Source organism: Saccostrea echinata, unplaced genomic scaffold (assembly GCF_033153115.1).
Source record: "Saccostrea echinata isolate AGI-Se365-2 ecotype Australia unplaced genomic scaffold, CSIRO_AGI_Sech_v1 ptg000017l, whole genome shotgun sequence".
NCBI classification, from domain to species: Eukaryota; Metazoa; Mollusca; class Bivalvia; order Ostreida; family Ostreidae; genus Saccostrea; species Saccostrea echinata.
In genome coordinates, this window is record NW_026889766.1 from 3,355,334 (window position 1) to 3,499,512 (window position 144,179).

The 144,179-nt window shown below is 33.4% G+C and overlaps 4 protein-coding genes and 3 long non-coding RNA genes across 7 annotated transcripts in view; 4 read left to right on the forward strand and 3 right to left on the reverse strand.

The window, feature by feature from the left end:
- Positions 1–22,576: 22,576 nt before the first annotated feature.
- LOC133189237 (IgGFc-binding protein-like) lies at positions 22,577–23,626 on the reverse strand. Its single transcript, XM_061324640.1, has one exon. It carries the CDS (start codon positions 23,624–23,626, stop codon positions 22,577–22,579), a length of 1,050 nt encoding a protein of 349 aa, XP_061180624.1.
- A 23,975-nt stretch (positions 23,627–47,601) lies between these two features.
- LOC133189331 (uncharacterized) lies at positions 47,602–53,791 on the forward strand. Its single transcript, XR_009721436.1, has 6 exons — positions 47,602–47,874; positions 48,004–48,114; positions 49,474–49,568; positions 51,788–51,906; positions 52,338–52,466; positions 52,627–53,791. It is a non-coding gene; the product is annotated as an uncharacterized LOC133189331 (long non-coding RNA).
- Positions 53,792–57,189: 3,398 nt separating this feature from the next.
- LOC133189146 (uncharacterized) lies at positions 57,190–104,243 on the forward strand. The gene is made up of 5 exons (XM_061324552.1): positions 57,190–57,595; positions 81,135–81,272; positions 88,782–88,914; positions 94,254–94,460; positions 102,296–104,243. Exons 1-5 carry the CDS (start codon positions 57,240–57,242, stop codon positions 102,515–102,517), a joined length of 1,056 nt encoding a protein of 351 aa, XP_061180536.1. The 5' UTR covers positions 57,190–57,239; the 3' UTR covers positions 102,518–104,243.
- LOC133189148 (uncharacterized) lies at positions 59,634–63,456 on the forward strand. The gene is made up of 3 exons (XR_009721420.1): positions 59,634–59,715; positions 61,183–61,269; positions 62,005–63,456. It is a non-coding gene; the product is annotated as an uncharacterized LOC133189148 (long non-coding RNA).
- Positions 104,244–131,102: 26,859 nt separating the features above from the next.
- LOC133189333 (multiple epidermal growth factor-like domains protein 10) lies at positions 131,103–132,074 on the forward strand. The gene is made up of 3 exons (XM_061324722.1): positions 131,103–131,184; positions 131,406–131,586; positions 131,801–132,074. The coding sequence occupies exons 1-3, from the start codon at positions 131,136–131,138 to the stop codon at positions 131,970–131,972; spliced, it is 402 nt and encodes a 133-aa protein (XP_061180706.1). The 5' UTR covers positions 131,103–131,135; the 3' UTR covers positions 131,973–132,074.
- A 7,429-nt stretch (positions 132,075–139,503) lies between these two features.
- LOC133189334 (uncharacterized) lies at positions 139,504–140,342 on the reverse strand. Its single transcript, XR_009721437.1, has 2 exons — positions 139,957–140,342; positions 139,504–139,669 (listed from the first exon to the last, which is right to left on the reverse strand). It is a non-coding gene; the product is annotated as an uncharacterized LOC133189334 (long non-coding RNA).
- Positions 140,343–140,402: 60 nt separating this feature from the next.
- Positions 140,403–144,179, reverse strand: part of LOC133189238 (uncharacterized) — a 6,007-nt gene continuing 2,230 nt past the window's right edge. The window contains exons 1-2 of the mRNA XM_061324641.1: positions 140,597–144,179; positions 140,403–140,511 (exon numbers count right to left, since the gene is read on the reverse strand). The exon at positions 140,597–144,179 is cut by the window's right edge and continues 2,230 nt beyond it. Coding sequence (XP_061180625.1) covers positions 140,403–140,511; positions 140,597–144,179 — 3,692 coding nt within the window. The remainder of the gene's footprint in view (positions 140,512–140,596) is intronic.

A 144,179-nucleotide genomic window follows, 5' to 3' on the forward strand; every position in this document is an offset into this window, starting at 1 on the left:
ATAATGAAACACCACTTCATTCTTTATTATATAGAGATAATACACAGCGAAGTTTTTTTTTTCTGATTGGTTTTATATAAAAAGCGTTAAAATAAAAACATGTCACTTTAATATAATTAGAAAGTAAAGCATCTTATTTTTAATTAAAAAAACACGTGAAATACCTGTATATTTGCTTTATTCAAACATATGGCTCACGACGGGTGTGACCGGTTTATAGGGGATGTTTACTTCTCCTAGGCACCTGATCCCATCTCTTGAATTTCCAGGGGTCCGTGTTTTATGCCCTCTCTACATATTTGTATAGTTTATAATTTTTTGAGAGCGATCACTGTTTGTTATCATCACCATCTTCATTCAGAACTAAAACTCTGACGTCAATATTTTTATTCAAAGAGAAAGGAAAGCATACGTAAATATCAACATGCCTGTTAAACAATTTTATGGTGATTTCTGTAAGCGTCATTTTCCTTAACCTTTTAGATGTACTAATTAATGATGGAAAAATGCATGAATTGATGTTATTTTCATAAAACCATATGTTACTTTATGTAAAGGTAATGTTTCTAGAAACAGACATTTCATTTGTAAGAAATATTGAATATTTATTAAAACAACTTGCATTGAAATTTTATTGTCAATAGTTTGAATAAAATTAAAATTACTCAGGGATCTATTAATTCCTAACAATTTTGGAAAATATACTAACTGCACATGCGTTTTAATTTTAAAGAAAGATAATTCTATAAAAAAAAACCTCAAAACCTATATAATGTGAAAGATAACCATGAAAATGAGTCATTTCACAGGATTTATCAATCTCATGTCATATCACAACTTTTTTAATATACATATGCGTAAGATATCTTCAAAAATAACTTGATAAGTTGAGCTCATTATTGAATGTCAAATTTAAAAGCACTCCAGTGCTTCTGGTAGAATTTACCTACAAGCATAAGGTTGTCTGGAGCATTTGGACTTCCTGTAGAAGGTCGTAGATCGAAACACTGTTGACTGCATCTCGGTTTTTGAAACAAAAGTTGTAACGTTGCTTTGTTACTGAATTTGAAGTGACATGTTACTGTCAGTAATTATTTTTTTTCAAATAAAACCTTAAAAGCTAAAATATCGCATCATTTTGTGCATTTCCTTGATTAAAAAAAATTGTAATTGTAAATTGTTCAGAATACTAATAATATGTGTTTTGTGCACGTACGTTTTTGTGCAACATATTTTTACTCCAACTACTACGCCTTTGTTTTTATGCTAAATTGGACTACACATCATTCCGTCTACCTGATCAATACATAGGGATCACGTCGGGTGATACCGGTGAACGAAGTGTTATTACTATTATTATATAAACCCACATTTTCCTGGGGGTCAGTGTTTGAGTCCCTGTTCATAGATTTGTAAGTTTGAAAATTTTGATTTTAGATCGATCACTGTTCGATATTTTCATTCATTTCATCGAAATTTGGTAATATCTAGAGATTATTTTTCTTTTATTTTAAAGAGACCAAAAAAGTGAATATACATCTACAAAATACAAAAAAAGTTTGTAAAAGCAACAAATGCCGTAACCTATATATCAGATAATTGATGGTAGATATTATGAACAAATGGATTCATTGTATCCTTACGTTTAAGATGAAACAAAGTTGCCAGCAATTGCATACCCAACATTATCAATATAACCATAGATGATTACTCCAAATTTTGAGTTGTCAGATGTCGATAGAACAAACGTTCCACTTTGAACTTCAAGCGTACGAACGTGAAAAGTTTTCTCTACCTCCACAGAGATTCGATAAACTGTTTTTTTTTTTTTTTTTTTAGCAGTATTGCCGTTTATCCGAAGATATTTGTTACATCCTTAGACATAATAACACATAAAAAAAATCCTTGCATATCCGTTAGGTACTATGATATTATTAGTAATCTACAGAGTGATCAACACCAGGGATAACTGCCATGAAACGATGATTTTCATTGGAACCCATTCCTACCCCAGTACAGTCCCTGAAACGTTCTACTTTCCCACTTGAACGGTGAGCGAACGCTGAACGAACGGTGAACCAACGCTGAACGAACGCAGAGCGAACGGTGAGTGAACGATGTGTGAACGCTGAACGCAACTTGGTGAACGATGTGTGAACGGTGAACGGTGAGTGAACGCTGAACGCGAACGGAGCGCAAACGCGAACGCAAAGTGAACGGTGAACGAACGGTGAACGCAAGATGAACGATATATTCGGAATGCCTCTGATCTTTTCCTTGCATTGAAACTATTTTATTGTATTATATTGTCAGGTGCCAAATAAATAAATAAATAAATACTAAATAAGTTAACCAATAAATGAATGAATAAATAAGTCAATAAAATAAATTCTCCAAAATTGTCCTAAAAAATACGATGCGTGCACATTAAGTTTTTAATCACACGATTTTTAACGCATTAAAACATTGCAATTGTTGTCGAACGCTGAAGTATAAAAGATATTTTTTAGTTGGAAAATAAAAATGTTTATTCTTATTTGATAACAAATCAGAGAAAACTTCTGACTTATAGAATGCATTCATATACATGTATCTCCGTGTCAAGGCGATTTCGTGTAAATTAATGAAAAAAAAAATAATTACAAAGGTCGGTGGACGTTTTGCATTTATACGCTCGTATTTCAAATTTTTAGTAGAATAATATATTATGTGTCATTTCTATTTTTCATGATGATTTATTGAGCAGACTTCTACATGTGTATGTAGATGGCCGTGGTTATACTCGGACAAGATAATACAAAGATACATATTCATATTATTTGTTATAAATTCAATTTTCAGAACTTGATATTTAAATATGCTGTTATAATTTTTATTAAACAGACGAATGATAGAGAGAGAGAGAGAAATATTCCGTTTTAGCCCCCCCCCCTCCTTTCAGGCTTCACTAAATGTTTGTAACTATATCAAACAAAAACCCTGAATTTTTTTTTCTAAATATATCAGATAGTGAAAGTAACTTTTTTTTCAACAAATCATATCCATTTGTATGACAGTCATACTCGTTTTTATGTTCCTGTTTCAAGTTCACACGAAGTCCACGTGCTTGTCCTGTCAATCAAAATCATTCGACACTGTGCAGGTGTGAAAGTTTCGTCACATTGAAGACGAAGTGCGAGTATTTCCAACAAGTTATAACATTTATTTTTATCATTTCTAGATTTGATTCCAACATTTTAATAAATGAATAAAATACATTGGGCATTAACACTTGAATTTGAAATGTATTCTCTGCCAATTTCAAATACCACTGTCGACACGTGTACATTTTGAACTACTATTGTTTTGAGACTTTTTTAGATGCATGTTTGTGTTGAGACTGAAATTTTTATTCTAAAAAAGACCTTAACTTTCTTTAAAAATTGTTAATTAAAATATTCTGGAAATGCAGTACTGACTAAGTAACCGATTTAGGGGGAAAAGGGGGGTATTAATCATATCGAATGGCAAACATATAAAGTTACGGTGAAGAGAGATTTTTTTTTTCTATAACTATAAACTTTACATATTATAGTAGAGAAAATTCTGTAGTGCAGTACATTTTAAATAAATATTTCCTTTAACCACACTATCAATTTAATTCGCTCCAAAGATAATAAATTAACAGGATATCCGCAGTACTTTGTATAACTCTCAGAACTAGTTCTATCATATTTTCTGTAGTAATTAAAAAAATTAGAAATAAATATTTTCGTAATTTTGCTGCGTAATTATTTGACTTGGATAATTATATCACCATTAACGATTTGTCGTCTTTAACAAAACAACAAAATGTTGCAGTGCTTGAAGTATTTGCACATTGCCCTTAGTTAAATTTAATATTTCAGCATCGTTCTACATAGGTACAGAATGTGCTTATAACAACATTTATTTTCCAGTAATTTAATAAATAACCTAAAAGCTAAGTTAGAATAATAAAAATATATATCGTAGATATTTTTCCCCATGAAATAATGATTCTTCAAACACGATATGTTAGTTATTAAATTAAAAAACCTGTAACTCCTTCCCTACAAAAAGATAAGTCCTTTCACTTCGGAGTTCCGAATGACAATGAAAACTGAACGCAAGGTGAACGCTGAACGCAAGGTGAACGCAAAGTAAACGGAACGAAGAGCGAACGCTGAACGCTTTGTGAACGGTGAACGCGAGCGCACGGTGAACGGTGAACGCAAAACTGTGAACGGAGAGCGAACGGTGAACGCACGCTGAACGAACGGTGAACGCACGCTGAACGAACGGTGAGCGAACGGAAAAATGGGAAAGTAGAACGTTTCAGGGACTGTAACTAGGAAGGATTTGTCTGAAACTAAAAGAGTTCTTTCAATAGAATCTTCTATCTGGTTCCTGTGCCCTCTTTTGTTCAAACTCCAAATTGTTACATTGTTGCCAATACTGATGTTAATGTCATTCCAATTTTTGCTAACTCTTGAATTAATGTTCCAACATTTCCAGTGAATGGCGGTACAATGTATTTCTTGTCGAAAGCAGTAGTTGGTGGTAACTGGGCTACCATGTGACTACAGTCTGATTTTTTAAGAGATCTGATACATCTGGTTCCAGGAAACACTGCTATTTGTTTAGTTGACATGATTAAAGTTCCAGTAAGATTTCTGTAATGACTAATTTTGAAGGTCTGGAATTTATCTAAAGTAATTGAGTAAACGTCTCCGTCTTTACGTTGTCCATCCAAAAATATTATGGGATAATCACCCCTTATTTTGAAGATGATTGTTATCTTAGATCTGTTATAGAGGGTTCCAATTGAAAACTGACTGTTAAACTTCAGTGATGATAATGAGAACTCCGTTATGGAAGTTATATATTTAGTAGAAAGTTTATGGGTTGGAAAATTTAGTGTTCCGTCGTGAAAGAAGCGATAAAAGCTATCAAAAATAGTTATTGTTACATCCTCAGATGTTCGTAATATCACAGCTTTTTTTGTTGGAAGCTGAAATCTAAACCCTTAATTTGGAAATAGGACATAAATACTATATTGTCTTTCTTTTACAAACAATGCACGAGCATATATCTTAAGAACAAGGTAAAGATTATTGTATGGAAACGAACGAAACCTTGAATGTATCTTTAATACACCATGATATGCTATATGATATTTATCCAGATGCTTTATTGCTTTATTGCTCACGAGGTATACAGAAGTCTCTAAATATTCAAGCTGCTTATTAAAGCAGCAGTCAGGTCATAAATTAAAAAAATACTCTTTTTCCAAAACCAGATATCATCGTTTAATAACAAAGGCAAATACGAAGACATAAAGTTGAATCATGAAATATATGGAGATAACAAACAGTATTCAAGCTCAAAAGTCCATTAAACAATACAAAATAGGAGCAGAGCAAACACGGACCTCCAAACATCAGAGGTGGGATCAGGTGCCATGGAGGAGTGAGCATCCCCTGCCGACTGGTCACACCCGCCGTGTGCTCCTTGTCATGATCGGGAAATAACGGAAAAATCCGTCGACAATTCAGTGTGTATATTATGGCCTAACAATTAGTATGAAAAACGTCAGTCAGCATTTGACTCAATGATAAATTGTATTTGCTGACAAGGTCATCCATTTCATAGACGTATTTGCAATTTAAACATATATCAAAATATATCGACACATAACTATCATCCAATTGTAGCAGATGTTTTTTTTTTTTTTTTTTTTTTTTTTTTTTTTCGTCGAGCCCTTTTCTTTAAATTTGGATAGACATTTTATTTCAAAGTAGGCGGTGTTGTGTAGAACTTTTTTTTTTCTAATTATTGAAATTTAACACAAACAATATTTACAATTAATAGGACTTGTTTAAGTATTGTTGATAGATATACGTATATTAATTAATAAATAACTATCTTCAGTCAACTAAGTTGATTATGTAAAAGAACCACCAAAAGAATAACAACTGTTAGATGTGACATCAATGATAATGATAATGAGGTGAAATGATGTGAAAGCACCATCTTTGAATTGAAAAAGAACTTAAATACCTTATTTATATGGTCAACACTGCAAATCCTCTTGCATTAATTACTATTGTATATTTTGTTGCAAGATTGTGAAAAGATCCGAATAGCAATATTTTTTTATTTATTTCTAAAGATCAAAATTAGAAAACAGAATATTAAAAAAAAATTAAAAAGACAGAAGAAATGTTCACCTCTTTCAAGCAAAGTTTGTGCATATTTCTTAAAAACAAGGTTGCAATAATTGTATCACAATAAACAAAACCTTGAATGCACCTTAGATACACGATGATATGTTATATGCAATCCCCATTGTTGCTCCTGGGGTACACAAAGGTCTGATTAATACGTTAATAAAAACAACAGTCAGTCCATTATTCTTAAAATTTTTCAAAAGATAAAAATTCATCCTTCTATAACAAAGACCGTGATGAAAAGAAAGTTGGGTCATCCATTTCATAGATGATTTGCAATTTATATATATTATCCAAACACATCGATACATGTTCACCGTCCAACTCCATCGGAACTATTCAAGCTTTTCAAATTGGATTAAATATTATAATTCATGAATTATTTGCGTCGAGTGGAACTTTGCATTTTGGATTTAAACAAAATGGCAGAGGAAATGCAGACATGAAAGCTTGACAGTCTTAAGAAATGATGAAAATTAATCTGACGGATATAATTTCACTTAATGTGATTCAAAAACAGTATTCAGAATAAAACAGTATTACTAATATAACTGATCACTTTTTAACAAATATAGTCCATAGTTTACCATCTTCTGCAAACGAAGTTGATTCTGTGAAAGGACTACCTAAAAAAAAAAACAACTGTAAGAAGTTAAATCAATGATAATTTAGAAAGCACTGTCTTTAAATGAAATAGGATATAAATATCATATGAATATGGACAACACTGCAAATCCGTTTGCATAAATAATAATGAATTATTGTGTTACAAAATTGTGAAAAATCTGAATAGCATAATTGTTAAAGTCAAAAGAAGGGGGGAAAAGTTTAGAGAAGGTAAGTTTTGTAAATTGTTTTTTAAATTTTCATCTTTTCAAAACAATTAAGGTACATACATCTTCAGAAAAGGTTGCCATTATTTTAACGATACCCACAAATACTCTCAATCAAATATATCTTTGACACGCAATTGGATGATATATGCTTTATTGCCCCTATGGTATAAAGGGGGCTCTAATTATCATGTTTAATAAAGCAGTCATTTCATAATTCTGGAAATTTCCTATTTTCCACCGTTCAATAACAGACATTTACGAAATAAAAGTTGAATTATCAATATTACCCATGTTTACATGTAGAATCCAAATCTAGCAGAACTTTGTAAGCCTTTTGTTTAATTTAAAAAAAAAAAAAAAATTTGATTCAAAGTACCCGGTGTAAAATTATAATCTTCAAAGAACGGTGAAAATTAAACTGATTGATTAATTATCATCCACAAACATTATTCACATTAAACGGAATTGTTTAAGTATTGTTGATAGATGCTTAAGCATATTTAGTCAATTACAAGGAAGTTGATTCTGTTCAAAGAAACATAAAGAATAAATTAGGATTTTTTTAAGTATTCCATAAAGATATCACATTTCATCAATTACTTACCGTCTTTAGCGAACAAAGTTGATTCTGTGGAAGAGTCACCTACAGGAAAGCAATAGTTAGAAGTAACAATGAAGTTATAATGGCAAACTCAGTGTTTACATGTAATAAATAAAACAATAGAATATGAAATGAGACAAAACTGCAAAACCCACAATCAACAATGACTGAATGATTCGCAAAAGAAAAGTGAATAAAAGAATGTCATTGCTATTTTCCATCTTTATAAAATTAAAGACAGCAGTTAAAAAAAAAAAAAAGAATAATTTCTTGTTTGTTCAGCCGCCTGCGTGGCGCAGTGGTTTGAGCGTCTGCTCTAGAGTCGCGAAGTATGGAGTTGATCCTCACGTCGCGGGTTCGAATCCCACTGTTGGATGTGGAGACCGGTCCTTCGGATGAGACCATATAAACCGAGGTCCCCTGTCGCAGTAGGTGGTGGCACGAAAAAGATCCCTCACTGGTCAATGGCCGTAAGTGCCGAGTATAGGTCAGAATTTGTAGCCCTCCACCGGCAAGTGGTGGCGTCTCCATATGAGTGAAACATTCTCGAGAGGGACGTTAAACAACATACAAACAAACAAACAGAAACATTAATCAGAATAAAATAAAATTTTTGAAGTGTTACTGGTGAATATTTTACGATATGTAATCAACCACTTACTATTTTCAACCAGAGAAGTTGATTCTGTTGTAGGACCTCCTGTAGGAAAGCAATTGTAAGAAATAACATCAAAGTTAGAAATGATTTATATGGTGTCACTTATGAATATCTAACAATGTTTATTCAACTACTTAATTTTCAGTCAAAGAAGTTGATTCTGTAGAAGGGCCACCTATAGAAAAGCAATTGTGAGAAATAACATCAGAGTTATTAAGGTTTTGACAGTGTAACTCATGCATATTTCACAATATTTAATCAACCATTTACCAATTTCATCCATGGAAGTTGATTTTGTGATTGGATCACCTATAGGAAAGTAATTGTAAGATAAAAAAAAATTTAGTCATATAAGATTTATATGATGTGACGGAAAAATATGTAACAATATCTAATTAACTACTTGTCATTTTTAGTCAAGGAAGCTGATTCTGTAGAAAAACCACCTATAGGTAAACAATTGTAAGATCAAAATAACATAAGGTTGGTACAGCGTTAATCATGAATATTTCACAATATTTAATCAGGTACTTGCCATTTTCAGCAGCGATGTTGATTCTGTTGTAGGGTCACCCATAGGATAGCAATTGTAAGAAATAACATTAAAGTTACATAAGATTTTTACAGTGTTACCCATTTTTATTCAACTACTTACCATTTTCATCCATAAAAGTTGATTTTGTGGTTGGACTACCTATAGAAAAGCAATTATAAGAACTAAAACATTTAAATTACATAGAATTTATATGATTTATATGGTAGGGTAAATATGTAACAATATTTAATTAACTACTTACCATTTTTAGTCAGGGAAGTTGATCCTGTAGAGAAACCACCTATGGGTAAAACAAATGTAAGAAATAACATCAAAGTTACATAAGATTGGTACAGCGTTACTCATGAATATTTAACAATATTTAATCAGGTACCTGCCATTTTCAGCCAACGAGGTTGATTCTGTTGTAGGACCAGCCATAGGATAGCAATTGTAGGAAATAACATCAAAGTTACATAAGACTTATCCATTATTACTGATGAATATATAACAATATTAATCTTTCACTTACCATTTTCATCCATGGAAGTTAATTCTGTGGTTTGACCACCTATAGGATAGAAATTATATCAAAGTTAAAAAAACTTCTATCTTTTTCAAAACATGTACTCCCTTAATCTTAAAAGCAAGGTTACGATTATTGTAACGAAATGCAGAAAAATCTCGAATGTTTCTTTGAAAAATGCTTTTTGAGATTTGAAATGCTTTATTGATCGTGGGGTTTGTTGAGGTCTCTTGTAATGTCAAATAAAGCAGAAGTCAGATCATTATTCTGGAAAAATATAATTTTTTGAAAGAAAGAAATCACCTTTAAATAATAAAGGCATCGACAAAAACACAAAGTTTATTCATAGAGGTATTTACAATTTTGATATATAACCCGAAAGAAACGTTTCAAGCTTAATATTCTACCCTAGTAGAACTTTCCAAGTTTTCTTTATTAAAATTCGGATAAACATTATAAATCAAAGTATCCAGTGTAGTGTCAAACTTTCCACTTTGGTTTAAAAAAAAATGGTTGAAAAATGTTGACCACAAAGTTCGTCAGTTTAGGTAAAAAAAAATATGAAATTAATCAAATCAATAAAGTTTCATTCTAAATGATTCACATATATTTTCTCAATAAATAGGATTTGTTTAAGTGTTGCCGATAAATATTTAACCATAGTTAATCAATTACTTACCATCACTGGACAACGAAGTTGACTCTGTGGTTGCACCACCTATAGGATAGCAATTGTAAGGAATAACATCAAAGTTACATCAGATTTTTACGATGTTACTCATGAATATGTAACTATATGTTATTAACTTCTTACCATTTTCATCCATGGAAGTTGATTCTGTGGTAGGACCACCTATAGGATAGAAATTGTACGAAATAACATCAAAGTTAAATAACTTTCATCTTTAACTTAATTTTCAAACCATGTACTCTCATATATCTTAAAAGCAAGGTTATGATTATTGTAACGAAATGCACAGAAACTCCAATATTTCTTTGGAAAAAGCTATTTGAGATTTGAAATGCTTTATTGATCATGGGGTATGTTGAGGTCTCCTATTATGTCAATTAAAGTAGCAGTCAGATCATTATTCTGGGGAAATATTATTTGAAAACAAAAAAATCACCTTTAAATAATTAAAGCATTGACGCAAACACAAATATTCATCATAAAGGTATTTACAACTTTGATATATAATCCGACAACAGCAATTTGTTTTCACCATAGTACACTAGCAGAACTTTCCAAGCGTTTCTTTATTTTTAAATTCGGATAAACATTATAATTCAAAGTATCAAGTGTATCAAAGTATATCAAAGTGTATCAAGTATCAGACTTCGTAGTTTGGTTTAAAAAAGATGAAAGAAGAAACACTGACCACAATGTTTGTCAATTTTAGAAGAAAAAAAAAACAAATAAAATTAAGTAGATCAATGAAATTTCATTAAGAAATGAATTTAATAACTACTCAGGTTATACTGTGTAATCTAGAGTGGGGCAGTTTACGATTTATAAGGTTCAAAGCGGTAGAAAGTAAGACAATTTCTCCTTCAAAAATGCCTTCAAATTGAGCATATTTTAAAGTAACGTCAAACGGATTGATACGTTTCTGGCGTAACTCATTGTGACGTAAGCAACATTGGTTATACGATATAAACTATTTTTTTTATCCGATCAAATGACGCGTTATAATCAAAATTAAGTTATTGCAAAATAATCCATATTCAGGTTCACAATAAATAGGATTTGTTTAAGTGTTGCCGATAAATATTGAATCGTATTTAATAAATTACTTACCATCCTTAGACAATGAAGTTGATTCTGTAGAAGGACCATCTATAGGGTACCAATTATAAGAAGTAACATGAAAGTTAGATAAATTTTATCTTTTTCAAACCATGTATTCTCACATATCTTAAAAGTAAGGTTATGATTATTGTAACGAAATGCACGAAAACTCGAATGTTTCTTTGAAAAAAGTTATTGGACATTTGAAATGCTTTATTAATCGTGGGGTATGTTTAGATCTCTTGTTATGTTAATTAAAGCTGCAGTCAGGTCATTTTTCTGGAGAAATATATTTTTTTTTAAACAAAGAAATCATCTATGAATAATAAAGGCATTGACGAAAACACAAAGTTTGATCATAGAGGTATTTACAACTTTGATATATAATCCGAAAACAACGACTCAAGTTTACTATTCTACTCTAGCAGAACTTTCCACGTATTTTTTTTTAATTCGGATAAACATTATAAATCAAAGTGACCAGTGAATTGTGAAACTTTGCAGTTTGTTAAAAAAAAAAAGATGGCCGAAGAAATGCTGACTACAAAGTTTGTCAATTTGAGAAAAAAATAATGAGATTAATCAGATCAAAGAACTGTCATTCAAAATGATTCACATGAATGTTCACAATATACAGGATTTGTTTAAGCAATGCTGATAAATATTAAACCATATTTAATCCAATTTACCATCCTTAGACGAGGAAGTTGATTCTGTAGAAGGTCCACCTATAGGATACCAATTGCAAGAAGTAACACCACCTTTACTTGAAACAAAGAACTAAAATCATGCAAAACCACCCCGTATTAATAATTTTATTATTTGTGATAAAATTATGAAACGATAATCAAGGAAGTCAATAGCAAGAAGAAATAAAGTAATCCATCCTTTGTTCATCTTGTTCTTTTAATCATTCTTTTTTCCAAATCATGCATGTGCTGTTAATGAGGTTGCATTCGTTGTTAAGAGATGGACAAAAGCTTAATGCAATCAAGTGATTTACTCTTTCTGATGTATTCATGTATCTCTAATGATTCTGTTAATCAAGGATTGCAACATTCACAGATTTTTCTTAAATATTTAAACACACAGCTTATTTAACCCCCCCCCCCCTAAAAAAAGGTTGCTTTGTCGCTACAGTGAATTCATTATGACCTTTTGGATTGCATTTGCAACTTGCATTTTAGTCACTTTTGATTTTTTTTTTCTCTAATATTGTTTTATATGAATCTGAGAAAATCAAGACATCAATTAAAACTTATCCAATGCACAATTAATAAATCGAAATTTTTGCAAAGGTCCGAAATGGGTGTGCAAAATTAAGAATATGAACTTTTCACATCCACAAAATGTCATTTTTTTTTTTTGCATTTCAATATCTACAAGCAATAAAATCATTAGAACGTAAAAACCTGAGGGTTGCACCTCTTTAAAGCAGAACTCAGATCGCAGATTATATACGCTTAAAATATATCAAATTTAAATAACAAAGGTATTGATGAAGACCTAACCTTGAATTTTCCATTCCAAAGATTTTTTTAATAACCCAAGAATTTCCATCGGACTATGTTTATAATGCAGCACCTTTCATTAATATGTATTGCTCAATCAGCACGTTTATTATGCATTTTTTATTTGAGTTAACAATATGAATCAAAGTATCCTTTTTGTGTCGAACATTTTATTTTAGATCTGAAAAATGCTGCATAGGAAACCTAATCTCCTTTCAAGCGTGATACCGCGAATGTAACATGGGTCAAGAAAAATCCTGTATGCACTATTATGTTTTAATATAATTCTAAGAATTCGATCTTTATATACATTTAAAAATTTTATAAACAAGCATTTCTAAAATTGACATTAAATCATTAATTTCTGTGACCGTGTGATGCATATTGCATTGAAAAATTCTGAAACTCTGAACTTCAGGTGGTACCCTCGTATACGTATTAACGTTTAATATTGTATTTATAGAAATATTTTTTATACGTGTAAACGTACAGGTAGAACGTGTGTGCTTGACCGAATCAAGTTCTCTTTCGAGGTTTCCTATTCTGCTTTCCTGGTCTCCTAAGTGTTTCTTCATTACACTTAATTCTTCTTTAAAAAACTCCAGTTCCTCTGGTCCAAAACAGAGGTCTTTATTGTCATTTAACACTTGACCATTGTAAAAATCTGTGCTGGATATTATAAGAATTACTGTCCAAACGACCAAATCATTGCCGATTTCCATTTCCGGGGGCAAAACACTTTTATGCTATAAAAGAACAAATATGGAAAAAAAAAAGTTATAAAAATTATTCTTAGAAATCATAATGTAAATGTCTTCTTCTTGTGCGCTTAGACTTGTATCTTGACTCATTATCATAGAAATTTTGCCGTTTTCTTTTGAAATGCTTGGGGAAGTAAGGAAAAGATAAATTACGAAAATTAATTGCAAGAAATAAATAAAACCATTTTTTTCAATGTGATGTTTAAGACCGCAGCAGCTGTTTCAGAAAATATCACATGAAACAGATTTGATTAACCATACCTATACTGGATTCCTAAACTTCATAAAAATCCTTTCAAACAAAGATACATAGTGGTTTCCAGTAAATGTTCTACCAAGCCTCTTTCTAGTGGACTTGAGATTAAAGACACCACAGAGACTACCACATCTGTTTCAAGTACGATCAATTTTAAGCCGAGGCAGGCTACTGTCATAAGTTGATATTAAGGGGATATCAAGACTCTCATTTAAAGACAGAATTTCGTAAATTCTATTGTCGTTATAATGACCTAGCTAGGAAAAATAACCTGTCACTGGTCAGTATGTTGAAATAAATATGAAAAAAAAAATTTAAAAAAACTAAATGATCAAGTTGATGGGTCCTAGTCTTTTGTCCACAAAGATATGCAATAAACTGGATTGGATTGAAGAAATGAAAAAAAAATGGTATAAAATCCTATTAAATACTGCAAATATCTACATTACAACTTTGATTAATTCCAATTGAAAATAAAAATACATGGGAATTAAATGTGAATACATAAAGGGACAGGAACGCAATAAAATTAGTAGAGTTTGTCATATAAGAGAAATTAAATTTGTCAACTTTTTAGGAATATTTAAATAAATCTTTTTCTACATTAATCTCTATTTCTTTGATAATCATCACAAAAGTTGCATTTTTGACTTTTTTTTTTAATTAATAAGTTTAATAGCGATTGTGAAAGCCATCTCCGACAACACTCGCGGACAAAATTATAGGTGAAAAGTCGCTAAATTGGTCACATAACAAAATTTCTGGATTTATTCATTTTTCCCCACCCTGTTCCAATTTTTTTTTTTGTATTGTTGAAAGCACTGTTACAAAGCAAAATGAAATAAACCGGGATTATTGTATTTTGCGTTATTACATTTTGCGTCGATATCAACGCAGAATGTAATAAAGCAATATGCACAAAAAACAGACTTTTTAGGATTGTTAGATTTTGCGTTATTACATTTTGCGTCGAAATCAATGCAAAATGTAATAACGCAAAAAGTAATGCAGGATTTTTTTTAATTAAATTTTGCATTTTTACATTTTGCGTTGAGATTAAGCAAAATTGAAGAACGCAAAATGTAATGACACACTTTTTGGTTAGTCAGGTTGAGAATAATTTTCAATAGAGTAGTGGATGAAGAAAATGACGGAAAGAAAATAAAACAAAAGAAAAAACAAATATATATGCTGAGTTTTACATTATATCTGATTTCATTAAATATTAATTCCATTAGCAATTTAAAATCAGTTGATATTCAAATCAAAGGTGTTGCAAATTAGAAACGTGCGTGGGCATGTGTGTGTGTGTGTGGGGGGGGGGGGGGTTGTTTCGTTGATCAGAGTATTACTCCGTTTGTTTTTGATAAGCACATACATGAAATTTAGAAAGAAATCTATATATTTTTACAGGCAGGTTTAAATATAGCATAAAGGGGTTTTCTTGAAAATTAAGATTTCATGCTTGTTTACAAAATTGCAGACCAGCAAAAAATAGAATTCTCTCTCTCTCTCTCTCTCTCTCTCTCTCTCTCTCTCTCTCTCTCTACAATAATAAAATGGATAGTTTCTGCATGCGCATTAAATTACAATGATCAACATACAAAAGTAACCCCTACCCCGCTTTTCCTCGACAGACACACACACATACATGCACTTCTTATTTGCTATCCAATCTATACATTCACGTCGTACATGCATATCAAGAGCTTTCAATGGATCCGTGGTCAATCTTTGGTAATCGAGAATGTCAGTGATGGATATATAATACAGACTGATTTACAAATAGATGTGTCAAAAGTTAAGTTAATGTTTTTTTAAGTATTCAATAAAAATGTTACAAACAGAGTTAAAAAAATATACAATTAGATTTTATAATGTCCGTAAAAGCTGTTACGTTCGTGTCATACTCATAGGTGTGTCTGTCTATTTAGTAAAGCGAGTTTCCCCATTGTTATGTGTTTAAATCGATTTTGTGATGTTTCACGTTCAACAAGATACAAAAATGTTTAAATTTTGTTTTATTACATTTTGTTTTATCACATTTCGCGATGTCCTCAACACAAATATTAAGTAACGCCAAATGTAACAACTAAAAAGTGCATTATTACATTTTGCTTTAATTTAGAATTTTGCTTTAAGCAAAATGTAATAACGTAAAATGTAATAATCCAAGGAGAGTGTTATTACATTTTGCTTTATTACATTTTGCGTTGATTTCCACACAAATTGTAATAATTAAAAATGTAACAAACCCAGTTTATTACATCTTGCACTGTTATTACATTTCGCGATATAACAAAGCACTTAGACAGGACGTAAAAAACCAAGTCTAAAAAGATTCAAATTCAAAAAGATTGACTTAAACATTACTAAGAAAAAAATAGAGTAAAGATTTTTCAACTTTCTCCTGCTTCCATGACAACGGTAACATTTTGAAACTCATTTTGAAGCAGCTGCCAATCTTCTTTTGTGGAAAATTTCAGGAAGGTTGCCCTAGCCATCTGTGAGAATATCCCCGGACAAAGTTATTGGGCGTAAAATAACAATATGTCGTCCTGACTTCGTTTAAGGTGACATAAATAAATAAGAAAAGAAACAGAGAAAAACAATATGTCCCCAAGCATTCGTTTGGGGAAAATAACAATAGCAAAAAATTCACTGAGGTTTGATATACAGATTTCTTTAGAAAAAATCTTATTATTTTGCCTGTCGTAAGAAAAATATGTCAATTGTATTATAGAAGATTTCTAAAAAGCTATGTATTTGAGGAGGAAAATGTTAAAGTAGTGCAAGGTACTACGTGCACAAAGACAATTTTTAAACTACGTGGGAAAACTCTACCAAAACTGTTTTTAGGAATATTATGTCAAATTTTAGGACATCTTCACTAATAAAATTTCTTGTGTAGTAAATTTGGCATCGTACTTACCGTGTAAGTAAGGGTAGAGTTGTTATTTTAATTTATTTCACAAAATTCTAAATGATACTGTTACCCTTATTTAGAGATCATCAATAAATTCTGAAGAAAATGAACGTTACATAATGTGAATGTTCTTACCTCTATTGCGATTCTCCTTTTTCTAGGGTACTCACTTCTTCTTTACTTGCAATCAGTAAATATCGATTAAGATTTTTTTTATTATCTGTATTAGTAAAAATCTCGAAATCGAAAGGAAGTTACACGGTAAATTCTTTATATTAATTTGAAAAAGCTTAAATCACATCTAATTAACATTTGAGGAAATATGTATTTATTTTCATTTGCTTTAACACAATTTATATTTGATTACCTTTGCAGGAGAAAAAACTTCCTTGGGTTTTAAAATGAAACTCGCTTGTATTATTGATGCACTTTATTTGTGCACAAAATTGCCGAATTAAATGTAAATGTCCATAACATTAAAAAAGGGAAGTAAAAGGATAATGACACATATACACTTAATTTGAATTATTTTTTGCAGAATAGTGAAAGGTGAAAAGGTGACACAAAATTTCGTAGTTAAGCTATAAACAGAAAGTAATTTTATAAATCTATAATTAAAACATAATTGAAAGACCATTGGTATATATACCATATTGCCAAAATGTTTAAAGTTATATCACTGTATATATGAATTATAATAGGGAATTGTTTATAACTTACGCAGCTAAATAAGGCTTCCCGAAGATATAAATGTGTTCAAAATAATATTGCATTGCGAGGTCAGATTTGATTTTAATTTGTAAATTATGAACTTAAGTACAACCAATTAAGATAGAGAGTTCTCTCGGTTATATATGAACATGCTTCTTATGGTATCACACGGCTTTGGTGATCACGTGACTGTCATTTATATTTTTGGAAGAGTTTCTCACAAATTGCTTCGGTGCAGCCGATTTACACAATAAGTATAAACACATTTTATATAAATAAACTTGTCGTATCCTTGTGTTCCCGAAATGTGCTTGGGAAAAGTGATAGCATTACATGAATATTGACCGTCACGGTAGCTTAGTCGGTAGAGCGTTCGCTCCGTGATCGGAAGGTGTGTGTTTGATTCACGGCTTCGACTGACCTAAGTCGATAAAAAAAAACGGGTAGCAACTGTTCCTTCGCCAAGTGCTCGGCACTTTGGAGTGAACGTTGCGGGTCCTTCGGATAAGACCTTAAAAACCGAAGCCCTGTGTCACGATAGGCGTTTGCACGATAAAGAACACTCACTGCTCAATGACCCTGAGTGCCGACTAAAGGTCTAAATTTGAAGCCCTTCACAGGTATAAGGTGACGTCTCTATATGAGTAAAAAAAATTCTCGAATGGGACCTAAAACAACACACAATCAATCAATCTTTACATGAATACAAAATATTTCATGAGAAGTTCATCTTACCTACACATTTGAGAGTATTTTCCACTTCGCATCGTAATCTCTATTAAAACAAAGCCGTTGCACATTTTAACCAAGCAAGATTCAGTTAGAGAACAAACTCCTCTTACAGATTTCTACAAAATATTTCAATTAAATCCTCATCAATCGCCTGTGCCAGTCTACTTTATACACACATAATGAATTTGACCTATAACCACGGGTATTAAACAGAGTACATTTCAAAAGTGTATTATTTCTTAAGCATTTTCAACTAGCTGGATTCCAATCAAGGTTATCTGAACGAAGATTTTTAAATATTCACACATACAATATTGAAAAATGCAATACCGTTCTAATATTTTACATGCAGTTAAAAACAAGGTGTAAAGTTTACGGCACATCGAGTTTGCAGTGAGTTGACGTCATTTTCCATTATGACATCATGTATTGGAAGTTCAGAGAAGTGAAAGCATAGAGTGCACTATGGGAAGCCTTAAACTACCTGCGTATTGTTAGAGATAGCAACATTTGCAGTAGGGATTTCAATCAAAATTTAATTAAAGATTGCAAGTACTCTCTATCTGTGAGATGAATGTGCATAACATATAACTGTTTATAGATGTTTATGAATCTGTTTGAATTACTAAGGTTACTAAGAATTACAGACTACAAGGAGTTAAAAAACACGTTGCGAATATTTGCGGCAAATTATCACCTATACAATAAGATGAGTCGTTAAACTTGCTATCTCGAAATACCCTATGACTTGTATCTTTTTTTATTAAATGCAAGATTATTGTAAAACAAAACACCACTGAGTCTACCACATCTGCTTCATATTTGAAAGTTTTACTGACTATAAACAAAAGGGGCAAACTAACAACTAAATTGTATGACAAACGAGACTTCAGCTTTTCCATCGTCAACTTCCCTGATTAATGTAGCAATATCCCACTATCACCTGCATATGGTGTTTACATCTCCCAACTTATTCAATACTTTCGAGCATGCTCCTAGTACGATCAATTTTTAAACCAAGGCATGTTTCATGCCAATTGTTAGGCCTTTGTTTTTATTCCTGAATTTGACTACGGAATGTTCCGTCCACCTGATCTAAACATAGGGCTCACGGGGTGTGACTGTTAAACAGGGGATGCTTACTCCTCCTAGGCACCAGATCTCACCTCTGTAATTTCAAAGTTCCGTGTTTTATCCCTTGCTCACAAATTTGTATTGTTAGTAGATTTTTATTAGATAGACGACTGTTCGTTATCTTCGCCTAGTCACATTCTATTCGAAGTTCATTGATTGCTATAGGCAAATGCTTTTAAACATTGAATTTTGGCAGTATATGAATGATTTCAAGTATGATGATACAGTACGTAACGTTTACTTGTCACTTAGATGCATTTCATCGTCAATAACTAAATCATATATACTTATGTATACATACATAATCACTTTCGAAACGACTCATTGAGAACACTGATCTAGTATTTATTAGAGTGATGACAAATTGGCGTTTCTGATTGGTTAAAAAAATGTTTTATATACGTACAACAATGCACTTTTCTCAAATAAGTCAGAACTACGTTTTCCTTTGCGTTGTGCATAATGACTGAAATCACTTATTTCCCATTATGAAGTATTTTCTAAAAAAGGAATAGAATATTAAATACGCTGTTTTCCTGAATTTTTAAAACCTGTATGATACCTCTCTGAGTAATTTTCTACCCCCCCCCCCCAATTATTCTCTTCATTATATTGCATGCATGACAAAAATGCATCATACGGGAATGGCGGTGTAAAAACGAAAACTAAAATTTTCATACAGATGTAACAAAAGGGTTTTTGAAATATCCAAGATGACCAGTAGAAAGGTGAAAAAGGTTATTAAATCGTACGAAAAGGTATATATTCCATAAGAAGTGTCTCTTGAGGTGCAGCCATGAGAAAAACGAAAATGTGGGGATACAAGATGCCTTTTGAGATTGTTAAAAGCACGACTCACATCAACATCAAATTCATTTTAAAATTTTATGAATTAACTTAAATGAATAATTTTTAGCGTTTTTTTTTTTTCTTTTCTTTTCTTTTTCTTTTTCTTTTTTTTTTTTTTTTTTTTTTTTTTTGCCAAATTTTAACATGATATTTTCAATGGATAATTCATTTATCGATTGACCCATGGACACTGACTTCAAACAACTTATTTGGTTATCCTCTCAGCATGACAATTTCGCTTTCTTATCTTAAAAAAAAATCATAAATATACAAAGAAAATATTGTTACCCTTGTCGAGCCTCCACTTTGACAAACAGATCAGGTCCGTAGGAAGGAATTTTAATTGGAGGGGGATAGCCTAATAATTAAAGTTTGGATGGACACGAAAGATGTATTAATTGAGGGGGCACATCCATGAAATAGCTTTTTTATCTATAGTATACGATACATATCGGAAAAATTATTGGGGCAAGCCCCCCTTTCTTTGTGCCCCCCCTTTCCCATTTATGCGGACATCGTCTTCATCGTGAGTGAGTGAACATCTATTTACTTCTATTCTTATAAGCTTCGTGTTAGAGTTTTTATAATATCTATTATTTTTTCCCTACTATAGGGTAGGTAAACTGAAATCTGTTTTTAGATGTTAAACCCCGCAACGGAAATAGAGTCTTTGAAGAATAACACTTGAAATGAAAAGATCAAAAGCACCTAAAGCTATGATAAAGCTTTGAGTACAAATTATCAAATTCTTATTTATTATTAATTACTCATTAAGTAATTATTGTTTTGCTTTAAGCATACATTAAGAAGGAATCTATTTGTTTGTTGCTTAAAAAAAGCACAGAAAATAGTTCTGTAAGCAACTCAATGACTGCATAATATCACAGGAGATATTCACTACATTCAAAAGTTTCAAGACAGGTTCTTAAAACCAGAACTGGGACTAATCTCTTTCATACTTAGCTCTCTTTAACTTCCAGGCTATCTTAGAACAACCAAGAAATTGTTATCAAAACATGGACAAGTCATAGGGTATTTCGAGATAGCAAGTTTTCTTTTAGGGAATGTTTCTTTGAAAAAAAAATCAAAATGTTATGTTAAAGTCTGAGAAACTTTATATCCAGGGAAGCTCTGACTTGATACTATCTTTACTTTATACTCACATTATTCTTAAAATGACAGTGTGTTCTTGAAGTATTTGACAAATGTTTCTATTCAACACAGTATTATCTTCGCTACTCAGATTTCAACATGGAATAGACATTTCATGAGAATTGAAATAAAACATATTTTATCAATATTGAGAAAAAGGAAACTTTTCACTTTTTTAACCTCAGATTTACAAAGAAATGCATTGATAGGATCAGACTTATTAACGGATATCTAAAAGAAGCATTGCATTCATTTCTTGGGAAAAATAGACTTTAAACATAAACTATCATCAACCATTGCATAAACGTATGAGATTAATAGAACAAAAAGAAGATACTCTTACAAAAAATATAGTAAACAATAAATAACTATTGTTATAACTTTGACACTATGAAAACTATACGAGTTAACAATAGTGATAACTTTGACACTTTCATTTACTATAGTGATAACTTTGAAAACTTTGATTTGCTATTGTGAGAACTTTGAAAACTTTGATTTACTATATTAATGATATAGCATAATAGTTTGTTAGTGAATCACAACCACGTCATTATGTGATTTTTTTTATTGCAAAATATTTCTTATTCAACAATAAATCAAATAAACAAAAGTATTTTCAGTTTCTTAACAATTAAAATTTATTAATGTATTACATTAAATACCTATAATGTACTACTAGAATTCTACTACTTCACAAATTCGCACAAAATCTTAATAGACTTTTTTTATTTTATATTTTAAACACCAAAACGATTTTTTTTATTATAGTAAAAAAAAGGTTTCCTTCTCATTCGTCCTTTTTTATCAACAGTTATGACGTCATGGGTTATACATTTAAAACCCGTGACTAATATTTTGCCATAAATACCATCCAAAAATGACAAGATTTAGTTCATGTTATGCTTTTGCATGTTTTCATTCATTTCTAGCATCTGAAATAAATCTTTAAATATAGATATTAAGGAGTCGTTATATGTAGAATTCACGTCATTTAGGTTACAACCCTGAAAAAAAACTTCCAAATCACCTCTTCGGAAATTTTTCGATTTTAAGGAAAAAAGCTTTTGACAATTTTTTTGTAACGAGAATCCATTGTTGAAATCCAAACTTCAGATATGAATCTTTAATACAAACTTTTTAACTTAAGTTTATACAATTGATTGCACTTTTGAATCATTTTGAATCATTTCCGTTCCAGTATGATTTGACGTTATATGTTTACTACATTACAAACATAACATTTTGATATCAAACATAAGAGTATGATTATCCTTTAACAAGTGCTGATGTTAGAAAAGCGATGAACAGTCAAAGTATGTACAATTCACGTGGCTTTAGCAGGATATAATGTTCTCTTTAAAGAGGTCTACGGAAACACGAAGTTTCCAGAGAATGCATATCCATCAATACGATCATGGCCATATACAATCATTCCAAAATTTGACTCATTTGTTGTTGTTAGAACATATGTTCCATTCGAGACGTCAAAAGTACGGATAACGTATAATTTTTTTGAATATACTAGGCTCTCGTAAACAGATTGGTAATGGTCAACGGTTTGTCCATTTATTTGAAGATTATTTATTGCGTCTCGTTCAAATACCACGCATATAAAGTTTGCTGTGAATCCGTCTGGGATCATTATCTTGTAGTAATTGACATATTGATGAACACCAGGAATGACTGTCATATAAGGGTCGTTACTTTTAGAACCCATTCCGAAACCAGTAACCAGTACCGGGGTCATGGACTCAACAACTGTTGTTTCATTTGATGCAATTTCAATGTTCCTGCCTTCTTTTCCATTCAAAGGAAGGTTTGTTGTTTTGGTTCCAACACTAATGTTGACATAACCCTGACTTTCACTTATTATCTGAATTAAAGTTTCTAGATTACCAAAGAATGGGGGAACAATGTACTCATTGTCTAATTCGTTAGTGGGAGGTAACTGAGTGAAGAGATGACTGCAATAATTAATTTTGAACTGCTTACACCGATTTCCAGAGAACACTGCTATAGACTTTGTTGATGTTATGAATGTTCCAGTAAGGTCTGTGTTATGGTTTACTTGGAGGGTTTCAAATCTACCCAATGTTATTTGGAAAGTATCCCCATCGTCATATGTTTTCCCCAAAATTTCAAGAGGATTTTTGTTTTTCATTTTCAATGTAATATTGATTTTCGTTAGCTCATTGAGGGCCCCAATAGCAAATTGACTAACATAATAATAATCAAGCGATGAAGTATACGGTTCTGTGGAAGAAATTAAATATTTAGTTGAGAGTTTCTTTGTTGGAATAATCAGTGTCCCGTCACCAGACTGCTTCATGGAATTTCTTTGAAATAAAGTAACTGACGATGGTTCTGAGCTTTGTAATATTACAGCTTTGGGTTCTACTGTCAAATATTTGCACATCATCTCATGAGGAAGACTTATCCTAGTATGGGATGCAAAGTGTATTGTATTGTCAATTGCTGTTTTAATATTTGCATTCAAAGAAGGTGAAGTTAACACGTTGACATTTGCATCTTTGTCCGTTGTAACGTGAATAGATAAGGATCCTTCATAATGCAGATTATGCATAAAAAGGATAAGGAATTCTCTGCCTTTACTACCTGTAAATAAATGGACGGGAAATATAAAGAAAATAAGAATATGTATTTAAATACGCAGTAATTATTTGGGTATTTTATTTCAGTCAATATGTTACTATAATAATGAAATAAAAAGTTTAGAGTTACCTGTGGATTTTACTGTCTGTGTACTTGGTAAAAGAGCTTGGATAGTTTGCCTTTCGTCTTTTGTAGTTATATCTGATTCATCAAAAGCTGATGTTGACTGTATAGTTGGTTTTGTTTCGAGGATTTTTGGTTTTCGGTCTTGTGTGATTGGAGGTGAAGTGGTACCCGGTATCTTTGAATGAAGCAGTGAGGACGTTGATTCCCCCTCTAAATAGGATTAATCGGATAATGATCATAGTTTCCCTGTTCACTAATAGGAAAAAGTTCCTCAATGACAATACCCCCCCCCCCCCCACACACACACACACACAACCCCCTTCCCCCAGAAAAAAAGGTATATAGATTATCTGTTACCCTATGACTTTGTGTTAAAATACTTCACACAAAATAGCATTTTAGTGTGACAGCGTCAATCAACCTCTGGCGCATACAGTGTAATTTTGTAATGGAACCTGAATATTTTTTTAGATTTCTCTTGATGAAATTTACGTATTTCATAGAGCACAAAAATGTAATTCTGGATTTGTATTATGCACAAGAATTTTTGCTAAATATCTTTGAGAATGAAATTCTAATTTTTAATAAAATTTCTAATAAAAAAACTTAAGAAATTAAAGAATATTTGTATATTTTTTTTTTCAATTTTAAAGAAATTAATTAAGTTTAAAACCTTGCTGAAAGAATGAACGATTGTGAGAAGATATCTACACATATCTACACATATTTTTATTTTATTTACAAAAACATTTCTTTTTAAAAAGTGTTCGAAGAAAGTTGAGTATTTGCTGTTCCATTGAACAAAAAGTTGCGAATGTGATGAAATAAGGCCTAACAAAAATTATGTTTTCAAAATGTGTGAGTAAAGTTAATCTTTTTACCATCAGTTCCAGAAGGAAATGTTCCTATTGGACAAGGACCTGGAAAAAAAATATAAACCTGATCATGAATGTAGACCTTTTAAAAACATGCAATTTAAAAATGCTTTTTAATTTATTTTTATCTCTCACAATAATGTACTTATAAAGAAGAATTAGAGAGTCAGTTACCAGTAAATTAACAAGAGGCCCATGGGCCACATCATTGGCTAGGAAAAAAAAGCAAAAATTAGTACAGTATTGAAAAGTTTACAGGGAGGGGGGTGTTGAATTTTAAACTATCTGAAAATGCTTTCATATCAATATAACAAATAGCTTAGTTGTTCTTGAGCAGCAGATTTTTTTTCCCATATATTCATTTGTAAAAATTTGATCCCCCATTGTGGCCCCACCCTACCCCCGGGGGCCCTCATTTGAACAAATTTCATTGTACACTACCCAAAGATGTCTCCATATCAATTTGACTAATCATGGCTTTTCTGTTCTTGAGAAAAAGACTTTTTCCTATATATTCCTCTGTAAACTTTGATCACCCATTGTGGCCCCAACCTATCCCCGGGGTAATGATTTGAACAAACTTGAATCTTCACTATCTGAGGATGCTTCCATATAAATATGACCAATCATGGCTTTACTGTTCTTAAGAAGAAAATTTTTAACGATATTTTCCTATATATTTCTATGTAAAACTTGGATCCCCCATTGTGGCCCCACCCTACCCCCGGGGGTTATTATTTTAACAAATTTGAATCTTCACTACCTGAGGATGTTTCCATATAAATATGACCAATCATGGCTTTACTGTTTTTAAGAAGAAGATTTTTAGAGATATTTTCCTAATATATATATCTATGTAAAACTTGGATCCCCCATTGTGGCCCCACCCTAACCCCGGGGGTCATGATTTGAACAAACTTGAATCTACACTACCTGAGGATGCTTCCATATAAATATGACCAATCATGGCTTTGCTGTTCTTAAGAAGAATATTTTTAAAGATATTTTCCTATATATATCTATGTAAAACTTGGATCCCCCATTGTGGCCCCACCCTACCCCCGGGGGTCATGATTTGAACAAACTTGAATCTACACTACCTGAGGATGCTTCCATATAAATATGACCAATCTTGGCTTTACTGTTCTTAAGAAGAAGATTTTAAAAGATATTTTCCTATATATTTCTATGTAAAACTTGGATCTCCAATTGTGGCCCCACCCTACCCCCGGGGGTCATAATTTGAACAAACTCGAATCTACACTACCTGAGGATGTTTCCACATAAGTTTCATCTTTCCTGGCCCAGTGGTTCTTGAGAAGAAGATTTTTAAATGATGCCATAATTTTTTCACTAATTCCTAGTTATCTCCAGTTGAAAGAGGGCGTGGCCCTTCATTTGAACAAACTTGAATCCCCTTTACCCTTTGTGGCAAGTTTGGTTGAATTTGGCCCAGTGGTTCTTGAGAAGAAGATGAAAATGTGAAAAGTTTACAACAACAACGACAACAGCGACGACAGACAACGGACAAATTTTGATCAGAAAAGCTCACTTGAGCCTTTGGCTCAGGTGAGCTAAAAAGGTTTTAATAGTGCAGTCGTAATCTGCACTTTACGTTTTCAAGTTTCAAATACTTGGAGTAAACATATACAAGGACGCCAATGTGTCCTTGCCTTGAGTGGTAGAACTTTGAATTAATTTGCAAATTTTATCGTTTACCAACAAGTATGACACAGTGCTTAACGTTATTTTTTAAAGTATTTCATCTTACCTACATGTACAAATATGCCTAATTTCTAAACAATGGTTTGGTTTTAGATTCACATTCAAATTATAAATAGAGTTACAATTTCATTTCAAAAGAAATTCAAATTATTTAAACGCTTACACTTGGAGATTTTATCATTAATGGATGCAAGATCTCTTTCTAACGTCATCATTTTAATTCCTTGGTTTTTGACAAGTTGAAGAATTTCTTGAAGTAGTGCGGTTTCCTTTCGACTTGAATAAGTGTCAGTCACCGAGCGACTTTGACCATAACAAATAGTTGTCATATATACTGCCATAAGGTAAATCAAACTCCAGATCCCAAACATTTTACTCGTCACCAGTATTTAAATCATAGAAGTACATTAAACAGGTCTATCTACAATAAAAAAAAATATATCAGATACATGCCTAAATTCCCCACATCAATAGTGATCTTGGATAAATTGCACTGCAGTGAAACTTCTCTAATCCAACACTTTTCGTTTCATCAAAAATGGTCGGGTAAGACAAAAATTACTGATTAAACAATTTTAATCATTTGAATAAATTGAAACACAGTTAAAGTTTACATCCTAATAGACAGGATTTCGGAATAAATATTTCCAGATTCGACAATTTTTGTTATAATTAGGTCTTCCGTTTTCAACGGAAGACCTATAGTGATTCTACTGTTTCTTATTATTATTATTCTTATTTTTTTGACTTTCTAATTTTGTGCACGCGATTTCTCGAAGACTATAGGATGGATTTACATGGAATTTTCAGGAAAAGTGTGCTGTAACATGAACTTGATCTATCTGAGAGATTTTTTTGAAATTCTCTTCCGGTGCCAAGTTACAGTGGCTGCAACGTTATTGTTGACAAACCAATCGTGTAGAATCGTTCGTGTAACGTGCGTGATCGTTCGTGTAATGTGCGAGATCGTGCGTGTATCAGACTCAATCGTTTGCAGTTTTAAACGTGTGTGATCGTGCGTTAAGAAACGTGTAAATTTCGTTTTGTAAGTTTTTATCGGAATGTTATTTATAATACAAGCATTTCGCTTGTCTAAATTTTTTTCAATCCAAATAAAATGAATGAAACCCGATTTACATAATTGCAAGCAGAACGAACTAATTTTCGCTCGGAAATAAGCAATATAGTAAGTCGTACAATATTGTGATTTTTTGTGATAAACCGTACTTAGATGTTTAAGGATTTTTTCTCTGATGTTAATTATGTTTACTGCTAATTATGGTCAAGATATTTTTAAAATCAATAGATCAAAAATAGATATTTTTACAAATAAATAAATAAACAATTCTCTACGTTTAACTAAATATTTAGTCCGCGAATGTACATGTACACGACATGATTGTCGGGGTTTCGTTTATCAGTGTTTATCTCTGGAGCTTACTTTAACTATTTTTATAATTTCTGCAAATAAATGATTTGTAAAATAATTGTTGATTTTAGAGAGATTCACAAATGGAAACATGGATTAAACTTATAATTTAATTCATATTTATGCCAATTTTTTTTTTCAGACTTATCCCTTTCTGCATATTATGAAATCTAATTCAATCAAAGCTAACGGTCCACCTGCATGTACATCTTCTGATAGAAGAAAAAAAAACAGTTTTCTTAAGTGGGAGAATTATGTAAATAATTATTTTTTATCTAATGTATTAAGTTTCAGAAATATCCATTTCTATTTTTTCTATTATTTTTCAAAGTTGATGAAATAATATCAATAATTATTTGAAATCTAAAATAAATATTAAGGCTTATTTCGTTTTGAAAATATCCATTCCTAAAGAATTTGAACTATTTTGCGTGAAGAATCGTGCGTTTGCGTTAGCAATCGTGTAAGATCGTGTAACGTGTAGAATCGTGTGCGTGAGGGATCGTTCGTTTAACAGGTTTTATCGTGCGTTAATCGTGCGGAATCGTTCGTGTAAGTTGTCAACAATAACGTTGCAGCCACTGTACAGACCATTTTCTGATTTCAAAATGACATTTTGTCCGCGGATAATCTCAAGAACGACAAGAGATATCAATGTCAAACTTTCAGGGATTATAGTTCGTGATAGGTATTAGCCGGGTTGCTACCTTTCGTTCGTCGTCGGCACTTCCGGTTGCTTACGGAAGTGATCAAAGAAATCGTAAAATTTCAACTTTCCTTTTTTAAATCAATACTTACATCACATCATTGGATCTCTTTTGTAGTTTCGAAATATGTTTGTCCTACCGGAAACAAAAACGTCAACTTCCGGTTATAAGAGAAAAACTACATAATTTGAATATTTTTTTCTTTCCAATTAATATCTTTTGTAGATAAAGTATTTGAACTGAATTTTAAATATGTTATTCAGACTAATAATGTCAAGAGCAACGTCAAATATCTTTGTAAAATTCACTTCCGGTCGCGTGTTTTCCTGTCCTGAAAATGAGAAGTTGTGTGAGCAAGATCTCGGAAACGGTAAGAGATTAAGACACCAAACTTTTATGAGCAACAGACCTTCAGATGAAGGCAAAACCATTTGGGTTAAGAGCGTCAATCGTCACTTCCGGTCGTCACAGGAAGTGATCAAAGAAAACGAAAATTTCAACTTTTCTTCTTTTAATTAAAAATTGCATCACTTTATTGCATCTTTTTCGGAGATTCGAACGATGTTCGTCCCACCGGAAACAAATACGACAACTTCCGGTTTGAAGAGAAAAACTAAATAATTTGAGTTTTTTAATTTCCCGTAAATATTCTTTATAGATAAAGTATTTGAAATGAATTTTAAATGTGCTATTCAGAGTGCAAATGTCTAGAGTAACCTTAAATATTTTTTTAAAAAATTCATTTCCGGTCGCGTGTTTTCCTGTCCTCAAAATGAGAAGTTGTCTGAGCGAGATCTCAAACAGGTAAAAGATTAAAACACCAAAAGTTTAAGAGTAATGGGCGTTGAGGGGTAGGTGAAACCACTTGGGTTAAACGCTTGTCACAGGAAGTGATCAAAGAAATCAAAAATTTTAACTTTTCTTTTTTAAATTAAAACTTACATGACTTTATTGCATCTCTTTTGCTGTTTTGAAATATGTTAGATTCCACCGGAAACAAAAACGTTAACTTCCGGTTTTAGGAGATAAACTACGTTATTCTTATATTTAACTTTCTCATAAATATCCCTTATCAATGAAGTACCTGAAATGATTTTATGCATGTTGTAGATACTGCAAATGTCTAGAGAATAGTCAGAGATTTTTATAAAATTCACTTCCGGCTGTGTGTTTACCTGTTCTCATAATTAGAATTTAGCCCCACAATATTGTTCGGCAACAGTAAACGACTGAGGACTAAAACTTTCAGGACTGATATTCAGTCATCAGTTTATTTGAATCGTGAGAAAATCTTGCATCGCCGTTACTTCCGGTCGTGAAAGGAAGTGATGTAAAAAAGTGAATGGTTAATGGTTAGCACGTTGGATTTTCATGCTGACGATTAGGGTTAAATCTCCAGAGAGTCTGCATTTCTTTTATCACTTTTTCAGCTTGAATTTTCGTTTTTATTTTCAGAATCGGACGGAAGACCTCTCATTGCTCGCAATGAGTTTCTAGTATTATTTCTATTTGCTCATTTTTCAAAATCGCTTAATTGCAATAGTGCTCAATCTTCTTTAAATAAGTAATGCTAATATTAAAGTAACATATTTATTTACGTCATAGATGTCCAGAATTTCTTTGAACTATTTCTTGACATCTATGACCTGTAAATATCGGAACTTTCAAAGAATAGGAATTTTAGTTTGTTTCTTTGTTTGTTTGTTTTTGTTTTAATATTTTGAACCTGATGAGAAAATGTTTTCTGAAAAGATTCATATCGTCAATAATGTAAAAATAACCGTACAACAACCATTGATGTAGGATTGACAATCATAACCAACATGCTGGAGATATGATAGGCTTTTTGGACAGCAATCCATGAAATATGGATATAACGAACAGTAGTCAAACTCAAAAGTCCATTGAAAAAATACAGATCGGGAGCAGAGCAAGTACGTGCCCCTGAAAAAAAAATCCACTGGTCACATCCGTTTTGTGCTCATTTCATTTTAATTAATTTTGTTATATTGGTGAACGGTAATAACATGACAATGCATGTTATTTACTTTCTGCTAACCATAAAACCTAGGAACAACACGTGCTATATGTACATGGGTTCTATGTTATCTACGACTTTTTATGAAGAATATGAAAGAAACTCAACAATTTTCTAGTGCGGAATTCTTTAAGATTGGTTGAATATATACAGGTATACATATGCCCTTTAACTTTATGGAAAGTTATTAAGGTTATTTTTGTACATCTATGCGTTATTCGTTTCCGTGTTCTTAGTACAATGTTAAGCCTCCAATTTCGTGTCAACTTTTTTCCTTACTCTTTGTTGCCTAAGATATCGTGTGATTTCATAATCCTTACTATGGATTTTTTTTTTCTTTTGTATGTATATTTCCATATGTGAAGAATACTTGACTAATTACTACTCTTTTTATTTTGCACTCTACTTTATGTGACAAAGGAGACATAATTGAATAAGAAAAGCCTACATTTGACTGAACACGTATCATAAAAACTAACAAGTTTTTTTTTTTTTTTAATTAAATTTAAAAATCAGGATATGACAAGGACAGAGGTTCTTTATATGAAGGGATTTTTCTTAAGTTCTGCCGTATTCTGATTTTCTTGATATAATGTTATTTATTATAAATTTATTATAATATATATTTGAGAAAGTGTATCAAACATAAAAATTTAAAAAAAAAAAAAAAAAAAAAGGTGTAGAAAAAGGGGTAATCAAGCCTATTAATTTCAGAATTTTACTTTCGGGGTATGTGATGTTTCATATTGTCTACCTGCTACAAACAGTTAACTTTGGCGTTAAAATGCACCTACCATTACTGTATATATTGCCGTCCTTCGGTACATATTGTCGCCAGTAAAAACAATACGTGTGCATATTATCGTCCGAGACAATATTTGTCTACTTTGTCGCCCCTGAGTTAAGGTAACATTGTTTTTAATGTAACTGATATGTAAATCACACAGACTTATATCTACCTATGTATAGTTAATGAAAAGTGCTTGATCAAAAGATTCTGGGATTCCCTTTGAATATATATACACAAGTATTCTCAAAAATGCTGTAAATATTTTCAGCTTCATAAGACAACATGCTCACATAGAGAAAAATCAATGTTTAATTTAATTTAAAAAATTTTATTTTTAACACATAATACTAAAGATGCAGCTTCAATAAAGTGCTATTTTTAAAACACAGCTTGCTTTGAATGATGTAGTTAACATAATTAGTAGACGTTCCTTAAAAATCTCCAAGAATCTTTTTTTTTTCTCTCCGATGACATTATGTTCCAATATTTAAGGTACATTTTGCCCCTCATTCCGCAGGAGAAAAAGTTGTATCGGCACATATTGTTGCCGGTGTCAAAATGTACCGATGGACGATAATATGTTGAATGGGGGTAAGTACATACTGTACCGCCGAAATGTACCGTCAAATAGTATCCTTTTAAATTGATCAGTACGTAAGCCCCTGCATATGTAGACATATGTGTTGTGGTGAAATTTGACGTATTGTTAATGTTGAGGCATTTTCAATTCATTGTTAACTGAATCTGTTTAAATAAAATCTGTCTGGGTAATATAATTTTAGGGAAACAATTCATATTCATTGTTGCCAAATTTTCTTTAATTCGCGATAAAAAAAAAATGGAGTGAAATAAATTAATAGTAAATCAGTAGAGCAGATAAAGAAATTTAAAATACCTGCAAGAGATTCTGTTCATCTTCAGCCAAGTAATGATAAAGTGTTTGTCATGACATGGCCTGGTAAATATTTTATACTTTGTCCTCGCTGTCAACTCGTTTTAAAAAAAGTACAAACTTCCCATCCAGACATCCTTGACTGACACGTTAAAATGATAACTCTTTTCATACTTATTGAGAGGCAATTGAGGGATTTACATCAGACTAAAGTTTTCAAAGTACTACATATACAACGCAATATATAATTAAATAAAAGCTCTTAAAATGAAAGTGTCTCTATTGACATTTATGCAATATGTCACAACAATGAATACTTGGGTCATAGAAGGGGACACTATTGACATACTATTTGTATTATCTAGTATACCATTCTGCTATATGCCTGAACATTTTCTATGATCATTACTTACTGTGCATATCCGTACGCGTACGTAAGCTATATAGTCTGTTAAAACCTAATCCTCTTTGATTTTTAAGCATTTTTTTTTATTGTTGACAGTTTTCATTGAGAGCTAACTGGATAATTATACGATTTGTTAAATAATAAGGTTTGCATTTACTTTAATAATTAATGATATTTCTTACAAATTCATATTCAAGTAAGTGAGGAAAATTTGAATCCCCTCCTTCCCAACTTTTTATTTTAAATTTTGCCAGAAGAACAAGTAATCAATTTGAAGTTAATACACTTTAAAAATGCTCTGGAAGAAGGTTCCACAGGTTGTTGCGTAATAGAAAAAATAAATTCCCTTTCCTGAAACCTATTTCCTTAGCTTCAAATCTGGTGTCTTTTCAAACTATGCACTATATCGTATCATTAAATTGAAGTCTACTTCGTAAATACGTGTCAAAGGGGTTAAAACTATTGGTTTCCCACTGTGTTGTAGTGTGTTACGGATACATGTACAGATCATATAACGATTCAACCTGTTTTACGCCTTCAAAAGCGAAGCGTTATGTTTCCGATTTTGAACAAAAAGGGGAAGTATCTATGTTGAGGCATTTTCTTCTTTAATCTAAATCAACAAAAATCAAAATAAATGAAGAACTTCTTAAATCAATGCATAACAGAGAAATATAATGTCAAAATTTTCAGTGTATGTTTACTTAAATTAGACTTAAATTAGGAGGGCTGTTCGAAAATTATTGAGACAATTACTTTCACTCCACAAAGGACAGAGATAAATTCATAAAAATTCGTCAACATTTTATAAAGAACAAATAAAACAATTGTGCAAAATTTCTAATTTATAGGTTAATTAAATAAGTCCCGGTGAAATTATAAACAAGCATATGTCTATTGACCTGGAGCAGCATCGCAACGTCATTTTAACATCACGTCAGCCGATATTTTCTCATTGTAAAATGATTGGGAAGCGTTTAATCTACTTTCTCTGTCATTACCTATAACATTCCTAAATTCAAATTGTCTCTTATAATTCTTAAGCGATTCTATAAAAAAATTAAAATAAAATGTGTGCCATTGCTACCCCAGAGTAAAATATATACAGGTTGACTTAGTATCATGCATTACCGAGTTCTGCAACGCGGATCAACGTTATTTAGTCCGTAATAATTGATAGTCGTCCGGAACTTTTGTTTTTACTCTGGTTGAATTATTTGTAAGAAAAAATATACCAATAAAAAAATAAACCCTTAGACATGTTTTATTGCATTGTTATTGTTTTAGCAGGTCGGTTAGTCTGGACAAGAGTTCTCAATAGCGCTACACAAAATTTTAGGTATGCTCGCTGCTCCGTCTTGACGTCAAAATCCGTTTTGTCGTCGTTACCAGATTGCTATACCGCGCTTAATTTTTTTTTTTTTTAATGATCTCCGTATTTCTGATCGAAATTCTAACAAACTACCACAAAATGAAGTCAAAATTAAATTGAAATGTTATATACATATTTTTTTTTTTTTTTTTTTTTTTTTTTTTTTTTTTTTTTTGCTCTTACTATGGGTCCACTGGGAGTTTTAACGTTAGTGTTACAAATTTTCAATATCTGATTTCGTGACTGCGCCGGGTACCCCAACCACTGACACATAAATATACCATTGAAAAGAAGAAATACAATTTTTAAAAAATATTTCTTGCTTTTATTAATTCTTAGTATTTGTCAAATGTATATGCAAATTTTCACCGAAAAACGTTCATTAGAAAGAAGAATATACACAATGTCTCAATAATTTCCGAACAGCCCTCGTATATGCGTTCAAAACATAACATTTCATTGCAAGGTCGGTTTTGATTTTGATTTGTAAGATATAAACTTGAATATCTTGAAAGTGGCATTTTTAGTTTGTTTTTATAGTTGTGCCATTCAAAGAAAAGAAAAAAAATAACATGGATACGGACTTCAGTATTGGGATAAGGAACCTCTTAAAAGTATACGAAGTGTCGTTCAAAAATGACGCAGACTAGTCTTAAAGAAGTAAAAATGAAAATCTACAGAAGATATTGCTCTTTTGAAAAAAAGACGATAGTAATAAACTAACAGAGGTCAAAGCCTTATTTTTCTATAATTCACGAATGTTTTCTCTATAGTTTACCTTTATCTTTCAAATTTTAAGCATTTAGATTTCTGGCGTCAAAATCAATGAAGCGGATTGAAATGAAAACTTATTCTGTAACTCATCAAGATACACTCACATACCAAAAATCAACTCAATATCTGCAAGCGTTTAGGAAAAAAGTGTGGAAAACCAAGTGGGACAGACTGCCAGACAGACAGACAGACGGACGGACGGACGGACGGACTCAGAGGAAACCTATAGTCCCCTTCTGGTTTCACCGGTAGGGGACTAATAACAGAATTATTCAAGAAATTTTATAATATTTAATACAAAAGTACTTTCATAGTGTTTAATAGTCAGGTAAACTTTTAAATAATAGATAAATGAAAATAGGACAAAAATACCGCATTATTGTACAATAAATAATCTTTAAAGACAAAGAGAGGCCAATGCAAGGAGGAATGAAATGTGTTAATTAATAGTGCTCTAGAACTATTGTTTTATTTAGTCTGCATGAGGAATAGTGACAAATGGGGGAAAGTAAGGCAAATAAATAGTAAGATTAACTTTTAGATTTGTTATTGAGTACAAAATTAATATTTTGCTGATCCCTGATTATCCTATTTCTCTTGCTTTTGGGCAACATAGCTTTATTTATCAGATTATTTTGTTTTAATCTATGGATCGTTACATTATACTCAGGTGACCGTTAAGGCCCTTTTTTCTGACAATTGGAAAAAGCTGGAGGGAGGAGGGGGGGGGGCTTATTAAGGATATATAGTAATGTTTTAAGATCTTTTATATCTTTTCTCTTTTCACTTGTACTTCACCTGTTAGCGCCCCCCCCCTTTAAGTTAGGGACAAAAATTCACTTAATTAGTTTAATTTTTTTTTTCATTTAGGTACGAGTTACATACCTTGAAGTGACTCAGTCTTCCAGGAGGCAGATTAAACAAAACAGTCCTATATGAGGAGGGGGAGCAACCTAGATTTTCTTACAGTAAACGTTACAATTTTTTAAACAGAAAAAATCGCAAAGTCTTGTTCAAAGCACTTTTATCCATAAGGACTATGCAGGCGAAGCAAGACAAAGATGTAAATATGGAGAACTGAACTTCAGAAAAATTTGGATGGTTGACCTAGGAGCTACAGTTCTTCGTGTGTAAAAACGCAAAAAGTAGTGTGGTTTGTTTATTAACATCTTGCACTTTTGGAGGTCAGTTAGCGTGTTTAAGAGATTATTGAAAGATTTAGTGGTCTTAATTATTTTCACAGAATGTGTGCGAAAATAAGGTGAATCATTCCAAAACTAGCGCAAATTTTTGTGCGAAGTAAATTGCAAGTTTTTAACACATAAGGAACTGTAGCTCCCAGGTTGTCCATCCTATTTTTTTCAGACCGGGAACTACAGACCTACAACTAGCAAGTTGGACACATTATGAAGGAAATAAATGTATCTGGTAATATATGTTTAGACTTGAAAAGTTTTATTAAGATACTGGTTGTTGAACTTATTATAAAGATACTGGTTGTTGAACTTCATGAAAAAGAAACAAATCCTCATTGTTTACTGTATAAGTCTTTTTTGCGAAATTATTACTGTAGATGGCTACCATAGCGTACTCCTACTGGATACCACAATGTCATAGAACTCTCTCGTTTGATGAAAGTAAACATTGACACAACTTTTCATGGGGATTAAATAGATAAATGAGGGGACAAAAATTCAGCAACTGAAATAGAAATGTGGACTGATATTAGAAGGAACCCAAAAACAATTGTTGTAAGCTATTCACATTTTTTTCTGATCGATATTTGTCCGTTGTCTGTCGTTGTTAACTTTTAACATTTTCATCTTCTTCTCAAGAATCGCTGGGCCAATTTCAATCAAACTTGCTACAAAGTATCCTTGTGTAAAGGGGATTAAAGTTTATTCAAATGAAGGGCCACGCCTTCAAGGGTAGATAATTATGATTTCGTGAAAAATTATTGGCATCATTTAAAAACCGTCTTCTCAAGAACCACTGTGCTTGAAAATATTAATCTTATGTGGAATCATTTTGAGGTAGTGTAGATTCAAATTTGTTCAAATCTTGACCCCTGGGGGTAGGATGGGGCCACAATGGGGGAGTAAGGTTTTTTCATATAAATACTTAAGAAAAATCCTTAGAAATCTTCTTCTCAAGAACAGCAAAACCATGATTGATCATATTTTAGGGGTGTCAAATCGGTCAATATTTGATAATCGGTTACTCGGACAATTTTCCGATTGAGTACTCGGTAATATTGTAAAATACAAACGTGTTAATTTTATTGAGACCAGTTAAGCCCTGTTTAACCCCATCGATGATTTTTTTAAACGTTTTCTATGCGTGTACACAAACACAAACATCGAGCAAAACGAAAAAAATATTATTTTTAAGATTATTCAAACTTTTCTAAATGAATGTGGTCGCTTTTCAAAAAAAGCTTAATTTTTTCCCATTGTAAATCTATATTTGTACATATAAAGATCTTATTTTCATTCTATTACTACTATGTATATGTAGTAGACCATATATATACATGTATTTTATTTTGGCAGTTTTACAAAATGTTGTATAAGGAGAAGACTATCTATGTTTTTGAACTAGTGTCTAATCCTTTTGACTCTTGTCAATAAAATATGTTCAATTCAATTCATTTTTTTACACTAAATTTGTTTATCAAATACATGTAAATACAAACAACAACAATTAATACATCAATAATTAGAAATGGTTTGTACATGTAGTTCTTGTTTAGGAAGACGATTTGATCAATGCAAGAGGAAGACAATTTGCAACGGTGCTTTGCAATGATTAGACAAGCACAAGAAATTGTTTTTAAAGAAAGAGACGGTATCGAGATCGCTAGACGTATATTATTTAATTAATACTTGTATGTTGATTGTTTCCCCCATATGCGCTATGTTTACTTTGCACAGCTAATTTTAAACATTTTTTAAATCTTTAATTCTCTCCCCATTTTTTTTCACTTTTGAAGTGTTTCAATCCGCTACCGTATGCGAACTAAATTATTTTAGGATAATAAACCCTAGTCAGCGATATTCATTAAATACTAATCATTAACGAGGTTCGCTCCTGAGCTTTTGGGCAGATTTTTATCTTAACCTATATTTCAAAAATTCTGCTAAATGTTTTAATTCTTACTATAAATTTGGATTTTACAATGTCAATAAAACTATATTCAGTTAAAACTCCATGATTATATTCCATACCAAAAGCATAAAGTGAGGAACTATATTTTGTGGCGGAAGGTTTGTTAGAAGAAAATGATCATTTTTTCTCTTTCGAAGTATTTAAAGTATATTAAGTTTGGATTCCTATTTTTTACATGCAGTCTGCACACAGAGTTATTTTGTTAAGTGAACTGTTTTATACTGGTCCTAAATTATATATCAAATAAACTGTCATGTATTCTATCATCATATTTGATAAATATAGCAAATATATTGTGAAAAATCAAGAAAAAATCAGCCCTAATTTAAGCTTAAATTAGCACTATCACAGACCCCCACTTTTTATTTTATTTTCTGAATATATAGATACTTTTAACCATTCTTCTTAAATTAAATATATGTCATTACTTTCAAATGATTTTTTTTGGCTTGTTAAATTTTTAATGCCAGAAAAATGAGAGTTTTTGAGTGCAAAAAGGTCAAATAATTGAACATGCGGAGTAATTTGAAAATTGTTTTGTTGTCACAGATTTTAATGTGTCTATTCAAGATGAAATAAGACTGTGCTTGTTCCCTTAACTTATTTGAAAAAAAATATTGGAGGAAAAACTTTAAAAATTGGTTTATGTGCAAGATGTATTTACAGTGCGAAAAGGTCAAACTAAATGCTCTGTAGCGCCAAAAGAAGCGCATTGACCCCCATTTTTTGTTTTGATTTTTAATTAAGCTATGTGAATAAATTCTAAAAATATACTTGATGAAAAAATCTTCATTACTTTTGATGGCAGGATCCAACCTTCTTAAAGCCATCTAAAAAAATAACGGATCACAAGAGGAGATAAAAAATTGGTCACGGTAAGTACATAGCCACAGAACAATAACGGGTATTAACAGGTGTGGGTGACGCTAATTACAAGGTAAACATGGACAATTCATTTTGAAGTTGCATTTTTGATACGTTTTTGATAAAAAAAAAATATATATATATACTTTGCTCTTTGAAATATGATAAACAAAATAAACTTCGATACTCGTACGTTCGGTCGAGTACCCGGTTAACGCAGTACTCGTTGACATCCCTATCATATTTATATGGAAGCATCTTCAGGTAGTGAAGATTCAACTTTGTTCAAATCCTGAATGGGCAATCAAAGTCTTACATATGAATACATAGGGAAAACCTTTAAAAATCTTCTCAAGAACAGCCCAGCCACGATTTGTCATATTTATTTGGAAGCATCCTCAGGTATTGTAGATTCACGTTTGTTCAAATCCTGACCCCGGGGGGTAGGGTGGGGCCCACGTGCGATCTCAAAGTTTTACGTATGAATACATAAGGAAAAACTTTTAAAATCTTCTTCTCGAGAACAGCAAAGTTATGATTAACCATACTTATAGTGAAGCATCCTCAGGTAGTGTAGATCCAAGTTTGTTCAAATCATGATCTCCGGGGGCAGGGTGGGGCCACAATGGGCGATCAAAGTTTTACATTGATTACGGTTTCATCAGGGATCCAATTGTTATTTCTATTGTGGCAAAATAGCTTTTGTAAGCTTTATGTTTAGCATTTGCAATCATTGGTTTTGTTTGAAAGATTCGCAGTTTTCATCTTATGCATTAGATTCAAATGGAAAATAGGTTGAAGTATGAAGCGTTGTAGCAACCGCTTATGATATAACGCCGCTTATTGATACAAATACTGAATATGCTTGCAAAATGTTCTCGTCAGTTGCAAAGGACAAGGTATGGTAACAGCCGAATTTGACACCTTAATTAGTGTAAAAATAAGAACAGAGTTAAAATTGTGATAGTCTGTAGTTAAAAACTTAAAATGATGCTCGTTTTAAAACAAGCGCTAATTTTGATCCAAAACTTACAAGGAGGCCACACGAGAGTTCAAAAGTATGACATTTTCCCGAATTTCCTCATTTTTGGTGGAATTTCGTCAAATTCGAGATACATTTCACTTCGGGAAACAAAGAGCACAAGCTTGCCTATCTGAGATTTTTATACACAAGATGCATCTGATACTAGTGTATGAAATATATAAATCTGGTAGATATGCAAGCTTGTGCTCTATGTTTTCTGAAACAAAATGTGCTGCAAAATAGATGAAAGTTTGCATGAAAATGAAAAAATTCGGAAATTGACATATTTTCTGACCTTCCTGTGTCCTCTGTGTTTCCCATAACTTAGAACCAATACTCATTTTATGACAGGAGTGACAACAGGTTTTTATTGATAAACTGTTGCATCATTCTAAAAGACGACCCAAAACAGGGGCCAAAAAAGGGGTCTTAGCCTATCTTGCCCTTTGGTTTAACTGTTGCACATACATTGTTTACAATATTTGTATATATTGAAAATGAAAATCCTTAGAAACTTTAATATTTTTATATTTTACTGATAAGCATTAATTTTGTAATAAACAGTTGCAAGGTTTGAGAAATTCATTTGTTGAAAATGCCAATGTTTAGAACCTGCATACAATTTACAATTGTACCATAATTAAAATGGCAAATTAAAATAAATATCATGTTTCGGAAATTAATCTGTATATTTTGAAATGGTAATATTGTGAATCTTTAATCTGTATATTTTGAAATGATAATATTTTGAATCTTTATTATGTTTTTGCTCAGTTTCTTCTTATTATGTCGCCCTGAACGAAGTACTTGTGCACTGCAGACTTTCAGTTTAAAAATGGCTACCGTTGCTATGGAAACGTGCGAAAAGTAGGAATTTTGTCCGGGAGTGTTCTCTCTGGTTCCTTGAACATTCATCATGAAACTTTATAGAAATGATGATCAGTAATTGAAGTTGTGTGATTTGCATTTAAAATTTTCAAATTGTCAGTTGTTGCCATGGAAACAGAGGAAAAGTGAAAATTCTTTAACTTTGATTTTTCTCTGCTCAAGCAATCATTTTGAAACTTTAATGGATGATTCCTTGCATTGTGTTATAATGATTTATATTTTTTAAAAAAAAACCTGGAATTGGCCGCACACAATTACCACAGAAACAAGCCAGAAAAAGGGTGTTATGCTCACATATGTTCTCAGAGGTGGCTTGGAAATCTGGATGGAACTTTACAGAAATTATAATTAGAAACTCTAAGTGTGCAGTCAACTTTCAATTTTTTCTAAATATCTACCGTTGCCATGGAAACAGGCGAAAAGTGAAAATTCTTTAATTTCTATTTTTCTCACGAACTACGCAAGCAATCTTTTGGAAACTTTAAAGGTTTATTTCTTCTACAGGATCAAATTGTTTTCCGCCAAAAAGTTGGAGCAGGTCCATCGCTTCAGCCACCGGAACGAAGTCATATTTTGGTTCACCTGAGTTTCGTACTCGAGTGTTCTATAGATAGCTTTCAAAATCTTCAGGAAACTTTACAGAAACAAAAATCACCAACTCTAGTTGTGCGTGAGATATTTTATTTTTTCAAAGTTTGTCGCTGAAGCCAGATAAAGAACACATGATTTAAGAAAAGTCGCTGTCACGTGACCATTGTATGCTATCAGAAGTTTCTTTTAAAAAATCATTTTCCAACTTCTTTCTCCTTCATTTTTGTTATTGAATATATTTTTGTGAGATTTATAGAGCTATAAGTCTATCTACAGATTTAAAACACATATTTGCAGGTTCTTAGTACGAATGTCCAAAAACTTTGTACATATGTTTATTTCTGATTTTTTTTTTTTTTTAAAAAACTTATAAATTATTCACGTTATGTTTATTACTAAATAGAAGTTGTCAAGTTACAGTAAATGTGCTATTGTAATACATAATTGAAATGAGTGCAGAATGAATCTCTTTGCTGAGGAAAAATGACTTTTTGTTTATTTCTACCCTGTTAAACACTACAAAACATTCACTTTTATTTTAATTTATATTCGCGTCAGAACTATTCATTTAGTATGAAAGCACTCAGCTAACACTGCATGTGATTCGTATGTAAAATAAGCCTCCGAAGGAGGTAAAGACGACAGAATACTTTCTTGATGCCATTGTAGGAAGTTTATTTAAAAAAAAAACAAACTTTAGTAGTATATTTAGTTCATCGGCGTTCCTTTCGCTCTTTCTAAACGACTAATAAGAATTATATTTTTGATAAGTATCGTTTTCTTCCGATTTTTTTTTTTTTTTTTTTTTTTTTTTTTTTTGAGTAATGCTTTATTTTCACATTCAGTTTTCAAATAAAATTCTGTTAACTAATAAAGTCAAGAAGGATATTGTACATTTTTACTAGCCCTCCCCCCTACACACACAGGCGCGCACGCGCGCCTCACCCAGAATAACCACAACTTAAACCGAAATCGTCCTCTGATCGACTTTAAATCTCCTAAAGACCCAAAATAAATTTTCTTGAAAGTTTGTTTGCCTTTGACTCAATATATATTTTAATCGGCGAATTTCTGACCAGATGAACAGATATATAATTTACTTTATGTCTTATGGTGAGGGTATTCAGATATATTTATTAATAAAATCAAGCTTCCCTAATATATGAGTTTATATTCCGCTGCCGTGATGCTTTTTCTGTTGTGTGTGTAAATCATCTTATTTACGATTACTTCATCTTACATGTATAAACATCTGTGTTCTGATGTATTTCATGTTCACTCAATCAGAAATAAAACAAAATAGAGGTTTTTGAGGAAATCAAAATTTTTATTAATCATCAATCCTGCCAATCAAAACTATTATCTCCGCACAACAAATCCTCCACAATCCAAGAGTCGGTAGATTGGACCATGTGCTTAAATATAAGCTTCTTTTTTTAAAAAAAAACAAAAAAAAACAAAACAAAACAAAGAGAATCCTAGAACAATACACTTTTAGACTATTTCTAATAAAGCCAGTTCGGGGCGATATACACAATTGCTTGCAATAGCAGACTTTCTAGTTATTATTATTCCTGGAACTTTTTTGCCCGCAAGTGTTCTCAGAAACTGTTCATCCAATTGGGTTGAACCCTAGGCATGTTGTGTAGATGTGCGGAACGAAGGTCATTTTTCAGGCACGTGCATGCATGTGCGTGTGCGTACAATAGGTAAAATGACTGATAAAATTGAAATGACTATAGCTTTTCGTTCTTCTTGATGGAATGCTTTGAAACTCAGTATATATATAAGCATGAGTAGTGTAAACAAGATGACATGGTCAAAATAGCATGCAAGCTTGCATGGTATATATTATAAAGCACTATAAGAATATACATGTATTATACACCTATTTACTGGCTATGAGGACAATAGCAAGTTTATCGTTCCCCAAGACAGCATCTATTTCCCGAGGCGCAGCCGAGGGAAATAGTTGCTGTCGAGGGGGACAATAAACTTGCTATTGTCCTCATAGCCAGTAAATAGGTGTTTTATTATACCGAAGCAGTCTTTACTTGTGTTACGTCACAATCTGAATAAAACCAGAAGAGTTCCGAGACAAAAAGTGAGGGAAACAGAATGCTGCCGGTGAAAAGTTTAATGACTATTCCACCATAGGCAAATGGCACAAAAACTATTCCAAGGTCGGGGCTGTTTGGAAAAATAGCATGTTTATTCGTCATATTTTTATATAGAAAAAAATCACAGAGGTATAATAAATGTGAATAATCTAGAAAATACGTTATGGAATCATCAGAAATGAATTTAAAGACATGTATGCATGCGTGCTGAGTATTTAAGTTGCTGTATTTTTCTACGTTTTTCAGTGCAATTCTTTGAAATCTAAAAGATATAGCTCTTTATTATAGCATACTATTAGATGATGCATGTGGAAATTTTCGAAATCATGTGCATGCACGTGTACTTAAATTTGAACGGCTTATGCTCATTCTGCTATATGTGCTTTGTTATTTCTCCAAACAATTTGCAAAATATATTGTAAAAGTCTATAATACATGTACAAAGATTTTGCTTGATTTCTTGAAGCCTATAGGGAATGGGGCACCAAATGGAAGTGGGGGAGCGTTTGGGGAACATCTATGTCATAGATAATACACAAATTCACATGAATTGGTTTCATTTTCATTTCCATCATGATATCGTTCAAACACCTGAATAAAGGTCATGCTGTTTGGCAATGCCAGTATAAGTTTGAGTTCTTTTATATATAACGGCATTCTTCAAACTGCAATGAACACCTTGATGAGATATTGAACACTCCATTTCGTTTCTAGTACTTTCGCTTTCGATTTCAAACCCTTGACCGTTTAAGATGCATGTAAAAGTAAAACTGACCGGCGAGTGACCTCTGGATATTTTTACGACGAAAAAAAAATTGGGTCGGCCATCAAATGTAGGGTCGCCCGGGTAACCATAAACAAACATTTTTTTTATTATTATTACGCCTAGGTAGAAGATATGTTGCATATTAAAACAAGCTAATTCAGGGAATTTGTGTCCCCTGCTTAAGTAAAAATGAAAAGGTTGGAGGACCTGAAAAAAATGCAGATGGAGAAAGAAAAAGGTTGACCATGACCTTTCAGATTTTGGCCTTAAAGTCAATAGGGGTTTTTTTAAGTAAAAGAAATTCCTTACCTTAAGTTCCATTGGAAAACTTAACAAATAACTAAAGATATCATCGGAAAACTATGTATTCAATAACTAAAGCTGTCATCTGAAAACTATATATTCAATATATTTGAAAAACTGTCCTTGGTCTTTGACCTTTTGACCTCAAAATCAACAGTTGTTATTAAAGTTATTTTGACTAACAGTATAAAATTTCAGTGCAAAACCAAAAGGAGAACCAAGTCATCAGCAGGAAACCATTTTATGGATATGACTTTTTTACCTTGACCTTTTGACCTCAAAATCAATAGAGGTCTTCTTTGAGTCATTGTGAGTTATAAAGTTTCATTGCAAAATTTCAAAGAAAACTAAAGTTATCATCGGGAATTCTTTTTATGCATGAATTTCTTACCTTGACCTTTGATCTCTCAACCTCTAAGCTATAGGGAGTTGTGATATCAAATTTCATAGCAAAAGCTCAAAGGCTTTTTGAGATATCATCTGGAAATGAAAGTGTTCTACACATACAGGATATATGAATTTCTGATTTTGACCTTTGATCTTTTTGACCTCAAAATCAAAACGGTTTTTTTTTTTTTCAGGCAATAGAGAGTTGTGATGGTAAATTTCATAGGAAAAGCTCAAAGAGTTTTTTTTTAAATATCATCTTGAAACGAAAGCGTTACGCAGACAGAACATGTGAATTTCTGACCTCGGCCTTCGGACCTCAAAATCAATAGGGGTCTTCTTTAGGCCATAAGGAGTTGTGATATCAAATTTCATTGCAATAGATCAAAGTGTTTTTGAGATGTTGTCTGGAAACGAAAGTGTTACACGCAGACAGACGTTGTAAACTTTTCATATTTTCAACTTTTTCTCGTGAACCATTGGGCCATTTTCAACCAACTTGCCACGAAGTATCCTTGGGTAAAGGGGATTTGTTCAAATGAAGGGTCACGCGCTCTTCCAAGGGGAAAAAATTACGAATTCGTGAAAAATTAATGTCATCATTTAAAAATCTTTTTTCTCAAGGAACACTGCTAGAAAATAAGAAACTTATGTGGAAGCATCCTCAGGCAGTGTAGATTCAAGTTTGTTTAATTCATGATCCCCGGGGATAAAACTGGGCCACAGTGGGCAATCAAAATTTTACATAGGAATACATAGTAAAAATCTTTAAATATCTTCTTCTCAAAAACAGCAAAGCCCATGATTTGTCATATTTATTTGGAAGAATGTACTTCATGGAAGTAAACATATTGTGTATCTCGTAATTTATAAAGGAAAAGAACGCTCTGATGTATAATCATTTTAATGTATAGTTAACCTTTAATTCTGCATAACTTCTCCAACCTCGATCCCCATACACCAAAACTTAAACTTATATGTAGAGAGCAGCCCGGTCCTCCGGGCGGCAAAAACAAGAGATAGATGTAAGTTAAAGATTAATCTGATTTAGTTTAAGAGAAATGAACCAATCACGCGCATTTATCATAGACCCCCCCCCCCCCCTTTATTATTATTATTATTTTTTTTTAAATTAAAAAATCGTTTAAGAAAGAATAATAACATCAATAATAATATCAATTCAGACAATGGTTTAATTCTTTTTCGATCATAAAATTTTTGCTTGGGCTGAGGAGTCCCTTTTATGGGCCGACGTGTTGACCAATAATCTTGGTTCGACATGTCAGGGCCGTGGTGTCAGACTTGCCGGGCCGAGGTGCCGTTCGGTCGAGACGTCTGTCTACCGTCATCTAAGAATTGTATTGTCTTGCGTACTGAGCGTTTAATGTTTACAAATAACATTATTGTTCATAGAAAAATGCAATCATCTCCGTCACATTTTGATAGGCTTTTAGCCATTACTTTTAATTACAGTAAGTCTTAATGATTATATTTTTTTTGTTTTGAAATGATATTCAATGGGTTTTTTTTTTTTTTTTTTAAATTATATGTTTTTTTTTGTTTTGTTTTGTTTTTTTTTTTTGTTTTTTTTTTTTTTGCATTGCATGGTGAACTTGATTATTAATAAAATATTGTTTAAATTTGAATTTTGCTTTAATGTTTATTTTAATTACCATGTTTATTTTATTCATTTCTATTCTAACATCTATGAACTACTTACAAGTACGGGTCAATCAAGGAATGTTTTTAAGTTTGGTGTGAGTTATATTAGTGTGTAAAAATGACACAGACTTGTCACGTAGACTTGTTTTTCTTCACTGGAGACAAGCATGCTACCGTGCCCTTATGCAGGCTAGGATTTCCTCTGATATCCTTGACATCACAGAATGCAAATATAAGGCCAAATAAAAAAATATGTGTGGTTCCGGTTACCCGACCTTCCCTATTTCATACCCCCGACCCTAAACTTTTTTTTGGCAATTTTCATATTTTTTTCGGAATTTCCCCCGATTTCCATCAATGGCTCCAGTTTAAGTTTTAGTTTCAGCAATGACGGCCTCCTTGCAAAACATAGTGCAAGTGTATGAGGCGCCGTTTTGGTATTTACTGCCAAAAAGTGATATCACCTATTCGAATAAGTGATATCACCTATTCGAATAGGTGATATCACCTATTCGAATAGGTGATATCACTCATTCAAATTGAATAGGTGATATCACCTATTCGAATAGGTGATATCACCTATTCAAATAGGTGATATCACTTATTCGAATAGGTGATATCACTTATTCGAATAGGTGATATCACCTATTCGAAATGAATAGGTGATATCACCTATTCGAATAGGTGATATCACCTATTCGTGCTGAATAGGTGATATCACCTATTCGAATAAGTGATATCACCTATTCGAATAAGTGATATCACCTATTCAATTTGAATGAGTGATATCACCTTTTCGAATAGGTGATATCACCTATTCGCATTTCTTACGACAACAAATAATGAATGCTCCCTTCCTCAAGATTATCTAGATTTTCATTGGAACCAAGCAAATTCGGGCTGCGTTAGGGTCTGTAAGTCTCGTCACGTGACTCGCGAGATTTTTCGATAATATTAACTTCCAGGTACCTCACACATGGAGATGTGTATTGGGTTATGCATGTTTATGGTTTACACAAAGCGTATAAGGAAAGTTTAAGCAGTTGTACAAAGCCGAAGGGTTCTCCGACTTACGATGGATAAATTGAGGGTCGTAAAAGCTTGGGTGCGAGCAAGTAGGAGGAGAATTTCGATCGAAGTACAGGTAAACAAGTCGGAGAATGTCACCTGCATGCTTCTTGGGTATTCTTGGGTGAAATAGAAGTCTTATATTATACATTTGTATCTGATTAGAATAGTTTTGTTATCATCATTCCAACTAATTTATTAACAGATTTTTCTTGAATTCGAGGATAATAATGTTATTACCAGCTGATTAAGGAGGAGTAGTGTAAGTGTCAGATGGGTACGAACGTCATCTTGTGACAGCATCACCTTTGTTTGGGTAAATAATTTGTTCAGAATACGCTTCATTTATCAACAAAAATTTAGCTGTTGCATGTCAGTAGGTCTAGTTTTTTAAGTATTCAATGTTTGAAAGCACTTATCAGGTCCAGTACAATCTTTTGATTTAGCTATATATATAGCTTTATTAAGGTGTTCAGAATAGCTTAATTTAGCTATTTTATCACACTTTTTCTTAAATGTATACTTTTCTCAGCATGCACAAAAAGTCGCACCTTGGTGCAGTGATGATACTCAACCTTGAACTCATCTGAAATTGATGCATTTAAAACTCACTCATTAAAATCTCCTTGCATACATGTGATAATTTTTAGGTCCAAATACTGTACAGCAGTCCTCAAAATACAGGAATTTGGGTGAAAATACTGTACATTGTTCATCAAAAAACTATACAAAAAACTGTAAAAAATATTGACCAAAAATCAATGTAAGAGGTTCATTTTTAAGCTCTTCTGAGCCAAAGGCCCAAAGAGCTAATGCTGTGGCCATTTGTGCGGTGTACGTAAACTTTTTAGAATATGGGCCATAACTCAAGAACCCTTTGGCCATTATTGTCAAATTTGTCACAGGGTTATAATCCTTGGGCCAAGGGCTTCTGTTTATACTAAAACTAGGGTTGTGACCCTTAAACAAGGGGAGATAATTAGGGAAATAGAAACAAAAGAGACTTTGTACTCAAAGTTCTAAAAGTTTTTGGGCTACATATGCAATTGATACAGTTACTTCTTCAATGAATTTATAAAGGAGGCCAATTGTGGTCAACAAGATAATTGATTAATTCAGTACATTCAGTGAGAAGCAATCATACTTATCCATGCCTCAATGCACACAAGGTAGTGGACAGTTACTCAAATAATAGAATTAATCTTTTGCTTAAAAGTAATCAAAGTTGCAAAGTTGGAGCTTATAATCTTTGATTTTGCTTGTTGTTTCGATAGCCCATAGCACATATATGAATAGTCAAATACATGCAACTTTTTGTCTATTTCTTACCAAAATAATTTTTGTGAAAAAACTGCATATAAATAGCTAAATCAAGCTATTTTGAATAGCTTAATAAAGCTAAATAGCTATTTCAAGCTATATAGCTAAATTAAGAGATTGTACTAGACCTGCTTATTTCCTAATCCCAACGATAAAACTTTCTTTATATATTCTGCAAATTCTCTCTGCATTTATCATTGAACAAATTCATATGACTGCAATTATATGACCATATTCTTCAGTTTAGAGAGCATGTTATAGAGGATATTTTGGTTAAAGTTTTGGTCTGTTTCATGCAGTGTTTGAAATATTCTTTCATCTTACACAATTGTATACATTAAGATTTATTTTATAGCTAAAATACAAGAGAACTGCAGCATCTAAGACTACATGTACATCGACTTTGAATAATTTACCCGGTATATCCTCAAAAAGGCAACTTAAATACAGGTATGAAATTGATGTCACAAAATAAGTTTTTGGACTTACATTTACTCTTATAATTCATATACATATAAAGCATATAAAAAATAAAAATAGAAAAGAATTAAAGGTTCATCAGGTGACAGCTCAATCATGTATGGAATATTATTAGGCCAAATAAAAAAATATGTGTGGTTCCCATTACCTGACCGTCCCTATTTTAGATCCCCGACCCTAAACTTTTTTTCGGCAATATTCATATTTATTTTCCGGAATTTTCCGTGATTTCCGTCATCCACTTTGGTATTAGTTTTAGTTCCAGCAATGGCGGCCTCCATGCAAAAATCGTTTCAACACGTAGTGCAAGTGTTTGATGGTGTTAAATCTAAAGCAAGCTAGCATGGCGTGGCAGTATACCTTTTTCCAGCACCATGTTTTTTTGTTTGTTTGTTTTTTGGTTGCCAAAATTAAATAAATATGCCCAAGAGTGGCGAGATTCAGTTAGTTGCTCTGTTTACAGCTGGTTTATAACAAGTGCATGCTGATTAGCCCCTTTATTATTTAATGCACGCAAAGGTGTGAAGTCAGGATAGGAAATCACTTCTCGCTTGAAAGCACACAGACAGCTGGCCAGGTAACGTTTTTTGGAGTTAGGGGGAAGATAACATGAGAAAACATTTATTTGATTGCATTGATTACGCAAGAATTAGCCCAATGTGTAAGATAGATTAACTTGTAAACTATTAAATAATTTATATCAGGATCATTTCTTTTAAACCGAAAGTAGAAAAAAAAACAGTTCATGAGGAAAAGTGAAAAAGAAGACTGCTGATTTTACATGAATAAAGTCAACTTGCAAAACACCAATATATATGAGAAATGAGCTTGGAAGTATGAAGTCTTCAATGAGGCAAAAAGGTTTCATGAAAGGATTTAAAATTTTAATAATATTAAATATTTGTAATTCTGACAAATTTGAATGATTCTATGTCATCTTGCTTAGGTGATTTATTTTGTTTTAAACATTACTGTACAAAGTGTAGGTGTCACATTCTTTTCCTCTGACAGCTCTTAGCAGAACTCTCATGTCCGTTTTCTAGTTTATAGTTCAGAATTTATTATTAAGTAAAATAAGAACTGTTCTGGATAAAAGTAATTAATTAATTTCATTTATAAACACTGATTTTAAAAAAAGGATGTTCACCTTGGACTTTATTTTTTACAAAAAGAAAAGATTGTGTTTTCATTATTTTTGATTTAAAAATATTTGTTTCATATTCATAACTAGGGTGCCCCCTGCCAATGTTGACTAGTATATTTAACGCCACATCGAAATGCCACTTATTTTCTCCTTCACTCTGTTCATCCACATATAAAACATTTCTTTTCTGAACCATAGTTGGAAAAGACTGAATTCAAAATAAACAAAACATTTATTAGTTATGAGTTGTATACTCAGCTCTTCACAAAATATTTGTTTTTTCGCATTCTATAATGTACAATTTTAGATTTTATATACCTGTATAAAGACTTCTGCAGCAGATTCCGATAGAGAAATCATGATCTATATTTAAGATTTAATGTATAATGCTTAAGATATCCATTAATTTTACTTATAATATACAATTCTGAAATTAATATCATCCTTTAAAAACAAGGATAGCACATATCATTTTCAGAAACACTTAACATTCTTAAAAAAGAAAATATAATATCCAAATAACAGTTAAATAATTCAATTTGCTCATGCTGATTTTCTTCAAACATTGTATTTTCTAGATGACAGTATGAACTCGGAATGAATAGAATCAGCAAACAACTGTTTAAATACCCAAGACATTTTATTCACACATTAAAGCACATATCTAATCCATATGCTTAAGAGAAAACATATCTAACACTCTACACATAAAATAGTTCACTTATGCTAACGAAAAGAAATAGGTATTATTTAGAAAAATTTAGAAAATCATTTTGTACTAAAAAAAAAAAAAATAATAAAAAATCCCAACTACCCTATTTTTTTTGGAGGTGTAACCGGAACCACACATTTTTTTGTTTGGGCTTAATGCTGAGTTTCCAAATGCAAAATTAAGGGTATTCGATATATTACATACAAGTTGTCAATCATTTATTAGTGATTTATACAGAGGTTCATTTGCATATAAATGTTGATAACATTGTTTTACTGTCTTTATTAACTTGTAATACTAAATTTCATAAATTGACAAATTCATTCTTTTAAGAAAGTGCATATAATTTGGAAAAGAGACCATCAATCCACTGGGGGGTATCGCATGAAAGCAATGATTATAGAATATTGTAAGGCTGGAGGAGTTATAGTACAACAGGCAGGCGAGTAATGGTACTTTGTTCTGGAAATTTTTCGCCCCAGTTTTATTTTTCTCATTCTGCCCTCCTTACAAGTAGGTGAATTTAAAATGGGACAAATTCGAAGAAGGCAGCATATATCTTTTAAACACAAATGTGTCTGATCAAATTTGAAAAGGGCAAAATTGTTTTCAAGGGTGAAAGAGTGAATATTTTAAAAATTAGAATGGGGTAAAAATATCCAATAATACAGGTTATATATATTAACACAGTACATATGCATTTTCTCTTTTCTTTATAATGAAAATAATTTGTTCTGTAAAAGGACAAATTTTGTTCTGATTTGTATCAAATAAATAAATATGTGCCAGATTTATTATTTTGCAGGCACCTAAGTTACCATCAGTTGTGTGTCAAGCTGTGCAAAAATTCTATGTCATGTTACAGAATCTTTCTTATATACAGGTATATGTCTGCGCATCTGGCAATCTTAGGACATCACTGGATGGTTTTGTTTAAAAAGATTACAGAGTTAACACGCACTTCCAGCATGAAGACCAGCCAGTTGCCTCACCTGTCCTGACATTGTTAAAGGTAAATGGTCCTTTCAGAAAAGGAACTGACAATGCAAAGGCTTGCTAATCAATTAAAGATTTCTATTTACTAATAGGTAATTAATTTGAATTTCTGTAGCTTAAAAATTTAATGATATGAATTAAAAAAAATATTTTAATCAAATTTATTTTTATTTCAGTACTTTGTGACAGTGAAAAGACGTGGCTTTAAATTACTGTATCAGAGATCAATCCAGGTTATAAATCTGAGGAAAACAATAAAGCATCCACTTCGAGCTACTTATATCACTGCCTTAATAAGATGTCTGCATGTGTAACTAACAAAGGACAGTGACCAGTTGTATAGCTATGATATCAGAGGGCATCCTGAAAAACACTCATCACTAAGAATAGAAAACTTCAAATGACTTTTGTATCAATCCTTTGGCTTGGAATTTCAGTAGCCTTTAGCATCCTTCAAGCATTTCATGAAGTACATTTACCAATTTGCAGGCATAAAATGTTTGAAATAAAAAAAAATAATTTCTCTGCCGGTTAACAGTGTCATAAGCAGTTGATTGATATCACAGTTCCACTGGCATAGTATTTGTGGTTGAATGGTGCCATTTTTAAGAAAACTTTTCACAAAAACCTGGAAAACATCAGATGGAAAGGAGCATCTACAAGAAAAACAGTTAACACTTTCTTGAATATTAACAATGATATATCATGCCCATTTACATCCTTTATATAAACTAATTAACCTAATCATAGAGAATTATGTACAAATTTGTCCTTTTGTGTATTTATAGTGTATTAAATTGATTTTACTAATTTATAAATATTTATGTTTTTCACAGTCATTAACATTTACAAATAGAAGTACACATAACATAAAAATATTACATGTTTAGTAGGATAACGTGAAATTGTTATACCACAAAAACCATCGCTGACCTCGCCTCGGTCAGCAATGGTTTTTAAGGGGTAAGAATTTTACATCACCCAAAATAAACAGGTAATATTTTTCTTGTCATAAAATGCATTTTAGAAAGGAAACATCAAGGTGAAACGAATGTGCAAACATTCTGCACAGTTAACATTTTTTATTACTGTATATACTGTTACCCGTAGTCATGCATTTTCAACCATTGGGATGTAATGTTTGGCATACAGTATGGTAATAGTACTTGTTAACAAATGTTTTTTAAACCAATCAAATTTGACTATTTAACATGAAAGTGTATCATAACAAATTTATCTAGCATAATGGTGCTGTAAGTAACCATGGAATGTGAGCTTGTGTGAACTTGATCCTGAATTATTAAGTTTTGAATATTGTAATAAAGAATTGTGCAGCCTAAACTTTTACTTGTACCTGATTTAAATGGAGTTCCGTCATTAACAACTTGGAAGTTGGAAGTTGTCACACTCATCATGAGTATAATAACTGGGGGATCTGCTTCATTTGCAGATACATGGATAACACATTCACTCAAAACACTGTCCCTTTTTCAGTACCTTGTGCAGCCCTGTAATATATAATGACAAATGGAGAAAATTGCCTATTTCAAGAAAAAAAGTCTGTCTCATAATTGTAGGAGTATTGGCAAGGGGGGGGGGGGGGGGGGTCATGAAACTTGGCGGTTAATCCAGTTTGTATGTGTAAATGAAAAATGCCTTCTTCTTTGTAGAATAAAAAATGATTATTTTTTGAGTGTTTGTGACCATTTTTATTTCCGAATAGACAGGGTAGCTTATAGCCTACAGAATGAGCTGACCATTTTTATTTATTGTTGTAATTAAACATTGTTTGAAAAAAAAAAAAGAATGTGTTTTCTACAAAGATCATATGTTATAGACGTGGTATTCAACTTTGTATTCCCATGGTCGATGCATTTGGGTACATCTATTTTTTTTATTTGCTTTCAATGACATCGCATTCAATATCCCAAACTCATGTACATACCTGTCCAATACTCCAAATTATACCACTGTAAGCTAAGTCAATGCTTTAAATTTATAAAACCAATCTGTAGATAAGCGTACCTTTTGAATACAGACGATTTTAGCATAAAAACGATTTAATTTTCCCTTTTTGCTTAAGTATGTTGGCTAATCTTGGCCCCCTCGGAATAGCTTGTGTTTACGTTATCAGGTCTGGTACAATCACTAGATTTAGCTACGTAGCTTGAATTACCTACATAGCTTTATTTACCTACTTGAAGTAGCTTTATTTAGCTACTAAATCAAACTTATTTCTTAAATATGAATTCTTCCCAGAAAGTGCAGAAAATTGCACTTTGATGCAGTGATAATTTTCAACTTTGAACTCATCTGAAAACAATTCATGAAAAAATCACTCTTGGAGATGTGTCTTTTTTTGCGCAATTGCAATCAAAGTTCTAAAAGTTATGGGGCTATATACAACAGTTAATTTGTGACCTAACAGTTACTTCTTGAGTGTAATAACAAAGAAAACCAGTTTTGGTTAACATGAGCACAATGTGAAGTAATCATACTTATCCATGCCTCATCTCGCACAAGGTGTGTACAGTTACTCAAACAATGGGAATACATATTTTCCTTAAACGTGATCAAACGCAGCAATGTTAAAACTATCTCTGCTTTAGATTGCTTTGTTAATGATACCTAGAATAAATATTAGTAGACATTTTCTTGCGACTTTTTGTCTTTTTAAGATAAAAAGCAAAATTGTGAAAAGTTGCCTCGAAATAGCTAAATAAAGCTACCTGAGGTAGGTAAACAAAGCTACGGTAGGTGATTTTAGCTACGTAGCTAAATGTACTGATTGTACTGGACCTGGTTATGTAATGAAAAAATAAAGCAATTAAACGCTATTTACCTGCATCTATCAATCCACTTTCTCCTCTTCTTTGCAACAATCGGGGATCAAAACAAACTACAAGTTTAATAATTCCACTGCGATGCTTACAACTTAAGCAATCCATTGTCTCCAAGAACGCTCAGGTACCCGGGAGTTATAAAACGAAAGTGAAAGTCAACGAGACTTACAGACCCTTTGAATTTTCCTATAGTATACATGATAGATAAGTGTAATAAATATAATTTGTGAGCAAAAACAAACAACAAATTCTACTGGGGTGCTTAAAACTAAATGCGAAGCTGTAATCCATTGTCTGCAAGAATGGTAAGTTATAAAACGAAAGTGAAAGTAAATGAGAATTAAAGCTATAGTCTTGGGAGCAGTTGTTATTTCATAAATAATTTGAATAGGTGATATCACCTATTCGAATAAGTGATATCACCTATTCAAAATGATTAAGTGATATCACCTATTCGAATAGGTGATATCACCTATTCGAATAGGTGATATCACCTATTTGATTTGAATAGGTGATATCACCTATTCGAATAAGTGATATCACCTATTCAAAAGGAATAAGTGATATCACCTATTCGAATAAGTGATATCACCTATTCGAATAAGTGATATCACCTATTCGAATAAGTGATATCACCTATTCGAATAGGTGATATCACCAATTCAAATCGAATAGGTGATATCACCTATTCGAATAGGTGATATCACTTATTCGAATAGGTGATATCACCTATTCGAATAGGTGATATCACCTATTCAGAAGCTGAATAGGTGATATCACTTATTCGAATAGGTGATATCACCAATTGAATAGGTGATATCACCTATTCGAATAGGTGATATCACTTTTTGGCAGTAAATACCAAAACGGCGCCTCATACAAGTGTTTAATAGTGTTAAATCCAAAGCAAGCTAGCATGTAGGTGTCCCCTACCAATATTGACTGGTATATTATCACACCACATCTAAATGCCATTTGCAAAGCAGTGATAGGTATTATTTAGAAAAAATGAAGAAAATCATTTTGTTAAAGAAAAAAAAAAAAAATCCCTACCTACCTACCCTAATTTTTTTGGAAGTGTAACCGGAACCACACATATTTTTTTTGTTTGGCCTAAGTAAAAACAACGATTATTCAGTGAACATATAGTGTTGATTCTCTTTAGAGAAGTGGATAGGCTTTCGCCTACGTGGCTGTAGGCGAAAGCCTACCCACTTCTCTAAAGAGAATACATGGCGTTATGAATAGCGATAGCTCTGCTGGCATATTTTCTATGATGCGCTAGCGCGCATCATGGAATATGCCAGCAGAGCAATTGCTATTCATAACGCCATGAGCGGATCTAGAGAGGGGGTATGGGGGGTTCGGAACCCCCCCCCCCTGGAATTTGCAGAGTTATTAAATTTATATATTAAACCAAGTAAAAAGTGACCTTGGATCCCCCCCCCCCCCGAAAACGCAGACCCCCCCCCCCCCCCCCCCGGAGAACGCGTATCTGTGGAAAGTTGGTATGAAAAGTCATAGGTATTAAGCATTAGAAGTCAACGGCTACCCCCCCCCCCCCCCCCTACGAAATAGGTTTTTCACGTTTGGACGAGTTTACTTTTTTTTTTTTGCCTGTCAATAAATTTCTAGGTTGGAATTTTTTTTGACTGTGGTGACCCCCCCCCCCCCCTGAAAAAATTCCTGGATCCGCGCCTGCATAACGCCATGTTCACTGTATAACGTTGTTTCTTAATAAACCGAGGCCCCGTGTCGCAGTAGGTGCTGACACGAAAAAGATCCCTCACTGCTCAATGGCTTAGAGTGCCGAGTAACGTTATAGGTCAATTTGCATAATAGATCGGGTTCGGTATACTAAAAATATATAAAACTTTAACCAAATCGGAATTTATTTTAGGTTTGGGTTAGTTATAGACTCTAAGTCTACCCAATTTCATGCAGTCATGAGTTCATCAGAAGAAGTTAAATCTGAGACATCCAACGAGACAGCCTCTGATGCGGATAGTTCAAGTCCACCAAATTCAACACTTCCTAGGTGCACATCTCAGTGGGATAGTTGTTTTGTTGACAAACTAGGAGTGCGGCAGATAGAGGAAGACATACTCGATATTATCCTACAAAGATGGCGTTTGGTTTGTTTGACCGAGGAAGACGAGAAGGTAGTAGATGAGTGCCTTCTCGCCTGCGATTTTGAATTAAATTACTTATCCTTGGAGGATGCGAAACATATCTATGAAAATGCCTGGGTACTGACCCCCAAGCAGGTGGCAAGGATGACACGTTTTCCATTGCTTAGCAAGTAAGTGCATGCCTTACATATCTTATGCAGCAATATACCTTCATCACCTGCATACTGGGTATATATCTCTCAGTTGATTCGATACACAAGAGCATGCTCTACATATGTACAATTTCTAAAACGAGGTAAATTATTGACAAACAAGTTGATGAAACAAGAATATCAGCTGTCTCGTTTAAAGTCATCATTTCGTAAGTTCTATGGTCGATACAATGACCTTTTCAGCAAATACAATTTATCATTGAGTCAAATGCTGACTGACGTTTTTCATACTAATTGTTAGGCCATTATTTACACACTGAATTGTCGACGGATTTTTCAGTTATTTCCCGATCATGACAAGGAGCACACGGCGGGTGTGACCGGTCGGCAGGGGATGCTCACTCCTCCATGGCACCTGATCCCACCTCTGATGTTTGGAGGTCCGTGTTTGCTCTTCTCCTATTTTGTATTGTTTAATGGACTTTTGAGCTTGAATACTGTTCGTTATCTCCATATATTTCATATATTGATGACCGTCAAGCAAAAAAAAAAGAAAAAAGGTCCAGGTCCAGTACATTTAGCTACGTAGCTAGAATTACCTACCGTAGCTTTATTTAGCTACTTCGGGTAGCTTTATTTAGCTATTTCAATGCAATTTCACAATTTTGCTTTATATTTAAAAAAGAGAAAAAAAATCCCAAGTAGATGTCTACTAATATTTCTACAAGGGGTTATTTAAAAAGCAGTCCAAAGCAGAGATAGTTTAATCATTGCTGCGTTTGAACACTTTTAAGCAAAAGATATAGTTCCATTGTTTGAGTGTCAGTCCACCACCTTGTGTGCGGTGAGGCGTGGATGAGTATGATCACTTCACATTGTGTTGAATAATTACCAATCAATTATCATGTTAACCAAAACTGGTTTTCTTTGTTATTTCATTCAAGAAGTAACTGTTTGGTCACAAATTAACTGTTGTTTTTCGCCCAAAATTTTTAAGAACTTTGACTGCAATTGCACAGAAAAAGACACATCTTCAAGAGTGATTTTTTTGAAGGTGTCTCAGGGAAAGGTGAGATTCACTCCGGAACTAAAAGTGCGCATGCGCAAAATTCTAAACCTCAAACCCGATTATGATTACCCAAGTCAACATGGCGGCCTCCATGAAATGATGAATAGAAGAAAGCTCAATCAATCAATGTGCACTCCTCTTAAACTGATCGTAAGTGAACAATTCCTACCTCTTATCCAGTAAAGCGTTTCTTATTTACGTTAAATGTATTTGTTATTGAAAACAATACAGGTATTAAATCCTATTGTGTGTGTGGTGGGGGGGGGGGGGGGGAGGATACATATATATAGTGTGGGGGGGTTTATCTTAAATGAAAATTTACATAGTAAAAATATATCTAACTTTTCTCGAAAAGAGTGAAGGATGACCCCCCGCCCTCCCCAGGTCTTACACACACACAACCCCAACTTATGGGCTTGTTAAAAGCTAGGATGATGTGAAGGGGAGAAGAAAATAATTCTTGGTCAAAAATCTGGCAAAAGAGTATTTTACATTTATAATGCAATGTATAATTTTTTTATGTCTTATTTATTTTTATTTTATTTATAAATAATTCAATGTTGAGACTAGCTGTTGAACTAATAGTAATATCACAGGTTATATTAGTTATCAATCTGAGGAATAAATTTTATTTAATTTTTTTTTTAATTTTATTTCTTTTCTTTTGAAGACGTAACGTACATGTCTATTACCATAAATGTGGACCTCTTTTACTAGGTTCAATGTTGGCAAGTTCATGTAAAGATAAGTAGGCAAGTACAAAGTACAATATAAATTTTTCACCTTTTAAATTTCTGCTAATAAAAAAATGAACTTATTTCATCCCTTTTTGGTAAAATAATCATAGCAATTGACAAACATTTTAATCAAAACATGGGAATCTCTTCAATTCAGTTTTCTGTGAATGATGATTGACCTATTGCTCCAAGACTAGTTCACTCAAAATTGTCGTATTAATGAATTATGCTTTTTTTCTCCAGGTCCTCATACTGAGCTGGAGTTTTGCATACTCTGCTAACAGTAATAATGGAGGGAATGACTATGTCGACCTAAAAACCTCTCCTTTGACGTAAGTTGCTAAAATATCAAAATCACAACTTATAAAAGTACAGATTACTCTCATAATTCAAAGGCAATTAATATATGAATTCAATTCATCCTAGATCGGACAGATGGACACTTAGGGGGTTCCACCCCATGCAGACTCTTGCCATGTGTTCACAATTACATATGTTTATTTTGCTTATGCAGATGGGCCGTATGGCTTAAAGTTATTCAATAAAGAAAGCAAGTATATTTAAAGAAAAAAAATATTTCAACCCATTATCTCAAAATTGGGGAAAATACAAGGCTGGATATAAATTTATTAAAACACATTACTGGTACATAATTATATAGTAACATATTAATAATTTTTTTGGCATCTAGTGGAGTATTACTATAGAAATTACCCAATTGCTTTTCTATTTAGAAATTAATTGATGCTATTAAATGAAATTATTGCACTTGGAGGTAATTTGATGATCATATTCGAAAAAAAGTATCATCATGATATTATGTCTTTTTATGAACATGATTTGTAATGAGATTCAATAAGGTCCAATCTATCATATGGTTCTTTTTTGCCAGCAATACCTTTGAAAAGGCCATTAAAATCAGCTAATTGTCCCATGATTTTATTGAAAGAATTGGATATTAAATTTGGTTTATCCATCTGTCTGTCAGTCTGTCTGTTATACTTAAGAAATAAGGTATTGTTTTAATTTTTTTTATCATAATGTAAATATGGATCAAATCCCTTATGGTAGATTAATTGATTTGATCATAAATCAACCCGTATTTATATCATGATAAAAATTTTAAAATGATACCTTTTTACATATTTTTACATTCTGGACCAATTTATAACAATTGTTTGCACACTATAGTTTTAAATCCATGAATTGATTTATTTTTTTCAAACTTCAACGGTATAAATTGAATATGTAAAGAAGTTGACTGCTTATGACATCACTGTAAAATTATGTCAATCCTTTATGACAATGAATTTATGTTCATATGACAAACCTATTTGTATACAGAATTAAGTACTGTAAACATATGACATTTGGCTGTGTATTCTTTTAGCGCCTTTGGCGGAAAGAAACTTCCGCTATTAGTTCAAGTACAACACTAAATGTCTTACACATGCATACATAAATAAGAACGTTAAAAAATGCACTAAATCAAATCTACGCTAAATTGTTCAAAAATCAATTTCCACTAAATATCAATCATACACGCTAAATATAATACTTTTACAGTACGCCTTGTTCAAATAGAGTTACCGGTATATAAAGGAAAACATTTGCAATTGTAAATATATATATATGTATATAACTATGTATACATATATAATACCTGAATTTCTAAATGATATCCCTAAAAGCTTTCTAAAACTAGTTTTAATGTGAGATTTAAATACCTATGATTTACAAAAGATTCTTTTTGATATATAGGTCAAAGTAAGCTCAGAATTGTGTGTGTTTTATTGCAGGGTAAATGGTCAACTTGGATTCCAGCAGAGGGTGAGAGTGCCACCATCAATGATTTGGGAGGAGAATCAAACTGAAGACAAAGGATGGTAAAACTTCAATCTAAATATATATTCACTACACATACTAAAGGAGTCACTTATTTAAATGCAAATAACAGTCTTCACCGAGCCTCTAATTCAAATAAATGAAGTGCTTTGTGAAATTATTATTTTAATCTTTGAATCTAGTCTTAAATTAGGTTATAAAGTTAGAAAAGGCTTCAAGCAGAAGAAATCTTAGTTTATTGAACATCTTGTTGATTATGAAAGCAAAATATATAACTTAGAAAGTTAGAATATATTGAATGCATAATTTGTAATTAGGGCTGGGACGATATATCGAGATATCGATAATATCGATTCAATGTGAGGATGATGCGCATATTGATACAGATGAAGAAATATCGAAATATCGCCAAAAAAATTCTGACTTATGTTTTCTCTGTTTTCTTAACATTTTGGGTTAAATATATAAAATAAATATGCTAAATATAAATATGAAATACATAATAATTAATACCACTTGGGTAAAATGATTTTGTTCTACAACAGATATACAATTTCTTTGAATAAATTATTCTTATTTGTGAAGAAATGTTTCATTCATTTCACTAAAAAAACATTTTATAACCAATTTGACATATCGTGATACATATCGTATCGTGGCGCAAATATCGTGATATGTATCGATATAGAAAAAACTGTATCGTCCCAGCCCTATTTGTGATTAGCATTTCTTGTAGTTAATATCTTTTCTTTTTCTTTTCATGTGTGCAACCCTAGAAGCACTCAGAAATGGACCTATAACTTGTGCATAAAGTCCAGTAGCAGGTTGGCAATAGTAGACAGACTTTTGCCTTAGGCCATTGCTCATTTGGTTAAGCTGGCAGTGCAGGAATTCATCTCAGGATCATGTGCTTTGTTAGGTGATGAGGAGTTCCTTTCATACATTCAGATTATTGCCAATCTATATCAGATTTCCCTATCCTGACATTTGCAGTCCAGAGAGAACTTAATTAGTTAATGTTTACATTTTAAAAGCATGTTTGAAGTACTGCTAATATTTAGCATTCATTTGTTTTAGCTCACCTGAACCAAAGGGTGAAGTGAGCCTTTCTGATTGAAATTTGTCCTTTGTTGTCAATGTAAACTTTTCACATATTTGAACTTTTTTCCAAAACATCAATTTTCAACCAAACTTGGCACAAGGCATCCTTGAGTAAAGGAAATTAAGTTTCTTCAATTAGAGGACTATACCTTCTTGGAAGCAGCGATAATCAAGAAAAAGCAAAAATTCAGGGAGAGGGGTGGTCTTGAGACATGCTCTCCTCATCATATAGTGAAAACGCATTAAATTTTTGAAAATCTTATTCTCTCTTCTGTAGGCATTTGGCAGGCAAACCAATTGAAAAGTTGTAATGAGCAAAGGTGTTGTTACCACATATGTAAATCATAACCACAGGGTCAGGGTTTCTGATGCTGGGGAAATGCACAATTGATTATGTAAGGTATATTCACTCTACTTTGAGAGAAGTTAGTCCCCTTTGATTATTCAACTACGATAATGAAAAAACTTGGGTGTCCACTAAGGTCCTTCAGCTTTTTGCTTTGTCAAATTATGGATCCTTGGATAAGGTTGAGGCTAAAATAGTGTATGAAATGAAATAACATCTTTAAAACATTCTTTTCTACAATAAGGTCAATTTAGTTACATGTATATTGATAATGTATGTATCCAGTAAGTACATTGTAGTTTGATAATGAAGTGTTTCCATTTTGAGTGAATTTAAATTTAGTTTAATTATAATTCCTTGGGGCCAAGGTAGGGTCACCATATTGGATCAAATTTTTTTATGGAAATAACGAGGGATTATTTTAAAAAACGTTCTTCAGAAGAACAGGGCTAATACAACTTAGTGAGAGTTATGGCCCTTGGGCCTCCTTTTTTCCCTTTTTATTTTGGTTTGTTATTTTAGCACTTTTGGTGCATGCATAAAGGTTCTTTATTGAAAAAAAAATTGATTTTTATTTTTTTAAACTAATTCCCAAATGATGAAGCCCAGACAGTACTGTTGAAAAAGTTACCTGTATAATGTAGTTTAACCTGCTTCATTAGATGTGAATTCAAAAAAAAAAAATGTACATAAATTTACATAATTATTTAATTATTAATTTACATAATTATTATCAATATCTTTCGAAAGATTCTGATCCATTTTTTTACTTCATCCAATATCTAAGAACATTTTTTACCCATTTTTCCTATTTATCTCATGTGTTATGACATGCCCATGTCTGTACATAGATCATTCAAAAAACTTTGTTTATATAACATTTATTGTCTATAATTTGAAAATCTTATTGAATAAAATGATATAGTAGGCACAAACTTTTATAAACAAATGCAGGATAAACTAAATACATGTGCATATTTGTACATGTATGATTGTAAAGAATATCATAAGTACAATTGTCACCTTTATTCTTTAGGAAGAAAACATTTTAAAGTTTGATTTCATATACAGTCTTTTTATTCAGCATGTATGTTGTCATAATAAAAATATTATGAAATTAAAATATGCTTATTCTGAGTTATTTTTATCAAGGTAAATTGATATACTGCTTATACAAATGTTCGGCTCTATGTTTGCTGTTTAATATTTGAACAATTCACATAAAGATTAATATATGTGAAAGCCTGGGACTTCTTGTAGATTTTTCAAACATGAGTTTTAGTCTATGTGTATGTTTCAAAATTATGTGATCAGCAGCTAGGTTCACAGTCAGTCATGTAGATATTTCAGCATATCCTATTGTATAATTATATTCATGTTTGGTTTAGCAATAGTCCCTCCTGCTGGATAGGGCCTTAAAAGGAATATTTTTTGTATACACAAAAAATTCTTATCGTAGGGCCAAGTTGACTCGGGTGAGGTATATGGCAATAGGGTTACTGACTACTAGTTTATGTTCATGATGAAATGGAACTTTGGAAAAATTTAAACTAACTAAAGTGCAAATTAATTTAACAAATATAAAGTAAAATTGCCCCATTTTATTTTTAAGGAAGGGTAAAGACCTAGCTATAATATAATTCTGTAGTACATTATTAAGTATAATAGTATTAAAATAGTGTTACGCAGTTTTTATCTGTATTCTTGTAAATTCATTTACTTTTCATTTTTACAAAACAAACATGTATATACACATGCAAACAATTACACCTACACATGGCTAAAATAAAATACATTTACCATGATGCTTGCAAAGTATTTGTTTGTTCAAAATGAAAAGATGACAACCTACAATAGTTATCGGAGAGGTACTAAATAAAATGTATTTGCAAATTCAGATTGTTTAGAGGATGACCGTATATTTGAAAGGGGGGGGGGGGCTGCTAGTTTTTTGAAACATATAATAATGTTGGAAATAGATAATTTTTCCCCAGCTGGCAAGAATTTTTTTTCGTTGCCTGTTGGTAATCCCTCCCCCCCCCCCTCTCGACAACCACCACTACCAAACTACACCCATCCACAAAAGAGAGTTGTGGAGTAAGTCTTTTTTTTTAAATTATCTATTTAATATTTTTTTCATATATATAATTATTATTATTTTTTTTTATTGCCTGTTGGTACCCCTCCCCCAAACCCCAAATAGAGTTGTGAAGTAAGGCTGTTTTTTTCCTTTTCTTCTTCTTCTTCTTATTTGCTTCTTTAACTGTTAAAACATAAATAATTCGTCCCTAAATATCTTGGAAATAAATAATCTTCTAGTTTGAAAATAAATAAATAAATCTTAACACCCCGCCAACCCCCACCCCACCCCGGAATGAAACTATCGTCCTCTTAAGAATGTAGAGTTCATTCGGTTAGGAGTAGGCATTATTTTTTTTTTGAGTTAATTCCGCATAATTTTTAGGGGGAAAAAGTTTATATCGGAAATAGTTGAATTACTCCGGAATATACTAGTTTGGAGTGAAAATTCGGCGCATGCGCTTTGCGATTTACGGAGTGAATCTCACCCGTCCCCGAGAAAAATCCGACTTTTTTCATGAATTGTTTTCAGATGAGTTCAAAGTTGAAAATTTCTGCACTTTCTGAGAAAAATGCTTATTTAAGAAATAAGATTGTTTTGGTAGCTGAATAAAACTACTTCAGATAGGTAAATGTAGCAATCTAGGTAATTCAAGCTACGTACATGTAGCTAAATATAGTGATTATACCAGATCTTCAAAAAAAAAAAAAAACACCTAGTCTAGTTCGGTTTATAGAAAAAAAAAAGGGCAAATAATTATGATTTGGTCCTGCATGGATTTTATTACCCTTATTTGAGTATGCTGAATCTGATGGCTTCATTAAAATGGCGTTAAAGAGGTCAAAATGGCGATTCAAAATGTCGTTCAACAGGTTGAAGCACTATTATCTGTGACGTCAGAATAAATTTACATGCTAAATGAGGCACCAACGTGACTGACAAACCGACCAATCGGCTAAACGAGTTGCATTATTTTCTACATCACTCTGTTCATCCGCAAATAAAATATTTCTTTTCTAATAACAAACCAAGAACATATTAACTTACAGTGTTTAGATATGAGTCGTGTACCCAGCTCTGATTTAGCATAATATTTCGCAATCTTTCCTATGATATACAATTAAAATACAGTGTGGTCTCGTTATTACGATGTTCATTTTGTCATGGTAAAACTTCGTAATACCGAGGGCAACGTAATAAAAGGTCCCAAAAAAAATCCATTAAAACATCATTCTGAAAGCTTATATTATTTGTGTATGGATAAGTACTTTTAATTTTCCATTCTGTTTTCTTCTTCCGTTCTACCTTAAATAATAAATATCATAGTTAAAACACTTTGACACTTTAATTCATTGTCAACTTATCTTGTAAATGCATATTTCGACATGCTGTTGAACTCCTTTTGCTTTATTTCTAATGCATCGATCATATTTTATAATAAACATAGGCTTTGTGCATTCAATACCGCTATCCCGCCACTTTCTTTCACTTTCTCTTTAATTTGTACTTGGATAGTGCGATCGTAAAAACTTCACTTACAATAGTTTAATGTTTAATATACTTACATTACTGAGTAGACAACTAAAAATATTGTTTTTACTTATTTTTAGCTCACCTGAGCTGAAAGCTCAAGTGAGCTTTTCTGATCGCCCGTTGTCCGTCGTCCGTCTAGCTGTCTGTCTGTCCATCCGTCCGTCTGTAAACTTTTCACATTCTCAACTTCTTCTCAAGAACCACTGGTCCAATTTTAACCAAACTTGGTACAAAACATCCTTGTGTGACGGGGAGTTTAAATTGTAAAAATGAAGGGCCAAGCCCTCTTCAAAGGGGAGATAATCAAGAAAAGACAAAAATTGGGTGGAGTCATTTAAAAATCTTCTTCTCAAGAACCACTGAGCCAGAAAAGCTGAAACTTATGTGGAATCATCCTGGGGTAGTGTAGATTCTAAATTGTTCAAATCATGACCCCCGGGGGTAGGGCGGGGCCACAATAGGGAATCCAAGTTTTACATTGAAATATGTAGAAAATATCTTTAAAAATCTTCTTCTCAAGAACCACTGGGCCAGAAAAGCTGAAACTTATGTGGAGGCATCCTGGGGTAGTGTAGATTCTAAATTATTCAAATCATGACCCCCGGGGGTAGGGCGGGGCCACAATAGGGAATCCAAGTTTTACATTGAAATCTTTAAAAAGCTTCTTTTCAAGAACCACTGGGCCAGAAAAGCTGAAACTTATGTGGAATCATCCTGGGGTAGTGTAGATTCTAAATTGTTCATATCATGACCACGGGGAGGGGGGGGGGGGGGTAGGGCCACAAAAGGTATAACAACGTAGGAAATCAGGTGAAGAACAGCAGGGCCAAAGTTACTCAGGTGAGCGTTGTGGCCCATGGGCCTCTTGTTTTGATTTAGATTTACATAAATTAAAAAAGCAAACTTCAATTCCCTCATAACAGAGTTTTACACGATTTGATTACACAAGCTATAAGGGTGTATGTCATAGTTCAGTTGGCCATTATCATTCCGTGTTCCTGTTAATTATCATTTCGTGTTCCTGTTAATACTTGTAAATTAGACCAAACCATTTTCCAAGCTCTTAAAACTTTACTGAGGTTTTACTTTATTTTTTCAAAATAATGTTTGATACCCAAGCTGTCCATTAACACAGTGTATCGACGAATGTAATAACACAGTGGATTTAACATGCTTCAACACAATTAAATGCAAAGTTTTCTTTATAAATTAGTTTTATTTGGAAACCAACCTATTAAAAATTAAAGTAAATTTAAAGTAAATTTACAGAATTAAATTCCAGGGTTCGACAATCGTCAAAATTTGGTCTCGCCATTTGGGCAACCTTGGTACTGATCTCAGGTTGCCCGGATGAATTTCAGGTCGCCCGAATAAAAAATCAAATGAAAAAAAAGTGAAATTGTTTAAAATTTGTAAAGATAACAGAAAACATACTTTTGTATTATAAAATATAAACCAGACATTTTTAGAATGTCAAAAGCTGTCTTCCAGTATTTTATCACACAAAGAAAACAAGCAACAAACATTAATAAGCAGAATCAGAATGCTAATTAGGCTTTAAAAAATTATGTTTGATTCCTCTAATATTCCAAATAAATCTAGGATTCGTAGGTCGAGATTTTTAAATTTTTTTTTTATTTTATTATTATTATTATTTTTATTTTTTTATTTATTTATTTATTTATTTATTTATTTATTTATTTAATTTTTTTTTTGGCTAATGTACAATCTCACATATATTGGCACATTATAAAGTTTCTAGTTTAAAACATTCATTTTCACTTACCATAAAGGCCTAAATAATTGGGGTCAAACATCCCTGGACTGAATTAACCAGGTGTGATATTTACACCCAATATGGCTGTCTAGCGGCAGAAAACGAACATCAGAAAGTTGTGGGGAAAATGCTAGATGTTACGATAATGATCATTACTCTTTATATTAAAGGTGATTTTTGACTAGGTTAACATTTTATATCTCAAATAAAACTTAATTTAACACTCTTGGTAAAAATTGCATCAGCTGATTGATTGATCAAAACGCAGATTTGGCAGAAAGAAAAATCCACCCGGCTGCAATTCGAATGGGTCATAAGGGATACAGGAAATAAACTATGTTTTCAGGGCCTTTTTAAGTTATCTAAAAATATATATTAAACATCATTGTTGAATATTCCCAACTCTTCCCAGATCGTCATTTGGGCGAGCCAGACTGAAAATTAGGTCGTCCAAAATCATCCAGGCATGGAAATGACGAGGTGACGAGCCTGAATTTCGAACCCAGGAATTAAATGAACTAGAAGCTATATATATGCACACTTTCGTAGTTACTGTTCAAGAATGGCTTGGATACAATGCCTTCTCTTCTATGAACCCCGCCTGTCTTCTCAAAATGCAATCAGTCAAGTGTCACTAATCGCCTATTATAAGGTCTGGTAGTGTACACTAGTGCTGTGCAATATTAGCGGTTAACTGGTGTATCCCGATTTTGTTCTTCACAATACGTATCGCGGTAATTTTTTGTGAATACCGATTTGACTTCGATATGCTATAAAATGTTACAAAAAGAGTTACTTGCCCTTTTTCAAGTAAAATATGGCGGCAAATGACACGAAATGTGCTCAAAAACGAAAAAACAACAGCTGTTAAATGAAACTCCTTCAAGCTAAAGCTGAATCTGACTATTGCAGGATGATCCTAAAAGTCCTTGTGCCACAACAAACTCACCTAGCCGCTTGCGCCGACACAATGTGATCATACAATGTCAAAATCAACTCGAGAACAAATGATGTTTGCGTTTGTGTTTTCATTAAACATGGGGGAAAAGCAAAAATGATTATGAATTTTATATTGTGATATATTGGAATACAAAATTTAATATTGCAATATATCGCGATACGATTTTTCAGTCGCGATACCTAGCACTGGTGTACACATGGGCACCCTGTCAGGTAACAAGTGTTATAATGTTTATTTAGCGTCTCCATAAGTGTCAATTATCAATCAATACTGAACAAACATGGATGAAATTTTTGTTGGTCAAAATTACATCGTAATACAGTACAATTCGTTTTTTATCAAAGCGGTTTTATATCATACTTCTTTTTTTATCATAGTTTTTTAAAACACAAAACTATTTCTTAATAATTCAATGTAAATTCCTCCTCTTATTATCATAGGTGAAAGTGTACACTACGTTTACTATAATAGAAAATTTTCGTATGTAATATTTTTTTCACACCTTTTCACCCTTGGGACACTCAACAAAACAAAAGATCACACCTATTCACACTGGCAGGTCATGTCAGAGACCTAACCCTCATTGTCTATACACAGTGGTTGAATTTCACTTTGAAATTTACCGACAGTGGAAGACTGGGATGATTAGTCACGCACCTGTGCACTTATCTGAGCGATTGACAAGTTACTTGTCTATTTCTTGCAGTACACAAGTTCAGGGTGCAGTTACAGTTTTTATTTAAAACCATTCGCATATGTATTTTTCTTCAATTTGTACATTCATAATAAACGCATATATACAAACTTATGTCTATAACTCAGTCCTCTGATCGCTTGGTTTCTGAATTATTCTTCATATTTCAGCAATTTTTTTTTCTTATATAACTGGTACCTATAAACGGTGCCCTTCCAAATGCCAAAAAACGTTAATTTTTCCCAATTTTGAGACAAAAAATTCCCAATTTAACGGCCAAGTCACAGACTACGGTGACATCGTATTTCTTTTTATATGAAACATTGTACAAGTTGACTAATTGTTTCACTTCTGCTTCAATTGAAAGTAGAGATTAGTCGTAATATGGCGGGACCTGTGGTGTAGATAACGTAGTGTCATACATTTTGACAAATTGAAAGCATGAAAATGCGAAAACAAGGGACATTGTAATGAAAAACAATAAATACTTGTTGTTTACTCTTTAAAACACGGAGTAATAGGTAATGAGGTTGGAATCTGTACAAAAATGTGAACTACAGCGTAAAACTACTCATTAGAACTAAAAAAAAAACAGTATTAAAAACAGTTTTTACATTACACAACAGATAGTGTAAATCCATTTGTCCCTTTGGAGTAATGAGTGGACATGCATCCAGTTAAAGATTAATTAATGAGTTCAGTGTGGGAAGCTGTTAGGGCATCTCTGATCAAGCAGTTCTTATCTAAATCTCCTGGATATTGGGCAGAAAGAAATAAAGATCTCTGTTGTCTAAGTCTCTTAATTGTAATTTATATCTGTCAAAATACATAGTTACTGGAACCAGCCTTTTATTTTTTAAATGAGTTTGATATAAAGGTATTAAGATCAATTTGATTTTGTATAATTAATTATGATATTGTTGTTTTAAAAAAATCAATTTGCAGAGTGTCATGTCTCACAAAGATGACAGATATTTGCAAACTATTTTTTCAATGTAATAAAAAACACTGTAATTATTAGTATTGATGTTTTTTTAGGCTGCACCTTAGTTTCATTCATTAAAAAAATATAATGAGTAATTAAATTTTCACTCTAAATGCTTAAGCAAATTGTGAACACCTCTCACATCTAGGAAACATTAGTGATTTGGTATCTTCTCTGAAAAAACCCAGCGGGGGGTATTTGTCCCTTTTGGACAATTCTAGTTGATTTGGATGAATGGTGTTGCCATGGTTACTAAAAATAGAAATTTCTGGGAAATACTTTTAAAACGTTACTCCTCCTACAGTTTTGGTCTGATTTCAATATAACTTGGCATACAAGTAGACTACACTAAGATACATAATTCTGTTAATCGGTTTTTGATTTGGATGAACAATGTTGCCATGGTTACTAAAAATAGAAATCTCTGGGAAATACTTTCAAAATGCTACTCCTCCTACAGTTTTGATCTCCTTTCAATATAACTTGGCACATAAGTAGACTACACTAAGATACATAGTTCAGTTTATCGGTTTTTGATTTCGATGAACAGTGTTGCCATGGTTACAAAAAAAAGAAATCTCTGGGGAATACTTTCAAAACGCTACTCCTCCTACAGGTTTGGTCTGATTTCATTATAACTTGGCACACAAGTAGACTACACTAAGATACATAGTTCAGTATATCGGTTCTTGATTTCGATGAACAATGTTGCCATGGTTACTAAAAATAGAAATTTCTGGGATATACTTTCAAAACGCTACTCCTCCTACAGTTTTGGTCTCCTTTCAATATAACTTGGCACACAAGTAGACTACACTAAAATACATAATTCTGTATATCGGTTTTTGATTTTGACGAACGGTGTTACCATGGTTACTAAGATTGAAATTTCTGTAAAATTCTTTAAAAATGCTACTCCTCCTACAGTTTTAGTCTGATTGCAATAAATCTTGCCACAAAAAGAGGCTAAACCAAGGATCATTATTCTATTTTTTGTTGTTGCAAAGTTTCAAGTCCAAGTGCTTCTTTTCTCTTCCTTCGTTATAAGAACAAACCAGTAGAGCTACAGTCTCGTCAGAGACTTCTGGTTTGTAAGGGTTCTAAATATGTTAATTCTTGAACTGATGTATTTTTACACCTCACATTGCCGTTCATACTTATTCGATACACTGGAGGATTTAGGAAGGGGGGGGGGGTAGGGGGCCTGCCTCCCCTTTTGTGTCCAAAATATACTTGATTTAATAAATCAATTTTATTTTGTGTGGCCGTGGGCCTCGACCCCAGACTGGTTGCCCCTTTCCCCTTTTCAAGATTCCTGGATCGGCCACTGCGATATATTAATTATCCTAGTTATATTATTACCCTCTACACTTATTTTGTGTATTCTAGTATACCTCTTGTTGACCTGCTGTAATGTGTAGTATTGCTGTTGACTCCTGCATGTGTGCTTCTTACTGTCAGGAGCGAATCAAAACTGCGGCAAAATATGTATCAAGTATTACTTTGATTTTTACACTTGGACTAATAACTTTACTGGGTTGTTAATGTACATTTGGAATTTTTGTGATTTTTAGTGATTGTATGCAATGTGTAACATGTGTTGATAATTGCATGTAAATTAGATGAACTCGAGTCTCATTTGAAAGCTACCAAAATACGGACTTTAATTACGGTGGCTTCCCACTTAGCCAAAATTCTGAAATTGTAACAGGTGACTGGTTTTGACTTGATGGGAATGGGAATAAACTTAATTACTGCTTGAGGGCAAGATATAATTTAATAACACCGCAGGATGGGCGCTGCAATTTTTCACTTTAAAAATCCTTTCATCTAAAAAGTATAGCACAGAAAAAAGTTTTGCGATATTTGTTCTCTGAATAACATGCATAAAAAAGCAACAGGAATGTAACATGCATAAAGATAGTGTTTGAAACTTTTGTTTAATTTTCTGCGTTAAACTTATAAAAACAAAAGCAATAAATAAATAAAAAATTAATTAAATAATTGAAGTAAACTTATAATAAATAAAATATTAATAATAATAAAACATGCACACATAAAAACAAACCCAAACTAATTAAAGAAACGAAGTTTTTAAAAAATTATTTATTTTTTTAATTTCCTTTTATACTTACACTATTGAAATTTTTCAGTTTTTCAAACACGCCCCCCCCTCCCATTCCCCCCCCCCCCCCCCCCGTCTTGTGTTTCTCATCTACTTTGTTTGACATGCTCATACGAATGTATTTTTTGTATCTGAGCAATGGCGTATATTTGAATTGTGTCTGAAATTTTAACTCTGATTTTTTGTAAGAATCAGGAAATGTTTGAAAATCTTCAATTTCGCCTCAGTAAAGAACCTCATATTTTCTTTTTAGTGTGTTTTAGCTCTTCTGAGCCTAAGGCTCAAAGAGCTTGCTATGGCCATTTGTGCGGTGTGCGTAAACTTTTTAGAATATGGGCCATAACTCAAGAACCCCTTGGCCAATTATTGTCAAATTTGTCACAGTGTATCCTTGGCCCAAGGGCTCCTGTTTATACTAAAACAAGGGTTGTGACCCTTAAACAAGGGAAGAAAAGTAAGAAAATAGAAACAAAAGTACTGGTTGCTAAAAAATCTTCTTCTCAAGAACCACTGAGCAGATTATCACCAAACTTACACAAAAGGATTAGAATATGTTGAAGATTAAAAATTTTTGAAGGCATCAACCTGGGGCAAAGGGCGTAGTCTCAAGGTCACTTCAAAGTTGACCAAAAATTACATTTTATTAAAATGTTGATATTTTGCTTACTATGAGGACTAGGATCATCAAATCTTGTCAGTTGATGCATCAAAGGACCTCATATCATGTTGATTCAAAAGTAGGTCATGGTGGCCTATTTTTCAAATTTTGCGGCCATTCTTTTTCAAAATGATTTAGAGGCATATTTTGAACAATTTAAGGCCTATGATCATCAAACTTTGTCAGTCGATGTATCTTGGGTCCTCCGAGTACGTCGACTAAAAAGTAGGTCACTTTGACCTACTTTTTGAATTTTATGGCTTATCTTTTTCAAAACAATTAAGGTCATTAACTCGAATACTGAGAGGTTTAGAATCATTAAATCTTGTAGGATGATGCGTCTTGGGGCCATAAAACATATTAATTAAAAAGCAGGTCACTGTGACCTTCTTTTTGAACATTGCAGACATTCAATTTCAAAGCCGTTTAAAGGCATAATTTGGACATTTTAAGGCCTATGATCATAAAACTTAGTAAGTTGATGCATCTTGGGTCCTCGAAAAATGTCAACTGAAAAGTAGGTCACCGTGACCTACTTTTGAAAATTTATGGCTTTAATTAAATATTTCGGTACTAATTGGCTTAGAATCATCAAACTTTGTCAGTTGATGCATCTTGGGTCTTCAGAGTAGGTCGATTGAAAAGTTGGTCACCGTGACCTACTTTTGAAAATTTATGACTTTAATTAAATATTTTTGGGTACTACCTGGCTTAGAATCATCAAACTTTGTCAGTTGATGTATCTTGGGTCCTAGGAGTACAACAACTGAAAAGTAGGTCACTGTGACCTACTTTTGAAAATTTATGGCTTTAATTAAATATTTTGGGTACTAATTGGCTTAGAATCATAAAACTTTGTCAGTTGATGCATCTTGGATCTTTGAAGTAAAACAACTGAAAAGTAGGTTACCCTGACCTACTTTTGAAATTTTATGGCTGTTTTTTGATATTTTTCATGTACTATTTGGCTTAGAATCATCAAAATTTGTCAGTTGATGCATCTTGGGTTCTCGGAGTAGGTCGACTGAAAAGTAGGTCACTGTGACCTACTTTTCAATTTATATGACTATAATTAAATATTTCGGGTACTAATTGGCTTAGAATCATCAAACTTTGTCAGTTGATGCATCTTAGGTCTTCGGAGTAAGTCGACTAAAAAGTAGGTCACCATGACTTACTTTTAAAAATTTATGATTATAATTGAGTATTTCGGGTACTAATTGGCTTAGAATCATCAGACTTTGTCAGTTGATGCATCTTGGGTTCTTGGGGTAGGTTGACTGAAAAGTAGGTCACTGTGACCAACTTTACAATTTATATGGCTATAATTTAATATTTCGGGTACTGATTGGCTTAGAATCATCAAATTTTGTCAGTTGATGCATCTTGGGTTCGCAGAGTTAGTCGACTGACATGGAGGTCACTGTGACCTATTTTTGAAATTTTATGGCTTTATTTAAATATATCAGGTACTTATTGGCTTAGAATCATCAAACTTTGTCAGATGATGCATCTTGGGTCCTCAAAGTATTTCATCTGAAAAGTAGGTCACTGTGACCTACTTTTGAAATTTTATGGTTATAATTTTAAAAATATTTTAGGTATTAATTGGCTTAGAATCATCAAACTTAGTTGATGCATCTTGGGTCCTCAGAAAATGACAAGTGATAAGTAGCTCACTATGACCTACTCTCAGGTACTAATTGGCTTAGAATCATCTTGGGTTTTATCTAAAATGTATGTCATGATGACCTACCTTTGGAATTTCAAGGCTTTATCTAAATATACAGGATACTTAGAGGCTTCAAATAGAAGTGATAGGTTGTATAGTTTATCAGAAGAGCGATTCAAGGCCCTTGGGCCTCTTGTCTTTGTTTCGAATTCGACGCATTTAATCTAAATGTATGTGAAGTCAGAGCTTGACGCGAGTCATACAAGTTATCCCCTGTAATATCTCCTTGTCTGAGAAAAGGGTCTGAGTTTTAGGGTAGATTTCAGAAGAAATGTAGGGATTTCGGGGAATATGGAACAATGTGACAAGCTTGAGGATACATTGAAGTTTTATGGGAAATTGGTCCCATCTTTTGGAAAAATCTGATTAAAGAATAATAGATCAAAATATTCACTCACCCATCGCTTGCAGTACTTTCTTCTTGCGTTTCTATATTTTTCGATAGACGTCACTGACCAAAGTGACCATGTGTTATTAGTATCTTTGGAACCTAATATATTTCTGACGTCATAGTTTGCCTTGTCTCATAGTTTGCTCATTGTCTTGCATTACGAAAACTCGTAATATAGTCTCTCACAACTAGCTATATTACGAGTTTCCATAATTTAACTACATTCCAAAAAATAATAATGTAAGAATAATATTACGATATTCTGTAATATTACAATTTTTCATAATATTATGATTTTTCGTATTGGACTGGAATGAAAAAGGGGGTATTACCTAAAGTGCTTGTGTCCTCCATAACATTATTTCACATTAACCAATTAATCCCCTTTAATAATATTTTCAACACTGATTACATTGATTTATTTACGCGTGCATTCATTTTGTAAAAAAAAAAAAAAAAAAAAAAACAACAAGCAAACGAACAAACAAAAAAAAATTGTCAAAATGTATTTTCAATAACTTAAAAAAAAAATTAATTATCTGGCCGGTACATGAAATTTAGGCTGCTGGTTGATTCCCATCAGCAAGAAAGCGGTACACATGATCTTGTGATGATCCAACTTGCTACATGCATCTTCATGATGTAATTGCAATGATCGAGCAGCATTTTTCAATGATTTGACTGTTCATTCAATGATAGTATACAAAGACGAGAGTTTATTGCGGCTTAGTGTCGGCATTGCTGTTACATGTAGCTGCAGAACTGTAGTGTTATTAGCTCACCTGAGCTGAAAGCTCAAGTGAGCTTTCTGATCACATTTTGTCCGTCGACATCCGTGTGTCCGTCTGTCTGTAAACTTTTCACATTTTTGACTTCTTTTCCAGAACCACTGGGCCAATTTCAACCAAACTTGCAATGAAGCATCCAGAGGAAAAGGCGATTCAAGTTCGTTTAAATGAAGGGCCACGCCCTCTTTCAAGGGGAGATAATTAAGAATTAGTGAAAATTTGGTGGTGTCTTTAAAAAATCTTCTTCTCAAGAACCACAGGGCCAGGAAAGATGAAACTTATGTGGAAACATCCTCAGATAGTGTAGATTCAAGTTTGTTCAAGTCATGACCCCAGGGGGTAGGGTGGGGCCACAATGGGGGATCAAAGTTTTACATAGAAGTGTATAAGAAAATATCGTTAAAAATCTTCTTCTCAAGAACAACAAAGCCATGATTGGTCATATTTATATGGAAGCATCCTCAGGTATTTAGATTCAAGTTTGCACAAATCATGACCCCCGGGGGTAGGATGGGGCCACAATGGGGGATCAAAGTTATACATAGGAATACACAGGAAAATTCTTTAAAACTCTTCTTCTTTAGAACAGCTAAGCCATGATTGGTCATATTTTCATAGAAGCATCCTCAGGTAGTGTAGATTCAAGTTTGTTCAAGTCATGATCCTTGGGGGTAGGGTGGCGCCACAATGGGGGATCGAAGTTTTTCATAGAAATATAAAGGAAAAAACTTCTAAAATCTTCTTCTCAAGAACAGTAAAGCCATGATTGGTCATATTTATATGGAAGAATCCTCAGGTTGTTTAGATTCAAGTTTGTTCAAATCATGACATGTCAGAGAGAGAGAGAGAGAGAGAGAGAGAGAGAGATTACTCCAAGTAATATATAGCCCCATGCAAAATATATATATCTGTGATAGCAAATTCTCGGGAGACAATTTTTGAAAAGCAATTTTCCTTCATGCATTGTTTTCAGAAAACTCAAAGCTGAAAATTTGAAATTTATACCCATGTCAACATAGTGCAACTTTTATCTATATTGATAAAAATGTACATTAAAAAAAGTATGATTAAATAGCTAAATCTAAGTGTTTTGAATAGCAAAACCAAGCTATACCAGTATAGCTAATTCAACTACAGAGCTTAATCAATTTTAAGAGATTGTGCAAGACCTGTTTTAATCCTTAATCATTCTTAAGATATTTATATCGCCATTCCTGATTCAAGGGAGAGCTAGGCATATGACCAAAAAAGTCCATGATCTATTGATTTAATAAAGACACATGTTTGTTGTGGGAAGATCAGTAAATAATAATGACAAGTGGGAAACGACCAGGTTAATATTCACAAATTTTAGGAGTTTTCAACATTTAAGACCATGCAGACATAACTCCTTCCCCTTTTCCCCCTTCCCAGCCCCAGGCTCATTTATTTATACAAATTATTTATAACTTGTTTTGGTATAAAATAAATTGTGAATAATACAAAAATGTACATGTACACAAAGTATAATGGCGGGTCTCTGAATGATTTTCATTTTCTAATTCTAGGAGGGTGGACTGACCCTAGAGGGTCCTGAATAAAATGTCAAACAGATTATCACTAACACACTTTTGACGCAGGTCATATTGTGATCATTTCCAGTTTCAGGATGAGGATGACTTCAAGGGGTCATAACCTTTATACAATTTAATGCATAATGACTCGAGGGACAATATTATATATATGGTTAAGGGGAGAGTTTTCTACCATTTTTAAGATACAATGTATATGATCATTTGAAGTTTTAGGGGTTGGGAATGACCTCTGGGGGTCATGACCCCATATATCCTATTTAGTGTGTTATGATACAAAGATGACTTAAGGGCTTTTACTCTAATGAAAGCTATTTTATTGTTAACTTGATAGAATAATAAACCCATTTAAAACACACACTAAATATTAATAATTCCAGTGGTTATAATGATGTGCATACACCATGTGCAAAACGATAATGATAACGATAAAAGTAGTGCTCGCAGTGTGACATAATTCCACGCACGAGTCTAGAAATTTTCCAAAAAGGTGTATATTTGTAAAATTTATATTATAAATACATAAAATTTTATTTTCATAAGTTAGTGTTATCTATGCTAAATATGACAGGAAAACGGGTGAATCATGGCTGGGGGTTGATTTTTGACAAAGTTGATTGGGTCAAGATTTGGAAAGGGGTTCTCCGAGTCCTACCCAAATACTGATAAAAATTTGCACAAGTTGTCATTTTGGCATCTAATTTTTTTAAAGTTCATCAAAAAAGCCATGCACTAAAATACTTGTAATAATATTTGTTGTTTTGACAATAAATTCAAGAAGTTCCAATTATGGGTAGAAAATTAACCACCCCCTTTTTTTTTTACACAAATCTTTCAAAAATTCTCTCTTTATCAGAATTTACATTATTAGGTAATATCAGACTGGTAATGAAATATTTATATGCGCGAATCTAGAGGGGGAGGGGGGTCAGGAACCTATATACAAAATCTATATAAGAAAGCAACTAAAAGTGACCTTGGGAATCCCCCGCCCCCCTTAGAAAACACTGACCCTGTTAAGTTGGTATGAAAAGTTATACATATGAAGCTTTAAAAGTGAGCGGCCGAACCCCCTCTTCCCCACCACCACCATAAAGTAGGTTTTCACATTTGCGAGAGGAGTTTGAGTGTTTTTTTTTTTTTTTGCTTGACAAGAAATTTCTGGGTTGGATCCCCTTGGAAAAAATTCCTGGATCCACACCTAATTTAGATAAGAGGCCCATATGGGATTCATGTTCACCAGAGCATTTTATGCTTGATTTAAATGTGTGTTTCTTCCCTGGTTACCAGAATTTGAAGGAGAGCAGTCAGACCACATTTCAGGGACGTAGCAACATTTTTGAAAGGGGGGGGGGGGGGGCAGCCAGAGAGAAAAAAATTCAACTTACCTGAAAAAACTTGACAAGCCATAATTTTTTTTTTTCAAAACTCAAAAATCATGTTTCGTGGGGTGGGGTGGGGGTGTTTTCCAACTTTTTTCAGTACCCCAATTTTATATATACACTACTACATTACCTTTATTTGACTATAATGCAACAAAAAGTGGGGGGGGGGCAACCACCCTTTCATGAACATTTTCAATAGTAAAAAGTTATGTTTTGAAAAAAGTGGGGTGGGGCAGGCCTCCTCTGCCCCCCCCCCCCTCAAATGCTACGTGCCTGCATTGAGGGGCAAATTAGAAATTATGTCATTCAAACTTTTTCATATTTCAATATTTTAAGCTATCCAAAAGTACGTTCATGACCTGCTGACCCTTAAATATAGGGGTCAGCCCCCTTTTCTTGATGTTATATGAATGTTCTTGTAATTACACACAACTTTTGTTCTATATGTCCTACCAGATAAACAAAGTTCGTAGTTATGATGAAGTATTGTGCTTCTTTTACCTTTTTTTTCCAAAACTTGTGGTACCAGGTTTTGGTGTTTCGCAGGGAAGGTGGTGGGTGGGGGGGGGGGGGGGGTGGGGGGGGCTATAATGATAATGTAGTGAAGATATGTTAATTCTTTGAAAATCTTCAACTAAGTGCATAGTTATGATGATGATGGTACCTCTACCAAATTTGTGAATTTCATGACCCTGGACATGGATTTTAGTGTTAGGATAGGGCTGTGTTGAATCTGTTGTGAAAATGCATTATTCCTTTGAAAATCTTCTCTGTTTTTTGGCAAATCGAAGGCAAACAGAATAAAAGTTTAAATAAGCAAGGATATTTTTACCAGATTTTTGAACATCAGGACCAGCTCTCTATTAATTTATATTCTACTGAGAGAAGTTATTCTCCTTTGCCATTCACTTTGTGATAATAAATCACTGTAAATAATGTATTTGAAAGTCAATAGACTAAGAGAATTATGCAAAAAATGATATTGTATAATACAAAAAGTACTTTCATAGTTTTAATGATCAGGTAGACTTGTTAATAATAAATAAATCAAAATGAGACAAATATAACATGTCATTTAATGTTCTTCAAAGACCAAGAGAGGCCAATGTGAGATGTCAGACTCACAATATTGAATTAAAAGTGGCACAGAAGAACTAACAGTTTGTTAATTGTCTGCATTGCAATAGTTATAAATGGGGATAGATTAGAATTTAATTTATGAGTTGTTACTGAATACTAGACTTATTATTTCATTGATCCTGATCATCCTATTTCTCTTGCTTTTGGGCAACAAAGCTTCATCTATCAGTTTGTTTTATACTTTATGGATCCTATAAATTGTTGTATTATACTCAGGTGACTGTTAAGGCCCTTGGGCCTCTTGTTTGTGTTTTGAAACAAAGATATGGCCTACAGAAGACAGCACTAATTCAGTCAGTTCAGTATGATTTTATCAACTTCTTGCACGGATATGCGACCTTTAATTCAAGTTTTCGATAATTTCTTCACATGGCACAGAAAAACTTTGAATAGGAAAAATGTTAAGCTTCTTCTCTAGTTTCTGAAAATATAATTTGTTTTATTATATTTCAATTATTTACGAAACGCCAACAGCTTAACATCTGTGATGCTGAAGATGCGTCAAAAGGCGTCACTGGGAGAGTGCCATATGACAGTTGGATTTTTCAGCATGTCGAAAAAAAAAATCTGTATGCCTAGTATCGTCTGGGGTTCATGATTGGTTTCATTCTATTCTAAAATGATTTTTTTTCTCTGCAGGTTTCTTATGAAACTAGATGACTTCTATTTCATACTGGCAGAAATAGTTCTTGGAAATGATTCAGAATCAGGAATATCTGAAAGCAGATATGAGACATTATTTGAAAAGCTCTTGCAACTCTTTGGATTATACACTTTGTGAGTATTTAAATGTGTACAGATAAAAATCTTTTTTAGACAACCTGAGTCCCTCAAGTGACCTATTGCAATTTGTTTTTGTTCCGTCGTGCATCTTGCATTAACATTTGAACAATTTCATCTTTATCACTAAGACCACTTGATCAAATTTGGTGTCTAGCATCCATAGGAGACGGTAAACAAATTATGAAATTCATGAACCCCACCCCTTTGGTGCCACACAAAGTGATTTGGAAAATTTGCCTGAACTAAATTGAATGATTTGATTAAAAAAGGTGGAATTTGATTTTTTGCCTGCTTCAACTTTGCAGATTTAACACCATAACACTTAAAATTGTTTGTTTCCTACCTTTTCATCAGATTTAAATCAACACTATATCTAGTCAGTGTTTTCCCCAGGCCGTGTTTGCATGGCGGTACCACATGCATTCACGATCCCGTACCATACATCACACTGCCGCTATCTTCCCGCTATGCATGAATTATTAACGCTTTCCCCCTCAGAGCTTTTAAGATAAGGCGTTACTGTATACTTCCGTAGTAAGCCACTGCTGCAGCCTTATCTCAACAGCAGTCTAGCATCAGTGATAACTCCATTTACTCAGACATTTTCAGAAATTAAGGTAAATAATCACAGTGCTTATATTTATTATTATAACTCTCAAATTATTGGGTAAAAATATATAAAACCAAGTATTTTTATTTTCAGCACATTCTTATTTTTACAATGATGATAATTTAAAGCCAATCTTTTATTTTTAATCTAAGAAAATGTCAAGAGTCAGTGTATATGATCCTAAATTCGCTGTCAAGCAATTTTCGTTACTTCTATCTAAATTCCCTTTCATTTTTTTTTTGTTTCACAACATTGATGAAAAAAAACTTATTTAATAATTTTCTGATGCTCATATTTAAAAACTAATGATGTTTTAATGATTGTCAAGCAAATAATCAAACTTGTAATTATTGTTTTTGTTGCAATTTAATGGACAATCTCTGTGAAATTTTTTCATATGGTCCGAAGAAATGAAGGAATAGCAGCAGTAAATAAAATCATTTCATCTAATTTTCTTGATTCGTTTATTATATAAAATTTTTTCAATCAAATTTACTGGATTTGTTAAAAAATATTGAATACTTAACAGTGTTTAAATTTTATGCTTGGGGATGTAACATTTCGTGTCAACTTTGTTACGTCTCGCGCACAGCGCCGTTCAGATACAGACAAGGAAACTTCGATCGATTTGTTCTATTTATAGCAACTAGAGGTGTCGTAAAAGATTTATGAACTGTGGCTGTGTTCAAATTTGAAACTATTATTTCAAAAATAATCATCATAATTAGGGCCCCGCAAGGATTTGCGGGTGCCTTATAGTAATCACTCTGTCTGTCTGTCTGTCTGTCCGTCTGTCATTCTTCCATCCACAAATTTTCTGGTTTTTTTTCTAATAACTTTTTTGTAGATGACCAATTAAGTTCAGATTTGGTATGTTGGTTGAAGAGGCAATAAGACATATTTTGATGCTAAGTTTGGTTCTCTATGTCGTCCAGTTTGGAGCTGGGGTGTTTGGATAGATTCCTTAACTTAACATTAGAATGAATCCCAGGGCAAAGAGAGATAACTGCTGAGAATGTTCCTATTGTAAAGTATGAAAGCTGCAACTAGTCCCATTGGATTAATTAACTTTCCTCTAGAAGAAACTCCAAAGCAGTATCTGTTTTTGTCAAATTGATATTTATTAACACCTCGTCGCCCGCGTGGCGCAGTGGTTAGAGCGTTCGCTCTAGAGTCGCGGAGTAAGGAGTTGATCCTTATGTCGCGGGTTCGAATCCCACTGTGGGACGTGGAGACCAATCCTTCGGATGAGACCGTATAAACCGAGGTCCCGTGTCACATTAGGTGCTGGCACGAAAAAGAACCCTCACTGCTCAATAGCCCTGAGTGCTGAGTATAGGACAAAATTGCAGCTCTCCACCGGCAAGTGGTGGCGTCTCAATATGAATGAAAAATTCTCGAGAGGGACGTTCACAAACAAACAAACAAACAAACAAACGAAAAAAAAATTAACACCTCTGTCTGCAAATGAAGTTTGTTTTGAAGTTAAGGTCAATTCTGAATGATGTTTACATTCTCTGAAATGTGGATTAAAATAATGTTCATACTTTATTTTGGTAAACTGCACAATGAGTTATGATTTTATTGAATTCTTAAAACAAGATATACATCAAGATATGTTTTTTTATTATTTATTTATTCATTTTTTTTTCTGCCGTATGTAAATTCAAGAATACTATTAATTTTAACAGGTAGTCCGATAATAAACTAATTCTATCAATACTTAAAGTGACAGTACGGCGCGTCTCATCAAAAAACTGACTAGATAAAATTTTCCGACAAGACTTGGAATTTTTTTACTACTTATAAATGTATAAACTTTCAGAAAATTACAACTTTTACAATTAAATAATTTGGATTATTTCATTAAAATTAATAGTTATTCATGGGACGTAAATATATACATCGCAACGTGTTCGGGGTTCCACATTCCATGCTATGCACGCATGCGTAGTTTTCATAAACAAAACAGCATGGTTAGAGAGGGAATCCCGGTAGGCCTGCTACATTGACAAAGTCGACCAAAAAGAAAAAGAAACTGAAAACAGAACTTGAAAAAGCAACTTTCCTGACTAAAATTTAGTTTGGGGATTAATATAATCGCTGGATAAGGAAGAAACGGGAACTCGGCGACACTCACGCAGGGCTCTCGAAGGTTCTATTCGACAGGTTTGTTGATACTTGTTATCATTTCCTCATTTTTCCGTCGCTTTCAAAGAAAAAAATAGTGTAAGCTCAACATAAAAAATACATCTTTGACTTATAAACATTGTTGCCATTTGAAATGCTAATTTTTTTTAACTGTGCAGAAACATATTTTGTTTGACATTTACCGCGATAACGTATGATTAGTTGGTTTTTCCTTTCTCGGACCCCAATACACAAAACGTAAACATTTGTACTTTAATTTCTGTTAAATTCGCCTGAATGCAGACTAAAATCTTTTCGATTATTATTTTAGATTATTTTATCAGATAGTTATGATAATTTGTGTTTTTGAAAATTGCTTTCACCTAATATTCATTATAAATGTAAACGCTACAGTATAGTCACGTGCCGTTTTAAAATTCACGTGGTACAAATAAACAGATCTAAGATTGCTCCAGTTCGTACGACCCTTGATTTTCCGGCAGATTCTAATTACGTTAATTTTGTTTGAGTAGAGAATATTTCTGTTTCTCAAACTGCTTACATCAACTTTATACCTTATTTCTTAATGACATATTGGGTAAATTTGGATGAAAAAGCACATATTTTGCAGCCGTACTGTCGCTTTAAAAAGTTCTTATTGTAAACTTGGAAGAAAAGTATGAGAGAGCAGTACAATTAATCCTCTGGGATTAATTATCTTGTCGGGCAGAATATTTTCCAGGCTTATCTTTATTTGTCACTTTAAGATAAATTAACCTTTGTCTGCAACTGATGTTTATTTTGAAGTAAAGGTCAAGCCTGGGTGATATTTGCATTCACTGAAGGCTGGCATTTTATAAAACACATGCTTTATTCTTGTTTAAATATATATAATTATAAATTATATATAAAATCGTACTTCGAGCCCGATACGTCAGTCTTGAAAGGAAGGGATTGTGCATTTCTGAACAGATTACATCATTTAATAAAAATTACCATAGATATTCATTAAAACATCCCTTCCTCAAGGGTGGGTACTACATCAAGACAATATTGTGGCGGGCATCTGATCCCTTCAGTGTTTATGTGACTCATAAAATTCCAAACAAACTTCGACTTTTACCAAGGTAAGTCTCGTTTAATTGGGGAATTTAATTGAGTTATTATAAGACGCAATGTTTTTACTGCCTTATGTAAATACAAGGATACTATTAACAGGTTTTTGGATACTCAGGAATTTTCTTTAAATTTTAAGAATACAGTTGCTGCTGCTTATTCTTCTTATTCGTACATTTTTGAATTTTGAGGTCACCTGAGTCACTCAGGTGACCTATTGCAATCCGTTTTCGTCGGTGTGCATCGTGTGTTAACATTCGAACATTTTTAGCTTCTTCTCTGAAACCGCTTAATCAATTTCAACCAAATTTGGCATATAGCATCTGTGGGTGAAAGGGAATAAAAATTGTGAATTTCATTGTCACTGCCCCCCTAGGGCTTAAACCACCAAAATTAATGCAATCTTTAAAAATCTTCTTCTTTACTCCTGGACATCAAGCAGTCAAACTGTTGGCATGATTGTAATAAGCATTGAGCCTTATACCAAAATTGTGAAATTCATGGCCCCAGGGTCAGGGGTTCTGGTGCTAGGGTGGGACTATATAGATCATATAGTGAAAGTGCATTATTCCTTTGAAAATCTTCTTCTCTGCTCTTGGGTATTAAATAAAGTAACTAAGTACATAATTATGATGAGCAAGACTGTCTCTTCCAAAATTATGAATTTTATGGCCCCAGAGTCAAGGGTTCTGTTGCTAGGGTGGGGCTCTATTGATTATATACTAGTGAAAATGCATCAATTCTTTGAAAATCTTATTCTCTTCTAACTAAGTACATAGTTATGAAGAGCAAGAGTGCCTCTTCTAAAATTGTGAATTTCATGGCCCCTGGGTCAGGGGTTCTCGTGTTAGGGCGGGGCTCTATTGATCATATAGTGAAAATGCATTAATTCATTGAAAATCTTCTCTGCTCCTGGGTATTAAATTAAGTAACTATGTACATAGGTATGAGGAGCAAGAGTGCCTCTTCCAAAATTATAAATTTCATGGCCCCAGGGTCAGGGATTCTGGTGTTAGGGTGGGGCTCTATTGATTATATAGTAAAATTGCATTTATTCGTTGATAATTTTCTCTGCTCCTGGATATTAAATAAAGTAACTGGGAACATAATTATGAAGAGCAAGAGTGCCTCTTCCAAAATTGTGAATTTCATGGCCCCAGGTAAAGGGTTCTGGTGGACAGGCGGGTCTCTATTGATTATATAGGGAAAATGCATTAATTCTTTGAAAATCTTCTTCTCTGTTCCTGGGTATTAAATAAACTAAGTACATAATTATGATGAGGATGGTTGCCTCTTCCAAAATTGTGAATTCCATGGCCCGTGGGTCAAGGGTTCTGGTGTTATGGCGGGGCTCTATTGATTATATAGGGAAAATGCCTAAATTCTTTCAAAATCTTCTTCTCTGCTCCTGGGTATTATTCAAACAAAGGAAATGCATGGTTTTGATAAGGAAGAATGCCTCTTCCAAAATTGTGAAATTCATGGCCCCTGGGTCAGGGGTTCTGGTAAAGGGGGGGGGGGTGACTGTTGATTATATAGTGAAAATGCATAATTTCTTTAAAAAAAAAATTTCTACTACTGGTTATAAAGCAAAGAAACAAGTGTATAGTTATGATGAGCAAGGGTTCTTCTTCCAGAATTGTGAGTTCATGGCCCCTGGGTCAGATGTTCTGGTGTAAGGATGGGGCTTTATTTGTGTAATAATATAGTGAAAATGCATTTATTTGAAAATCTTCTATGCTTCTGGGCATATTCGAGGCATACAGAGTAAAAGTTTTAATATGCAAAGGTATTTTTACCAGAATTTTGAACACCTGGACCATTTAGTCAAGTGTTCTGGTCCTAGCCAGGGCTCTATTAACTTGTATTCTGCTGAGCAAAGATATTCCCCTTTGCCATTCACCTTTGATAATTAATCACTGTAAACAATGTATTTGAAAAGTCAATAGAATATGAGAATTATGCACCCTTGTACATGTAATTCTACCCTCAGCGGGGCCCTTGCTGACTGGTCAGTTTTCTAGTTATAGAAGTATCCTCAGGTAGTGTAGATTCAAGTTTGTTCCAATTATGACCCCTGGAGGGTAGGACAGGGCCACAACAGTGGGTCAAGGTTAACATAGGAATATATAGGTGTAATGGTTAAGGGGCATCAAGTAAACCGCATTGAAGACTTCAAATAGTGGAATCACCCGACAACCCATAGGATGGACTATCCTAAGGGTATATAAGGCAAAACTCTAGAAAAGTCAGGCATTCAGAAGGTAGATAGAAAAGTTAGACATTGAATCAGCAATAAAGAAGCTAGGTATCCCATCTTAATCATGTAAAAGATTCAATGAAGTTGAGTACATAACAGATGTGTAGATGTTAAATACTCACTATATTTAGACATAATTCCCATTTATTACTATTAGCATGTAAGGATGGGTTGTGTCCTAATTTATGATCTTATTGCTTATAAGTGGCCTAATTTATGACCTTATTGCTTACAAGTGGCTTATAAAACATAAGTTTGTATTGATTTTTTATGTAAGGGCTATGGGCCTATTGTTTTTTTTTAGCGTATTTGTGAAAATTAGAATAGCAGTGAATACTTTTAATCTTAGGCCCATTTTTTTTTTTTTTTTTTTTTTTTTTTTAATTTTAAAATCCGTTCGGAGGGAAAAAAAACAAAGTACTTTCTGATGTCTTCAAAGTTGATGCATATATATATATATATATATATATATATATATATATATATATATATATATATATATATATATATATATATATATATATATATATATATATTTAAGGTTACAGCATGATTTTCGTTACGTTCTGTTATATGTCCCCAATAGATTACCCGTGTTTTAATTTATTGGCTGAAAAAGATTGTGAAGGCTGGCTGAACGTTAAAATAAATGTTGTTATCCGAACCCTCCATGTCGTTCAACCATGTGGTGGTTATTTACTAATGATCAATGTTAAAAATGCGCATTTAAATTATCATACTTGCGATGCAGTAAAAAGCGTTTCTGTGACTGCTGTGTTTACACTTGGAATTCCTCGGATGGCTCGTACCTCGCACACTAACCTCAGACGTCAAAGGTTTTCTACCATCTTGCTTCAGTCATGTGATTTTATTTGAATTTCTTTCAAATGTCACACATTTGAAATCTGAGTTATTTTGTGGCACGCCCAACACTTTGTTCTTGCTTTCAAAGCCTACTAACATTAAGTTGTGATCAAAACCTATTTACAATGAAGGATTAGACAAATTAAGAAACCTTTTGGAAGAACTCTATGCAGAGCGAAATATGAAATGAGTGACAAGGCAGTTTCCGGCGGAGAAATGTATCGACCTGATGTGTATTCGTCCTCCAATCACATCCGAAGTTTGAATGGAGCGTAGCGGAGTCAGCCGAGGATTGCCGATTGCTGTGTTTAGGAATTGGGTATATCGATCCCGATTTTCATTCATTTATTTTTTGGGGTAACGAGAAATTGTCTTCGGCGGGAACGTAAATAGAAGAGAAATTCCATTTTATTTTTTTTTCTAATGTTGCAAAAAATCGGTTCGGCGGATCCGTAAACCAACTTAAAAAAAAATAAGGCCTTACTTGATGTGTTATGACTTAAACTCTGTCTTTAATTTGCAGGAACCACTCTTTTATAAGTACTGAAAAAGCTATGATCCGAGGGAGAACTATGTCCTCTAAAGCTGACATAACCGTGTATTCCCAAGTGAGACAAAAACAAAAATCGGAGAGGAAAGTGGTTTTCATTTGTGAGGTATGATTGATATGATATGCACATAAAAATGTGTGTGTAAGTTAAAAGTACATTCTTAGATTATCTTCAACTTTTAAAGACATACATGCTATATAAACACGATTTTTTTATGTGAAACAAAATAATTAAATGCTTTGAGAAACATGATGTGTAATAAAAAATAATTACTTTCCGCAAAGCTTTACTAAATAAGTCGTTGTAATTACATAACAATTAAGCAAGACCTGCAATTAAAAATTCAGCCTTTTCATGAATATTGATGAAGGAAGTGAGTAAACAATATATAGACACGCATGTCCGCGGGAAATCATAGACGATGAGGTACGTTGCATTTTGACTACGATTATGGATAAAAGGTTAATATCTGTCATTACAGAGTAGATGATTGTTTTAAAAGATAAGTATCTTTAAGCATAAGATGTGTGCCATCAATGTCAAAAGTTATTTGTATACCGAACGACCTACCTCGTTTTCGTTTATCAATCTAAAAGTAGCGACGGTGTCACATGACGCATGAATTTAAATAGAGGCATTACTTTCCTAGTAGGAAGATAAATGATTATAATTTGAGATCTTTATAACACGTTCATTTTCAATTGTGTAATTTAGAGTATTTTCGTAACTTTATTTGGTAAACAAAATATTGAATAAATTTCGAACTTTATTTTTAACTGACGCAAGTTATAGCTTGTATATCTTTAGCTGCAGGTGAGAAATTTTGGGTTTGTTGGTTTGCACTCAATTTTCAAAAATTATAACGAAATAAACTTTTACACTGAGAAGTATTAAACAAGCTGTGTAATTTGAAAAAAGAGGCCCATTTTACAAAAGAACTTACAACTAAGACCAAAAACTTCAATGAAATGTAAAATTTTGCAAAATTAATGATTCTGTTTAAAATTGCTACCCTAAAATATCTTTCTTGTTACTGATTCCTTTTAAAAAGATTAAATCCATTTTCAATTTAGTGTAATCTAGAAAGTTACGAGCAGAAAAAAATTTGGTCTTAGTCGTAAGCTTTTGTAAAATGGGCCCCAGGATCGTAGTATTTGTGATATGTTACTGTAAACCAACTATTTTTTGCATCATCTTTTATTCGCCATTCGACAGTTTGACTAAATCTGCGTTTATTTTTTGCATCTGAGGAATTATTCTTTACAAATACAAAGCAAAGTAAATGGTTTGCGACAATTAATTTTCACGATTTAAAGTAGTTCGCGATACTCTCGGATATTTCTCATGGTTTACAGTACTTGAAAGGATGACTATTGATTAATACAAGTAAACCTTGTTATCTTGACATCGGCGGGACTATCGGAAAACGTCGAGGTATCCGAGGTGTCGGGATATTGGAGTTAGAATTCCACGTCCAAGATTTAAATTTCGTAGCAAATCTAAAAAGTCTCCACATACATGACTTCAATAGACAATAACTCGTCTTATTTCAGCAATCCATCTGTTTTTATTATAACATCTAAGGAGTTATTAAAAAAATGTTCTTTCTCTATATCGAAATCTTTCTAAGTTTTCAAAGTTTTCCATCCAGCATTTCATGTGTAACTTGCTTTTTTGTCCGAACAGGAGACAAAATGTGTTCTATAAACTTCAAGCCTATAAAGTCGACATCTGAGATTTGGAAATTTTTTTTTCTTATTTCATTCCAGGAGAAAGCTCATTAAAATCAAAATTTTAAAATATGTATATTTGAACTAATGTAATGATGTTACCTGTGCATGAATTACGGCTAATTCAGTTATTCATGTCATTGATTAGATTGTTTCCTGTTGAATGCATTTTTACCACAAAGCATCATTAAAAATATTGTTTAATTCCTAAGTTATAATTAAATTCAATTTGTTTTTATTCATTGTAATTCAGTTACCTTTTTTAACTCTTCAGAGCCAAAGGCTCAAAGAGCTAATGCTATGGCCATTTGTGTGGTGTGCGTAAACTTTTTAGAATATGGGCCATAACTCAAGAACCCCTTGGCCAATTATTGTCAAATTTGTCACAGGGCATCCTTGGCCCAATGGCTCCCATTTATACTAAAACTAGGGTTGTGACCCTTAAACAAGGGGAGATAATAAAGTTAATTAAACCAAAAGTACTGGTTGCTAAAAAATCATCTTCTCAAGAACCACTGGGCAGATTATCACCAAACTTACACAAAAGGATGAAATATGTTGTAGATTAAATTTAGCATGGGGAAGCACCTGGGGCAAAGGGCGTGTTCTCATGGTCACTTCAAAGTTGACCGAAAGTTACATTTTATTAAAATGTTGATCTTTTGCTTACTTTAAGGACTAGGATCATCAAATCAGATGATGCATCTAAGGACCTTGTATCATGTTGACTCAAAAGTAGATTACGATGACCTACTTTTTAAATTTTGCGACCATTCTTTTTCAAAATGATTTGGAGGCATATTTTGAACAATTTAAGGCCGATGATCATCAAACTTTGTCAGTTGATGTATCTTGGGTCCTCAGAGTACGTCAACTGAAAAGTAAGTCAGCTTGACCTAATTTTTGAATTTTATGGCTAATCTTTTTCAAAACAATTAAGGTCATCAGTGGTCATTAATTTGAATACTGAGAGATTTAGGAATCATTAAATCTTGTAAGATGATGCATCTTGGCGCCATAAAACATATTTATTAAAAAGTAGGTCACAGGAATTCAATTTCAAAGCATTTTAGAGGCATAATTTGGACATTTTACGGCGTATCATCATAAAACTTTGTGAGTTGAAAAATGTCAACTGAAAAGTAGGTCACCATGACCTACTTCTGAAATTTTTAGGGCTATATTTAAATATTTTGGGTACTATTTAAGGGGAGTTAATTAAGAATTATTGAAAATTTGTTGGTATTTGACAAAAAATCTTTTTTAAAAACATTTGGCCAGAAAAGCTGAAATTTACGGGGAAACATCCCTAGGCAGTGAAGATTTAAGTTTGTTCAAATTATCATTATGTTCTGGGGTAGGATTGGGCCACAATGGGTGGTCAAATTTTTACAAAGAAATATATATTGAAAAACTTGTTCTAAAAACCCCATTTGCCTAGAAAAAGCTGTAACGTGTGAAAGCATTCTCAGGTAGTGTAGTTTTAAGATTGTACAAATCATGATCCCCGGGGTAGGATGGGGCCACAGATGGGGGTGGAATTATTATATATAGGAATCCTTAAAAATCTTCTAAAAAAGACCATCTGCCTAGAAAAGCTGCAACTTTTGTGAAAGCATCCTCAGATTGTAGATTCAAGTTTGTCAAAATCATGATCTTTGGAGATAGGTTTGGACCACATTAGAGGGAGGGAGGGGGGACGGGTCCAATTTTACAGTGAATAAATGTAAAATTATTCTCGAAAACTGCAGTGTTATATGGTATTACTTATATGCAAGCATCTTGACATATTGTTGATTCTCAATTGTTTAGAATGTGGCTCCTGGACATTCTTTTGCCCCACAAAGAATTCAAAGTTTTAAGCTAAGGTTTATATATTTGTATACAGTCTAGACTGCCATAGTTACCGTCTGTATTAAGGTATTCAATGTATAATGAATGGATTCTGAACAATTTTCAATCATATAAAACTAGTTAAAAATGCATTACTAGATAACGATGAAAGGGAAATGAACAAAATTCATGTAACTGTTAACAGCTGGTCATTTTGCACCTTAAAGTTTTTGAAGAGTTATTTGCCCTTGACGAAAAAAGAAAATTTTAATTATGTCAAAATATCTGTGGTAAATAATTTATTTTATTTCATATTTTAATAGAGAGAGTTTATGCATATTTTCACCAAGAGATCTGTATGAAATTCAAATTACTTTTTACAATATCTTATTAAAACCTGCGCTGCCCATAGACTTCAATGTAAAATTCAAGGTGAAAGGACTATATTCGGTAATGACCAATATTTGCCCCCCAAAACCAAACTTTGACGGAGAAATATCTAATTATGTTCTAAAACAGGGGGATATCTGCAGACTTCAAAGCACTGAATATTTTCATAAGCCATGACGCCATATGTTAGATATGACGTCAGGAAAATGACGTAAATTCAAAATTTCCATGATTTATACAGAAAAAGGTGTATATTACGTCGATATTTTGAGTAAAAGTCACCGAGCGCAGTTCTACTCCAACTCAATATTTTGATATAATGTGTAGAATGATAATATCAATGAAATATGTCAATATTGTTCTGGAGCAGGCCTGCGCTCTATAAATTTTATAGTAAAAATTGAATAAATTTTGTCCATTTTTTACTCTTTCTGAAAAATAACACAAAATCCGAATAATTTGTGAGGTCATAGAAACAAAAAATGCCAAGAACCTACTTTGAAAGTATAATATTTTTGTTGATTTAGATTTCTCACATAATATACACAATTCAGTACATTTCAAGAAATTTTCAAAATATGACTTTTTGGGGGGCAAAAATATGCATATACCGCATATAGTTCTTTATTTCATAATAATCAATTTTTTGTAAATTCCTATGGTGGAGTATTTTTATTTAAGGATAAATAATACAAACAAACTTTTTTTTTCAATAATCAGCAATATTTTTCATAGAATAATATTCAGATAGGTAACCTGAATGATATATCCCAAGTAAAGGGGGAAAATTTTGCAAATTTTTTTTTCTCACAATGTCAAAAATATGTGCAAAATTTTGTATTGAAATACATAGAGAACGATACAAAGTCGCCTATCTAAGCACCAAACAAAACTTACGATTTGTTTATTTTTTAAGGATTTGTTATTTATGTCATTTCCATTCAAAGTCAGTCAAAAAATATATATCAATCAATGCATCAAAATCTTTGTTTGTGGTATGTACCCTTAATATTAATAACACCTTCAAAATGCTACCATGATTAAAAATATTGGACCATTTATTTATTAGGTACAAAACATGGTCGTTATACATTGAATACATTAAGCGACTGTCTTATGCGATCATAGTTAGACCCACCCAACGTAATTTTCTATATGAACAGACTGCATTAAGCGACCCCTGCCTTACGCGACCATAATATTTAGGGCCCAGAATGTAGTCAGTAATCAGTGTAGTCTGTTATATTAATTTGAACTGCTATAGAGATTGGTAGTTTAGCTGTTAATTGTTACTTTGTACACACGTCTTGGCCATACAATGGACATCAAAGAAATGGCAAAATTCAATTCATCGCCAAATTCGTTATACTGCCATGATTTATCAATAACAAAATTTGGTGGTTTATCGAGAATTGACTGTATTTTTAGCCCATATATGTTTATATATACCCATATTTGTGTGTGTTTATCTGATAATTAATTTATATTCAGGTAAAAAAAAACCTGCAAGAAGATGAGCTAGATTCTTCCCCTCCAAGGAAGAAACAAAGATCTTCCAGCACCCAAGAACAAGAAGAACCTGAATGTTCTTTCAGAGATCAAGATCTTTGGATGCAACATATCGGGCAGCTTTTTGTTTACCTGGATTCGTCTTTGAGCTTGCAGGGGACACTTGGCTTCACTGTTGAAAAGACTTGGGTAATTTGTTTCAAGCTTAAATATAAATAGAGAATACAATAACTTTTGGCTCTGCAATAAAATGATCGGGGCATATCGTGTCTGTTCGAGTTTTTTGGTAAAATGGGGAAATTGACAAAAGTAGAATGAAAGACACATGCAAATTTTATTTAAGTCTTGAATGTATTAGGTTTCAGGAAATTACCGGTTTATGAACTTAAATAATCTACTTTTATGGAGAAATAATTTTAGTTTGCCCCAACACAAAAATATTGCTTCAGTTCCTCCGCTAAGGTACGCATGCAGAGAAAAATTGAAGACGTTACCATGGTGTCAATTCCATAGATATAAATGACGGATGACTGAGGATTTTGATATAATCTTCAAAAAAGATGATCAGAATGTATTCCTCACTTTTGATTGCTACAATATAATGTTGTTTACAAGTTTCAAAGTAATTTCTGGATTGGATTTTTTTTTACTGTGATGGACACCCCCCCCCCCCCCCGCCCCCTTGGAAAAAAATCCTGGATCTGCATCTGCACCCGCAACACATCCCTAAAACTTGTGGAAAGTCGGTTTCGTCTTTAAACTGTTTAAAAAGTTTAGTGCTTAACTGAGAAAAACACTATTTGTGTAGCATATACTGTGCTGCACATTGTCAAATGCATGTTAATACCCCCCCCCCCCCCACACACGCACACATTGGATCAAAATGACCAAAGGGGATAGGATGGGGATTAAATACTAAACAATCAAGGTCAGATATATATGTTTTCTTCCTATTTCCAAAATCTGCAAGCATACCCCCCCCCCCCCTCAAATGGTCGTCGTAAGATCTAAGTTTGCACATCTCGAGTTTTCAAACTGTCATACTCATGAGCATCTCTTTCACATCCTCTAGTAATTTTTGATTACCTAGGTATACGGAAACTTTTTACTAAAGAGATTTAGTTTGAGTGTTGTACTGCAATTTCTTGATAAAGAAGAAAATATTACCATTTATACAGTTTCAACAACAACAAAAAGTCATTTTTTTATGAAAAAAAAATTATCACTAACATTGCAATTGTAGCAAAAAATAAAAATAATTAAATTCCATGTCAAATAATTATTCCATATTAAATAATTCCTTGTTCAAAGTAAATCCAACGTTTCTACTCATCAATACATTAAAATAACCAAGTATAAGCGTTATAACAACACAGGTTGTTATTTCAGTCGTGGTTACACATGTGAATCGTACTGGAACCTTATTTCAATAGTGCTTGCAACAGGTTTTTGATTTTGAAATGCACTTTCAAGCACTATTGAAATAATTATTTCAATAGTTAACGTTATTTCAATAGTGGTTGGAACACTGTGTTGTGGTCGGTCCGTCCACAAGCTTTGTGCAATCTATAATTCCGGAACTCTTTCATACTTGATAAGTTGATGTATCTCAAATAGCAGATAACCCTATTGATTTTGAGTTCAAAAGGTCAAGGCCATTTCTCTACTACCTATATTAAAGGATTGTGCACCCTCAGAAACATCTCTTGTTTATTAAAATTTGTCAGTTATCTGTCATTTCAATGTCTTTTTACTCTTGATTCCTGGCAACACATTAAACACTAAACAGTCCCACAATAGATGCTGATATTGCACATTTTGACTTAAGATGAAAAGATTAGTTTACAACAGATCTGAAGTATCTGTTAAGATTTGATCATGTAACATGATGTAAATAAACCAAAATAATTTAACTATTTAGAAAAAAGTTATTGACCTTATATTGATAATTTGGGTTTACTGTTAAAATGCTTTTGAAAGCCTAACACACTGTGTAATTATACTGTCAGTAAGTATTAATAAATTAACTTTTATAAGTTTTTAGGTCATGTGAGTCACTCGGGTGACCACCAAACTTAATGCAATTTTTAAAAATCTTCTTCTTTACTCCTGGACATCAAGCAGTCAAACTGTTGGCGTGATTGTAATAAGCATTGAGCCCTCTACCAAAATTGTGAAATTCATGGCCCCAGGGTCAGGGTTTCTGGTGCTAAGGTTGGCTATATTGGTCATATAGTGAAAGTGCATTATTTCTTTGAAAATCTTCTCTGCTCCTGAGTATTAAATAAACTAAGTAAGTACATAGTTAGGTTGAGCAAGAGTGCCTCTTCCAAAATTGTGAATTTCATGGCCCCTCGAATGCCTCGATCAGTGGTTTTGGTGCTAGTTTTGGGCTATATTGATTATATAGTGAAAATGCATCAATTCTTTGAAATTCTTCTTCTCTTCTCCTGGGTATTATTTAAACAAAGGAAGTGCATGGTTATGATAAACAAGAATGCCTCTTCAAATTGTAAAATTCATGGCCCCAGGATCAGGGGTTCAGGTGAAAAAGGGGATGGGGCTCTATGGACTATATAGTGAGAATTCATAATTTCTTTCAAAATATTTTTTCTACTCCTGGTTATAAAGCAAATAAAAAAGTGATGAGAAAGGATGCTTTTACAACATTTTTAAAACTTGTGGTCAAAGGGTTCTGTTTTTCTGAGAAAGAGAGGGGGTGGGGCTTTATTGATAATATAGTGAAAATATGAATTCTTTGAAAATCTTTAACTATTTGCATAGTTATGATGATGAGGGCACCTCTTCCAAATTTGTAAATTTCATGACCCTGGGCCACGGGTTCTGGTGTTGGGTAGAGCTGTGTTAAATCTATAGTGAAACCAGAATTTTGATCATCTGGACCATTTAATCAAGTGGCCAGGGCTCTATTAATTTGTATTCTACTAAGTGAAGTTATTTCCCATTGTATTTGAAACGTTAATAGAATTAGAGAATTATGCAAGAACATTTATTGTATATAATACAAAAAGTACTTTCATAATTTTGATGATCAGGTAGACTTGGAAATAATAGATGAATAAAAATGAAACAAAAATAACTTATATTTTTAAATGTTCTTAAAAGGCCAAGCGAGGCCAGTGTGAGAGGTAATGATATGGGGTTAAAAAATAGATATTTTATTTAAAGTCTGCATTGTAATAGTGATAAATGGTGGACAGATAGATAGATACTAGACCAATTATTTTGTTGATCTTAATCGTACTATTTTTTCTTGCTTTGGGGTAACAAAGCTTCATTTATCAGTTTATGGATCCTCTAAATTGTTGTATTCAGGAGACCTTTAAGGCCCTTGGGCATCTTGTAAATTTTTATTATTAGCCATTCATCATTATCACCTATGGTTCCTTCAGTGGATTAATGAATGTATCAGGGTTAACAGTGATTTTTTATGTCACCTGAGTTTACTCAGGTGACCTATTGCTATCTGTTTTCGTCCCTCGTCGTCCATCATGTGTTAACATTTAAACATTTTCAGATTCTTCTCTGAAACCACTGAGCCAATTTCAACCAATTTTGGCATATAGCATCTTTGGGTGAAATGAAGTAAAAATTGTGAATTTCATGGCCCCTGCCCCCTGGGGACTGAGGGATGGAGCTAAAACCATCAAAATAAATGCAATCTTTAAAAAATCTCCCTCTTTATTCCAGGACACCAAACAGCCAAATTGTTGGCATGATTGTAATCAGCATTGAGCCCTCTACAAAAATTGTGAAATTCGTGGCTACAGGGTCAGGGATTCTTTTGCTAGAATGGGACTCTGTTTAATATATAGTGAAAATATGTCTTTAAAAATCTTCTCCTTTGTTCCTGGGTATTAAGAAGATGGACTACCTACGTAGGTATGATGAGAAAGGAAGTCTCTTCAAAAATTAGGGCAGGGCTAAGACTAATGATTATTAAGTAAAAATGCATTAATTCTTTGAAAATCTTTTCTCGTTCCTGGGTAATAAGCAGATGACTACTTACGTAGCTAAGGTGAGTTTGTCTTCCAAACTTGTGAATTTTATGGCTCCTGGGTCAGGAGTTTTGGTGTTAGGATGGGGCTCTAATGATTATATAGTGAAAATGCATGAATTCTTTGAAAATCTTCTCCTCTGATCATGGATATTATCCGATGATCTAAGTACATAGTTATGATGAGCAAGGGTCTGTCTTCCAGAATTGTGAATTTGAAGACCCCTGGGTCAGGAGTACGGGGGGAGGGGGTTCTTATGATTATATACTGAAAATGCTTAATGCTTTGAAATCTGCTCATTGGTATTAATCAAACATTTATGATGAGCAAGGGTGCTTTTTCCATAATTGTGAAAGTTGTGGCCCTAGGTTCAGGTCCGTGGAAAGGGGGCACTACTGATTATTGCTGCTTATTATTGATTAGTGGAAATGCATTTGTTATTTGTTCCCCTACTCTGCCACTGCGTATTAAATAATCAAACTAAATGTTAATGTATAGTTATAATGAGCAATGGCATCTCTTTCAAAATTGTGAATTACATGGCCTCTGGTTTAAAACACGAACCAAATTCAATTGGAAAGTTGTTACATGATACTCGGGTGACCTATAAGGCCCATGGGCCTCTTGTTTTGTTTTTGAAACCACCAACCCTCCTTTTGAATTGGGAAAAATTAGCGACATTTTCCTCAAATTGGAAAATTTCTTTTGTAGTAAATAAGAATGCTAAAAAATACATAAAATAGTGAAAAGTAAGTAACAACAACAGTTTCTGTTTTATTTAAATTCATAAAATAATCATTAAGAAAAAAAAAGCATTTAGACTCATAATCTAGGAAAGTGTCTTATATTTATAATCAAGTTTACAGTCTTGACTGTTTAGTTTTTAGTTTGAGTTTACTATTGCTATCTGTTTTCGTCCGTCATCGTGCATTGTGTGTTAACATTTGAACCACGTTCAGCTTCTTCTCTGAAACCTCTCAACCAATTTCAATCAATTTTGGCATAAAGCATGTATGGGTGAAGGGGAACAAAAGTTGTGAGTTTCATGTTCCCTGCCCCCCTGGGGCCTGAGGGGTGGGGCCAAAACTACTAAATTTAAAGCAATCTTTAAAAATCTTCTTCTTTACTTCTGGACATCAAGCAGCCATACTGTTGGCATGATTGTAATAAGCATTGAACCCTCTATCGAAATTGTGAAGTTCATGGCCCCTGGGTCAGGGGTTATGGTGTTAGTGTGGGGCTCTAATAATTATATAGCGAAAATGCATAAATTCTTTCAAATCTTCTCCTCTGCTCTTGGGCATTAAGCCGATGTATTAAGTACATAGTCATGATGAAGAAGGGCGCCTCTTTCAAATTTGTGATTTTCAGGGCCCCTGGCTCAGAGGTTCTGGTGTTAGGGGATGGGAGCTCTATTGATCATATAGTGAAAATGCACACATTTTTAAAAAATCTTCTCCTCTCCCCCTGTATATAAAGCAGATGAACTAGGTGCATGGTGATGATGATCAACAGTGTTTCTTTCAAAATTTTGAAATTTATGGCCTCAGGGTGAGGGGTTCTGCTGGAGGGGGGGGGGGGTATTTATTATATAATGAGAGTGCATTGTTTCTTTGAAAATCTTCTTCTCTGCCCATTTTTATTGAGGAAATATACTAAGTGCATGGTTATGATGAGCAAGAGTGCCTCTTCCAAAATTGTGAAAATTTTGGCCCCTATAGAGAATCTAAAGTGAAAATGTATTATTTCCTTGAAAATCTTTTTCTCTGCTCCCGGACATATAGGAGGCAAATAGAGTATATAAAGTTGTAATAAGAAGGGGTGTTTTTATCAGATTTTGAAATTCTGTACCATTTGGTCAATATATTAATTTATTAATTTCTACTGAAAGAAGTTATTCCCGTTTGCTATTCACCTATAATAGTAAATCTCTGTAAATAATGTAACTTAAAAGGTCAATTGAATAACAGAATTATACAAGAAATTTTATAAAATTTAATTCAAAAGTACTTCATAGTTTTTAATGGTCGGGTAAACTTTTAAGAAAAATAGAGAAATAAGAATAGGACAAAAATACTACATTATGGTACAATAAATAATCTTTAAAGAAGTAGAGAGGCCAATGCAAGGGGGAATGAAATGTGTTAATTAATAGTGCCCTAGAACTATTGTTTTATTTAATCTGCATGAGGAATAGTTACAAATGGGGGAAAGTACAGGCAAATAAATAGATTAACTTTAAGATTTGTTTCTGAGTACAAAATTGATATTTTGCTTATCCCTGATTATCCTATTTTTCTTGCTTTTGGGCAACATAGCTTTATTTATCAGCTTATTTTGTTTTAATATATGGATCATTTCATTATATTCCGGTGACTGTTAAGGCCTCTTTTTTAGCTCACCTGAGCCGAAGGCTCAAGTGAGCTTTTCTGATCACATTCTGTCCGGCGTCCGTCTGTCTGTTCGTCTGTCTGTCTGTCTGTCCGTCTGTCTGTCTGTCTGTAAACTTTTCACATTTTTGACTTCTTCTCAAGAACCACTGGGCCAAATTCAACCAAACTTGCCACAAAGTATCCTTGGGTGAAGGGGATTCAAGTTTGTTCAAATGAAGGGCCACGCCCTCTTTCAAGGGGAGATAATTAGGAATTTGTGAAAAATTAATGGCATCATTTAAAAATCTTCTTCTCAAGAACCACTGGGCCAGGAAAGATGAAACTTATGTGGAAACATCCTCAGGTAGTGTAGATTCAAGTTTGTTCAAATCATGACCCCCGAGGGTAGAGTGGGGCCACAATGGGGGATCAAAGTTTTACATAGAAATATATAGGAAAATATCTTTAAAAATCTTCTTCTTAAGAACAGCAAAGCCATGATTGGTCATATTTATATGGAAGCATCCTCAGGTAGTGTAGATTCAATTTTGATCAAATCATGTCCCCTGGGGGTAGGGTGGGGCCACAATGGGGGATCAAAGTTTTACATAGAAATATATAGGAAAATATCTTTAAAAATCTTCTTCTTAAGAATAGCAAAGGCATGATTAGTCATATTTCTATGCAAGCATCCTCAGGTAATGTAGATTCAAGTTAGTTCAAATCATGACCCCCCCCCCCCCCCCGGGATAGGATGGGGTCACAAAAAGTTTTTCATAAGAGTTTATAGAAAAATCTTTTAAAATCTTCTTCTCAAGATCAGCGAATCCATGATTGGTCATATTTCTATGGAAGCATCCTCAGATAGTGTAGATTCAAGTTTGTTCAAATCATGACCCCTGGAGGTAGGGTGGGGCCACAATGGGTGATCAAAGTTTACAGAGGAATTTTTAGGAAAAAATCTTTTTCTCAAGAAAAGAAAAGCCATGATTAGTCAAATTGATATGAGGCATCCTTGGGTAGTGTAGAATGAAATTTGTTCAAATGAGGGCCCCCGGGGGTAGGGTGGGGCCACAATGGGGGATCAAATTTTTACAAATGAATGTATGGGAAAAAATCTTCTGCTCAAGAACAGCAAAGCCATTTGTTATATTGATATGAAAGCATCATCAGGTAGTTTAAAATTCAACCCCCCCCCCCCCCCGCGTAAACTTTTCAATAATGAACTGATTTTTGCTTTTTTTTTCCTAGCCAATGTGCTCAGGTGAGCGATATGGCCCATGGGCCTCTTGTTTTTTTTTTTCTGTTTTTTTATTTTTCGATTCTAGTGAAACCTTATAGTGTTGACCATTTCCTGATATTAGCCTGATTGACTGCGGGGAATGGGGTGAAGAACCAGCAACACTCAATGAAAGACTAAAAACTTTATCAAGGGAACAAAAGGGAAACCTTTTCTGACAACAGAAAAAAACTGGAGGGGGTTGGAGTTATTAGGGATATATAGTAATGTTTTAAGATCTTTTATATCTTTTCTTTTTTTCACTTGTACTTCACATGTTAGTCCCCCCACCCCCACCCCTTTTTAAGGTAGGGACAAAAATTCACTTAATTAGTTTATTTTTTTTTCATTTAGGTACGAGTTACATACCTTGAGGTGACTAAGTCGGCTAAGAGGAAAATTAAAAATACCCCTGGTAATAGAGTTGGAACTCTGGAATATGAGGAAGGGGAGCAACCTAAACTTTTTTACAGTAAACGCTACAATTTTTTAAACAGAAAAGATCGCAAAGTCTTGTTCAAAGCACTCTTACTCATAAGGACTATGCAGGAGAAGCAAGACAAAGTTGTAAATTAGGAGAACTGAACTTCAGAAAAAATTGGATGAACGACCTAGGAGCTACAGTTCCTTGTGTGTTAAAAATGCAAAAGTATTGTGGTTTGTTTACATGAAAAACTCTTGGAGGTTAGCGTGTTTAAGAGATTATTGAAAGGTTTAATGGTATTAATTATTTTCACAGAATGTGTGCGAATATAAGGTGAATCATTCCAAAACTAGCGCAAAAGTTATCAAAAGAACCTCAAATCCAAATTCCATCAACCGCTTCTGTTCTGTATATTCACAATGTCTAGGATGACTATTCCAAAACTGGATCACATTGTAGCAATTTTATTAACTGTTACCATAGGTAACGCAAAAAAAAATCTGAATCCTACAAAATATACATTAATGCATTAAATTTAGAACTGTCAAATCAACAACCATTTTACAGCATGAATGATCTTACTATTGTTCTTGTTATTGTACCATTTCAAATGACTAAAAAAATCTTTGTCATTTTTCTAGGACAATTCGTTAATGTTGACACTGTTCAAGGTTACTATTCTAAAACCAGAATACCTGTGTAGTATTAAGATAAATAGTAATCCTGCACAGCAAAAACAAAGTCTGAATGCACATTAACATGCAACAGTGCCTTAAAGGGTTTGTGACTGATATATCATCAAAAGTTTTGTTTAAAATCATATTTCCTCAAATTCACACCATCTGCTGAATACCAAGGTTTCCTTTCCTTATCTTACTATTGCCCTAGATTTCAAGAGAGCTAATATGTTTCATTGCATTTTCCTCGATTTTTATACTATTGGAGGTCAATATTCCACACCTGGATCACCTTGATTTTGTTATATTTATTAGTATTAATTTGTAAAACGAACAAAATACTACAGCTCAGAAACGTATGTGAGGCATATGTATCTACTATAACTTTAATATTTTTGGAATACTGTCATTTATACTTGATTCAAGCTCAGTTTTGATTGCAAAGTTCTCTTCCTTCTTTGTCATTTTTCTCAGACAATTCGTTAATAATGATACTGTTCAAGGTTACTATTCTAAAACCAGAGTACCTGTGTGGTATTAAGATAAATAGTAATCCTGCACAGCAAAAACACAGTCTGAATTCACATTAACATGCAACAGTGCCTAAAAGGGTTTATGACTGATGTATCATCAAAAGTTTTGTTTAAAATTATATTTCCTCAAATTCACACCATCTGCTGAATACCAAGGTTTCCTTTCCTTATCTTACTAAAGAACCTTAAATCCAATTTTCATCATCCTTTTCTGTATATTCACAATGTCCAAGGTGAATATTTCAAAACTGGATCACGTAGATATTTCATGAACTGTAATCATCTCCCTTGAAATCATACTCTATGTTGAATATCAAGCTTTTCTATTTGTATTTGACTATTGGTACAGATTACAAGAGGCTTTATATACTGTATAAGACACATTCGTTTTTGAATACGTACCTGACATCATTCCAAAGGCTTAAGAGAAAATGTCACCAAGTTTCTTGGTATTTTCCTGGATATTTACACTGTTGGAGGCTAATATTCCAAAACTGGACCACCTTGATGTCGCTATATTTATTTGTATGCATGTGTAAAACGAACAAAATGCTAAAGCTCAGAAAGGGATTGTTATGTAAATGTACCTACTATAACTTCAATATTTTTCAAATGGTGTCATTTATCTTTAAGTGAATCTGTTTTTTAAATACAAAGTTCTCTACCTGCATCTGGTATTCTTATTAGCTTTAAGGTTTATTATGGGATGGCAGCTTTATGGCTTAAAATGTTATATATATAGCATTCGAAGTGAATAAATTTCTGTCCAATTTCTCAGACCATGTCTTCACTGTTCAAGGTTACTATTCTAAAACCAGAGTACCTGTGTAGTATTAAGATAAATAGTCATCCTGAACAGCTAAAACAGTAACATGCAACACTTCCTTAAAGGGTTTGTGACTGATATGTCATCATAAGTTTTTTTTATATCTCCTTTTTCCTGATATTCATACCATCTGCTGACAACCAAAGTTTCCTTCCATATCTTACTTATACTATTGCTACAAAATGAAAATACTCTACACAGAGAAATATCCTGACATCAATCAAAGTTATCAAAAGAACCTCAAATTCAAATTCCATCAACCGCTTCTGTATATTCACAATGTCTAAGGTGACTATTCCTGGATCACATTGTAGCTGTTACGAATTTGACATTCTCCACTATTGTTATGCATAAGTAAACAAGATGTTTCTTGTTATATGAGTCATTAAAATGATGATTCGATGGATGATTGAATGAATGAGATGTATTGACATTTATTCTTGCTTACCTGTTATTATTTATTAGAGTTATTTGAAATCAATGATGTGCTAGGTGCAAATTGTTCACCAGGTACCGAATTTCCTCCACGTTTTGAGGAATACGGAACGTAAATAAACCATTCACTGGTCTACAAATGCTTTTATATAGTACTAAATATTCTTACCTTTGATAATTGGGGTAATTAATAAATCCATTCACTGATAATTAGAGTAAAAACCTTACAATTACACTCTGCTTTTTCATACTAAGCGGCAAAAGATGTAAAGTACATTCGGAACACCTCGGATGCGTATAATAGTTAAATGTATCCGAAGCTTTCCGGCTATTTGAAGTTATGGCGCCAAATCTCATGCAATATACGTCATAATGGGTGTGAAGGCTTTATATACGAGCTCCCCGGGCTCTGACAGTCAGACGTCTGCTGTCTCACTCACTGTGCGGTCGCCAAATCTGTCAGATAACGATGACCTTACAAGAACAAGGTTCAGAAGAGTTTAGATGGGTAATTATCCCTCAATTTGTATTGACTTGTTAGCAACACTTGATGGCTTTATTAGTTTAATGAGTTTTATTCAGACACAAGTAGTGATCTGGACTCGTTATTGTTTATTGTTGAATAATATTTACTAAGGCACAAGAAGTGACCTGAACGTGATATTTATAACTCCTGACATTATTATTAACAACAAACTAACAAATGCATGGTGCATTGTATTGAGTTTTGTTGAGATGTTAGCATAACTTTTTGTCCCTATACAATTAGTTGTTTGCTATAACCTGACATTTTATATTTATACTCACTAAGTGAAGAAATCACTAGTTGGAACTTTATTCAAGACCTAAAGGCATTAGGTCTATTTACACTCATTAAAGGGTTTGTTTAAGGGTGGTTTATAAATTAACATTTGTTGGAAAGGGTGGTTGGTTTGCTTTTATTTCAGGTGAGGACAGCAGAGCCAAAGAAGAATATTTTTGTATGTTTATTGAATAAAATCTAATAAAATATTAAAAACAAATTATATCCTGTTGTCTTTCGTTCAACATTCAGATTAAGGAGCCCCACAATGTTACGCCGCTAAACATAAAGCTGTAAGTCGTAACAATTGGTGTCAGAAGTGGGATAAAGTCTTCCTTTTATTCTGGTTGATCGAAAGTCTACATCAGGATCTAAAAATATTGACTTATAAGTCTTGTTAAGTCTATTGACAACGACAAGCACATTGACATATAAACACATAAATTTGTGTTGCAATAGCCAATAACAAAAGTCAAAATGTCAAATGAAAACAGCCAATTTGAAGCCTCTGAGGAGAATGGGTGCAGGTCCTGCGATCTGAATGATTACATCACTTGTGATGTGTATCAACGGTCCGGTACCTCTTCTCCAACACAGAAATCAGGCTCTGACAAGGCTGAAAATGTAAATGAACTTTTGTTAAGAGCTGTAGAAATGATGAACAAAGAAGTCTTAAACATGAGACAAGACATTGATGAACAATTATCAAACATGAGACGAGATTCTCGTCAATTGCAAAAAAAAGTAGATGAATTAAAACAAAAGGGGACCCCCAAAGATAATGCATTCAGATATCAAGTGCATGGGTGTAGAGAATCCCTGGGTCCTCATGATCAGTCTCCTATCATTGAGGCTGGGGAAAGTATTGGTCACATAGATACCCCTGCAAGGGAGATAAATTACAATGAAAATAGAGTTCCTTCCCCTTTCAATTCCAAACCTATTGTATCAATTAAACCACCTACATTTGATGGGTCAGAAGATTTTGGGGAATATCTAGCCCAGTTTGAAATCTTGGTTGATCTACATGGTTGGAATTATAGGGCAAAGTCACTATACCTAGCTAGCAGTTTAGCGGGAGGGGCTCGTGCACTTTTAAGTGAGCTTAACGAAGTTCAGCGCAGAGATTATGATTCCCTAGTCAAGATTCTTGATAGGCGTTATGGTTCAGTTGAACGATCTGAAATGTTCAGAGCTAAGTTAAAGACAAAAACCAAAGGTGACAAAGAGTCTTTATCTGAACTTGCACAATCTATCAAGAAACTTACTAGGCAAGCATATCCTACTGCCGATTCAAACTTGACAAATGTTCTATCATTAGATCACTTCATAGATGCACTTCCCGATCCGGATATGCGCCTTCGCTTGAGAGAAAGTAGACCCAGAGACATTAATGAGGCTGAGATTTTGGCTATAAGACTTGAAACTCACAAACTGGCTGATGCTCAGAGAGTAAAAATTGTCAATGCCATGAATCCAGAAATGGATACCAATCTCCTCGCCTCGATCAAACAAGAAAATAGGGTCTTAAGGGATGATCTCCAATCACTTACAAAAGAGGTTAGATCACTCCTAAAAAATGGTCTTAATTCAAGACCCAACTCTTCTCGTTCAAGCGAGGTGCATCCTCGGTTCGGGAATGCACAAAATGATCGACAGAACAATCAGTTTCAAGTTCATAGGCAGCCATACAATACAAACAATTTAGACAGACATAATACCTACCCAAATAGACAATCTCAGAATGGTCGCTTTCAATCCTCAAATCAGGGAAACTTTCCCGTGTCGAATTCAGGGGGCAGAAGTCGACAAAGCACAGGGGTAGGCCCCAATCACTGTTAAGCAAGGATGATATAAGAGGACCTCTTCCTGCTGGAAGAAATGAGTGTATTAAAAGAGTCCTCAAAATACAGTTAATGTAACTAAAAATGACAATTTAATGGACAATAAATCAGAAAATGATGTTGAGAACAATATATCTGAAAATGATGTTGAGAAAATTATCAAGTTTGAAAATCCAACTAAAAATGAAAGAGTAGGTGATGTAAGGGGGCGTGGTGAAGGAATTTTTGTTGTAGGCAAAATTGAGAACATTCGAACTACAATGATGGTCGACACAGGAGCTAGTGTAACAATTATTAGCTCAGATTTTGCAGACAGTTCAGAGTTAAAGGGGAAATTAGATTTGAACCCTTCATTTGTACATTTAACATCTGCTAGTGGGGAGAAAATATCTGTACTAGGGGAATGCCTAGTGAAAATGTGTGTGGGAGATGTTACGGTGAATCAAAATGTGTTAGTGGCTAATATCCAAAATGAATGTATTTTGGGTTTAGATTTCATGAAAGAACACAACTGTGACGTTCTGTTGAACAAAATGAAGCTTAGAATAAAGGGGGTAGATGTTTCTTGCTTTACAAATGAAGCTTTGAATGAGCAATGTTGTAAAGTATTTCTGACAGAAACTATAGAAATTCCCCCTCTCAGTGAATTTATTGCCCCGGCTAAAGTAGAAAACCCATTATTTAATGACAAGGTTACTTTGTTAGAGCCTGTGGCAAAATTTTTGGATAAACATGATGTATTAGTTCCCAAGATTTTGGCAAAAGTTGAAACTGATAAAGTACCTGTTCGATACATGAACTTAGGTGATCAGAGTGTCAAAATTTTCAAAGGGACAGTGGTGGCAAACTTAGAAGTTACTTCAGGGATTGTTGAAAATACTCCCCAATCAATAAATGTTTTGACAAAACATGAAAAGAAAACAAATGAAAAATTTCCTGAACATTTGAAGTCTGTGTTTGAAAATTCTTGCAAAAACATTGATCAAGAACAACAGCAAAAATTAAGAAAATTACTAATAGAGTTTCAAAGTAGTTTCTCAGTAAACTCTACTGACATGGGGTTGACAAACTTAGTTAAACACAAGATTAACACTGGCAATGCACCCCCAATAAAACAACTACCTAGACGCATTCCTTTAGCCAAAATGCAAGAAGCTCAAAATGAAATTAAAGATATGTTGAATAAAGGGGTCATTGAAACATCCAACAGCCCATGGAGCTCCCCTATAGTTTTAGTCAAAAAGAAAGATGGTTCAATCAGATTTTGCATCGATTATAGAAAATTAAATGACATCACGATCAAAGACAGTTACCCAATCCCTAGAATTGATTCTACACTAGATGCATTATCAGGGTCTAGATGGTTTTCAACAATAGATTTAAAGAGCGGATACTGGCAAGTCGAAATGACTCCAGAAGATATCCCCAAAACAGCAATTCAATACCCGGTGGTGGACACTGGCAATTTCGTAAAATGCCTTTTGGCTTGTGCAACGCTGGTGCGACTTTTGAGAGGCTCATGGAAAAAGTTCTATCAAATTTGTCATGGAAAATCTGTTTAGTTTACCTTGACGATATTATTGTTCTCTCAAAAAGTTTCGATGAACATTTAGATAATTTACGACAAGTCTTTACACGTTTGCATGAAGCTAACTTGAAAATAAATCCCAAAAAGTGTACTCTTTTACAAAAACAGGTCTCATTCTTAGGACATATAGTTGGGGAAAATGGTATTGCTACCGACCCTTCAAAAATTGAAGCAGTAAGAAATTGGCCTATCCCATCAAATGTGAAAGAAGTCAGAAGTTTTCTGGGACTGTGCTCCTACTATAGGAAATTTGTATATAAATTTTCCGATATAGCTAGGCCCTTGCACAAATTGACAGAACTAAATCATAAATTTATTTGGGATGAAGATTGCCACAATTCTTTTGACAAGCTAAAGCGTGCCCTGACAAGTTCACCTATTTTATCTTACCCAGATGTTAATGGGACATTCATCTTAGACACTGATGCTTCCAATACTGGGATGGGGGCGGTGTTATCACAGATTCAAGATGGCGTAGAAAAAGTTATTAGTTACTATAGTAAAACTTTTAGCGCATCTGAACGCCACTATTGTGTAACAAGAAGAGAACTTTTAGCCATAGTAAACTCAATCAAACATTTTCATCACTATTTGTATGGAAGACGCTTTAAGGTTAGGACAGACCATGGATCATTAACGGGGTTACTTAATTTCAAGAACCCAGAAGGTCAGATCGCTAGGTGGTTTGAGTTCCTATCCTCATATGACTTTGACATAGAGCACAGAGCAGGCCGTTCTCATAATAATGCAGACGCGTTGTCACGTCGGCCATGTACTGAATTAAGTTGTAAATATTGTACCTCAGCTGAAGGGCGGTACGAAGTAAATACAGATTGTGTTCACAATAAAACTGTAAATTCTGACAAATCTGAGACAGGGACTATGGGCAAGAAATTAAACGAAATTGTTAGTTTAAATCCTAAAGACAACACTAAGAGCTTAAAAATACCTGCAAACTGTTCTGTTACAACCAGATCTTGTGGTAAATCTGCTCTGCCCCTCGTTATCCCTACAAAACAAACTGAAAATGTAGCTAACAATGAAACAATTGTAAGCGAAAATAGTATTGGTTCTTTACAATTAAAAGACTCAGATTTGAATGAAATTATCAAATGGGTAAAGTTAGGTCAGAAACCCACTTGGGAAAATATTTCACATACAAGTGAGACTTGTAAATATTACTGGACTAGGTTCGATTCACTCTCAATCATGGGAGGGACCCTGTATCACAAATGGGAAGATGTTAACCCCAAATTTCAAATTGTTTTACCAAAATCCCTAATTAAAGAAGTAATTAAGGGAATTCACGATGACGTGACTGGGGGTCATTTAGGTTTTAAGAAATCTTTATCAAAAGCTAAGGATAAATACTTTTGGCACAAAATGCGTCAAGATATACAGTCCCATTGTAAAATGTGTGATGTTTGTGCATCAAGAAAATCCCCTAACAAACATCCGAAAGCTTCATTACAAACTTACAATGTAGGTGCTCCCATGGAGCGATGGGCTGTAGACATTTTAGGTCCCCTCCCCATGACACACAAAAAGAATTTATATTTATTAGTGGTGGGTGACTATTTTACTAAATGGCTTGATGCCATACCAATCAAAAATAAAAAGTCTACAACAGTAGCACAGAAAATTGTTGATCATGTTGTCACCATATTTGGGACACCAATGCAAATACATTCTGACCAAGGTCAAACTTTTGAGTCAGAAGTGTTTCAAGAAATGTGCAAAATATTAAACATAGAAAAGACAAGGACCACTCCTTATCGTCCACAATCGGACGGCATGATCGAGAGGGCAAATCGAACTATTGAAAACATGTTAACAGTTTTTGTAGAGGAAAACCAGAAAAACTGGGATGAATTAATACCCCTGTTAATGCTCGCTTATAGGTCCTCTGTCCATGAGTCTACAGGTGTGAGTCCTTGTGAGATGGTGTTTGGTCGCCCTGTAACATTGCCTGTCGATCTAGTGTTAGGGAGACCAGACCCTGAAACAAATCAGAACATAACTGAGTTTGCATTAAATTTATCTAGAAAAATTGACAACATTCACAATTTTGCAAGAAATAACATCAAGTTGAGTTCTAGTAAAATGTTACGTGAATACAATACAAAAGTACAACAGAATATTTATTCTGAGGGGGATCCAGTTTGGGTGTTCTACCCCAACCCCAAACCTGGCCTATCGAGAAAACTTTTTAAGAATTGGGCAGGCCCTTATGTGGTCACGAAAAGAATAAATGATGTTCTTTACAAGGTCAAAAAGTCTCCCAAACACAAAGGAGATATATTGCACCACAACAGGTTAAAGCTGTATGTGGGTGAGAATAAACCTAAGTGGTTTCAGAAGTAAATGCTGAATAACTAACATTGCTTGTTTTTGCATGAAATTTTGTTTTCTTTAACAGACATTGTAAAAATTGAGGAGATTATTTGTGTTATGTTTTTATAAAAAAAAAAAAAAAAAAAAAAAAAAAAAAAAAATTGATGATCTGAAAACACTTTATCTATATCTTATTATACACTAGTAGTCTAGTACAGGCATATTGTGTATTTTTGCTTTGTGCATTCTATAAAACAAACATTCATGAAAATTTTTATACATTACAGGTGCAAAAATTTAAATGCACATTGTGTAACGGACGAGAGTTCGCACAGCAACACCAAGCAGAACAACATCTAACCGCCACCCATTCGGGATTCGGTTTCCAGTGTTCGGTGTGCAAGTACATTTTATCCAGAAGAAATCAGAAACACAACTGCGAAGGCTACGTGGCATTGTCTGTCAAGAAATCAACAATGACATTTAATGAAGCTGATAAAAGAGAGTTTGCAGACTTCCAAAGAAACCGCTATAGGTTCGTTGAACCTTTCATGAAAAAAAATATCCCCAAATATGTATAAAGGGTACACAGGAAAGAGGACCATCAGAGTTAACCACGAAGGGCCCCTGCCGAAGCGACAAAAGCCGTCGTCAAAGCAACAAAATGTGTCTGAACCAACTGGTGTGACAAGAACTGTTGTAACAAAGGCAACGGAAACTACACTTCCATCAGTCGAAGTTCCAGCCGTAACATCTATTCCACAGACCAGAGTTCTATCGACACCACCTGAAAAACAGGCTCCACAAAAGGATAGGACAGTCAACAGAAGGCTTTTTGATGATACATCGTCCTCGTCGTCCTCCAGCCGCTCTTCCTCCAAAAGGTCATCGACAAATTCCTTGGAGAGCCCTGATATCTCAGTGCGTGGAGCAGAACCGAGAGTTTCGAAGAACCCTGCAGCTCTGGAGTACGAAGTGGCTGATCTTCCGGCACCGGCATATAACCCGACAGACAAAAGGGAAATAATGATAAAGAGCCTGGAAATACAACAGAAGGAAAGATAAGTGTTGAACGTCGGCGGAAGACGATTCGAGACAAGTAAACAAACCATGCAAGCAGACCCGAGCTCTATATTATCGGCCATGGTAGCAAAAGACCTTTGTGCAACAAACAATGACACAAAAACCTTTTTCCTAGATAGGAACCCCCGTTATTTCGACTTTATACTAGATTACCTCAGATCGGCGACGTACAACTCCAAAGTCCTCCCATATGACAAGTCCATCCTCCGGCAAATCCATGTGGAGGCGACATACTATGGATTAACAGGGCTTGTTCATGCCGTTGAGGAGAGAGCTAAGGGAAAGGATGTTCCTCAGCCTGGCCTGTGGGATGACTAAGGAGTCATTCATTATATTCTACAATGAACACATTTTTTTTTTAAGATTACATGTGCATCCATTGTTGGACTGTAGTGATGCCCACAACTGTTCATGTGTTCATTTACATGTACATAGTATTGGTTATATTTTTTTTTTAAAGGAACCTAATAGTTTCTGTGAATTTTTTTAATAAATTCACAAAAGATGAAATTTTGTTTTATGAATTAGAGATGTTTACTAACTGAATTCATACATACGATTCTTGTATCTTGTTGAATGGACATTGTTGACATTGTAAAAACTGCATATATTGATTTATTTACAATGATTGACATTAGTTACGCACAAATGAAATTGTTGAACTTACATTACGACTTCTTTTTCTTTTTGTGCTTGTCATGATATTGAGAGTTCTTCTGAGGAACAAGTATCCTATTAAAAATAATAATAAAATAAAGTAAATATGGATCAGCAATGAAAATATTAACTTACTACGTGTTGGTAATTCACAAAACGTTTGATCAACGTAAATTTGAATTTGAACTGCGCAGTTATTGTTTTCACGAAAATGCTGCAAAACGACTAAAAAAATAACTCCGCCTACAGTCAGATCAAATGGAAAATATAATGAATATTCACCTTTTACTTACTGAAAGTTGCATTTCGTCCATTTTTGCAAGTATTTTTGGGCGAACTTTATGAAAACTCAGTGGCGCTTCTTTTCTCTGTACGAGGATTTGACGTCACACCTTTTGATAAGACGTACGAAGAAATGTCACGAAATTTACTTTCGTTTTAGAAATACGACAAGTGCGTCGTGTTTATTGAAATTTGAGTATTGTAGATTGAATGTTAAGTGATTTTACATATTTATTTGTGTTTAATATAATTTAAAGTTTGCTTATGATAAAGTGGACTTACAGTTTAACTTGGATATCCCGAACACGGCATTTCGAGATAATTAGTTGGTCGGGATATCAAGGTTTTGATTCATTGAACATTAATTTAGATTGTTACAAAGTATATTTTTATAGACATTCGAGGACGAATGTTAAATAGAGAAGGGGGGCGTGTTACGAATTTGACATTCTCCACTATTGTTATGCATAAGTAAACAAGATGTTTCTTGTTATATGAGTCATTAAAATGATGATTCGATGGGTGATTGAATGAATGAGATGTATTGACATTTATTCTTGCTTACCTGTTATTATTTATTAGAGTTATTTGAAATCAATGATGTGCTAGGTGCAAATTGTTCACCAGGTACCGAATTTCCTCCACGTTTTGAGGAATACGGAACGTAAATAAACCATTCACTGGTCTACAAATGCTTTTATATAGTACTAAATATTCTTACCTTTGATAATTGGGGTAATTAATAAATCCATTCACTGATAATTAGAGTAAAAACCTTACAATTACACTCTGCTTTTTCATACTAAGCGGCATAAGATGTAAAGTACATTCGGAACACCTCGGATGCGTATAATAGTTAAATGTGTCCGAAGCTTTCCGGCTATTTGAAGTTATGGCGCCAAATCTCATGCAATATACGTCATAATGGGTGTGAAGGCTTTATATACGAGCTCCCCGGGCTCTGACAGTCAGACGTCTGCTGTCTCACTCACTGTGCGGTCGCCAAATCTGTCAGATAACGATGACCTTACAAGAACAAGGCTCAGAAGAGTTTAGATGGGTAATTATCCCTCAATTTGTATTGACTTGTTAGCAACACTTGATGGCTTTATTAGTTTAATGAGTTTTATTCAGACACAAGTAGTGATCTGGACTCGTTATTGTTTATTGTTGAATAATATTTACTAAGGCACAAGAAGTGACCTGAACGTGATATTTATAACTCCTGACATTATTATTAACAACAAACTAACAAATGCATGGTGCATTGTATTGAGTTTTGTTGAGATGTTAGCATAACTTTTTGTCCCTATACAATTAGTTGTTTGCTATAACCTGACATTTTATATTTATACTCACTAAGTGAAGAAATCACTAGTTGGAACTTTATTCAAGACCTAAAGGCATTAGGTCTATTTACACTCATTAAAGGGTTTGTTTAAGGGTGGTTTATAAATTAACATTTGTTGGAAAGGGTGGTTGGTTTGCTTTTATTTCAGGTGAGGACAGCAGAGCCAAAGAAGAATATTTTTGTATGTTTATTGAATAAAATCTAATAAATATTAAAAACAAATTATATCCTGTTGTCTTTCGTTCAACATTCAGATTAAGGAGCCCCACAATGTTACGCCGCTAAACATAAAGCTGTAAGTCGTAACATAGCAATTTTATTAACTGTAACTATAGGTAACGAAAACAAAATCTAAATCCTACAAAATATACATTAATGCATTAATTTTGTAACTTTCATATCAGCAACCATTTTTCAGCATGAATAAAGACAATGTTGTTATATGCTTTATCAGCAGGGACCAGTACGTACTGATCGTGTAATCTATCTTATTTTTTTTAAAGGCTCATTATATTAAATGTATTTTAGAGGAACTTGGATTTAATTCTACAAGTGGTAATTCAACGTATGCTCATACATGTAGTTCCCTTTCTAAGGAAGACATTCTTTAAATTCATATGTCAGTTTTGAATATTTTTAATATTCCAAACAACCAAATTGAATTTGAATTACCATATTTATAATGGATTCCGAACTTTCATAAAAATCCTTACAAACAAAGATACAAAGCGGGTTCCAGTAAATGTTTAAATACTTAAAAATTCTAAGGAACGTTTGGAAAATTTGAAATCACAAGATTTTACCAAAATCATCAGCTTAAAAACTTACGACTTTTCAACTTTATACACAACCATTCCCCACGATAAATTAAAGTCCAGGCTTTTTGATATCATTGAAAACTGCTTTTTCAATAAAAATGGAACTCGTAAATTTACTTACCTTGTCATTGGTTATTTGCAAAATAATTTTGTTAAAAAATATTCTGATTGTACACACAAGTACTCTGAAGATGACATTAAAAATATGCTTGAGTTTCTGATTGACAATATCTATGTAGTATTTGGAGACCAGGTCTTCCAACAATCTATTGGAATTTTCATGGGTACCAATTGCGCCCCGATATTAGCAGACCTTTTTTTTGTATTCATATGAAGCAGAATTTGTCAAAAATCTTATACGTGAAAAGAAGAAAACACTTGCTGTGGCCTTCAACTCGACATTTAGATATATCGACGACGTATTGTCAATTAACAATGGTTATTTCCATTCTCATGTCGATACGATATATCAAGGTGAGCTTAAGATAAAAGATACCACAGAGTCTGACACATCGGTTTTCATATTTGGACATTTTACTTGAAAAAGACGTTAATGATAATCTAACAAGCAAGCTTTACGATAAACATGATGACTAACTTTTCAATCGTCAACTTCCCTTACTTATGCAGCAATATACCTCCATCACCTGCATACAGGGTATATCTCTCTCATTGATTCGATACGCAAGAAAAACATTCTCTACGTATGTACAATTTCTAAAACGAGGTAAATTATTGACAAAAAGTTGATGAAACAAGAATATCAGTTGTCTCGTTTAAAGTCATTCATTTCGAAAGTTCTATGGTCGATACAATGACCTTGTCAGCAAATACAATCTTTCATTAAGTCAAATGCTGACTGACATTTTTAATTTTAATTGTTAGGCCATTATTTACACACTGAATCGTCCACGGATTTTTCCGTTATTTCCCGATCATGACAAAAAGCACACGGCGGGTGTGACCGGTGGGCAAGGGATGCTCACTCCTCCATGACACCTGATCCCACCTCTGATGTTTTGGAGGTCCGTGTTTGCTCTGCTCCAATTTTATATTGTTTAATGGACTTTTGAGCTTGAATACTGTTCGTTGTCTCCATATATTTCATGAATGATCTTACTATTGTTTTTGTCTTCAAGTATTCTCATATGCTGAAGAATTAACATACTTTTCTTATAGAAATATTCCTGACATCATTCAAAGACACGAAAAGAATATTTTGTCAAATTTTCATCAAAAGTTTTGAATATTCACATTTTCCTAGGTTAGTATTCCAAAACTGGATAATGTTGTTGGCAATGTCATTTACAGTTACTTGATGCAACGCAAGCTAAATATGAATTCTCAAAATTATACTTTTATGCATTTATATCAGATGTATCAGAAATTTTATTTGCATCAATCCAATTTCCTGAAATTATAAATAATATAATAAATAAATAATAATATAATATTATAAATATATAAATGATTACCAAAAGCCTATTTTTCTGGATTTTTCAAATGTTACTTCAGAGCTTTTATTCCGTAATAACAACTTTCTTCTTCTTTGAATATGTCACTGGCATCATTGAATGAGATGTAAAAATATCAAATTTCTGCGATCATATGTTTAAGATTCCCATTGGTAAGGTATCTATCAATTCCAAAACAGGATCACTTTGGTTCCAACTTGATTAACAGTAATCATGTGCAATGAAAACATACAATCCAAATGCTCTAATACATGCAGTTTTTCTTTTGTGACTTGTGAGTTATGCATGAAATAAGCTTTATTTTGTTGAATCATCTTTCTTGAAATCATACTCTATGTTGAATATCAAGCTTTTCTATTTGTATTTGATTATTGCTACAGACTACAAAAGAGTTTATATTCTGTATGGGACACATTCTTTTTTCGAATATGTACCTGACTTCATTTCAACGACTGAAGAGAAAATGTCATCAAATATCTTGGAATTTTCCTCGATATTTATACTGTTGGAAATTAATAATACGAAACTGGATCACCTGAATGTCGTTATATTTTTTAGTATGCATGTGTGAAGGGAACAAAATTCTACAGCTCAGAAAGGGATGGTTATGCATATGTACATACTATAACTCCAATAGTTTTGGAATAATGTCATTTATCCTTTAGTGAATCTCCGTTTTGATAACAAAGTTGTTTCTTGTATCTTGTTTCTTGGAATGGCATCATTTTTGGCTTAAAATGTTCCATCTATCTAAGCGACACAGGTTATACGATATAAATTAAATTTTCTTTTCAATCAAATGGCGCGCTACAGGCAGAATTGAGATATTTAGGAATAAATATGCCTCAAAGAATTATCTGTTTATAATCATGCTGTAAACATCAAAATCATGAGTGTATGGCATACGCTTAGTTTGATTTAAACACCAAAGGTTGAAATATTGCACATCAAGGGGAGGAGGGTTTTATAAAAAGAATAATACTTTGATTTCATTCAATTTTATTCATCAACTCATTTGTATCCCATGCATTATCTGCACATTGACAGTAGTGCTAGTGAATCTTCAAGTTTGCCAAGATTGTGTTACCTGTTTTTTTTATTGTGTGCGTGTGTGTGTGTGGGGGGGGGGGGGGGTTGCGATGGTATCAATACATCACAATAAATTAATCTACTGCTCAGAATAAAAATAAAAACTATTGTGGGAAAACTCTATTTGAGAATTAAGTGATCGTAAATGTTTTTCGAACTAACATAAATGATTTTCACTGCGTGTCTATATAGAAATTAAATATACAGATTATTCTTTACTAAATATAACTATAATAACAATTAAAAATTTTAACATTAAGATATCTTAATAATATTTACAAACTGACCTTTCTCTTAACAAAATTGTTTCATAAGATATCTATTAAAAATTAATTTCTTCTTCACCGAAGGAAAAATTTTTTTTACATTATTCTTTATTTGTTCACCTTTTACAGATTAAATAGTTTTAATAAAAAGTTATTAAAAAAAAAAAAAAAAAAAAAAAAAAAAAAAAAAAAATTCGATCTATTTCATATAATTAGTAAAAATATATTTGCTAAAATGTAGGAATTTTTTGTTTAAACGAATGATGATATATTTTTTTAGCTATCTATTATCTGAACTTTTCATGATAGCTTCTTTATTATTATTATTATTATTATTATCATCATCATCAAAGTTGTTGTAAACGTAACATTATTTCTGCTTATATGTCGGACTCTTAGTTCTCTCTGTACTTTGATTATTTAGGATATATGTTTTAAAGCGAGATAGCTCTAAACACGTGCGTTAGTAAACAAATAATGGAATCAATTTTCCCGATCTATTGTGCTTCAATAACCAATAAAAATATAGTTTTCAACTGTATTTGTGTTGAATACACTTAATTTGAAAATATTATACATCAATCTTCGTTATTTAAGCTCACCTGTATTGCAATTTCATGTGCCGTAAAATTCCTACTTAAGTGCGGATTTTCGGAAAATAGATATATGTTCAACAAAGTGAGGTAACTCCTTTAAGATGATTATAACATTATGAATTTCTTTGTCATAATATTTTAAGACTTTCTTGACATTATTTTCATCAGACTTTTTTTTTTTTTATTTATTTATTTTTTTTTATTATTTATTTTTTTTTTTTACTAAGGTTAAACAATACGTGTTACATTTCAATTCATTTCCGAAGCTTCATTTCAATCATTTCATACTTGCACCTAATTTCTTACCTCTGAAGAAAAAGAAGACACAACAAGTAATTTCCCTTACTTTAATATATACATTGTTCTGTTCTACATATGTATTCCTGAGACTTAAGTGGGATGTATATTTTCACTTATGTAGGACATTTTTTTCATTTTTTTTTAAAAATACATTTTGTCCATTTTTTTTTCGAAATATTTACTATCCTCTAGAATATAAACGATTATTCAGTACCAAATTTCCTTATAAAATTGATTCATTTACTTAATAATCGTAATTATCTTGATGTCCTACATAAGTGTGGTCTCAATTGCGATTCCCACATAAGTTCTGATTTTCGAGTATAAAATATAAAAATATTGAGGGAAAACTTTGATAGAAGCAAGGGTTTAAACGCATAATTCTGGTTCTACAAACGCAGATTCTCAGTGTTCATAATTACTTTCCCTTAAAACACTCGCTTAGTTTGTTCTATTGCATCACTTAATGATGCCTGTGGCTCCGACTGAGGAGTAATAATTATAACGAGTCTCACCTTCACTGCCATTACAGAAGGCTAACAGGATAAAACTCTGGCATTTAGTTAACTGAAATGAGTATGAACGTCCACTTAGAAGGTACTGAATGGCAGAGCTCTGGTTTTTCCATTGCATTCATCTTCATTAGATCTAAATATATAAAAAAAAAAAATGCAGACAAGTATGCTGCAAATGAATATACAAAAAAGCCTTGTAACTAGTCCTCGAGCTAGTTACATAGGTTTTTGCTGAGTATTTTCAATGTGTCGTGACTTCATCAATAATATAGTCCTAAATTATTTATCAATGTTTACTTTAATATACGATCTTGTGAAATGAAATTTAGTTGACAACTTAAATAATGATCCACTGATAATAATACATGAGAATTCGTTTATGTTAAGTCGTCAAATATTTTGTTTGTGCACCAAGTACCACATTAACACCTCAGTGAAAGATCAAATAATACTCTAAAACGCATATGTATTTTATTACATAAATGGTACAATGCATGTTACAAGGTTTAATACTTTGTTCACAGTGTGAAAATATATTGACATATAATTTTTTTATTTATGCACTTGAATTAAATATGTATCTTGAAACAGTTTCCATTATCATTTATTTATTGCAATTAAACCAAACAGTGACACAGTCTGCACAAAAGAGTGAAATGCCTCCACGAACACATTCAATATATAGTTATTTGTATGATTGTTATCACTTTTAATAAAACACAGATATATACATTATTTCTATTTAAAAAAAGTTGGTGTATATTATTCAAGAAAAAGATCTGCTATTTTGCAATAATGATAACCACGAAATGGACTGATTTGACCCAACCACCCTACACTTCCCCTATGTGTATTTATTATTTACATTGTGCAGAAAAATAGAACACATTCATTTTTCGACTCAGGAATATTAAAGTTTCACAGTTATATATTCATGTATTTTCTACATTACTTTGTGATTTTTTTTTTCAGACAAAATAGGGACAGCATCAGCATGTTTTATTAGTCAAGGTTCTTTACCAAACGCCAAATATTTCAATTGTTGCGCAGAAAGGTCTGGTGACTACATTATATGAACGTGTAAAACAGATCCGGTAGTGTTTATTGATACTCCTCACATTGAAGTCTGTTTCACGACAATTCAAATAATCTCCAATGAGTAATGTAATGCAATTTATTTTTATGTCCTCTCTAAAATTAAAATCAATGTTATATGTAACAGTGTTGCAAATCTGCTTCACCAAAGGGTTCATGTTTCCATTTTCGTGGAGATCATTATGTGTCATTTCAGACTTTGTAACAAAGCATCCGGCTTTGTGAGTACTAATGATTTTTGCTGTGTATATAACGCAATATTCGTTGCCCAAAGAGTAGGCAAGCCAGAAGAAGGTAAGTTTTTTTAAAAGATATTCCTAGCATTCCCAATAAACATCTGAACGTTTCACAGTATGCACAGTTTGCATCAAAAGTTTATTCAAATTTCAAGATTTTAATTAAGGTAATTAAGATTGACTTTGTTTTTCCCCAAAGAAACACAAAATAAACTAAGTTAATCTTACTTTTGTTAAAACATGTCTATATCCTGTATTATATGGGTTTTAGCACGGTGGCTACAATTGTCTGAAGAGAATAGAAAGAATGAGATTTTTCTTAAGACTAAAAAAGCCTTTGTTTTGCAATTACTGTAAGGGTAATTCAATACGTAATGCAAAACACACTTAGAAATAGCATGTTAAGAAATTTTGTAATATTTTTAATCCCTCAAATAATTCTCTGTTAACATTTACACATGTCATAATTCTTTGTAGAACACATTGACATACTTATCGTCAGACACTGATGGATAGCACTCCCCATGACATAATTATCTGGAATAATAAATTCTTCCTTTGATTGCTTTCGTGTGTTTAGTGAATATTTGGAATGCCTAAGCTCTGTTAATTTTTTTTTTGTTTGTTAAATATTCCTTTTTCTATATACTTTTATTTGGAGCAATGGGAATAGGTATTTAGACTTAACGTACAGAAAACTTGCTTAACTTTCCATACTGAAGTTTTAACATTAATTGTCCTACACTTTGGTGTAACGGTATGTAAAAGTATTAATGTACCTCTTAAGTAACAAGCAAAACCTTTTTAAGACATGTTTGTTCTTGCTTCTTTTTGCCTTTACAGGACGAGAGCTTTCTTCTGATTTACATTTTACTATTGATCGTCCTTTTAGGCTATATAGGGTGCACCCATGCATGTTTCGTCATCAATCACCCAAGTTTATCATATCTTCTTTTTTGTAATTTTTTTTTTAATTGACCATTGACACATTTAACGCGTGTTTTGTCTGATGCATATGCAAAGAAATAAGCCACCAATCTTAAAGAACTATTTATAGATTCATTTCTTTTGTCAAAACCTTTTAAACTGTTGTGATGATGACATGTTTAGTTTCCTAGCTGCGTCTTTCAATGTAAATATGTCATTTTCAGACATCATGTTGCTCATTTATTCTCTGACTCATTTATGTTGATAGTTCATTCGCGTATCCCTGTAGATTGTTTCTTTCAAAAACGGAAGGAAAAAAGTGTTTTCGTCGGTGACTAGGAGTGTTTTGATTGTAAGTTTCGACTGTGAAAAGATAGAACTAAATACTTCTACATTTATTGTTCATATTCTACGTAAACCGTATGTTTAATTGCTTATTGAATAAGAGTCGAATCGTTAAATTTCATTATAGAATAGGGAACTACCTAACAATGTTTTATGTATATTCCCCTTCGCAAGAGAAGAGTTTTGAAAAACGTGTTGTAAATCTAAATTTTACTGAATTGCTTTCGAGCATTAGCATTATAGTTAATGCAAAGAGAAAAGATCCAGATGGTAATGGCTGTAAGAGAATATGTTTTCCAGGTTCAATCGGCTTTTAGGTGTATGGCATCCAACCCGGACTGAATCCCAGTACACCCTTGATTAAATGGGGGTAACAAATTTATTTTATTTTCACTAACCAAATAAGTTTGTTTGTGGCATATCAGACTATCGATACAATGCTTCAATGCATATCGATGTCATGTTATATGCTTTTGTACTCGCAAAACTATGTCATGTTATCCATTCCCGACTTCAGCAGGGTGTACGGAAATTTAAAATCCGCCTATTTTCTTATCAAATCTCATGTTACAAGCTGCGTAATAAATGTTATCATAAAATATTACAATCAAATAGGACAACAAAGTCTACCACATTTGCTACATATCTGATGTTTTACTGACTACAGACTGTAATGGACAACTTTCAATTAACCTTTATCAGGCGATTTTGGTCTATCCATCGTCACATTTCCTTATTATGTTCCCCAAACGAAGTTTGGGAACATATTGTTTTTACTCTGCTTCTTCTTCTTCTTATTATTAAGGTCTTCCGTCTTCACGGAAGACCTTATAGTGATTCTATTGTTTCTTATTATTATTATTCTTTTTTTTAGACAAAATTTTGTGCACGCGATTTCTCGAAAACTATTCAATGAATTTCTTTGAAATTTTCAGGGATAAAAGGTCTTTATATGAATTTTATATAAAATTCGTTTTTTTGGTAAATTCGATTCCAGTGCCAAGTTATGGACAATTTCCTGATTTTAAAATGAAATTTTGTCCTCGAAGGATCTAAGAAACGGCTAAAGATATGAACTGGAGACTTGTTAGAGATGATAGGATACGACTTCTAGATTTGCAAAATTGCCTTTTCGTTCGTCGTCAGTACTTCCGGTCGCTTACGGAAGTGATCAAAGAAATCGTTAAATTTCAACTTTCCTTTTTTAAATCAATACTTACATCACATTATTGCATCTCTTTTGTAGTTTCGAAATATGTTGGTCCCACCGGAAACAAAAACGTCAACTTCCGGTTATAAGAGAAAAACTACATAATTTGAGTAGTTTTCTTTCCCATTAACATCTTTTGTAGATAAAGTATTTGGAATGAATTTTAAATATGTTATTCAGACAGAAAATGTCTAGAGTATCTTCAAATATCTTTGTAAAAGTCACTTCCGGTCGCGTGTTTTTCTGTCCTCAAAATGAGAAGTTGTCTTAGCAAGTTCTCGAAAACGGTAAGAGATTAAGACGTCAGACTTATATGAGCAACAGACCTTAAGATGAAGCCAAAACCACTTGGGTTCAGAGCGTCAGCCGTCACTTCCGGTTGCGTGTTTTTCTGTCCTCAAAATGAAAAATTGTCTGAGTGAGATCTCAAAAACATGTTAAAGATTAAAACACCAAATGTTTACAAGTAACAGACCTTGAGGAGTAGGCAAAACCATTTTGGGTAAACGCGTCAGTCGTAACTTCCGGTCGTCACAGGAAGTGATCAAAGAAATCAAAAATTTTATCTTTTCTTTTTTAAATTAAAATTTGCATCACTTTATTGCATCTCTTTCGCTGTTTTGAAATATGTTAGATTCTACCGGAAACAAAAACGTCAACTTCCGGTTTTAGGAGATAAACTACGTTATTTCGATATTTAACTTTCTCATAAATATTGCTTATCGATAAAGAACATGAAATGTTTTTATGCATTTTGTAGATACTGCAAATGTCTAGAGAAACGTCAGAGATTTTTTTTTTAAAAATTCCGTTTCGGTCGTTTGTTTACCTGTCTTCAAAATTAGAATTTGTTCTCACAATATTACTCGGCAACAGTAAACGACTGAAGTCTAGAACTTTCAGGACTGATAGTCAGTCATCAGTTTATTTGAATCGCGAGGAAATCTTGTATCGCCGTTACTTCCGGTCGTGACAGGAAGTGATGCAAAAAAGTGAATGGTTAATGGTTAGCACATTGGATTTTCACGCTGGCGACAAGGGTTAAATCTCCAGAGTGTCTGAATTTCTTTTATCACCTTTTCAGCTTGAATTTACGTTTTTATTTTCAAAATCGGACGGAAGACCTCTCATTGCTCGCAATGAGTTTCTAGTTATTATTATTATTATTCTTTTTTATTCTTATTTCTTCTCCGGTACTTTTTGTTCCGCGAGTGTTCTCGGAAACTGCTCATCCAATTGAGTTAAAAACTTTTTAGGGTTAATAGGTATGTTGTGTAGATGTGCGGAACGAAGGTCATTTTGCGCGCACATGCATGCACGTGCAGGCGCGTGCAATGAGTGAAATGACTGACATAATTTATATAGCCGTAACTTTTACATTTTTTTATGAAATGCTTTGAAACTCATAACATAAGTATATATTAGTAGAGTAAACAAGATGAAATGGTTGAATTAGCATGAACTCACGCGCATGCACGTGCGCTTCGCTCTGATTGGCTGAAACAAAAGTCTCAATATCTTCCTTGTTTTTTGACAAAATACTTTGAAGTTTAAAACATAGTCATACATTAGAAGGTTCTACAATATAGTATAAAAGAATTATCAAGAAAACACGCGCATGCGCGTGTGCTGCAATCTGATTGGCTTAAACTTTAAATGGCTATATCTCTCTTGGTTCTCAACAAAACAGGATGAAATTTAGAATATAAGTAGGTATAATGGAATCCTACATTATGCTACTATCAAAATTGAACGCAAGACCATGCATGCGCGTGCGCGCACATGCAATGCAAAAAATGACCAATATAATTGATATAGCCGTAACTTCTATTCTTTTTGATGAAATGCTTTGATACTTACACTATAGAGAGATACTAAGAGTGTAGAAAAGATGATATGATCAACATGCACATGCATGCACGTGCGCGCGAGTGCAATGCTAAAATGACCTATAAATTTGATATAGCTGCAACTTTTATACTTTTTGATGAAATGCTTCAACACTTATAATATAGAGAGATATTAATAGTGTAGACAAGATAGTTTGGTCACATGTACATACATGCACGTGCGCGCGCGTGCAATGCTAAAATAGCCTATACACTTATATAACCGTAACTATAATACTTTTCGATGAAGTGATTTAATATTCATTATATAGAAATATATTAATATTGTAGACAAGATGATATGGTCAACACGCACATGCATGCACGCGCGTGCATGCAATGCTAAAATGACCTATATACTTGATTTAGCTGTAACAGTTATAATATTTTATGAAATGCTTTGATACTCATTATGTTAAGATATATTGATAATATAGACAAAATGGCATGGTCATCCTGCACTTGCATGCACTTGCGCACGCATGAAATTCTAAAATGACTCATATACCTGATATAGCCATAACTTAAAACATTTTTTTTGATGAAATGTTTTGACACTCAGAATATAAAGATGTATTAATAGTATAGACAAGATGACATGGTCAGCATGCACATGCATGCACGTGCGCGCTCGTGTAATGCATAAAACAACCAATGTACTTGATTGCCTTATTTAATGAAACTTATTGGAAATAAGACACCAAAAGGAGGTTGGGGAGAGTTTGGGGAACATCTGTAACGGCCCCCGTTACAATTATAACTAGATATTATTATTATTATTCTTTTTTTCTACTTTCTTCTCCGGTACTTTTTTGTCCGGGAGTGTTCTCATAGAACCACTCATCTGATTGACATGAAACCTTTTAGGGTTAATAGGCATGATGTGTAGGTGTTCGGAACGAAGGTCATTTTGCGCGCACATGCATGCACGTGCGCCCCGCGTGCAATGAGTGAAATGACTGATATACTTGATGAAGCCGTAACTTTTATATTTCTTGATGAATTAATTTGAAACTCAAAATATAAAGATATATTAGTAGTCTAGACAAGATAACATGGTCAAATTAGCGTGAACTCACGCGCATGCACGTGCGCTCTTCTCTGATTGGCTGAAACAAAAATCTCAATAATTTCCTTGTTTTTTGACAAAATACTTTGAAATTTAGAATATAAGTATATATTATAAGGTGCTACAACATGTTATATAGGAAATTTTTTGAAAACACGCGCATGCAGGTGTGCTGCAATCTGATTGGTTGAAATTTTAAATGTCTATAACTCCCTTGGTTTTCAACAAAGCAGGATGAAATTTATGACATGGATAGGCACATAGAGCTCCTACATTATGATACTTTCAAAATTGAATGCAAGGCCATGCATGCGCATATGCTGAATTTTGATTGGCTAATACTTAAAGGGTTACATCTCTCTTATTTTTCAATGAAATTCTTTAATATTTAAAACAAATGTATGTATTGTGAGACACTTTAAGATAATTAATGTGAAAAATGTAGAAAACATGTGCAAGCACATGCGCTGAAATTTGATTGGCAAATACCCATATGGCTATATCGGAGTAGTTTTCCGATGAAATACCCTTAAAAATAAAGTGTCCATCTATATTACAAAAGTATTGTCTAATTTATTGAAGCTTGTAGGGAATGGGGCATCATAAGGGATTGGGGAGCCGTTTGGGGAACATCTGTAACGGTTCCCGTTACAATTAGCACTAGTTTCTATTGTAATATTCCACACACAGTTGCACATTGTGTTTATGTCTCCCAGCTGATTCTGTATGCATGCTCTGGGAACGATCATTTTTTTAACCGAGGCTATCTACTTACAAATTGATTAATATTACATAGCTCTCAAAGATCTTGTTTAAGTCTGCAACTCTTAAATTCTTTGGCCCTTATAATTACTTTCTATGTAAATATAACCCTATCGCGGAGTCGTACGTTATTTTGCTAACATGTTTCATATCAATTGTAATGCATTGATTTAATACTAATTCCAACTACATGTACATATTACTCCGTTTAACTGATCGACACAAATATAAATAACAGCAGGTATGACCTGTCGAAGAATATGCTTCCTAGATACCTGATCCCAGTTAGGATGATTCCATGGATCTGGATTTTTTGGCCCCATTGCAATTTTTAAATTGTTTCAAGGACTAACAAGATAAATCACTTTATTTCCTATGTAGCTTGTAATACGAGATTCGATTGGTTAGTAAACAGGGTGTAAATTTCCGTACACTTGGCTTGAACCGGGAATAAATAAAGTGACGTCAAAATGCATAGTTTCTTTATCTAAAAAAGTAAGTAACATAACGTCACGATGCTATGTAGCACGTAGTAAATCTTATGGATATTTTGAAATACAATTGATTAGACTTGTGTTTACAAAGAATTTAGTCGCCCGCGTGGCGCAGTGGTTAGAGCGTTCGCTCTAGAGTCGCGGAGTAAGGAGTTGATCCTTACGTCGCGGGTTCAAATCCCACTGTGGGATGTGGAGACAGGTCCTACGGATGAGACCGTATAAACCCACAGTAGGTGCTGGCACGAAAAAGATCCCTCACTGCTCAATGGCTCTGAATGCCGAGTATAGGTAAAAAATTTGCAGCTCTCCAACGGCAAGTGGTGGCGTCTCCATATGAGTGAAAAATTCTCGAGAGGGACATTAAACAATAAACAAACAAACAAACAAAGAATTTATTTGGTTACCTAGGAGATAAATTCATTATCCAGGTCCATTCAATAGTGTAAGGGGATTTACCCAGGGTTGTATTCCATATACCCTTTAGCCTTAGGGCCTCAGGGTGTATGGAATAAAACCTGGGGTAGACCCCCGTACACCCTTGTTTGAACCTTGATAACTAACATAATTTTATGACTGAATTTATCCTTTCTCTCTGATTGGCTGAGATCTAACATCGTATAAAACAAAAATCCTTATATTCACGTGACCTTCCAGGTGAATATAAAGATTTATTTTTTCTTCATTGGAATAAAAATAGATTTGTGAATTCCACACTGATATAAATAGTTCTTGAAAGTTATTTCACCTGCATACTTCTAGTCATGTGACCATAACAATAAGGCACATAGAATCTGGGATGATCCAAGGTGGGAGTGAGGGGTGCCGGGGGCCTGACCCCTCCATTACTTTTTATCGTACGTAAATGGACCCCCGTTAATAAATGGACCATAAAATTCCCCCAATAAAATTTTGAGTAAGGAAAATTCTCTTTTGGGGGGATTAGTTGAAAAAAAAAATTATTGGTGATTTGGATTTTTTTTTTATAATGCTGACCCCCTCCCCTTTTTTTTAAATCAATCTTTTAAATGTGTTTGAAATAGATTTATTTCTTCATCGTGCCTAAAATAGATTTTAAAATTCAAAATTAATACATCTGGTTAATATGTATATATTAACCCGTTTCTCTCATAATGTTTGGCTAGGACTTCAGCTATTGTAAACAAGCTTGTTGGCCTTCATTGTTTAATGAGTTTGTGTCATTTATTCATTTAATCATAAAATAAAACAATTATTGATGTTCTTTCAAAAGTACTGTTTTAAAAGTTTTATTTAAAAAAGTATTAAACTTTTTAAAATACGATCTGTCAACAATTTAATTATATAATCTTTGTTTTACCCCATGTTATTCTAGCAGACGACAAGAAAGTAGATAGGGCAATAAAATTGAAAATTATAGTTTGATTGTATACCATCAAGTAAATGTCTGTAAAATGATTTGTTTGACTTATAGTGAAGCAGTTTATAATTTTATTTAAAAAAAAATAAAAAATAAAAAAAAATAAAATAAAATAAAAATAAAAAAAAAGATACATGGAAATGAGCCTGAATTTAAGTCCTAGACAATAACTCCTGCATAAAAAGTATAAATGTTTGAAACACTCCCCTGACTAGTCTTCCTTTTATTCTGTCTTACAAGACATTCTTCCCGTAAAGTCTGCAATGTTTGTAAATGAGAAAAGACAAATCTGATGTGAGTTTTGGATCTTTGATTGGCAATATTCGGGACTTTTTTTTAAAAAAAAAAAAGAAGTCTTCAAATGAAATATGGAGATATCGAACAGTGTTAAAGCTCAAAGTCCAATCGGGAGCAGAGCAAACAGGGACCTCCAAAACCATCTCAGGTGGGATCAGGTGTCATGAATGAGTGAGCATCCCCTGCCGACCGGTCACAACCGCCGTATGCTCTTTGTCATGTTCGGAAAAAGAGGGAAATTCCGTAGACAATTACTTCATATTGAAGCTTCAATTACAGAAAAGTATTATTTACTTATATAAATTATATAAAGGGAAATTTTGCCCTATTTTATTCTCGCTTATTTCTACCTGCTCACAATTGGGGGAACCTAAAACGGGGCGAATTCAAAGAACACGGTATAAGTTCGTAAACAGAACTGTGATTGGGTGAATTTAAAACGGGGTAAGATTGTTTGGAAGTGTGAAAGGACGAAAATAACGCGGGGCGAAAATAATTCTGTGTACAGTAGTAATGTTTTGAATGTTTTAATTAAAAAGACCTTTAAAATCAGGTATTGTTGAAAGTTAATATTAAAATCTAATTTATCATATTTTAAGCTTATATATATATATATATCTATATATCTATATCTATCTATCTATCTATATAAATATATATATATATATATATATATATATATATATATATATATATATATATATATATATATATATATATATATATATATATATATATATATATATATAACAAAAATACTGAAAATCCATATCAATGTTTCTTGTAATTTATTTTCTTCAGTTGAACGCTGCATAGAATTCTACACATGAACTTTTTATTTACCACACTTGATAACATTAAAAATAAATTTGTAAATAGGGGAGATTTTACTTAATAGAAAACCACCTAATAATATTTTCCATCAAGTAAAATTAACCTGATCAAAATTATACCAGTATTTTATAACAATCTGAATAAATGTTCAACTATTATATTTGCAAAAGTTGCGTGTAAAAACTTGTACTGTTGACTTGTTATCCCTAACTTTTGATTGATTTATTGATTGTTTAATGTTTTACGCCGAATCGGCACTATTTCAGCCATATATCGGTGACCCTTGTATTCTCATATCCTATCTGATAGATAAAATTTAAATGGTAGTCAAATCAAGTGATGTTATTTGGAGACAATCAACTTCTTTGGTACTAACATGAGATAAAGATATGACAGTATGTCCCAGATATCATTATGATGAAATTTTTGTCAACCAATTCCGTTGGTTGAGACATTAAATGGTGCCCAATGTCAAGGAATGCAACGCCTTTGGCATGCATATTTCGTTTCTCTGGTTTTCGAGAAAGAGTAGGCTCACTGGAGGCCGCAAAAGAAACCCAAAAACTAAAAAAACGGACCACTGAACTTTTTTATAACCATATATAGCTGAAAGATTGCCAACTACGTGTTAAACAATAACAATAAACTTTTGCTATTGTTAGTTTTTGCAGATATTTTGAAAGTAAAGTCTATATGATTATGTTTATAGTTTCAGATAAGGAATCGATGCTATTAACACAGAATGATTCTTACAAGTTTTTTGATTGCTTTTGCTGTTCTTGTTTCTGAAGGTACGCTACACAGCCATCAAAACAGTGAATTTTTTAGTATTGAAATAAAATCCAATCTACTTAGAATTAAAGAAAAACTTGAAAGGATTAATTAGTTTTGGTAATAGAAAGAAGAAGAGCATAAGATATGACAAACAATTATGCATAGCTTACTGTAGGCAGCAAATGGATTCTTAGTTTCTCAATTAATTTGTTTTTGTTTCTTCAAACAATGAATTAAGCATGTCGGACTGGTTTCTATGGCTGGAAATGCAACCAGATGTGTAGTTTTTTCTGTGGCGGTGATGGCTCCTGTAGTAAATATACAGGATACTGTACCTTCGACTGCTTGCCAGGACGCACTGGTTTGGAATGTAGAAGCTTCTGTCCTTTTAACTGTGGTGGATCCGGAAATTGTAACAAGTATGCATCAACCATTAGTGATAAAAATCCTGCATTAAAATCTGGCAAAAATGAATGAATTTGTGTTTCCTAATGCTACAATTATGTCAGTAATAATGCTCCATTATAATCATAAATAAATACAATTATTAGAAAAAAAATAATCATATAATTTTAGCAGCATAGAACAAAAATCCATTTGAAATGGATCATTTTATTCTCAGTTTTTACACAGGTATACGTCATCTTGTCTGAATGGATGTAAGGCAGGGTACACAGGATCGTCATGTAGATTCTTATGTTCGTTTAACTGTGGAGGAGATGGCAGTTGTGATCAAAATACGGGTTCTTGTCTTCAAGGGTGCAAAAATGGATACTCGGGATCTACATGTTATTGGAAATACTAATAAGAGAAATTTCTCCTTTAACAAAATTTCATCAACAATTTAAAAAAAATATATTATTTTTACTGTGTTCAAAAAAGCAATAAAATATTTATGACAGATGTTTTTATCAACTCATATCAGTACATGTATGACGATCGTTTGCAAAGCTTGCTCATCTAATTTACAAATGCGCCATTTGTTGCAATTTTTTCAAACATGTCACAATTCGTACATGTGTGAGTACCATGAATCTTTCGTAGTTTAAATCTCCAGTCAAGCAGAGTAGGATTTGGAGCAGGAAAGGCATTACAAAAGTCACGCACATAGAAAACTCGTACGCTACAATGAAATACCTCGTCAAAGAAATTATAAAGTTCTACTCATCTAACCAGTTTTGACACATCAGTATAATTTTATATACACGGGTAATACAGCATACTAGACATGTAGGTAAGTTGAATTTAAGTTGGTAACACAATCAGGATTAAATTTTATATTAAATTTCGATGAAACAGTACATTAAAATCATGACGGAGAAGATATTGAACGTTTGTGTTTAGATTCCGCTGATTTTTAACTTCTTTGCATCTTTATGTTGTTTTGCCGAGGAAGGGGGAAGGGAGGGGTAGTGAAATTTGTAGTGAAATTGGTATATATGTTTGAAACAGTTTTAGGGCAGTGCTTTTTGCAAATTCTTCCGGTTTTGTTATTTCGTTTGGATGTACAACTTATGAATGTCTAATCAATGAATAACTATAGAATTCTTGAATAGCTATTCACTAAACTGTTCGGGTGTTATAATCTTAGTGACTCTCAATGTAATTACAAGTAAAAATCAAACAACTGCTGAAACCTGTACATCCTGTATAAGTTATCTTAAGGACAATTAACAGAAAAAAAGTGAAGATAACGAACAGTAATCGATCTCAAAAAATCTTTAAAAAATACAAATCTTTGAAGAGGTTATAAAATACAGAACCCTTGAACTATCATATAAAAGAACAACAGACTTCAAATTATAAGAAGCAGTTTCGATATGTGCCAGCAAGACTCTCAATGCCTACTAGACTAGAAGAGCTACGAAAGTTTATGTTAATAATAAACAAAGCAGAGATAAAATAATCACCCGAGGCCTTGATCTAAGGCTTAGACACCTATGCTCCAAATAGATGTATTCTTTCTGAAGGCAATGTCTAGCATCGAGCTTTATCATTTATCTACAGAGGATTAACTACCCATCACATCCTCTTATCATTTTTCTGAGTCGTCATATAGTATGCTTATATGCCTCACTACTGTTAAGTATTTTTATCTTTTATAGTTCTTAATGTTCATAGTTCTGCAAATGTTGTGTTAACTATGAGAAAAGAATTTTGTCTTGTTAATGTATTTGCTCCTAACTTCGAAAATCCAAGAACTATCTTTTTTTTCAAAAAACGAACTGAAATCCAAATACACATTAAATGAGAAGCATTTTATACTTGTTTACGACTTTAACCGGGGATTTTGTAAAGGAAAAAGATAAAAATGTAAAAGTTTTATTTCTTTTTAATTTTTTTTTTTTTTTTTTTTTTTTTTTTTTTTTGAAGGTGAGTTTATCGAACGCAGGGTCTTATGATTCGACACTTGTCAAGTCGTTCTTTTTTTTTTCTTACTCGACCTCGAAAATGGAAAAATTTGGCGCACTCAAGTTCGTTAGATTTTCCTTCCAACTTGACTATGAATGTTAAATAAAAAGAAAATGAAAATATTTCGATCGATTTAAAAGGTAAATGATTATCCAGTTTCAGCAAAGCTCTGAAATCACAAGAAAATTTACTCCCAGAATCAAAGGCATCATTTACCTCTCACATATATAGCTATTATGATATTACCTCTCACATATTTCTATAACGTCGATCATACCCGTCAACTTTTGTTGTTGTTAGTAATGTACTTTTATGTCGTCAGAGAATATTTAATAAAAGCGAAGTTAAAACTGAAAACATGAACGGTCAGATCATTGTAAAGAAATCCAAGGAAACCTTTTACTTTGGAGACTTTGTTTTAGATTATGACGACAAATATCGAGTTTGTGATCGACCCGAACTGTCTTACATAAATGTTTTGGATCATGATTATGTCAGCAAACTGGAGACTTTAACAAGGCATGTGGACGTGTTCATACTGTTAATATAGTTTTGAAACATAATTATGTAAATTGTGAACTTGTACAAATATATAGAATATAGTGAGAAAGAGAGATCACGTATTTTTCATTATACATGTCATTGTTTTTTAATGATAGTTACAACAGTACCTCTACCTCTCATGCATATTTTTTATGCAAGAGAGGCAGTCCTTAGTTGACCGAGAGTAGTTTGAGCATTCACTATCGTCAGTTAGCCCCACAGATGTTTGATTGGATAAAAAGATGAACTTTACGGAGGCCAGTCGAGTGGGTTATTGTAATTTTTTGTGAGAAAGTTTTGACAAACTTTGGCTACAGTCGGACGGAGGAGGGGAGGGGGGTGGTGTGGTGGTGGTTAGCATGCTGAGAAATTGGACAAACGACGCACACGTGCGCGGGTGAGAGGAACACTGACGTGAAGTTGGCTAGTTCATAAATGAAAATCACGTAATGAGTTTTCTTCAGTTTTTTTTTTAATGTTTTGTTTGTTTGTTTTATTTCTGTTGTTGTTGTTGTTCTTTTTTTTTTTTGGTAAATGTAACGGGTGACGGTAATTTATATTTTTTTGAAGTGTTTCACATAAAACCCTTTGCGCAGCTGATTAACACAATAATTATTAATATTTTGTTACATAAATAAACTCATCTATCCTTGTGTACCCGAAATGTGCTTGGGAAAAGTCATAGTATTACTTGGGTACAATATATTTCGCGAGAAATTTAACTTAACTACAAATTTGAGGGTATTTTCCACACAATATCATAATTTGTATTAACATCACACATTTTTCCCAAGCAAGATTCATTTAGAGAACAACCTCTTCTTACAGATTCCACAAAAATCTCAGATTAATCCTCATTAATCCCCCACGCCTGACTCTTTTATACACACAAAATAAATTTTTCCTTCAACCACGGGTATAAAACAGAGTACATTTCAAAAGTTTATTTTTCGTAGGCATTTTGAACCCGCTGAATTTCAATCATGGGGACGTAAGCGATGTATTTTTAAAATATTCGGACATATAAGATTTCAAACAACTTTTATGACACTTGAATTTTGCAATAGCTACCTAGCATTTACATGTAGTTTGAAATAGAGTGAAATAGAAAGTTCATGACACTCTCCCAGTCATAACATCTCAAGTTGGCAGTGACTTGACGTCATTTTCCATATTTTGGTAGTCCGGAGAAATGAAGGCACAGAGTACACTCTGATATTCTATGGGAGGCCTTAACCTACCTGCGTAGTTCTGAACACTGATTTTAGTGCGCAGTAACCACGATACCCGTCTGAACAGTTTTGGTAATTTTTTGCAATGCAGTCAGAACATTTTCACATATTATGTTTCTTTTTCATTTCAGTATATTATACATTTGCATTTTGGGAGATGATATTCCTTTAAAGTTCACAACTGGAAAATGAACTTATGAAATTTGTCTTTATTCAGAAAATAAAAAATGTGCCAGTCAAAACTGATTCCTTTGAAGCAAAAGAAGGGGAAATCAAGTTGTGATAGACAATTCGGAAACCTATAGAAATAATTAATTCATTTGCAAGATTTTATCAGGATTGAAGCATTTTTAGAAATTTTAAACCTTCTTGAGTTTATATGTGAAAGCTTTTAATTATCCATTGAATGTTAGCCTTTGAATCCTGTTTATATATAATTATTGAGACCCTTTATTTCCCCCTGTGTATTCTCCTACAAATAAACGACAGTATACCGTATAAGTAGAATTTTTAGCGAGACGCAAATTTACCGACTTGTCCTTAAAAATCAGTATTTAATTTAACGAGGCTCAATCTACTTGGGTTGTGCATGTTTTCACGCAGCGTAGTTTTAGATGCGTCACAGTACCTTTGATTGCCATCACAATTGAATACCATATCGTCACAGTTTAAATGACGTCAAATTGCGCTAAAATATTTCGCCATTAATGCATTCCTGGTAGGTTTTGACTGTGCTTGTGCTCATACATTCTGGCATGAAAACTATCAATTCTTGTATTTTAATAAATGTTTTGATTAAAAAACAACTTCGTAACATAATTTATTTTGAGATATTGTGAATTTCTTACATATTAACAAACTTTATAATTATTGCCTTTTAACACCCCCCCCCCCCCATTTTTTCCACTTCTTTTTCTACTAAAACAACATTTTGTATTAGACAAAATGGCGATTAGAGAGAAAATTCTTTCATATTGTAAGGAGCAGTACATTTTGAGTAACATATACAAAACAACAATTATTTCTTGATATTATTTAAATGCGATTTATAAAGTATCTTAGATATAATTTACAGTCCTATTTTGGGTTTGATATGCCCCCATTTCACTACAATAAAGGCTACCTCCTCTTTTCTTTCCATTTGTTTTTAAATAAGGAATGGATATTGCGTAATATATGTGAAAAGCAAAACATTTTACCATTTATTATTATTTTAATTTATCAATTCCATTGTTTTATGTAGTTTTTGTATATAATTGTGTGTAAAACCACGAAAAATGTCCATATTTTGAAATTGCCACCATTCCACTACAATCAAGGCAAGGTAACAAAATTTCGACCAATTTTTTTTAACATGGTACATACAAATATGTATCAAAAAATTCAAAAATATTTGCCGGGCCGTTTTCGTAATTTCCAACTAGATTGGGCCTCGTTAAGCGAGAAGTTCTTTTAGCGATTTTTATTGTGACTAGAAACATAAGGTTACCTCTAATGCGGTGTAAATTGTTAGCAATATTTAAATTTTGCAACCCCAACACCCTCGCTAAAATGCCAAAATTAAATTCCCGCTAAAATTTCAGCTTATACGGTAACATTAAAAGGGATTGTAATGAAAATATTTGAATAAAATCGTAAAACTGGCATTGCATATATGTTTATGCCTTTTATATATCTGCAAATAGTTATATGTGTGTATTCAATTATAAATATATATCGCATGGTGAAAACGCTACTTGATCAGGATACAATCAATGCATACAAATTGCGTCAAATTTTACAAGTGCAAAACGACCAATAACTTGTTTAAACCTTGCTATTTGGGGTTTTCTAACGACACAATCTGCATGCAATAGTAAGTTTGATATCGTTTAATGCTTCCCTGCAATTTAATACCATAAATAATTTTCAGTACGGGTATTATATAAAGGGTTCTTTTTGTGTGGAGTAATAGTATATATTTTCTGTAAACTTCACTGTTTAGCTATCGTTATTCAGAATAGGTTAAAATGATTTTTGCTGGTAATGACTGTACAGTGATCGACATTAACGGTTGTCCGATTGCCCGGGACAAGTAAATTCTCAGTTCGGGCAAGGAAATTGTCGACGTACTTGTCCGATCGGGCAAGTGAATTTTTCTCTTACAAATGTACATATTTATTTAGTTTACATTAATTTATAAATATCACTAGACTGAAGCTAGCAGGAAATAACAGCAACCACTACGCCCGTAGAAGCTGGCAGCCAATAAGGAAATTCATCAAAGGACTAAGAGTGCTCTGACGCAATACTGTTTAATACCTCATTTTCGACAATTTATAATTCATAATTAGATGATTAATGCAACACTTAATTATTTAATAATTCAAACACTTGGAGGCAGTTAAGCTCACCTGCATAAGGAAAATTATGCGGTTTCAAAACAAACAAACAAAAAAGGAAAATGTCACCATCTTTGACCGCTTAAGAACAAACCAACATTAGAAATAGGTTAAGTACTTTGGGGAGAATCCCTTTTAAGCTCTTTTACGGGTCCCAGGAACATGATGGTGCCAAAAGGCTAACCTGAAATTTGCTTACTCCTAATACTTACATTGATAAGGGTTTGAAGGTAATTTAATCTATTTTAAGTTATAACCCTTGAAGTGTGCTTCGAACAATTACTGGCACAAGGTAAAGGGTCCACAGGGCTATTATATACGGCCATAAAAATTAGGCTGAAGTGGTACCACCAAGTGGTGCCAAGGGCGGGTTACATATTTCAAGCAGCTATTATACCTCTTATCTTAGAAGTTTTAAATCATTACTGTGGCAAGCTAGAAGATTTCTAGGACTGTCATTTCACGCAATCGGTATAAGGCTGTAGTGGCACCACCAAGTGGTGCCCACGGTGGGGAACATCTTTCAAGCATTCATTTTACAACCATCATTGATCACTAGAATATACTATCACTAAACTGGTAAAAAGATAAGAGCTTTAGGGAGTATCCCTTGTCAACTTTTTGACAGGTTCCAATGACTAGAAAAGGCCAATGAGGTAACCTGAACTTTGTTGTTTTTCACTTTGTGTATTGATATACAGGTTAAAAGTCAGCTGTTATACCCCTTATCTTTGAAGTGTGCTTCAAATTATTACTGGGGCAAGGTAGAGGGCCCCTAGGACTATCATTTCCCGCTTTCAGAATGGGGCTGTAGTGGTACCACCAAGTGGTGCCAAGTGTGGGGGGCGTATTTCAAGCATTCATTTTGAAACCATCGTTGGCTATTAGAACAAAGTAACACTAGTGAAAGGTTAAGGACTTCAGGGAGAATTCCTTGCAGGTTTTATGAAGGGTCCCAAGGAAAGGAAGGGCCCAGTTAGCTTACCTGAACTTTGTTGTTTTTCACTTTGAGTTTTAATAAACGGGTTAAAGGTCAGCTATTATATCCCTTATCTTTGAAGTATGCTTCAAATCATTACTGGGGCAAGGTAGAGGGCCCCTAGGACTATCATTTCCCGCTATCAGAATGGGGCTGTAGTGTTACCACCAAGTGGTGCCAAGGGTGGGGGCGTATTTCAAGCATTCATTTTGAAACCAGTTTTGGCTACTAGAACAAAGTAACACTAGTGAAAGGTTAAGGACCTTAGGGAGAACCACTTGCCAGGTTTTTGAAGGGTCCCGGGTAAAAAATAGGGCTGGTAAGCTAACCTGAACTTTGTAATTTTTAACTTTGTGTTTTAATATACAGGTTAAACGTCAGCTATTATACCCCTTATCTTTGAAGTTTGTTTCAAATCATTACTGGGGCAAGGTAGAGGGCCCCTAGGACTATCATTTCCCGCTTTCAGAATGGGGCTGTAGGGTACCACCAAGTGGTGCCAAGGGTGGGGGGCGTATTTCAAGCATTCATTTTACAACCATCTTTGGCTATTAGAACAAACTAACACTAGTGAAAGGTTAAGGACCTTAGGGAGAATCCATTGCCTGTTTTATGAAGGGTCCCAAGGAAAGGAAGGGGCCAGTTAGCTTACCTGAACTTTGTTGTTTTTCACTTTGTGTTTTAATAAACGGGTTAAAGGTCAGCTATTATACCCCTTATGCTGTCTGGAACAGCTAGCTAAACCTCACACCTCACACCTCATACTTGATCATTGAAGAACACATGGTAACTGGTTCCATATTTATTAACAAGCGAATTCATATTCCAATCAGTGAATGAGCGAATGAGCCTAGGTGAGTGAGACAAAGTGAGCCTATGTGAGTGAGCCTAAGTGAGCGAGTGAGTCTACACGAGCGAGTAAGCGAATGAGCGAGTGAGCGAATGAGGTAAATAACTGAAATAAACAAAATCAAATACTATAATACTGATATACCAAAAAGACAATAACGGTGTTCCATAGAAATAGCTCACTTATAAACCTTATCATAATAACAAATTACTATAAAGCATATTAGATAAATTGAATAACAATAACTAATTCTCGTGACTTCAGTGACTTTAAACTTTACAAAAAATACCGGTCTGAATAAGTTTTCAATACACAAAAACTCTATAAATAATCACCAAAAAACTTTACAAATAATAGGTATGAAGTTACAAAAGTTTCCTATAAAAACTTACATGGTAATAGGCCACAAATCGTAAGAAGGTAGAATGTTACATGTACATCCTCATGGATGGAACTCTAATGGCAGACTGAATGAAAACTTGCACGAGAAAATGAGGGAGATAACTCCTGACACAAAAGATTTCCACTCAAGGAAGATAATTCAAAAATTTACAAAGAAGGATAACTCTTTCTGATATCTGAATAATACACATATTTCACTCCGTATAATTACACAAAAAAGCAAACAAAAATAAATAAAAAATAAGAACTGTGACAGCACACTCCCCGTCTGATGTTTCTAACATCACATATACAATTACAAGCTATACATCAATGTCATTGGATAGTAGCAGCACCATCTCTGTAACTGGACGAATGAATGTTGACGACTGGCAACCGCGTTTCGTGACACGAATTTCAGCTTTACGAACTTTCCCGTCATCACTGGGAAACACTTTCACAATGACACCCATAGGCCAAAGGTTACGATGAACATCTTTATCGCGAAGTAACACAATATCACCTTGTGTAATGTTTCTTTCACTACGCGTCCACTTGCGACGAATCTGTAAAGTATAAAGATACTCTTTTCTCCAGCGTGTCCAGAATAAATCTGCCATATGCTGTACGCGTTTCCACTGAGCTTGATACATGTTCATCTTGTCAACAGGAAGGTCGACGATCACAGGAGTTTTCTGGGTAAGTATCATGGAAGGGCTCAGAGGGTACGGTTCATCTGCATCTTCCGATAAGGGGACTAATGGTCTGGCATTTACGATTGCTGAAACTTCTGCCATAAATGTCGTCAGTGTTTCATGAGTTAGTGATCTAGCTGGTATCTCCAACATAACTGCATCAATCACACGTCTTACTACTCCAATGAGGCGTTCCCATGCGCCACCCATATGCGAAGAGTGGGGTGGATTAAACTTCCAAGTAGTTCCACACTCATAAAGGAAGTTTTTGATTTTACCGTCTTCCAAGTTGAGTCCAGTTGAATCAATTTTCAGGTCATTTATAGCACCCACGAAATTGGTTCCTTGATCTGAACGAATTTGGGTAACTTTTCCTCGAATGACTTCAAACCGCTTAAAGGCATTGATAAATGATGAAGAGCTTAACTCCTCCACAACTTCAATGTGAATTCCTCTCGTTGTAAGGCAGGTAAATAAGATTGCCCATCTTTTCGAGTTTGCAGATCCTCCACGCGTCCGACGAGTAACTATCTCCCATGGTCCAAACGTATCCAGGCCAATGTAAGTAAATGGTGGACTAGGCTCCAAACGATCGGTAGGAAGGTCCGACATTTTTTGACACAATAGCTTTCCACGTAATTTTCTGCATTTGACACAGTTGTGAAGTATGGATGAAACTAATTTTCTGGCTCCTATTATCCAGAATCCAGCACTACGAATCGCTCCTGCTGTTAAGTGGCGACCTTGATGTTTACAGAGTTCATGATAGTCACGAACAATCAACAACGCTATATGATGGTTTCTGGGTATTATCACTGGATTTTTCTCATTGATTGGTAAAGAACTTTTGTTGAGACGTCCTCCGACTCTCAGTATTCCATCTTTATCCAAGAATGGCGAAAGAGGTAAAATGTTACTATCTCTAGGTAGAGGTTTTTCTTTCAATATGCACTGAATTTCTTCTAAATACACTTCATTCTGCACAATTTTGATGATAAGTTTCTCAGCTTTGTTGAAATTTTCCACAGTTCTTGAATCTTCACACACATGCCACCCAGAGCATTTACTGTCTCCTTGTTGAAAGGAATGTGCTATATGCTGAAGTCTGGCAATAGTTTCAACAAGTTTCCTCCATTGCGAAAAACATGAGAATCTTTCTGATTTCAGTCCAAGTCTAGAAATGTCAACCTTTAGACAAGTGATTTCTTGTCTGACTTCCCTGTCTGAATCTGGGTCCACCATCTCATAAGATACGCATGGGTGCTGAATCTGTTGTAAGTGTGCAGGTGATGGTCCTAAGAGCCAAGTACTGTTTTGTAGAGCTTTAACTGGTATCTGTCTTGTTGCTTGATCAGCTGGATTTTTGTCTGTTGATATGTATGACCACTGATCTGGTTTGGTCACTTTACGAATTTGCATCACTCTGTTTGCCACATACTGATAGAATCTCCTTGAATTGTTGAAAATATATCCCAACACTACTTTACTATCACAGTAAAACTTAAAATGTTCAATCGGTAATTCTAGCTGTTCTGATACACACTTAGCAATTTCCACAGCTAGCACAGCGCCACAAAGTTCTAAACGTGGTATCGAATGTCCTTTTAAGGGCGCAAGTTTTGATTTGCCGAGGATAAATCCAAAGTTTCCTTGTGATTCTACATAGGCCACTGCTGATATTGCTGATTCTGAAGCATCACAAAAAATGTGAATTGTTTTGTTCATTGTCTCACTCCACGACTGAGTCAGTTCTATGTAAACTCTTGGAATGTGTAGATTTTGGAGATGTTGTAAGGAATTTTTCCATTTTTCCCACTGAGTAGACTGATTTTCTGGTAAAGGTTCATCCCAGTTGACCGTTTCTTGAAGTAGATTCCTCATAAGTGACTTGCCTTGGATGATAATTGGGGCGAGAAATCCTAGGGGGTCAAATATACTATTTATTGTTGATAACACACCTCTTCTTGTGAATGGTTTGACATCATTTGAAATTTTAAAGAAAAACGAATCTGACTGTAAGTCCCAATTAAGTCCTAGACTGCGCTGTGTTGGTAGATTGTCTTTTGATAAATCCAAGTCTTTCATTTCACTTGACAGATCACTAGGTGGAAAAGCGTTCATAACTTCCTGGTTGTTTGAAGCTATTTTGTGTAGACGTAATTTCCCATAACTCAATGCTTTCTGTGTTCTTTTCATTAGGTCCACAGCTTTTTCTACAGTAGGTTGTGATGTTAATCCATCATCCACATAAAAATCACGTTCTACATACTGAATTACATCTGTCCCAAACATATCTTCTACTTCCTTCACAGTCTTGCGTAATCCGTAGGTTGCGATGGCTGGCGAGGGACTGTTTCCGAAGATGTGAACAGTCATACGGTATTCGATCAGTCTCTTTTCAGGATTGTTGTCTTCATGCCATAGAAATCGCAAGAAATTTCGATGAGGTTCATAGACTTTAAAACAATAAAACATCTGTTCAATATCTCCAATTAATGCGACTTTCTCTCTGCGGAACCGTAGTAAAACACCCAGAAGACTGTTTGTCAAGTCTGGTCCGGTAAGTAGTACGTTGTTAAGCGACTTTTCTTCGAATTTTGCTGAAGAATCAAACACAACTCGAATTTTGTTTGGTTTCTTTGGGTTGTAAACTCCACACAATGGTAAGTACCAACACTCTTCTCCATTCTGTAGAGGCGGTGCTATTTCTGCATGATGATTCTTGAACAATGCATCCATAAATTCCACAAAATGTTCTTTCTTTGTAGGATCCTTCTGCAAAGTGTAATCTAACTGTTTTGCTCTCTTCCTAGCTTGATCATAGTTGTTTACTAGTCTTTGACGGTCCTTACGAAAAGGAAGTGGAGCTTGCCAATGTCCATCAAGATCTTTTGTAAATTCTAAATTCATGATGTCTAAGAACTCATGATCATCCATAGAAAGTCCTAACTTTTCATCATTCTCTGTCCTCTGAAAAACACTTTCACCAATTTCAGTTTTTGTACACATGATGTTTGTTGAGGTTTCATTGAGGATTTTTTCTTTGACCTGTAAGTTACTGTTGCAAGGTAGCATCAGAGTTGGACGGCCATCAGGTAGAACACAAGTTTTCATGACATTAATGACATCTGGTTTATGGGTTTTTCCCAAACAAGTCTCACCAATGATAGTCCAACCAAGGGACAGTTTTTGGGCATAGGGTTGATTTCCCAATCCAATGCGTTGGTCTAAAACGTGATGTGCTTTGGTTATGTCCCTTCCTATCAGTAACAGGATTTCTGCATTAGGATCAACTGGTGGTATGTGATCAGCAATGTCATGCAAATGTTCATAATGTAGGGCTACATCTGGTGTAGGAATTTCCTCTCTGACTTCAGGAATTTCATCACACTCAATGATGGTAGGTATATCTATACAGTTTTGTCCATCTAATGACTCAACAACTAATCCATGAACTTTACGTCCTGACCTTTGAACTTTTCCTGAACAAGATGTTAACAGGTAATTTGTCATAGTTCCATGAGTGTCCATAAGATCAA

Bases quoted from the DNA above. Each gene is read 5' to 3' on its own strand.
- LOC133189237 (XM_061324640.1), bottom strand. From the start codon at position 23,626: ATGTGCAAATATTTGACAGTAGAACCCAAAGCTGTAATATTACAAAGC.
- LOC133189146 (XM_061324552.1), top strand. From the start codon at position 57,240: ATGAGTTCATCAGAAGAAGTTAAATCTGAGACATCCAACGAGACAGCC. The intron at 81,273-88,781 runs GTGAGTATTTAA...TTTAATTTGCAG, and splicing joins CTCTTTGGATTATACACTTT to GAACCACTCTTTTATAAGTA. The intron at 88,915-94,253 runs GTATGATTGATA...ATTTATATTCAG, and splicing joins AAGTGGTTTTCATTTGTGAG to GTAAAAAAAAACCTGCAAGA.
- LOC133189333 (XM_061324722.1), top strand. From the start codon at position 131,136: ATGATTCTTACAAGTTTTTTGATTGCTTTTGCTGTTCTTGTTTCTGAA. The intron at 131,185-131,405 runs GTACGCTACACA...CAATGAATTAAG, and splicing joins TGCTGTTCTTGTTTCTGAAG to CATGTCGGACTGGTTTCTAT. The intron at 131,587-131,800 runs GTATGCATCAAC...GTTTTTACACAG, and splicing joins GGATCCGGAAATTGTAACAA to GTATACGTCATCTTGTCTGA.